The sequence below is a fragment of the Ciconia boyciana genome, chromosome 15 (assembly GCF_034638445.1).
Source record: "Ciconia boyciana chromosome 15, ASM3463844v1, whole genome shotgun sequence".
NCBI classification, from domain to species: Eukaryota; Metazoa; Chordata; class Aves; order Ciconiiformes; family Ciconiidae; genus Ciconia; species Ciconia boyciana.
The window spans coordinates 7,497,372-7,614,239 of record NC_132948.1 but is presented as its reverse complement, the minus strand read 5'-3'; the positions used below and the strand labels follow the sequence as shown (position 1 = coordinate 7,614,239).

Sequence of the window (116,868 nt, the reverse complement as noted above, 5' to 3'; positions counted from 1 at the left end):
GCCATGGCAACAGAGGCGCTTCCCGCGGGGCCGGGCCGGGCTGCGCGCGCGCCGCGGCCGGCGGCTCCTGGCGCCGGGGCGAAGGGCCGGGCCCGCCCCGCGGCGCGGCGCGGCGCGGCAGGGCCGGCGGCTCCCGCAGCCCGGGACGCGGCGGGACCGGGGCGGGGCACCCCGGCGCGGCCCTCCCTACCCCTCCCCTCCGCGGCCCTCCCGCTGCCCCCGGCAGCCCCTCGCCCCGGGGAGCGCGGAGGGGCGGCCCCCGCTCCGCCCCGTCCCGCCCCGCCCCCGGGTGGGGGTGTCCGGCCGTGCCCCGGCCGCCGATCACCTCAGCCGGGCAGGCCGCTGGGCTCCGCCGTGCTCAAACTTAAGTTAGCAACTTCCCCGTTGCGGCGGAGCCAGCGCCGTCCCGCGCCGGCTCCCCTGAGGGACGAGCCGCTGCCCCGTCAGGGTAAGTGCCGGCGGTGGGCCCTCGGTGAGGGGCGCGGAACCGCGCTGGTGGCGGCGGGACAAAGGCGGCCCGGCCCGGTGAGGCACCGGGCGGGTCCGGTTCACTCAGCCCGAGGGGAGTGCCGCCCCGGCCCCCTCCTCCCCCCCCCCTCCCCTTCCCCCGGGCCGGCTCTGAGGGCTTCGCCCTCAGAGCCGGCCCGGGGGGAGGGAGGGGGGGCCCGGGGCGGCGGTGCCCGTGCTGCTCCCGGTTCCCCGGCAGCGCGGGGGACACGACGCAGGGGGATCCTGGGGGCAAACTCACCCCGGGCTCGGTCTGCAGGGCGGGCTCCGGGTCCGTGGGGGTCCGTGACGGTGTTGGGATCGCCTCGCTGCTTGTTTTTCACTGCGTCAGAGCCAAGGGCGAGGGGAGAAGTTGGGTCCTCGTGTGTGTGCGGTCCGAGTTCAAAAGAAAAAGCCCTTCGTGCTTTTAATTTAGTGTCTGTGTGCGGTTATAGGTAGTTCCGTGGTGATTTTGATGGTTCACGGGTATAATGTTCTGCTGGCGAGCACTGCAGGTTAGAACCTTATTTTGTAAGCCAAGATAACTGCAGTGCTTACAAAAGTCATCTGTTCCCCGCAGGATTAGTGATGATAATGTGCTTGGCGTTCTTAAATGTACAAATAAAGATGCCCTCCCTTTCCCCCCGAAGAGTTTACAGCCGTGCCGACTACTGCTTGGGTTAACAGCAGTCTGCAGAAGGGACACAGATATTTCAGAAGCGTGGTATGTGACTCTCTTATGCCGTGGACTTTAGGAAATGTATCTGCTCTCTAGAGTTAGTTTTAAGCGCCAGTTTAAGGTCATCACTCTGGTTCTTTTTAATTGCGGATGCACGTAGCTTTGCTTGTTGGCATATTAGCCCATGCATGTGTATATGTTTTTGTTTTAGAAGCTCGTCTGATGTTTGGGTGGGCAGATTTCTATTACTCTCTTGTGTTATGCAACTAATTTGTCCATTTTTCTTCCTAACTCCAAATGTAAGTGATTTATGTGTGGATGGAGGGATGTGGACTTCTGCTTATGGGTGGAAATACCTGATCCAAAAGATCACATGGAGGTCAGTTCCCATTTCCCTGAATTTGCATGGAGTTCTGCGCTTGGATTTGGGAGCGACCAAAATCAGGATTCTGAAAGGGTGAAGCTAATCTGTGAAATCACTTTATTTCCTGTGTGGTATTGCATCGAGTCGTGTAAAAAGCCTTGCCTTCCCGAGTCTGTTTGCAGCATTGTTACTGTTCTTGTGTTTCTCCCGTCTGAAGGTAGGAGATTAATCTTGTGGATTCAGGTATTGGCTTGACTTCTATTTCTGTGGCGTAATCCGTGTGATTTTGATTTGTGTGTGAGGAATGGGATTAAGGGAAATCACACTTGGCAGATGGTAGAGCTCTTCTATACCATCATGAGATACTGTAACCTTTTAGTATACTTACAGATTTCATTCTTCAGAGTTTAGTAATACAATTCTATTCAAGATAAAGTATCGCTCATGATAAAATACTGGTACTGCGTTAAAGGGCTTGCAACATATAGCAATTGATGTTTTGTCAAGACTGATGCTTCATTCCATTGTGGTAATTGCAGGCAATTTTCATGGTAGGCTGAAGAGGTAAACTATGTTTCCAGGGTAACTGTGAAGTTGTTTAGCTGCTTCAGAGGTACTTTTTGCCAGAATTGAAGGTTGTTGGTATTTTCTTTTCCTTGTCTCTTCCATAAATTAGAAGGCTTTGCATCTTTTTAGTGATCACATGAAAATATTATTTTTCTTTGTTTTCCTGTGACATTTTTAGGGTGTAGTAGGGAAACAGACAACGTGTGTCAGAAATGCTAATGAATAAAATAAAATGCATAATCCAGGTAAAGGCTTTTTCCAAAAAATCTTTCAAGAATTTATAAAATTTTTTCTTTTTTTTTGGTAGGATTTTCTTCACTGCATGCTATGGCTTTTTCTGTAAAAATTGACAAGTATATTTATTAGCAAGTAAATCTACAAAGCCTTTCTACTTTAGAATAATTAGAGGCAGGAATCCTATTTAAATAGAAGACGTAGCCTGTAATTTACTTTTGATATGTGTATAGTTTGTTGAAAATATACTTGTAAACTTTAGTCTGTTCTCTTGGAGATGATGCTCTGAACTAATTCTAAGCTGAAGGTTTCTTTTCCTGTATATATAAGACATAGAACAAAGTGACTCTAGAGTGTCATAAAATGGAAAGCCCCTAAAAGAGGTCAGAATCTAGGGCTGTTTTCCAATTCAAACACTTGCGTTTGTCATTTTAACTATCTCATTTTATATACGGTAGTAAGCGATGTGAATGTCGCCAATCCAAGGTTTGTGCTCACGCTGCAGTTCTGGAGGCTGCCTGTCTTATGGCTAGAGGAGAAAGGGCATAGTACCATCTACGTTTCTCCTGACCTGGGCTCTTAACTGACTAGATACCTATGTATTAGGAAAATTTTAATGTCTGATGATTAAACAATTTATTACCTCTGATCATTGCCATGTTGAGAGCTATGTGTAGTGATGATGGTGTTGTTTGGTTGGTGGTTTTTTTGTTTTTTTTTGTTTTTTTAAATACTGTTTCCAACCATGTGTAGCACTGTCATCTTGGATGCTGAGCCCCTTGTGTGTCTGCAGACTCCTCTGACAGTAATATGCTTCCTGGATGCCTGATTTCTCCCAAAGGAAAAAAAAAATCAGTTAAGACTTGGAAATAGATTTTATTGAAAGAAAGAATTTCAGACTCTAAGGACTATGTTTGAAAAGTTTGCCAGCCCTTACTGCTCCATGGACTGAACATAGAATTTAGACCGCATGTGAAAGAAGCAAGTCCTGACCAGCAGGTCCCAGGTGGAAGGTAGATGGAGAGCTTGGCTATTCCACCTCCCGGGATTCTTTGCGTGGCTCTGTGATTTTGCTTGGGTGTTGTCCTGGACTCTGCTCCATTCAGTACTTCTGTTTCTCTGGCTACTAGATAATTTTGAAACCAGTCCTGTCACCTCCCTTTTCTTTCACACGTGCTTGGTTACTGTAAAGCAAAAAATGAGCTCGCTGTCCTTGGTGAAGAATGCGTTGCTGCATTCGCTGCCTAGTCCTTTCTTCGGGATTAGCTTTTGTTTGATCTTTGGTCATGGAGCTTGCTTTCTTCTGGTAGCTTTTCCAAGTATCATCAGAATCAAGTTGCTAGAACTCCTGGTGATTTTTCTCCTGTCCATGAGTTTTCAAATAGTGGTAAGAAAACTTCCCATAGTCTTGAAAATGGTAGTATAGCAGTGCTTGTGGGGAATACTCTGCAGATCAGAGACACTGGTCTCGGGATCATATTTGAGAGGATTACTCTGAGCATGTCAGTTAGGGACATGGTACAGTTGTGGCTGCAGAAAACTACCTCTGTCATACCTTTGGCCGCTCATGTGTTTAAAAATTGTACTGGTTTCTTATTGAGGAATGTCATATATCAAGATTTTTTCTAAGGCTTGGTATGTTTTCTCAAATTTCCACAGAAATTGGTAACTTGGTGCTGCTCACTAGCCAGGGGAAGTTTCCTTTGGCAAATTAATTTGTCGTGCTGAGTTGTGTGCTGTGTAGTTATTTAAAAATGTGACAAGTAAAAGGGGTTTGTGTGCGCATGCATGTCTCAATGCAAGTTTTATGTTCTGCATCCAGTTACATGTAATGTCACGGATCTTATTTTCAAGCTATTTCTTTTTATAGGATGTTTTCCTGCATGAGGATATGAATAATGCTAGTTGGAAGTCTTTCTTTCACTTTCATAGCTTGGTAAATTTACGTGATGCTGTTGGTTGCAGGGAGGTATTCAACGTCTTAGCTTTTCTGCTAATTTATGTTATTAATTTATTTCTTAACGCAGGTGCAGCCTTGTTCAATTTTTAAGTATCAGGCAGCTTTTGGGTGGAAGGTACTATGCCTATTCAATACTTTAAAGAGATGTTCATGGAATAGGAGATCATACTGTATTCAGTGGGCTGTTTGTAAAAGCGAGACTGAAGTAAACTACTTAATCCTGCAAGCCCAGGCATGAAGCTTGCAGTGATGCTGTGAGCACAGTCTGTATCACTTCTTGTGTTTGATGCACAAGGGTGACTAGAATCTGAGAATGTTGCAATGTTTTAGGTGTGTGTTTTGTTTTGTACGTAGGAATTGCCCAAAGACATCATATGGAAAAAGCCACAAGCTTTTTGCTTTTGCCTCAGAAATCTGTTTAAATGAAGACTCCCTGGTTGTAGTAGTAGCCTTTGCAGTTGTAAACCACCGCGTGGTTGTCTTGAGTTTGCAGCCAAAGAGACTGGAATAATAGCGTCAGGAGAGCTGTGGAATTCCCTCTGCAGCAAACTAGTCTTGAATCCTAATCACAACCTTCTGAACGACCGCAGACCTGGTAGATTTAACAGTTTAACTGGAAGGACATCACGCTTGGTAAACTCTAGATGCACCTGCCCTATGCAGTTGAGCATACAGACTTTTCCTAAAAATGTACAGGAATTTACTGTTGGGTTGCCCGTATGGATGCTTCCAGTGAGACGTGACTGTAAGGAGCCGATTCTGAGGAGGAATTCTACTTGCTGGATTGAAAGAGGTGAAAGAAGTTGTCTGCTTTCTTTTCCTTGATTGACTTTCAGTAAATATGAAGGGCATACATAAAATTTCTCTGAACTCTCAGGCCTTTCTTTTGAAACTGTGTTCTAGTAATACTTTAAAAAAAAAAAAGGTAACAAATCAAAAACATAGCATGTCAGTTGCTGTTTGCCTTGAATGGGCTTCTGTGGGTGAAGCAGTTTTATGCACAGTGGACTTCCCGTATCTTAGGTTCTGTTAAGTGGCAGGAAAAGAAAATTCTTAAGAAGACCTGGGTATTGAGTTTTGTCAAAACACACTAAATTTAGTATCATGACTATTCTATCTTTTTGCAGCTATTGGCTAAAAAAAAATTAGTAATGTTTCCCTTTTTTTTTTTTTTTTTTTTCCTCATGACTGGATATCAGTTTACGCTAGTATGACCTGAACATCTGATCAGAAAGGGATATGTAGGTCTACTGGATGACAATTTTCCTCAGGCCTAGCCTTAAATAATCTAGACTCTTAAGAGAAGTATACTTGCATAAACAGCTTAATCTTTAGATTCTTTTCTCTTATCAAGGTAGCTTATTTTCTTGCTTCCCACTGTCTTTGGTTTGTTCTGGAAATATGTAATGCTGGAACTTCTGCAGGCAAGAAAGTCTTCAAACAGCTTTCCAAACTCTTTGGGGTTATTTTTCAATGCATCTATATAAATAAGAGATTGTTAGTACATATTTTCACAGTTCCTGAATACCTTACAATTATGTTGAAACAATGGGAGTTGAATTTTCTTTTTATACTCTTCATCTCTACAAAACATGCTTGAGGAGAGAAAATGAATTTTTTCTTAGGCTTGTATGATTGCGGTGATGCAATTTAGGCAGTCCAGGACTACAGAGGATTATGATCTGAAACATTGCTTGTTTTTGTTTTGAGTCATGTCCTATGAACATGCACTTAAACTCGGGGCGGGGGGGCAGGCAGGGAAGTCTGGGCTCCTTTAAAGACACTTACAGAGCCATTCATTAGAACTTCTTATCAGAATTAAGTGCCAAACTTTCAGTTTTGGGCTATAATAAAGCTGTTGCATGCCTGAAAGAAGGTAAGTGTTGGACTTGCAGCAGGGTGAGAACTGAAAGCTTCTCACTATTGTAGTAATTATGAGTCAGGATGGTCATTAGCCTGCTGTAACAAGTAGAAAAAGATAACCAAACCTTCAGCAATTGAATTGTTATCTACACAGTTTTCACTTGGAGGGGAAAAAGCGTGCATGTGCATTCCAGCAGTTTCTTTAAAGAGTGTATGTACGCAGCGTACGAACGGCTCTATCTTCGGTGTAATTTTTACTTGTCTTATTTTACAGAATTAGCGTAAGCTTTAGTATGGGGTGGTAGGAGATCTAAGTTGTCTTTTCCAGGTCAAAATATCCCTTTAATTTGGTTGGGGGCTGGGGAGAGAATTGCCATGAGCCAGCGCCCTGTTAACTCCAGCTACAGGCTTGACCCAGTTACAGCTGGGCAGTGAAGTCTGCAGAGCTCTGGCATGGCTGGAAGTGTGTGCGCTCTTTGAGCTAGGCCAGCGCAGGAATAGACAACTTTAACTTTGCTGCAGAAGCAGCACTCGGATGCAAATAAGATGGATGGCAACAATAGAAGAAAAAGAAATTAGCAGCGTTTTTGTTGTTTAAATCTAAAATACATAGGTTTGGCACGTTGGAGAAGAGGTGAAGAAGTGAAGACGCTAATGCTTTATTTTGTTAGTTTTTCTTTAATTCTAGTAGTTAAAAACAATTTTACCCTTTGTAGTTTCTAAGGGTAAAAAGCTGTCAGTATTTTAGTGACATGCATGAAAATATGAGTATTTGTGTGTGCTTTTGCTGATGTGAACAATGGTGTTGCCATACACATCAGCCTCTTCTGTTTATATTTTCATAGTGACTGTTTTTTTCTGGTCTTAGTATTGGTTAAATACATGCTTTCTGTGCCTTTCAAGAAGTTATATTAATAAATGTGAAGTTCTAAAACTTGTTATTCCTACTGTTGTAAAACTAGGATGATTTTATTTTACAGTGTTGATGAGAATTTGAAAGACATAAACAAGTGTGGAATTTAGAAGAGGGGAATAAAGACAAACTTGATGAGCTCAGACTTCAGCTTGGATTAAGTCTGGCTGCTTTTTCAGTTCAGCCATAGTATCAGTAACTCTTGGTGGGGAGTGAGTTGTGCCAAAATTTAAGAGCGATGTTTATCTGCTGCAAGTATGTTCAACCATACAAGGCTTTCGATGGACAAAGCTGTCTCATCCATAACGAAAGCATTCAGCCCAGCAAAGCCATGATACATTTCAAACAGGGTTGGAATTTTTGGCCACCATAATTGTGTTTGATTTTTCATGAGAACACTCAGAATTCTTCATTGAACAAAATGAGCACAGATGCCTTTCTAAAACGGGCATTTATGCTGAAGTTGTGCAGCTCAGCTGGCTCATTCCTTTACTTAGAGACCTTACAAGAAATGTCATTTTTATTATTTGTTGTCAAACAGTGCTCTTACTGTATTGGCACTATTAAATGTCAGATATTACTATAATTTGCCCTTTGAATGTTTTAAGCAACATGATGGTTGCAGATTTATCTAAATATCATCCTATTCTTGCAGTACGCATATACAAATGATACAGGGTTTTTCTTTTGCATGTTCAAGCCTACAATAACAGTTATGTCCAAGAAAACAGATGGCTTGATTTATGCAAATAGTATTAAGTATTTCTAAAACAGGTTTGAATGTATGTATCTCATCATTCTTACTAGTCGTCGTAATGTTCAGTTTACGTTCTTCACAAAATGAATATATTTAAAAAAAAAAATCACTGCAGCTCTCTGGTTACTGTTTGCGAAGGAGAGATTAAGTGAATTTATTTGATTACAGTAGAGTTTCAGGTACAACTTCAGATCTCTTGTTACTCTCTTCAGTACAACTTTTCCTAGTAGGAAAGAGGTGCTCACTATTGCTACATAGTTATGTGAGGCTGCAAGAAAGGTTTCTACACGTCTGACCTATTCTCGCTAAACTTGACAGGGCAACGGATGTTTTCTTGACTTCTTTCTTAATATAGTTGAATCACAGTACACATAGGAAAGATTCATCAATCGTTACAGATCAGCATTTCAAGAAGGTCAGGGAAACTGGTTTCTGCGTGGTGAGCATTATGCTAATTCAGTAGTTAAACATATTGGAATTGCACTTCCTTTTGCTTCTGCAGTGCTTGCAGATTCCATCAAGCCTTTGCCCTGCGCTTGGAGTACAGAGGGTTAGTTTGGACGTGGAGAAGCTTTCTTGTACGCTGTATCGGAATCGCATGCAAGAAACGCGTCTGCAGATCTCGGTTTGTATTGAGTTCTTTCAGTGAAGTTCTTGCTTAAATAGTGTCACTGTCATGCTGGTGCTTATGCCTGAAGATGAAATCTAAGGAGATGATACCATGATGGAGAGGATGAAGCCTTGTTTAAGATGAAATGTGTATTTTCCTCTCCCGAAGGCACTTTGGGTTGGGATAAAAGGCTATACTAGCAGCTGTAATGATTGCATTCATTGTGTATGTGCATGCAAAAATGAAATGAGAGCATGTATTGAAGCAGATGTGTAACTTGTGTCAGTAACGGGACCTATCTTACAGAAAATACTAAGCCTTTTCTCTCATATTTGGTCTTGAATACTAGGAATGTGTATTAGTATTGCTTCCTAACCAGCATGTGTGGTATCTTTAGAGATTCTTTGTGATGCGTTAAAGCGTATGTGATAGACTTCTAATGTAATGAACACACAGAGTGGTGTGTTTGTTGACATTGGACTGCTGCACACAATGTAAAAAGCACTTAATTTTGAATCCAGTTTTTTTGTATTGTAGATGTATGGTCGACTAAGATGGTTTTTGCACAAGCTTGGCTCTGTAAGGAGTAGGTTAGTATATTTTTCAAATTGTCTCCAAAAGTCTCGTCTTGGCTCCATTGACTTTCATTTTTTTAAATCTTTTTTTTTTTTGAAACGTAACAGCTTTAATTCCAGATTAGCACACTTTCAAAATGCTGCCTTTATAGATGCTGAAAATGGTTACTTTGAGGTTAAAGATCTTGCCATCTTTTCTGTTCAGCTTGGCTCTAGAAATGATTGTGCTCTTATGTCTGTTACATCCTTTCTAATAACACGGGGAAGTTGAACTCAGCGGTATTGCTCATGATGAATTAGAAGCATCATTATACCTCGGGACAGTTGGAGCCTTCCCATGAGTTCTCGGGGCAGGGCGACTTCTGCTTTCCTGCCTACATCCTGCTCAGGGCTGCTGTAGTCTGGATTTTTCTTACTGCTTTAAAACCTTTATAAACTGTGGCCTGCTCCATTTTCTGCTTATGTTGGCTCCTTCAAATACTGTGAGGCAATTCTATTCTGGAGATCTGCATCTCAGCATCCTGTAATTACACTGGTTCCACCAGGACTCAGTTGCTGATGGGAGTGTGGAAAAAGCCTGTGAATGTGGGAGGGGCACCTAAACCCAGTGTTTTGAGAACATCTTCAGGAGCGTGGAGAAGGAGGTAATGAAGCAGATGGCAGGTTAGCATCTGGAGAGCTTTAAAACTGGTAACAGCCCACATTGGAAGGCAAAATATGTCATTTGGACACTTGGCCATCTGGCAGCTTCCTGCTCAGCTGCTTCTGCTTGGGGGTTCTGTCCAAGTCCCTGGCATTCCTTTGAGTGTGGTGGCCACTGCCAGTGCTTGATGGGCTCTGGTTGTGGAGCTCTCTGACGTGTTTGGGACCAGAGGTAGCAACCGCTAACAAAACAGGGAGGGAGTTGATACCTGAACTTGTCTTCAAAGAGTAATTGCAGAATGTACTGTTGGCCAGATTCAATAGTTCTGCTCTTGATTATGTCTGCAGAGTGTACTGGAGAGGAGGCTGGAGTGAAAAACTTGTTGAGGCATGAGTGTATATTTGAAACTACATAATTAACAGAAGGTTGTTTATAACTGTTTAACCAATATTTGCTTTAAAACCAGCGTGCAAGGCAGTGTTTATAGTAAGTTGGACTGGCTTTTATTAGGCATCAAAATCTGTAGGGTTTATCATTTTGCTGCAAAACAAACAGGCCACGCACTGCCTGAATGTTGGGCAGTTTTGGTCAGATCTCTTCTCCCATCCTGTATACCTGTTTTATGTTCACCCTGATTTTTTTTATCACTTTGGCTCTTGAACCTGAAGACTTCTGGGGACGGGAACTCGGTTGATCAGTGCGATTCCTGGGCAGAGTTTGCATCTGGTAGTTTAGATGTATCTTTTGTCCATGGTATGCTGGTTGGTTTGTAGGTGATGAAACAAAAAAAATCAGCCAGTCGTCTTCACTGAGCAGGCAGCTGGTCTTCTGTTGGCTTATCAAGTTGCTGAACTGTAGATTACTGGAAACTGAAAAGAAATGGTATTTTGTGCTTATGGCACCTCTGAAGCATCCTCCACTGGCTGCTGTCTCATGAAAGATGCTGGGATTTGTCGATTTTTGATTTCACTTACCAGGTTTGCCACTGACTTGAGGAAGCCGAAGATACATTTGGCCTTAACATTAATCTCCTTGGATTGGCATGGCTCCTGTTCTGTAAATGTTTGATTCAGATGGGATTCCTCCTGCAGAAATTCTGGATCCAGTGTCAGTTACCTGTTGTTTTTGTGACAGCATTGTGTCACTGTTTGAACTTGCAGAACTGCAAAAAAAGGCCAGCGAGGGAGTGGGCTCAGCAGATTCCCCAGTAGCTGCAGGACTTACTGTGCCTCTTGAAGTTGGTGAACGTGTCTCGTGCCTTCCAGAGGCATCCAGCGGTATTAACAGTGAAGGTAAACCCAGGATCAGTTAGTCATGCTTTTCTGTGTGGCTTTCAGGGGGAAGGAATGGACAGAGGTGGGGAGCTGGGTGAACTCGCTGTATTCTGGTTTTGTTTTGGATCAGATTTCAGTCAAAGGAACCTTCTTTGTCATAACTTTGGAAAGGTGATGCTTCTAAGTTCACTGTGAGATCATTCTCAGGTTACTAAAATGCTATTAAAATCCCTACTGTGGATATGCCCTGAGAAATTTGGATCAGGCGCTGGGGCTGCTGTAATACCGGTATGAGTGTGGTTTACATGGGTGTGATTTGAGGGAAGCTTCTCTGTCTGGATGCTCACAGGCAAGTGAGTCTCGTGCGTAGGTTCTCAGGTCTGGATGAACTGTTGAGAACATACCTGTGATCTTTAATTCCTGCTAATTTTTGTGAGCTGCAAAATATGCCTGTGTCAGCTATTCATTATTATCCTGCTTTAAAATGTAGGTGATCTCTATACTGTACCATGCATTCTTTGACAGTGTCTGCATTTTTTTAATGTGTTTTTAGGTTACTCTTTTATCTTCATTTTGATGTGTTAGAGTGGTTCTGTGGCTTCTGTGCTTAAAACTTACCAGAAAGTTTAAAAAAACCACTATTCACTTGTGGTTAAAAATGCACTTGTATGCTAAAGCTTGTGCATGTCGTTTAACTAGCCACTTACGTTTTCCTTCGCCTCCCCTCCATGCCCCGGTTCGTGCAGTGTGCTGGACGTGGGGGTGTGTTCCACATGGGTGTTTGTTCACAGCCAGGCACTTCCAGGTTCTCAGCGCCTCCATGGTTTGGATTTCAGTGTTGTTTTGTTCACACTTCTGCTATTTTTTTTTTCTTCCACCCCCTTCAATAAAAATGTTAATGTTTTAAGTGTCTCAACTGTTGCCTTCCAATTAATAGGCAATTTTTCCCTCTCTCTGCTTTCTCAAGCATATAGGGATGTGGAGAGGATTGTTTTTGTAGTCATATAGCTTCTAGATAGTGTGTTGACAAATAATTCACTACAGGCCTTGATTTTGCTGAATAACATTGTGTTTCTGAAGAGCAAGGTGGTGAACGATGTCTAATGTGCACGTGCAGGCTTTGTGCTGTCGGAGTTCTTAGCTTAAACGTGCTTTTGTTCACAGATGGGAAGAAATGTAGTGTCACTGCTTTGGTTCCTCATAGTCATACAGGACTCTGATGCTGTGTTCAATTTGTATCACTTTTGGAGGAAGAGGAAACTCCTTTGTGGATTGCTGGTAACGATAACCTGCTAGCAGGTAACAAAAGAAACATATGTACAAATTAGCAAAACTAGCCAGTGTTTCTGAAATGGGTAGTTGCATTGGTGGGGGGAAAAAAACTTAGACTATTTCCTGCATACGTGAAAAGCTAGATGTGCCCACTGAAGAAAAAATGGGAGCCTTATCAAGGTAGCAGCAGTAGCTCTTCTGGTCCATAAAGCATTCTTGACATAGCAGCTTTTTTATGGGTGTGCAGCTTGGGGCAGATTATTGATGCCTGACAGGAGGCAGCATCCTGCTGCAGTAGTGTCTCCTACCCAGATTAATGCTGTGTAGAGTATACAAGGAAGAGATCAAAGAGCTGTCTGAAAATTGTTAACAACCTGAGAGGCAAAAAGAGTAATTTCAAAGTATGAAATTGTTTTGTAGAGCAGAGGATGACGTAAGGGATTTTGGCCCAGAGAATGATAAATGCCACTGAGTATTTTCCTTTTATAACAACATTTTATTTGACTCAAAATAGATCCACCCATCTCTCGCTAGTCTAGTAATATTTTCAATATTTATGAGAAGTGAGTGGAAATTGTAAATCTGATGGTCATGTCCATTTGAATTTGAATGAGTTTTAATGGCTCCATCTGTATACTGAAAGGCATAACTAGAGTAAAATTCATCCAGTTTGAGATTGTTAATAAGTGGCTTGTTCAAAATTGGGTCATCTTTTAAGTAAAGCATTTGAATTGCTGCTATAGGAGCAACAGGTTGGGAAAAGGAGGGTTTTTGTCAGATAACCTACCCTGCGTCATACATAGTGCTGGCTAAAACAGCTAAGAAACCAGTAGTTTCCATCCTATATGGTGTTGGCCTACCAGAACTAGTGCTGAAGTTGGATTTTCAGTGTGGTCAGGCCAGTGCTGAGTGCACTGGAAAATTTCCCCCAGAGTTGATGCTAATGACACGTAAACCCAAGTCCAATTTCAATTCTACTATTCCCTCCATTTTGCCTTAAATAGTTTTGGGTTATGGGGACCACGCATAAAAAAAGGGTCAGTCATAAAAACACCTCTGTCTGAGAGAGACGTGTCAGGATCTGCTTCAGCTGGCACACAAAGGGAAGCTTGTCAGTGAAGCTGGGGTTTGTCTTGGCAGTGCCAGTCAGACCTGTGCTTGCAGACCCCGGGGCTCAGGACGGAGGTGCTTCCCCCTTTCCAGGCAATTCAGTGTTAGTGCGTGCGCTGCCACTGTTGTTATTGTCGGCTGTTAGGAATGTCGTTAGTCAAAATTTGCTAGATAGTGCCTACAGCTTTTTTTTTTTAAATGTTTCTACCCAGCGCACTTAGTTCCATTCTGTGGTAATTCTGAGCTGAATCTTGGAGAAGCAAAGCTTGGTGCAAGGCGTTGTTCTAGTGTGGGCACTCGGCATCCCTCCTGGCAGCGCCTTTAAAAGCTGCTCTGTGGGACCACCTGCCTGCCTTGGCATGTGAATGGCGGGAAGTAAGATCAAGTTGTGTTGTTTATTAATGCTAACTCTGTCATTCTGTTGTCATAGTGTTTGTCTTTTCCAACGGTAACAGTGAGATATCGTTATTGTCTACTTCAGCTAGGCACCACCATGGTGGAGCTTTAAGCCAGAGCTTGTTGCAAGCTGGACCTTTAAGACAAAGGTTGCTACAACTCAGAGGAGCAGGCTTAGAAATTGTTCATTTGTTCACGGAACAGAATAATCTGTTCTGGAAATCATCTGGTCCAACCCCCTGTTTAGAGTGGGGCCAGTTCAGAGTGTCTTTCTCCCATTATGCTGCAGTTCATTTCTAGAGTAGTGCCTGGGACAAGTATTTTGGGCTTGAGTATAGTTGCTTGTTGACCAAGCTGGGCTACATGCTTCTGTTATGACTAATGCAAATATTTGAAAGGTAGAATGGTGGACTGAATGGAGAAATTGCTGCTAGGCAATATTGGCTGTCTGTATTGAAAGAAAATGTGTCGTTAGCAGCAAAATCCAAAGCTGTTGAACACAGAGCTTTTTAGTGTGTTATTTTTAAGAAAAGAAGTGGAAAATAAGCTAGTGAAGACATCAAATGGTATAGCTGTAAGAGCTGAAGCAGAACATAAACATTTGTAACAAGAATAGTCAACGACAAGTTTCTTTTTAGCTAGGTGAATGCTTAGAAGCAGCATAATCTATTGCAGCATCTTTAAGTATTTCGCCTGTAGGTGGCACGTGCTTTTTGTGAATGAGTCTTTTAGCTAGTGATTGTGCAGCTCAGCATCTATCCTTCAAGATCAGTACAGGTGTAAAACTAATAAAAGAGACGTTTTCCCAGGGTCAGTTAGTTTTTGCTCTTTAATAATTGTTGGCAGTAGCTGTATAGTGGCCTGAGACAGCTGGCTTTGAACCTTCATGGTGAGAACAAATCCTGAGGATTAAAACAGGAGGAAAGCTGTCTTCCTTATGGAAACTGTGCAGTTTAGCTTTGCCCAGGTGTTCTGTCTTGGAGAAGATGCACATATATATATATATAATTTTTAATCTGTCACGATTATTTTTGGTCTTCTATCCTATCACTCTGTTTCCTTTGTCCTCCATTTGATGGGTTCAATATTTTCTTCATATGATTAAGCTGTTGATGTGATCTCCTAGCATGTCGAAGGTAGTGCTCCAAGGCCAGTAGCCTCAGGTTTTCTTAGTCTTGATGAAACTACTTTGTTCTTTTCTCCATATGGTAATACCGTAATCTCTTTTTCAGCAATCAGACAAATATGTAAAAGACATAGCATTTATAAATCAGTATGGAGATTCCAAGTCGATCACAGAACAACGTGAGCTGGTTATGCTTTCTGAGGGTGGTTTACTGGGCCAGGCCACAAATGCATTTTCCAGCTCTGGAAATCCTGTTAGAATTTGAAGAGGAAGATCAGAGGATTATGGGCTTTGTCCTTCCTTACAATCCCTTCTGGCACAAAAGCACCTGCCACGCATAAGGGCAAGCAGGAAATGTCTTCTCACATCACTCTATTTCTGTAATATAGTGACCTTCAGAAGCTCAGTTTATATGAAATGACCCGTTCCCTCTGATTCCTTCCTGGGTGCAGAGGGTGATGTGTCAGGTTTATTTCTGAAGGCTGCATAGCCTTTGCTTGCAAGCAGTAGTTCTGTGAAGGCACTTGCCTATTTTTGTAACAAGTAGGTGGATCTTTTTTTTAATAAGCTAAAGCCCACAGATCTGTTTCACTCGATACTTTGACTTGCATGCCACTTCGGGTCAGAAGCAGACCCATCTCTCCTGAGTAGTGGGAGCGTTGCACCTTTGCAGTTCTCATTAGCTTTGCTTGTTTCCATGCTGGCTGGCAAGCTTAGCAAGGTGTTTTACTGCAGGGATTTTCTGGGGGGTATTTTAACTTTGCATTTGCTCGATGAAGTAAATAGTTTCAATGTCAGCGTCTGTGTAGTTTTCACCAGTGTTCTGGGAGGAAACTGTCCCAATAATATTGTTGCTGCTTATAAAGCATTTGCAGCAGCTGGTAAATCTGAAGGCAGCAAGCGTGGTGAGCAAAACAGAAAATCCAGTGGTAGTATCTGTGTCCTGTCAGCTCTGAGATTGAAGACAGTTGTCCTTTATCTTCCCTTACTGCCAAGAGAACAAGAAGTATGTGCAATTACAGTAAATATTTTCAGGTGTGGGTGGTCTCTAAGCTCCTTTTACTGTTGAAGCATGGTATTGAATATGGTATTCTGTAGGGGAGTATTAAATGGAAGAATGCCAAAGTTGGTTTTTTTTCAGTCCTGTATTTCTATCTGTGCTGCAGACAGCTGGCTCATCCATCTCCTTACTCTCCTTCAGTCATGTCCATGGTGTGCCTGCCAAATGAGAACATTCACACTCAAAGCTGGAGCCTCTAGAGAAAACGCAGCTGTACCTTGCCTCTGTGGGCTTCAGCTAGAAAGGGATGGTTGAAAGTGCCGCCTGCTTGAGGTCAGAGGGATCAGTAGCTACTTGATGTATTTCTGAAACAGTAATGAACCAGATTTCACCTCTTCTAAAGCAAGGTCATGGAGACCATACACTCAAAGGAGGTATAAATAAATTAGTATGTGATTAATTTCATCATATTCGTGATGTACAGCATAAGTGTACGAAAAAGACATAGCCAGGGATTTAACCCTGTTCCTTTAGAGTCTGTGCAAAAAAACCCCTTATTCTAATCAAAATTTATTTTAAATACAGTGAAAAATCAAGTTAAGCTTCCTGCAACAAGAAGACCATGTAGTTCCTACAGATTAACCAGGAGGAAGTTTTATAATGATTCTGAAAAGGTTTGAGGAGAAATGTGCCAGGTTGCAAATTAAAGTATCCACCCTCCGTTGTGGTGGGGATATAACCCTGTTGACCTTTGGGAACTGCACATAGAATAGAGTTCTGCCTGAAACAACTGAACATCTTCCTGTAAGAGTATTGGTTTGACTTCTTTTTCTTTTTTCAGTTCCATAGTCAATTTTTCTTGCTTGTAGCCAAACCTGATCATTAATATTTCATCTGGCATGCAATGCAATTCTTTCTGGAATGTCTTTTTTCACACTAAACTGCATATAATGGGGAGAAGTTATTTGCAGGCCTTGTTTTGTGGGTGAAACACATTTATGAGGATGAAACCTAAAAGAATATTAACAGGAGCTGAAGCTCACCACAAAAGCAAATGTTTGATGACATAAGCAAACAAAGCAGTGCTTTCTGAGGCCTGCTGGGAATACCGACCTTCTGCACAAACGTGCTCTTAGCCTGACTTCAGCCTTATCCAGTAATTCATATTATTCCTGCTGAATGTCATCCTCCGTTGGCAGAAATCAAGGTTTTGCTTTTGTTCTCTATTTCAATGGCTGAAAGAATTGGACTTCCTGAAAATACACACCCACAAATGAGCCAGGTGGAATCCCTCATGCAGAATGCTAGCTGGAAATAACAGATGACTCACTCAGGAGGGTGAGGATGCACAGCATCTGGTACCAAAAAAATGATGATTCACCCACATTTCTAAGTGTTTTTCCTTTGGTTAGGGTTTGTTCTAGTTAGGTCTCGTGAAACTTTCAAAACAAATTAGACCCTCTGTGAAACTTGGAAAGGAAAAGAGTTTGCTCTGAAACTGTCAATGAGAGGGTTGTGGAGAATGAAATTACGGAAGAATGAGATGTAATGAGGTAGTTGTACAGGCCAGAGGAAATGCCTAATGTGCTCCTTCAGCCTGTGTGCTCTTGGTGGACCTCTCTCTTGAGGAGAACACGCTGGCAATGATGTACAATGAGGAAAAACCCTAGCCAAGAGTCTGGTTTTAACAAAGTTTATCTTGACAGAGAAGTAGTTGCCCTTAATTGTCTGTAGAATGGTGGTAATTGCTCCAAAACTCACAGTGCAGATTTTTTTTGAGATCTTTTCAGAGCTGAAAACCCTGAAAATGGTTGAGGATTGATAATAAATGTGGTGGCCATGCAGGGGAAAGTGTGGTCACGGTTGATGTTTGGAGAGATCTCTCTTTGCTGGGAAGAATCACAGATTCTTCCTTTAAAATCATTCAACACTACAGAGGAGAAAAGCGTTTTGTTGGACAGGAGGGGTGGTGGGCGCCACGTCCATTGGCGCTGCGTGGAGGAAGAGCAACAGAGCAAGCAGGCTGATAATCCAGAATCAAACTGGATGTTTTTAAAGGGTGAAATTCTGAAACTGTTTTCTAGAAATGACCTTTTCTTTCTGAACAGAGTGCAGCCACCCTGCCAGACAGACAAGGGCCAGGGACGTTACTGCTCACTAGTGGTGACTGTGATTTTTGTAGATTAATCCTGTTTGGTTACTTTTTATACGTGACACACATACATTGTTATGAAAACTCTGTAGGACTGACAGCTGCAGAAGCAGGCAATTACATATAATGTTTTTCACAAGTCATTCCCTCTGGACTGATCTTTGTCTTACAAATTCAAGGAAATTTGGAGGATGACTCCCTCTGCCCCACAGCTGTCACAGCGTGTTTCGTCTCGGTTATGGACAGTTGCGTTTTGCTGTTGAATCCTATTTTAACATAAATTAATGTGTTTTCCTGGATGATTGTCTCAGTCAATTGATTGTCCTACCACATCAAGAATGTCATCTTAGATTTATGTTGTCCATTACGTGGACACGCCAGCGTATTTAACATCCAATTCTTGGTTTGCTATGGATGTTATTGCCTGTGTGGGGCCAGTTTGAATTGCTGAAGCTACTTGCTTGTCATGCTTTATAATTTGTTACCCTTTCGACTATCTTACCTTGTAACAAGGGTTAGAATATTTAAATTATTAAAAGAATGGGTATTAAAATATAAGGTGTAAAGTTTTCACTCTAGTACTGAGATGCCAGCATGATCAAAAGGATACTTGAAAATATTTCTGTCCTTTAGTGCATGTCTAGATCTCAGTGAAGCTCTAACAAGTGATGATAGTTATGCAATTGTACTGGCAATAGCAATTAGAGATTTACAAGTGCTTGTAAATGCTGCTATTTATAGGATGGGCACTTTATTTAACGAAACGCTAATCTTTCTCTGCAGTGGGAGAAAATGTCAGAGCAGAGTATTTCATCCTTGTGATGGGACTGGACTATAATATCCAAAAGAACAGTACTTTGTCCTTTTTTACAAAAAAAACAACCTAGAGGCTTCAAATAGGCTTGCAGATGGGGAACGGAGAAAGACTATTTTAAATTTTGCAATGCTTTGGAATATTAGTATTAAAGATCTGTGGGGCTTTGCAGGTCACAAGATATCTGTCTTGTGAGATTTGGAATGTGTATTTTTAGTTCTCAACCTGTTAATTTTGATTATTGAGAAGCAGAACAAGCGCCTTGTTCTACTGAACTTCTCACTGTGAACCTGGGAAAAGATAATTTAAATGCATTTTATTGCTTGTTCTTACTTTGTGAATAAATTTGTCCAAGAATATTTTTAAAAATTAGAGCCAGCGTGACAGTATTTTTATTAATCTTTCTCTTTCAGAGACTGTGTATGTCCTCTTAAATACAACTGATGGATCCCATTTCAGTGAATGACGGTACTAATAACGTGAATCAGGCTTAAATCCAAGAATAGAAAAAGCCTTTTTTTACTGAATTAGTTGCATGATCTACTTAGTTATAAAAGTTTCAGAAGAGGGTTTTTTTTTCTCTTCATGTTATTTTGACTGTGCTATAGTCTTACGTTCTTGACAGTATTCACACACAAGGTTAAGTTATTCTTTTTTTCATACCTGCACATTGAGTCATTGGATTAAGTAAGAATTAGCAGAGCAGATCCTATCAGCAACTCTCCAAGTGTTGCAGGAAGCAGCAGGAGGATAGCTTAGGTTAAATGACGAATTGCTGTAGACTGATGCCAATATATGGTCAGTGAGGAGAGAAAGGAGAAAACAGAAAAAGAAAAAACTTTTTTTCTAAGACGGAAATATTTAAGACAGTGGGGAAGCCTTCTGTAGAAGGAATGAAATAAATCTTGTATTGTTTTTTGTCTGTGCGGCATGTATGGTCGCTGCATTTGTTTTCAGTAGCTCGTGTGGCTTGCTCTACCAGTGAAAACCTGCAGGACAGACCAATCTCTAGTCATTGGCAAAGCTGTGTTTTCAGAAGCTGCTAATACATGTAGTTATATAAATCTCTTCTGTATTTACACACTAAGGGAGTAAGTTTTTTATACTGGTAACAGATTTGCTGGTAAAGTTGTGCCTAAAGAAGGAAAACCTTGTGTTTATTTGGTAATTTTCTGCTGGTGTATTCTTAGTATAAACAGATGTGGATATTCACTGTTGGAGCCATGCTTTCTGGTTGTTTTCAATTTTATAAACTGGATTTTTTTTTTTTTTAATAGCAGAGAGATTTTCTCTGTGGAATTTTTATGCTTTCCATCCTTACAAAAGACAGATGGACTTGTTATCTGTTGTGGAGGTTCAGGGAGAGATTATAGATTATTTTACTTTGTGTCATTTAAAACATTCTTATTTATGAGCAAGGAAGTGGACAATAATCACGTGATTCATGGTGGAAGAATTATCTGCAGGCTGCTGCTCCTGTTGTCCTAATAGGCTTAAAGGAATTACCACTGATGTAAATAATAGTCCTGTGTGCCACTGGTGGGCAAGGCAGGGCAGGCAAACACTAAATATAAAGGATGTGTTTTGGGTAAAGCCCTTCCCATATGATTTTTGCAAAAATAACACTGTGTGAAGTGAATAATCCATTTTGATTTCTAATGAGCAATGTTAATAATCTCTGTAAAGATAGGTTGTTTAATTAAAAATCCAAACAACACCTCAAGACATTAGGAATTTAAGACTCAGTTTGAGCCTGGAGCAGTGTTTGTGTGTGCATCTCTGTAACACCCTGTAGGCATTCAGCTTGGCCCAGGAAAAAGCACAGTTGCAGTTTTGAAGCTGAGGAAGAGGAGCAGAGGGGGAGGAGCCAGGCCTTCATGCACCATTTTGTTCATTAAAAGCAGGAAGAATTTCAAAAGAGATTTTGGTGCCGTTTATACTTTCATTTGTGCACGCAGAATGCAACCCAGAACAGCCGAGGGGAGCGTGATCGAAGCTTAGGGACCACGAAGAGAAACAGTGCCCAGAAAAGGTGACAACGTGGCTTGGGTGCTTTGCTGAATGAGTGGGGACATGTGGAGGACAGAGTGGCAGCGTGGGGCAGCACAGCCGGCTCGGCGGCCACGGCAGCACGTGCAACTTGGCCGACTGTCCCTGAGCAGCCGCGGGTCAGGGGAAGGGAATAACATATTGTAGCTGACGATGAGGGATTTACAATTGTAATCGTACCATTACAGTAGTAACACTAAATATTAATAGCATCCAAAATTCTCATGCAACTTAGTTTACAGTTGATTTTTTTTAAATTGCCCCAAATTTTGTACATTGCCAACTTGACTAGACAGTATTAGAGAAGCACGTTTATCAAAACCAAGGTGTGTATTTCAAAACCGAGACACAGAGTCTAGTGTATATTATATATGGCATTGATAACATGATTCCTCTTTATCAAATGTGCAGCTTTTTGAAGTTCCAGGAGCTTTGTAATTTCCAAAATTGGCTGATTTCCCCCCCCCCCCCCCCCCTTTTGTTCTCCTTTTTTGAATACTTGTCTGTTTTGGGCCACGTATCTGTTGTAGGGTATCTAAGTAGTAAGAATTTAAAACCTGAAAACTGACTTTGCTAGGTCATGTAGAAAAAACCCGGGATCCTGTAAAGCTGAAGTGTAGTGTAATAAAACGAAGGAACAAATATTATCAGAATGGGTAAATTGTGGTTTAGGAATGTTGGCTGGAGAAATGAGTTGTATGCTGTTAGCAAGGATTATGTCCCGCATTGTATACTCACTGCCTTGCGTTCCTTTGAGGATCAAGTTTTATTCCATTTAAGAAGCTCTGTGCCCCCTTCTTCTTTTCCAAAGAAAAAGAACTACAGAATGATATGAGCAGACCTGTTCTCAGGTACTGCAAGACAGATGCTGGTTTTACAGCTTAATTTTTTGCTCTGCGGTATTTCCTGTTAGCATTGCCCTTTTTTCAGCAAGTGTTACTATTCTACTTTTAGAGTATAACTGCTCTTCACAAAACCTTTGCATCCTTGGAATGTGAGAGCATTTTAAGCGGATTTTGATGGTGTTTCTTAGAATAAGGAGTGGGAGACAGAGGAAGATTTCACTAAGATCTGTGAGATTGTGGAAGGGACAGATTGATTCTGATAAGCTGATTGGGTTAGTGACTATTTTGGAAAGGAGAGGTCATGGACTTGAAGGGGACTAGCATAGCATGTAAGTAGTTGAGACAGAATTTCAAGTGGATTGAAAGATGAAAGGGAACGGGCAAGGTGAACAGAGTTCATTAGCCGGCCTGAGAGAGGAAGGCATAAATGCAAGGGACAAAAACAAATCTCTGCAATTTATGGTGCCAGTGTGGTGTTAGTCTGCTCAAGGGAAGCTGAAGGTGAAATAACCATTTTTCCAGACTGCAGACTCAGGAAGGCAATATTCTGTGGGTTGTTTTTTTTTTTTTAATATTCACATGCAGGGGCTCCATATTCCACAGAATCTACAAATAGGCATATTTGTAGGGTAAATACACACCAAAATAGATCAGGCGAGAGGAGTCCAAAGACTGCCCCTTCAAAGGCTGCCCAAAAGTAGACGAGGGTGGCAACACAAAATTGAGCCCCTGAGTGAGAGACTATGAAATACAGTATGAATTTCCTAAAAACTAAGAGTATGACAGCTTTTAAAGGAGGGGGAAAAAAAATCATGCATCTAACCCTACATAACCACCTGCATCTGTTACAAAGTTTAAATACACTTTTTATTAGGGAAAAATTCAGGTTACTTCTTGTTGCTGAAATTCTAATTACTGCTGGTTTTCCCTCATCTCTGCAGTAAGAATATAATTAAAGCCAAAGCTAATCTCCTGCCTTTGTTGGCGAGATATTGGAAAAACTGCTTTGTCATGGTAAAAGTAATATTTTGATTGAAAATCAGCCGTTTGAAGGTCAGTTTCTCAGGTAGCACTTCACATACTGTTGTCACAGAAAGGAGATTTACAATAGAAAGTAAATTACAGTAATTGAGATTACAGTAATACAGAGCTCTGTGTTTAACCAGTGATTGACAGCACTTGAATTTGCAAACAGTACTCATTGAAATGTGGTTTTAACTATGTTCAAATTTGGTCTGTCTATTGTGCAGACCCAGTTATTTACCCTTCACCTTTCAATTACACTTTTCAGGCTTTAGGTGATAATTTCTTGTTGATTCTTTAAACTGTCTGAAAAATAAACATTCTTTTACTTTATACAGTTGAATCGGGTGGCTTTATACTTCAAAACGGGAGCCAGCTTTTTTTCCTTAAAATGTCCGGGATTTTTGTCTCATGTGGTATTACCTGTGTAGATCTGGGTATGGGCCATACTTGAATCTGAGTGCTCTTTCTTTATTTGCAGGAGGGGTCTGATCAGTGTTGCTGAAGCGGTCGCTTTCCCCTGTTCTTAATGTGATCTTGGTGACCAGGATCTTTTCGCTATGAGAAGTGAATTGGGTTGTATGGATTGGTTGCAGCAGAAAATGCAAATTATGGTAAGTGGTAGCAAAGCTTTTGGAGGTTTGTAGAATATGCATTTATTTCCATTGTTTAATTGGAGGCCTTAGCTAATAGATAACAATAACACTTTCAGTCACACCAACCAATCTTGATATTTTTGTTAGTTTGAAAGTACATGCTCAATGCATCTGGCCAGCTATTTATATTGTGAAAAGGAGTTGATGTTTGTATGTCAACATTGAGATGTCTGCTTCAAAAAAGAAATTAATTTCTTTATTTTTAAGTATCTCAGCCCTTGAAACTTACTCAACTAATGGGAACTCAGTGCTGTGCAGATGCTCTTGCAGGTTTTGTGATGTATTCTTTGGTTGTTAGGCCTAATCAATGAATAATGGTGTTTCTTGCTGTTTTTTCAGAGGAGGAGGAACAGTATGTCTTTCATTATGTGATACACTCTGTAAACAGCATATCTGAAAGGCACCTTAATCTGAGTTTAGCTACCTCATGAATTTAAATTAGAATGATGTTGTTTGAGGTTCATGCTGACTCTACATCAATAGCTGCATTTTCTTTCTTTTTTTGCAGATTCTTTTTCCTTGTTGGATTTTTTCAATTTTGTTGAATGTGTAATTACAACTATGGCAACAAGAGTAGAAATAAATTCTACTTTGGCGTCTTTGACGACAGTACCTGACTTAAATGAAATCAGAAATGAGGATAAATCACAGCGTGTGTATGTAAGTGTGCTTTCAGATGCAAGTAACAAGACGAAGGAGGCTTCAGCATCACTAACTCCTGAAGAGAAGAACAAGTTTGGGAGCACTTTGAGATCTGCAGCAATGCCATCGCTAGGATCAAGGCCAAGACTTTTCCCAAAGCCTTTTTCTAAAGAGAAATCTTCAGATACTTTTGCAAATGTAAAACCACCTATTCCGGCTTTCAGATCAAGTAGTCTTACTAGAAAGGCCACTGAAGAAACATCATCTGTTAAGGTATTAAGTGGAAATGTTCCTCCGTTAGTAGATCAGAAAGTAATTGAAAATGAAAACAAGGCTGGCAGTGAAGTAGTCACAAACATGACTTTCTATGCTGGTCCCAGTGCGAATACTGTCATTCTTTTTGAGACAGCAGGCACAGAGCAATCAAAGGTAAGCCTGGCCCAAGAAAAAAGCGCTGCTGATGACCGCAGAGTATTTAGTACTATGCAAACAGAAGAGCTTCAGTGCAGTGTGAAGCTGGAGAAACCATGTCAGCCATCTGAAACATCCAGGAAACCTGAAGGGTCTCTTCATAGGCAGGTGTCGCTTTCCTCCAGTCTTAGACCAGTCTCTTGGAACTCCCTCAAAACTGGTGAAAAAAAAGATGCGTATGAAGCTCATCCAGGGGAGAAAAACAATGACGATGCAAATAATATCAACAGTAAAGTTGACTTCTCTACTGACGTGCAGCAAAGGCCAAAACATAGACCAGTATCTGTTATTTTTCTGGAATCATTACGAGATCAAAAGCATCGCACCGTGGAAGCTTCTGAGGAAAAATCTCCTACAGAGAAATCCTGGGTTAGAAAACCAAGACCTTTGTCCATGGACCTGACAGCTAAGTTTGAACATAAAGATCTTTCTTCTTGCAAGAAGACTTGTTCATCTCATGAAAGCAAGGAGAATGTATCGATAATTTCTTTTGCTGACGTAGGCTGCCACAGTCAGTCTGAAATGGGGCCAAAAACTGAAGAAACTGAATTTAGTAAAGGCAGTTCTAAGACAAATTTGAAATGCAGTAGTCAGGAGATTGGCATCCTAAGTAATGGAAAATACATGTGGGAAACGAAGCTTAAATGTAAAAGTGAGCAGATAGACACAAAACCAGAAATAATGACTAACTTGCACCATTCTGAAAGAAGCCATGAAACCACTAGTGAAAGCAGAACTAATAAGGGGGGGGAAAGACCGGATGAGAAGGAAACGTGTATGTTTCTAGGCTGTGAAAGCCCTGCAGCTTCCTCAGAAAAAGAGAATAATATCGTAAGAGGTAGTGTTAAAAAACACATTAGTTTGTTTACTTCAGAAAATCCCAGTACCTCAATGGATACAGAGCTTCTCCAGTCACCTGCTGAGAGGGAAAACAGATGTGTGAACATCCAACAGAGAATCAAAGAACTGACAACAGAAAACACTGATGTTAAGCCAGGAAATCTGCGCAGGTCACTTCAGTCACGACCACTTTCTGCGGACTTAACAAAGATGTAAGTTGCAGAGAAATTCTATTTAATCCTCTTAACTTCATCTCATTCAGTAAAACTTGCTCTCTCAGTACAGTAAAATAACTGATCATTTTGGTTCCACTAAATGTAGTTATTCTTTATGCTATTATTCTTGAGCCCTTTTCCCACCTTTTCCTACCCCAAAAAAAGAAAATTTAATGAAATATACCCTGACAACACCTGCAAAAGAAAATAAATGCTGTCAATATTGTGGCCTTTGCATGTTACTGTAACTGCATATCTATTATTAAAATTTCATGCATTTTGAAATCTTGTGGTGAGCATTGTAGACTGCAAGCTTATATATTTGTGAGAAAGCAAAAGAATGGTTACCGTGTCTTTGACAGTGGTATAGAGTATCAGGTTTTCAGCCAGACAGGAGTCTTATTTCGCTGTCATATTAAAGCCTAAAGACCTATGATGTCTATTCTGCCTAAGCTGTGGCAATGAGCAGTGTTGTTACAGTAATAGGAGATCTGCTAATTTTTACATACCAAAACAAACAAACAAAAATCTTGTCCAGTAAAAAGAGATTTAGTCCAAGATAAAATGTATTCTCTCAGTACAAAGTTGGGTAATTGATTATTCAAAATCATAAAAATTTGTTTGTGACGGGAATGAGTACTGCAAAGCGCCCAAGGCACTATCTGGGGCCATACTGCAGGGCCTGGTACTAGTCTGGATGGGTCATGTTCTGTATGTGATGACAAAGGGATAAGGGAAGAAGGATAATGTTTTCTGGTAGTGTAAAGGAAGTGTGCTTTGCATAATGAACGCAGCAGATGTTTGGCTAACAGGACCTGCTTTATGAACAGTGGAATAATAGAATTTTTCAGCAAACCTTGCTCTTTTAACATTGTGATCGAAATGAAGAAAAGAAATTTAACTGAGGCATGAGACTATTAGTATCTCTTTCAGTATGCTTCACTGTGTATCTCTCAATCTTACACTGTACAATAAGCGGCATAATTAACCATTTTTCAGGAAACAACAATCCTTTGGTCTAGATACAATTAAACCACCAAATACAGTTAGTTACTATGAAAAAGTAATGTTTCTCCTTTGAAAAATATAATTTATTGGATAATTTCTACCAGTCTGCTTTGGTAGGAAGTGTACCTGCTAACTAACTAACTGGACTAAAAGAAGTAACGGAAGTCTTTTGTCTTAGGTTTTCAAGTCCGACATCAAGCAGTGAAGCAAAGCCTGAGAAGCCTGCTGAAACTAGAAACGACTCTATCAATGAGATGCAAGAAAATCAAAAAGTAAGAAAACAGCATCAGCTGATGTGGTCTCTGGCTAGGCTTGCATTTAGAAGGCAGAGAGCACTCTCCTGTGTCCCGTGTGTCTCTATCAATCAATGACTTTAAAATGTGTATTGAGAGTATTAAGAATGACATAATCCTATTAGGTTTACTTGTGTAAGTCTATCTTTAGGACACGCTGATACAGTATGGAAGTATCATGTCTGTTGAGTATTTAAAAGTTAAATACGCATGCTGTTAAATGCATGCAGTGGTATAGAGTGAAAAGTATTTTATGTATTATTTTAAAGGGACTTTTAATGCATGAAAACCCATAGTGAATCGACTATGGCTGTTGTGCTTTTGTGCAGTGATTATCCTTTATTTTCTCTAAGCATAGCATTAGTGTTGTGCATTTCTCCATCTAAGTCACAACTCCTTATTAAATACATGCTGTATGCGTCACGTCAATCTCCTAAATAACATTTAACTTAGAAGTTTTGACAATAAAGTATTATACAGAAAGTTCTGATTTGCTGTAAAAGCTGTTAGGCTGTCTTTGTTTCTAAGCAACACTTTGGTGTTGGAAAACATAACTTCTCTGCTGACACTTCCTAGTATTGGAGATTTAATGTAGTTTTAAGGGTATTTCTTGTGAGTTGTCATGGCTGTGCTTTTTTCCTGTCTAGGTTTAAGATAGGAATCTTAAATATCTTATCTACCATATCTAAATAATCTTAGATATGGTAAGGAAACTAGCAGCTAGGTACAAAGTTTCTGTAGCTTAATATCATTTTAAAGAAGATCAATTTGTTTTAAAAAGAAAAGCGTTCATTAATGGAAGTGCTGTTTTCAGAATCTGACAATAAAGTAGGATTAAAAAAATTCCTTTAAATTCCTAGAAGAATATAGATCAGATTTAAAAATCTCTATTTATAAACATCTTTAGTGTTAGTTTTCTGACATTCTTCAGCTTTTTTAAAGAGATTTTTAAGTCAATTCCAAGTTTTAAATTTTAAAACTTGAAAAAAGATTGAACTCTTGTAGGACTGGGGAGTATTCTTTGATTTTGTTTATTATTTGCATGCTGTACTTTTTCAATGAATGTTATTAAAAATAACAGCTTTCAGGATGCTAGCTGTATTTCCTGCAAGTAGATAATAGTAAAGAATTGGCAATAAATACTAATTCCCACTTTCTCTTTTTACTTCAGCTCAGCCTTAACATTCTTCTTAGTTGAGCAGCTCCAGCTGTGATATTGACTCAGATCTTTATGTTCCTTGCAGTTACTGACCATGTAACTATTTAGTTGGTGAACAGCTATATTTGAAAAGACAGTTTTGACAAAATACAGTATATTCGGTGTCTCCCAGGAGTTTAGAGTTCCTCTGAAGGTGCCTACATCCCTGTGGTGCTGTTCTATGCTTTGCTTTTGAACTTGAATTTCTGTAGGGCTTGCAATATAAATGTTCGTAAGTGTTTCTGTGGTAGCTGGGGTTATGAACCTTCTAAAGTTTTGTACTATTTTTGCATGTGTTGCCTCCTCTGGAGTATGATGTAGATATAAATTCACTGTAGATTAAAATCTCTTGTGAAATCTGAGCTCAGGAACTCAGTGTCATGCACATGTCATGTATGAACACTTCATACATTTCTCCTTTTTAGTATTAAAAGTAAAAATCAAGCTATGAGAATTCTGTTATAATCAAGATTCAGGAGCTGGAGGTACATGTTTGCTTAGATTACCTTGGTCTCAGTAGCTTTTGTGTTCAGAGAACATGGATGTGTTTAACTTGTGCAGCCTGTTGCACAGAGTAGGTGCAAGTAAGTTTTAAAATAAACTTTGTTACACATCTTCTAAATAAACTATCTTAACTGTTGGATTTTCTTGTTCCAGAGTAAGGAGATCAAGCTTGCCCATGGCACAGATTTCACTGAAGAACATGCTACTGGGAACACCTGGAAACCCCGGCAGATTTTAAAAATAACAAATAAACCTGATCAGATAGAGAGGAAAGGAAGCTTCCTTGGAGATGGTCAGCATTTTTCTCAGCAAAGTGAAAATTCTGTCTCATTCACAAGCAACTTGGAAAAAAAGTTCAAACCAACCACACTTATAGAAAAGACCTACATTAAAACTGTCCGAGCCACCATGTTTGACCATAATGTTCAGAGGCATAACGTTGCTGCTGATCATCCTGGAACTGATTCTGCACTGAAAATGAATAATGAGCTTGAGGCAAAGCATGATGTGGTGACTTTGGGGCACAACAGACGATCATGGATGGGAGAAGTGGAGGAAACCACTAGTATAAAGAAGGAGTATCACAAGCAATCTGATTCATCAAAACATAGAGCAGATGTAGAAAAAAGTGGAAAACCAGCTTGTTCAAGTGAAGACAAGAAAATGAGTCCAGGAATTATCTTAGAAAAATCTTTGGTTGAGAAAAGTGAAAAACCCACTCCTAAAAATGCAGAAGAGTCTCTAATTTACCAAAGAATAGAGCCGAGATATGAAATCTTTCAGACATGTGGTGAAAGAGCTCTTAGTGAAGCCATTGCAATGGCTCCTGAAAAAAAGGCCATGACACTCAGAACTAGAAAATCATCTGTGAAAGAGAATAAAAATGATGAGGATGTTTTACACGCTGGTCAGTTGACTAGGGCAAATAGCAAAACTCCCTACTTGAAAGAAGATAACATTATTTCAGAAGCTAGAGACACAAAGGTTTTTACAAGCAAGTCTGCGTTGAGAGAGCCTAATGATTTTTTCTCCAGTGAATGCACTTTACCTGAACAGAAAAAAGACTCTGATAAAACTGAAACTGATCCGATATTAATAGCTGAGAAAATGCCTTATTCTACAAACAAAAGTAAATGTTTGGGAATGAATGAAAAAGTAAACAAACTACATTCTGAAATTAAAAATGATAAGAATGAAGTCTCTTCCATGGATAAAACAGAGAGGTCTAATATGATGAAATGCTTGTCTGAGAAAAGGAGTTTTAGACCAGGTGGGACAGACAGCTATGAATTCAGAACCAACTTTGATCATGAAGTTATTTCAACAAGTGTAAATAAACATGGGGCCCAGTCGTCTTCAGTCCTTTCAGGTGGACAATTTTGTAAATCTTCCAGTAGCCACCATCCTGATACAAAAGTCCTAACCATTAATGAAGAGGAACCTAGGGCCTTAGGTTTAAGGAGAAATCTAGACTTAAATTGCAAAGAACAAGACTTTAGCTTAGATAGTACAGCTCATGAAAACAGTGAAAAAGTCAGAGTAATAGATCCAGAAGAAAAAGTCAGGAGAACCAGAAGTAGTGTTTCTGACTTGAAGATTTCTGAAAGGTGGAGAAGGAGGACCTTGCCTCAGGATTTTATCAAGACAGAAGAAGTCACCTGGCTCACTCCTGAAAATATCAAAAGGCTGAGTCGGACAGATTCATTGCAATTGGATGAAGGTTCAGTTAAAAAGAGAAGCAAAAAAGGCAAAGAAGGGGTGGAAGGCAATGAGGCAAAACAAACTGTTCTTGGCAGTCCTGATGATTATTTGAAAAATCAGAGTTCTGCCTTTGAGCCAAAGGCAACTTATTTTGCAGTCACTTATCAGATTCCTGGTAACAAGAAAGAGAAAAGCTTTGTTGGTACTCCTAGTGCAAATGAAACTAATACAATTTCTAGCTCAAATGAGGGAGCAACAATTAATCTGGACCGTATTTTTCCTAGAAGGTCCAGACCTTTATTGCAGCAGCCAAATAAAAATATGATGAATACAAATTGTAGAGAAGACTCACAGGAAGTGCATATTAACAAGGATTGGGTCAAAGAAGAAGACAAAGATGATATTTTTTCCAAAAACATTGCATTTGGTAATTTTCATGTATCTAGGAAGGATAACCAACAGTATCATGAAAGAGATCCGGATCATTCTAAAGAGAAAATTATAGATGTTGATGCTTTCCTCTTAAAACAGGATCTGGAAAATACAGCTCAAACTGATCTCAAAAGTATCAGAGCAAGAGTCTCCTCTTACCATGAACCCAGATCCCCCCTGCATTTTGCACAGTTACATAAAGACACTGAACTAGGCCCCCAGAAAAGGAGTGAAAATGATTATGATTTATCTGGAAGGAAGGCTGAGGACGGTTACAGATCCCAAATTCTTGATATTGATGCACTTATGGCAGAATATAAAGAAGACTCAGTGAAGGCTGGTAATGTTCAAGACAAGCCCTCTGACTGTCACAGTTCATTTGGTAGGGAGAAATCAAAGAATAAAAGAAATGTGTCGGAGAGGATGACTTCTTCCTACAGCTGGAAAGAGTGGAAGGGATCAGATCATTATTCTCTTAATAACAAACAAGATGACTGTGCAGAAGAGTACCACAGGCCAGAAAAATTAATTCTAAATGAAAAAAGCAAGGAGAAACTGGAATCGTGTAGCCCTGAATTTGATAAACAAAAGTCCAAAGACAGAAAGTTCAGTCCTCCTTACTGGGGAAATCCTAGCAGCTTTTTTTCAGATAAATTTGTAAGTTCACCTGTGGAGTTCACTAGGAAGAAAACTTTCATCATTGATGAGGATGAAGAAGTGAACTTAACTTCCAGGAATCAAAGTTCAAAATTTGTAATTGATAAGGTACAGCCTATAAATGCCTTTGGTACAGACCAAAGGTTGGAAGTTAATTTTGCTTCCAAGTTGTCCATAAAGGCAGATGATGGCCTCTTGCAGAAGAAGATGGTCACAAAAGAACAGTTCTTGGAGGTGTCTCCAGAAGGTGATTGGAGCAGAAATGTAGCAAGGAGCTCTATAATGAGGAACAAAGACAATGCAAATAAGATGATGTGGGAGAACGACTCTTCCAATGTGAAAAGTAAAACTGATTGGAAGAACTATACATCTGCTTTAGGAAGTGCACCCCCAGATTTAAGACGATCTTATTCAGAAAAGAGCTGCCAAGGAAAAGTCGATCTACCGCTTATGCAAGAAGTAAGGGGAAGAAAGGATCTATACCGATCCAGGCAAAGCTTCCCGTTGGAAAGTGCGGATAATGGGTGGAAACACAAGACGTCGTCTCAGTCAGAATTGTTCTTCCACGAGGATAAAAAGGTATTACCAAATGGTATCTAAGTGTTTCTGTTTCCTGTAACTAAAATTGACAGTGAGGAGGAGCTTTTATTATGCGTCTCTACTGCTTTTCAGTGTTAGCTGTGACTTTGCAGGAAGTGAGCAGATACATACTTCTCAATAGAGTTCATTTCCTTTTGGGTTGTATTTTCTTGAGGAATTTGTATTGTACTAGATGGCTAGATTTTTGTTTCAAGTGTATAAATATTTATTGATGTTTCCATGGAGAGCTTGAAAAAGCTTTAAAATGTGTGTATTTTATTAATGCTATGAACCTAGCATGTTAAATTGTTAACTCTGCAATTTTATAATTATTTGAAAAGAAGTAGTTTGAGTTTATTTTATAAGTTGTCCACAGTGATCTTTTTGGAGGTCTTTTTGTTTTTTTCTGAAGGAAGCAATTTTTTTTTACTGGGTGAATGGCTCTCATTTGTATGTGAAACTTCACTACTGATACTGACTTTGAAATGCAAGTGATTCCCTTAACATGGTGACACGTTAATGCATTAACGCATAGCTAGTTGGATGTTGGTAGCTATAATGTTTTTCCATTTTGCATTTTCAGCTTTGAAGTTTCTCTGTGTTTTGGTTTTTTTTTTTTTTTTCAAAAGGGCATTTTATATACATATGTATGTGTGTGCATGTATATGTAACAACATACATAACTAACTTTATTTTGACAGGCTTCTAGGAAAGAGTGGACCAAGCAGAGTTCAGACAAAACAGACGGAACAGACTTTTCATTGGTTTCTACTCAGAGAAGCCGCCACAGTTTTTATAAGGACAGAAGGACAGATAATGGGACGGTATGTTATTCTGGAGGAGGTTCTTGGGCAGGGGATAGGGGAGAGGTAAGGGAGAAGCAGCCTGGCTTACTCCATTCAGCACTGTTTTCCTTTTTGCAAATAGCTGTGAAAGAAAGTATGTGTCTTCCTAGCCAAAGGAGCAGATGCACTTTCTGTGGAGTTTAACTGGCAGAGAACGCTACTCCCTGGGATTCTACCACACTGGTCTATGTCAAATCTTCAAACACAAAACATTAACCATGCAGCTTGTTCATTTTTCTTTCTAAGCGAAGAATCTCAGCTTAGATAATGAAAATGAGTTAGATTCCAGAAAATCTTTTCTGGAAAATTGCGCAGGCAAACAGAACCATGCCACAGCCTGACAAATGACAGGTTTGATTTTCTTTCTGTACGCAACACACAGATGACTGCTTATGTGAAGAATCACAGCTGACATTTTTGGTAGTCTGATTTGTCTCTAATATGGATACTTTTGGGGTAAATTCCCACTTAAAGGTGTTGGGTGATAGTCTTCTAAGTTGCAGAAGGATGACCTGACTTTAGTCCACAGATGAACTTTATGTTGGGAAATAGCATCCTATGTCCAGATGTTGTTCTGAAATGCAAAGCAAAGATCTGGATCTTCCAAAAGTTATATAATAAATTAAATATCAAGTTTTTCTGTGGAAAATGAAGGATTTGAAAACCACATCAACAGCACAGAACTCTACAATTTTGAGAGACGTTGCTGCTGCCACTGAAATCCTTCCTTACTGGAAGAACTTGTTTTGAACCACTGCAAATGCTGTGGCTTTTTTGTTTTTTGTTTTTTTAAACCTTGTGCACAGAAACAGATTTGATACACTGGAATAATACTGTAGTCACTTCAGAGTGCACTCTTTTAGAACTCTACACATACATCTTTGCAGTTTTTGAAAATCTGGATGTCCCACATCTTTTCAAAACTCGTCCACTCGTATGGAAAAGGGGTGACTGAAAGCTGTTACCATGCTAACTGTCCCAAGGTCAAATCTCATCTGTTGTCTTAGTCTGCTAGCACACTCATGTGGTGACTGAATGTATCGCCCTCTGCAGAGATACTGTTTTTGTAATTACTCATACTTCTATTTACAGCCCTTCAATAGAGAATATACAAAAAGATAAAAAAAGGAAAGGAACTGAGTTGTGGTTTTTTTTTTCTTCTATCGAAGAAAAAGAAAACACCCAAGCCTATAGGGATTTTGTAAACAAGTTTCCTAATAGGAGTTTTGGAAACAGGCTCATATTGTTCCAGTTCTAGTCTTAAAACTTCATGGAAGGTATCCAAGGGCCGGTAGCCCCTTGTCTTTCCCATTCTTAGTGTGGACGTCAGGTTGAATGTTCATCTTGGGGGGAGTTTGGGTTATTTACAGAATTGGCAATTCTCATTCAATCCCTAAAAGTTGTTACATGCCATCAGTTTACAGTGCAAATATGTAAAGATGTCATTGACAAGGTAGAATATATGGGAGAAAAGTGCTGTCAGAAATAGGGTTGGGGTAATTGAACTATTCAGGTAGTGTATTCGGATAAATATGGTGTTATTCTCCAACTTGGTCATTAAGTGTGAGGTTACTCGGAAGAAACCTTTGACTTCAAGTGTAGCCTGAGACAGGGAAGGAAGGCTGTCAGCCCCACTAACAGAGAAAACTCACATGGGAGCATCCACTGGAATTCAGTAGGATCCAAGTGCTTTACTCCTTTGTATTGCTTTGAAAAGCCTAATCGTGGTGTATTTGTTGTTCTGCAGTGCCATGGTAGCAAAAAGGGCAGTCTGGCCTTCGTGCATATAAATTGTGAGTGAGCAAGTGCAGAGAAGCGATTTATACATGCGTTCGGGAGGTGCAAAACTCGCCGTACTTTCATGTTTTCCAAAGCCCCACGTAGATACCGCAGAAGATTATGTAAAACGGAACCATTTCTTCTGGCACCAAGGTTCATATCTTTGTTTTCATTTGGAGAAAATACAAAGACTTCTGCTGTGCAGTCGCCACTCTCATCAGTACGTTTCAATACTTCCCTCTGGTGGAGAGACGCGTTGCAGTTGTGTTTGAGTTTGAGGGGTGCGAGAGGTCAAGATAGATCCACAGGAGAATCACAGCGAAGTGACATATTTCCTCTGAATTTGAATGCAATCTGTGTTTCGCTTAGTACATCTTTGAAATAGGATTAGAAGGAAACAAAACTGCTGCTATTTGTTTGAACAGTTTCTAGTCTATCTGTTTAGTTGTGAAGTTACTTGCTTTTTCTTGTGGCATGGTGATGAATAAATATGCTACAGTACATACCACTGGTCACTCAAGATATCGTTGTCTTTCTAATGAGACTGTAGTGCTCAAAGTGCCAAGTTGCTACTTTTATTGTAGAATAAAAGATTCACTTTCATTCACTTTCACTACTAAAGTAGTGTAATGAACTGTCCCATATTCTTTGATACTTGACAAACCAACTTAAATTAATATGCATTTGTTGCATTATTTCCCATCTGCCTATGATAATAAAAAACTACTTGAGTGAAATTTTCCAGGACAGCTAATGAACTAGATTCTTATGGATGAACACAATTCTAAATGGAAGCAAGGTGCAATAGTACAATTGTACTTCTGGAGAAGTAATTTCTTTGTGATTATATTCTAGGGAAGGAATCTACTTCCAATTAGGTTATTTTTAGAAACGTTATGTAGGACTTCTTTGAAACCAAACCATTACAATGTACAATTGATGATATGGGGTTGGTGGTTGAAATTGCGAAGGATGATACTCTTGAGATTTAGCAGTCCTCTAGATTGCATTTTTTAACTATTTTAAGTTTGTATTGCTTAAAAACAGAGTAAGGCTTTTATAAAGCTTCCAGCATCATTGCTAGACTATCATAATCTGTGTTTTTACTATGGGTGGTACTTTTCTCTGTATGTATGTCTTTTGCAAATAAAATCTTCAGTGCTGTTAAGTATTACAAGGCTGGTAAAGCATCACAGCATTCAAAGAGGTGATGTTCCTGGTGCAAAGGAAAGGGGTTCTGTACTTACAGCAGTAGCTTCCAGACTTCGCCACCTTCAAAGATTGTGGGGGATTAGTGACTGTGAACGTATCATACTACTCGTGGTTTATATGTTGGAGTTTGAGGAAGAATTGGGCTACAATGTCTCTATGTACTTTAAAAAAAAAAAAAAAATAACGTGTTCTACAACCTGAAAAGATGGTTTCTCTCCCCATGAATAATAGAAATATCACAGTTTGGAACTGCCCCCTTATTTATTTGGGCTGTTCCAGAATAGAGGATAACAAAGTCTGCATTTTAATGTGATGGTCTTTGAGACTGTGGAGGTGTCATGGTTTAAAACCTTCAAACTGAGAAGATCTTTGAAGACTGATGGATTTCTTAAAGTATATTTTTCTCGGAGGTCAGTAGCATTACATGTCTCATGTACTGGAGAACATGTTATGATCTGCAGAGCTATCCCTGCTACTGCGTAGTTGGATGTTTTGGTGTTCTCTTGGCTGCCTTTTGCTGAGATGTTCAGAAAGTGACTTGCACAGCAGGAGTCAGCTGGGTAGCCGTGTGTCAGGTTAGGGCCAGGTTAGGACCAGAGATGGACTCTGGCTTTCGGGGGTGTGTGAGTGACAAAGATACAGGTGAACAGCAAGGCAAATTCTTCTAATTCATGATTTCTGTGTGAATATTTTGGCCTTTCTTTCTGTTTCTTGGAGGTTAGAATAAGTTTTGTGATTGTAAGCTTTGTTGATAGTAATTTTTTTAACAAGTGACTGGCTGTGTTATAAATATTACTGCTAGTTGTGGTTTAGTGCTTAAACGTTCTATTCCAACATAAGATTTTTTTTTTCCTTTCCCTTTTCACTCTTTGATATAGCCTGATTCTAGTAAAGAAGGAAGTAGTTTCAGATGTAAAGGTATTCACCTAATAAAGAATTAAGGAAAAGAATAGAATTTATGTGAATAAATAATTTCCTGCTTGCTTCGCTAAGCTGACAGTATCAAGAAGACAAAACTTTTCCCTGCCCGTTTAAAAGTATTTACTCCTTCATGAAGTCAAGTACTCTGTATGTTGTGCTTTATCCCTGCCTGCATCACAGTACAGGTATAAAAATAAAATTGTTCTTATGTTCGCTCTGGACAACTGGGATTTTAGCTCACAGAATGAGCTGCAAATCTCTCAGACTCTCTAGCAGGCCGAGGGCTCATCTGCGTGGCTTAGTGCCTTAGGCTATTGTAGGGTCTTTTCCTTTAGACCTTGAATGCAATTTGAGGGACTGCAAGCCTCTGTTGTAACTATCTGTAAAATAAAAATGCTTTCTGGTTTTGTAGCCTGTTGTAACACTTAGGGTTATTATGCACTCTGTGCTCCCTTAGAAGGCACTGTAACTGCAATGCGCTATGGTAAACCACTTGAATTTCAGCAGATGTTTTCAAGTATTGTCTTTCATAAATTGTAATGATTCCATCACAGCTGACACAGGTCTTTAATTCTCTGACGTTCAGTCACAAACCTCAATTCCTGATTAAGTCATCAAGACTGATAGGAGTCTTATGAATAAAAAACTGAGGAATGTGCAATGCGACTCATCCCCCAAATAGAAGTCACTGCATTTGCTCTATTGGGCTGAAGAAATTGCGCCTTCATCTGGAAACAGAGCAGCTTTAACACAACTGTGGTTTATAACCGAAGTTGCTGCTTTGTGTAGTTAAAACAGAGCACTCTGGTACTAGAACTGGTGTAGGCATGAATTATTTTGAAGCCTCTGGTTATGTATTTTATTTATTTATTTTAATTAAACTTTGGGTTTTTGTCCTTTGGTGAGGAAAGTCTGGTATCCATATAAAGATACACTTATTTGAGACTGTGATGTGTGGGTGGAGAAGGATTTGTTTAAGAAAATCATGAGCTGACTCTTAAAAATATTTTGGAAATGAACTGCAGGGGAGAGAAGATAAATATTTTATAAACATGTGCAGATGAATTTATAGTTTGGCTTATCACAGTTCACCCGTTGTTTCCAGTTCTGCCCATGACACGTCTCTCTCCTGCCCATTGAAAAGCAAGCCTTCTCATCTGATTGTATAAAGCCTCTAACCTTGCCTCTTCACTCCTTCCCAGATGAAAACAGATGTACTAAAAAACCCATCATGTGCAAATTGTTCTGTTAGCCTAAAAACTGAATGAGCCTGGAAGAAAATCAAAAGAATTTGTCAGCTGCACAAGATCTTCTAGGTGGCCATTAGAAAAGTGGGGGTATTTTTCTTAAACATCCAGAACCCAAATTGCAAGCAAGGAGATTGTGGACTCCTCGGAAGCTGTTTTGTGTCACCTCCACATTGTCCCTCCCCGGGAAAGGTGAGAGCCTGAGGAGTGCTGGGCTGGGGGAAAAGGCAGTCGGCGTCCTCCCTGGACTGGCTCCTGTCACTTGTCTTTCGTTTTACCATCAAAAAAGGGACATAGATGAAAAAAGTAGGAACAGAGAGAAATGTTATGATTCCCATTTTTGCTCTTCACAAAATACCTACCACAATTTGGTCATTTAGCTCTGCTTCCTATTTCTAAAAACAGCCCAGAGGAGGGATGACCCAGTGTTGGTTAATAACTCGGTTTGCCCAGGCTTTCTTCCTTTTTTGGTAGTATTCATTTGCTGGGAACATTCCAGTGGTATATAAAAAGACACTTTGTTGTGTCTATTTCTTCTCATTCACAAAAGACATTTTTATATTAAAAGCAGGAGCTTTTCTTTCGTATGTGTTTTTTTTCTTTTTCTTGTACATTACTGAAAAATAAGGTCAGCTAGCAACCCCGACAACTGTGGTGACATTAATAGTGTTTCATAACCCAGCCTGCAAAACCGAGTGGGTTTAGAAGCTTCTCTTTCCTTCCAGATGAAGGGCTTTTTAGTGCGAAACCCAAAGTACTATTATTAATTCTAGACTAACACATTACGGATTACCGAGATGGGAGAAGTCTGAGCAGTTAGATGCTAAATAACAAGTGGTTAAGTCACATGGTGCCAGTAGCTCAGCTACTGCTTATAAGTAGCCACAGCATCTGTTAAAGGCACAGAGCTCAGCGTGGTGACGTGGGGCCAGATAAACAGACACCGTACATTATTCATGTTGCTTTTAATTGCTCTGGTCTGCTTTTAACTTCTGCTGGAGGCAGGGAAGAGCGGGGAGGCTGAATCTAGCGAAGATGGTTTTGCGTTAACTTTGCACTTTGGAAGATGGAGTATTATTACTGTCCACGTTTGCTGAAGTTGCTACAGTATTTGTGGGTAAGTGTACTCTTTAGTGTAACTGCGCTTACCAAGTTGGACGTTTTTAACGGTTTTCAAAGATCCTGAGACTGTTCATATGGCTTTGCTTTGCAGTTTCTTTCTGATCTGTCTTATTAGTAACATTAAACTTGGAATTTATTTTGGGTGAGAAAGGCTATTTTATCTTTAATACTCGCTTAAAATGAGGAGACTGCAGCCTACTTAAATGTGCCTCAGAAAACCCTCTTAGTAATTGGAATTTCTTCTTTGTTTATGTGTAACCATAGGAGTTGTAGTTTTGCATATTGCATATTAGAAATATTCTTCTCCATTTCTTTAAAAGCTATCCTTGGACTCTGGAGACTGTTGCTTTCAGAAGCACTCCTTCCCCTGCTGTTAGCTAGAGCTGCTGCCTGCTATTTAAGTAAAATGGCCAGTACTAATGGCTTTGGAAGTGTGTATTTTTACAATTCCTTACGTATTTTTAATTTGAGTGTGTTAATAGGTTTCGCCCTTCTCAGCGAGCACTTCCTCTTCAAACAATCCTTAGGGCCCTCTTCAATGAAAAGCTCTTTTTAACAGGCTGCTTTTACTGTGCTAGTCTGCCAGCTTTGGAGGGTTACTTTTGCACAGTGATTGCTATTTGTCTGATATTTTCACATTTATAAAAGATGAATTTGATTTTCAAAACCTTTATGAATAGATACTATATTACTTTGAACCTAAGTACTTAATGTTTTAATTTCATCTGTACTAATCAAATGTCAGTTTTCATTTGTTTGTGCTATTGTCTGCATTAATCTAGCAATTTTTTCAGCTGTAAATTCAGCATGTAATCGGCACTGACACCTTAAACCTTTTAATGTTAGCTGCTTGCTAGTGCATTTTGAAACTGTAGCAAAGAGTTGGCTCCCCTCATTTAGAGTTTAATTTTACGATCCTTGCCTTGTATGTGCTTTGATCAGTAGTGAGATGAGATTGCTTACTGTAATTTTTTTGCAGCTGGGAGAGAAAACAGTATTTGAAGAACTGGGCATTTTCTTTAAAATCTTTTCCTGTTGGAGACTGTAGTATTGTAAAACATGGAAGTCTTTGGACATTTCTTAAGGTTTTTTTATTTGATTAGCTAGATTTTTAAGAGGGAAGCTTTCTTTAAATTGCACATCAAAAAATTAGCATGATATATCAGACTTTGGTATGGTGGGGGGGTGGATGTTCTTTGTGGTTTGCCAGTGTGAGAAGCCTGAAAGAGATCTCTGAATGCTTTTGCTTTCACATGTATCTGGTGATTTTCCATAAAGCCAGGAAAAAAAAAACAAACCAAACTTTTTGATCAGCCCAGATGATCACTGGGTTGATATCTAATATTGTGCAGTTTTAGTCTGTAACAGAACAGGTATGATACATTTTCTGTTTGTATATGCTCTTTTAGAGGCCTTGAAGTATTTCTTAAGCATTTGCATTAGTGTACGCTCTCCTGATATATTCCAAGAAAATATTGGAAGGACAATTGCGATATTCATGATATTAAGTATAGATAAAAAAAAATTTAAGGGAAAAGCACAGCTGTGCCTTTTGTCACTTTCTGTGTTGATGTTACAGCTGAAGGCTACTAAGGAGATATTTATCAGTTCTCTCTATTTATAATCAGGAGTAACCAGAGATGTTGGGGTTAGTTGTCAAGCTTTGTGTTACTTAATCTATCTTGGGGAGCTAAGATACTTTATTCATTAGGTAGACATACCTGAAGAAGCTGTAAGTCTTAATTAAAAAAATATTATAATGAAAATCCATTTTTAAAGCTACTGTTTTGAGTTATTGATAGGTTGTGTCTCTTCTGCTGTGTATTTGTTTTACTCCTACACAGTGGTGGTGTTTTTGGATGTCAGTGGACCCACTCAGTGCCAGCTATCTGCTACTTGCTGATTCCTCTTCTGATCTTTGAATAGGACATGTATTCTTGTGATGTGTAGGAAAGTTGTCAAAAGAAATCCTCATAGTATTTTTTGAGCACAGCATAGTTTGTGGTCTGCCTGAAATGATGACTGACCACCAAGAAGTCTGTGTCCTGTAGTCAGGGGTGTTGAGTGACAGCTCGAAGTTTCTGAAAAGTAGTCTTTGTGTCTGGCAAAATGTTTTGTTCAGTAGGTTGTATTAGATGCAGGCAGAGTTCTGTCCAGTAATTCAACCTTGAGCTCCCTTTTCAATTTGAGTTGTAATAATGAGGAGAAGAGCAAGCTTATCAAACCTGGATCATTTGCATTCCTAATGAGGCATGCTGCAGGACTCTGGAATATTGCAGCTCTTTCTTGGTTGGTGTTTTCTTTAGTGTGATGCATAACACTGAAACAGGGATTACTGAGAAGCAGGCTCCTAGCGAAGACCGAGCATCAGATTTTTTGATGACAGGAGATGAACTAATGAGAGCTACTGAAACTATTGCTGCAACTGTACCAACTCACTAAAAAAAACCCCCAACCTAATAAAAGAGGAAAGCTGGAAGTGCTGATGGAGCCTTGCAGATTGCTGCGTAAGGCTTTTATGAGTCTTTGGGATGGCTGTTCAAGAATCCAGAAGTTCCTGGCTGGTCTGATAACACAGTCTGGTCTTGGTGAAATTAGTTGATGTTTCTTTGAGAAGGGGAAGAGCAGGACTCTTAAACACCTCTCTGTGTTTGGTTCGCTCTCAGTAAGTTGTCTCTTCATACTACAAATGTGCTTGTTGTTGGGAGAGATTTCTCAGAAGCTTGTGGTTTTGTGGCTCCAGCAATATATGGATCCTTCTTTGATTCTGGCCATTCAGATTATAGATGGTGTGAGGTACTACCTGTATGGCATACAAACGGGCTTTTGCTGGTGATAGGGGGGGAAAAGGGCTGCCTCCTGGCTCTGTCTGCAGCCCTTGGTAGGAATGCCTATGGTTGGTCCTGCCTTAGCCTGTGTTTTCCCGGAGGCTGCTGGTGGTGCTGTTCTTCCTGGCATTTTCAGGGCTGGCTGTTTACCATCCAGCTGGTGTCAGCACTGATTCCTTTTGCTGCCTTTTCCATCAACCTGGAATCCAAACTAACTGAGTTGCTTTCAGTCATACATTCAGTTACAGACTGTATTTGTTATTTGGACCCCTTCAGTCGAATAAGCATAGAGCAGAGCGCTGCACGCTACTCGCCAAATGCATTGTGGTGGTCTGTAGTTCAGCAGCTGAAATTCAGAGACTGAATCATAGCTCTCTGTATTCCCCATCATCACTTCCTTTGCTCTGCCATGTACCTTCCTCCTAGCTGTGATCTTTTCATCATCTTTAATTGGTTAATTATTGTAATTATGTGTTCAAGTGCCAGTCTTTCAGTGACCATGTGCTGTATTTATTATACTTTAGTATTTTGCAGGGTACATGGGGTATTTGTCATCCCTTTTCCAGCTGGTGAGGAGCTTTGCTGCAGCTGATACAAGACATCTTTAGGTCTGACTTGCATAAGAAGTCCTTTAAGTGCAGCTCAATAGTCTGCTGTCCAGCTGCTTGCATCAGTCACGCTGTCGAGCTGGTCAGCACGCCAGGTATGCAGCCACAGTAATGAGGTCTCCTGTTCCTTTGTAATGCCCTTCATCCAATAACCAGCTTTTTTGGCTTGCTTGTGGACACAGCCACTAGTGGAGCACGCTCAGTTGGTTCTGTTCCTGTCCTCAGCCATCTCAAAGTTGTGAGCAATCCTCGCTCTGCCCCAGGGCATTTTGTGGGGTGCTCCAATTTTGATGATGTCATTTCTTTTTTGATGTATCTGAGGCTACTGTAGGAGCACACTGATAAACAATGATCAGCGTTACAAGTAGGACTAGGTAACATAAGCCAGCTCAGTGAGCGGAGGCCAGACTTCTTGCAGTGGGGGCAGAGCTGGCAAGAGATAGGAAAACTCTGGATCTGTTCCAGAATAGGTACTGAAGGAAAAGAGTAGGAGCCCTGGCTGATTTTGAACAGGCACTGTAGTACTCGTGGGGAGAGGAGGGTTGGTGACAGGACGTCAGCTGCCCCAGATGCAGTTTTTAGTACCTTGATCAGGAACCAGCTGTGACTTTGGTCACAGCCACCTTCAGAATGGTCCTGGCTGGTTTGATGCTCAGCGAGGGACCTGGCTCCGAGTGCTGGCTGGGCCTCCAGCTGTGCTGCTGTGGTATCGGAGACAATCAGCAATCAAAACCCTGGGGCTCGATGCAGAGCTATGTGATTGCTGTTCGATCCACATAAGACAGATAATGTCAGTCGATGAGAGAAGACAGCTGGAAGAGCTGAGAGCAGCTACCAGTACACCCTTTTATATGAGACCGCGCTGTGATCTCTAGTGTGAATAGGTGGTCTTTCTCTTGACAGCTAGATGTTGGCCTGGTCTGGATCCCCCTCCAGTGCGTGTGGTAGATGCATAAATCCTGGTACCTCATAAAATGAATAGTTTCATTAGTTTCAACTGAATGTCACAGGAAAAGCATCTGAGGCAGAGGAGTGGCTGAAGATGTCTTGAAAACATGAAAACATTATAGATATAGTCTAAGAGTGGCCTTGGCTCCACTTTAACAAAATGACATTCCGAAAAGCCTGTGGGAGACCAGTGTCCTATCAGCAGCAGAGAATCTCTCTTAAACCTTGTAGCTCTGTGTTACACAGACGTCATCCTGTGATACACGGTGGAAGTGGAAGTGGGCTCTGGATTCATTGCTCAGTTTAGGCCTTCTGGTATGGGTGGTGGTGAGTTTCCTGAACATGGTAGGTACCATTCTTGATGAGTTGTTTCTTCTCAGTCTGGCACTTGTCTGTGTTCAAATAGCAAACAAATGCTACATCCTGAAAGCATTCAAAAGAAAATGGCGTTTTAAAGAAAATGTTACCCTGCAGCACTGTGATAGTTTAAAAAGACCTTCTTATTATTTTCGGACAATAACTACAAAATCAAAAGAAAATTGGGGTATTTAAGTAAGAAGTAAGATCTAAAGCTTGTTTTGACGAGGTTTTAGTTACTACCTTTTAAGAGTGGTTTTGGTACCTCTTTATCAGGTGATTCCAAAGGAAGTGGCAGCTTGATAATGGCCGCTGCTGCGGCATGTCACTGCAACAGCATTTTGATGGGTGATGGAAGGAAGCCTTAATCATTGGTCTGCATGCCACGTGTAGTGGTTATCCCTGCTTTAAGGGAGGGAAGGCGTTCTGTGTCGGTGGTGTGTGGCTTCCTTTTGTCTGCGCTGCCTGGGGATTTCCTGTGGACAGTGTTTGCTGCTGTTCTGTTGCAGGGTTTACTTTTGATGATGGGGCAGTTGCATTTCAGGCATGCATTTTTTTCCAAAGACTTAAAAAATCCCTTGCACCTAGCTAGTGTCTGAGGTATATCTGCTGTGCTGATGTCAGCAGCTAAATCTTCCTTTCAAATAATCTGAGTAAACGAAGCCCTGTTGCAGGGAAAAATCTGTTCAGAAAGGCATTTTCCTAATTCCTGAATGCCGATGTAGAGGAGGAATTCTAACTTTTGTGTCATTGCTAAGAGCAAGCAGACAAAACAAACCCAGCCAAGGAAGCCCGTTCCCCGCGGGAACGCGAGAGAGTGCTGTTCAGCCGTGGGAGGCCGGCGTGCTGGCGTGAGGCCACTCGTCCTCTCGAGCTTGAGGGCTCGCACAAGGGAAACAGTGCAGAATCCAAGACAGCTTGTTATAATAGGTGTGGTATTAAGTTTAATCTACCATAAAATGCTTTTATGAAATAGTGCATTCTAGGTTAAATTGGTGCAATAAGGTTTGCATTCAGTAAGATGTAACGATTTGTAGACCTGGTAATTTTTTTTTGTAATGACTGTGTCTTTCCGGGCTCAGAGCAGCTGGAACTGGCGGACTGTCTGCCCCTGCCCCTGCCCCTCTCCTTTTTAATCTGAGTCCAAAGTAGTGAGTGCGCTTCTGATACGAGGCTAAAGTGGATTGTTAAACCTCATTTATACATACAAAGCAGAGGTAACTTCATTGCCTCTCCACTAATATTTTGATCTAAAGTTGTTTTGACTCAGTTCCTGCTTTCCCATGCTGTTGTCCATGTCGCTAATGCTGGGAGACAGCCAAGTTCCCACTATTGTTCCTGCTCTTTCAGCAGTTGCGAGTTGTTCATACAGCCAGTGCGTGTTTACTGTACTGAAAGGAAACGGCATTTTAGAGAGCAACTTGAGCATGGTGAAAGTAGTTCTTTGTAGTGGCCTTTCCTCAAGATATGACAGGACTTCGTACTGCAGTGCAAAGCTTCTCTTAAAGTAACTTAAGGTAAATCTTAAGCCTGAATGAAGCTTGGAAAAAATGTAGTATTTGGTTTCGTGATTCATGGTTGAGGCTAACAAATACTTGCCACATTAAGGAAGGCAGTATAGATTATTTGCTAACCACAGTACATATTTGGCAAGTTTGATTGCTAGGGTGGAGATTGCAGGTGTCAGATGAGACTGGATTTACTTCTGCATTTGTTCCATAATTCAGGAGTATTTAACAGTTCAGGGCAGGAAATACAGCAAATAAAGTTGAGAATGCAAAAGGAATTTCAGCAAATCAGCCTTTTAGCTCCACAGAGTTCCAGACCAAGCAGGAAATAATACACTTAATCTAAAAAATGTAAACGAAGGCCACACCTTTGAGAATGACCCTGATAAGCAATTTAAGATGTAGCCTTCTGCAGAGTCGCATGGCTATTCTTGTACCACGCCAGTGCTCTGGGCTTCAGAAAAGTGTGTCGGCTGGGTGTAGCTCATGCAAGCGTGGGGTCGGCTGGCTTGTGGTCCCCCACCAATGCACTGACGGCGTCCCGGGGGATATGGGAGCATCAGGCCGCTGCGCGGCTGGGCTGCGCAGCCACCCTCCCGTTGGGTGGTGCGGGGCTGACGTGCTGTGCGTGGCAGGAGGAGGAGGCAGTAAGAGCAAAGAGTCCAAGAAATAATGGAACCGTGTATGCATGCGGTGTTACACAGCAATAGCAAATAAATGCTATTGCTTTTTCCCCCCCCCCATAAAAATGGTGTGTTGCAAGATAAAATGGATGAAGGACGTATTGTATAAATGTATACCTGATATTTGTTCTACTTACTGCGGCCAAGAAGTGGCTGATGTAAATGAAAGATGCATGGAATAACGTTTTGTAAAGGAAAGAACAATCAGGTGCTCAGTGCTTTCCAGCTGTGCAGTGGGAAGATGATTTTAGACAGTTGTGAGGCAGCATGTGATTCCACCTTCTTTTTACTACTCTTTGAAGAAGGAAATCCCTTGCACAAAAAAGCATGCTCTTCCTTTGGAGTGTTCTCTGAATTCTGAAAGTCAGATTTGAACCTTCAGTAGTTGGAGATTAGCCAAGCACCCTCTGTGAGAAAGAGAAGCACTACCAAATGTCTCCAGGCAGACAGTAATAAAAAGTTCTGTATTTTCTCTCTTTGAAAAGTATGACAGAAATGCACTATTTAAGAAATAGTAAACTTGGCATTTACTGACCGATTTAAGAGCGCAGCGTGCTTTGGACCAAATCTAACTCTTCAGAGAACATATCGTTCCCCAGTATAGCATGCAGGCTGTCTATCTATCTCTTCTTGAAATTGGCCCGCATGTTTGCTGTGTTTTGAATTGCCTGTGCTGCCTGACGCTCGGGAACACACTGAAACGGACCCTGACTTCAGGTACAGTGTTACCAAGCAACACTAAAACTTGTGAGATTTGAGGAGATGTTATCTGACTGCTAGAACCTGCTTAATAAATGTAGTGTGTGTGGGCCAAATCCTGCTTCCCCAAAAGCTCAGCTGTGCACAAGAAAAGAGCTTTTCTCACATAAGGGGATTCCTGCTGTTAACAGGGTGGGGATGACAAACCCCATCCAGCCTACGTACTGGGGCTGACTGCCTCTGATGAGAAGTGAGATGCTGGCTGAGGTGTAACGCTGCAAAACTGCCCAGACTGCCTTTGGCGAGATGAAGCAGAATTTCATGGTGAAATTTTAAGGAGATGGAATGAAATTAGTGAATCTGGCATTATCCCTGAAGTCGGATTTTGATGCCTTTGCAGAAGGCTGTTGGTGAGGAGGGGTTTGAATGACTGTTCATATGCAGGTCTGAATTGACAGCAAAACTTTATATCAGTCAAAGAGAAGGAAATACTTTGAATGACTCTTCATATTGGATTGTCCTTTCTCGTTTGCATGTAATTTGAGTCACTCCCAACCCCTCTTCTTCCCATTATTGTTTTGAGCAGAAGTAGCATGTTCCCATGCTTGTTTTCTCTCACTTCGCTTACCTTCTTTGCCGTGTGAGAAAAGTTTAGCAGTTGGAGGTATTTTAGGCCACATTCTGTCCTCAGGAAGTCTCTGTTGAAGATGTTTTGCAGTTACCTGTGCTAAACATGTGAGAGTCCATTGGATCAAGTGATGGAGAAATAACTGTTCCCGTGTTGGACTTCATGTAAGAGCCCTGGCTATGGTGCTGCTCTGTTCTGCCTCCCTGGTGCAAGGAGATCCTTTGCAGGCTGAAGCTTTTGCCCTGTGGCTGCCTGGCGTGCTGGGGAGATTTCCCTAACTGAAGACTGGGACCTCGGGGAAAATTGAATCAGTCGCGTGTTGAGATGGTGTGTTTGATCAAAACAACAGAACTGCTCCTGAGAACGCTTGGGCACGTTTGCAGGGAGCATGTGGTGTTCAGCCTGCTTTGTATTTGTTTACATGCTCATATTTTCATTTCACTGTGCAAATAGCTTCCTTTTCTTATGGCTAAGTTTCACATTGTGTTTCTTGTTGACATTAGATATCTCCCCTACTGTAAGATAGCTCCTGGTTTTCCATAGCATCTTTCTTAAGTGATACAAAAGCTAATGCTTAGCTTATTGCTAAGCTTGCAGCTAGTTTGTTTGTAGTTTTCAGCCCACGTTGGAGGGAATGTCTAGTATTTGTATGGTAATGTTTATCAACGAAAGACTTTCTTAATCCTGGATCTTTATTTGTATAAATGGAAAAAACTGTAACTATCCATCTTTTGCTTGGCTTGATCCTTTTGATGTAAACAAACGTAAAGAAAATGGTTTTAGTACTTTCCAGAATATTTGTACTGTAGGAATTTCCTGTTTCTCTTTTGTTTTTCAGTTTTTCCTCTTCCATTGAGATGGAAGGGAAGTGCTGAATGATTATGTACATGGGCTTTCAAACAACATAGTATATTTTTAGCTTGTTCCCTCAGCTTTAATGTTGATAGCTTTGTTTTATACTGAAACAATTCAAGGTACAAAAACTATGCATGTGCAGGATGTTTAACTGGGCCTTTCTTAAATTGAAGAGAAACATAGTTTGGGGGACAAAAGAATTAACATTTTCCAAAAATCTCTTTTGGCACTCTAGTTGTTGCAATAATTACTGGTAATCATATTTAAACTTCAATTGTTTAAAAACGTAAATTAGAAATTATATTTCACAATTACCTTTGTTTACAGATTGTTATTAATCTTGGAATAATTACATACTACTGTAAAAGCATGGAGAATTTTGTACAGAGAAAAGGATGGCTGACTTTCTACTTTGGTTACAAATGAAATGGGAAACTGCAGTTTTTCACTGATCCCATCAAGGATGACCATGGTAGTAGAATGGTAAAATTATTTTGGCAGGTATAAACAAGTATGTGGAGTGTTCAGTCATGAAAATTATTAATCTGTTTTCTTTTATCACAAGTGTAGTTCTGTAAGGAAAACAAGGAATGCAAATTTAAGGGTTTTTTTGTTTTTCTTTTTCTTCTTCTTATCTGGTTTCTCTAATATTGGCTAATTTGGAGGAAAGTGCAGCTTTCAAGTGCATTCAGAACTTGGTAAGACTCACTCTGTGCCTCTGCTTTCCCCTGTTCTTGCCCCTTCTGTTATCATTTTTTGATTTAAATCTGTAAGAATTGCAAGTATTGTACTTAAATGTGACTTTTCTTAAATGAGAACGTAAGGTACAGAATTTTATCTTACTGAGGTGATAGTGCTGTGATGATGTTGTTCTTACAATGTACATGAGTGTTACATATCTTTTACAGAAACAGCAAGACAAACCTAGCCTCAAAAATTCATAATCTAAAGAATGGATGTAAGCCACGTGATATCACGAAACATGTTGGGAAGGGTGGTGGTAGCAGAGGGGGGGGATGTAGATGAGAGCTTACAAAAGTGGGCAGACAGTGCACGACAGCTGGGGACCAAGTGTTCCTAGTGAGAAGAACCAGGCTATGCGGTGGACTTGCAGGCAGATTAGATGCGTTTGGTATCTGACCTTCTTTAGCAAACATTGCAAAATGTTTCTCTGATAAAAAGCTTCATTTCATATGCACTAACATGCTTCTTGCGTGAGAGGGGAAAAGATGATGTCCCAGCAAAATTTCTAATCTTTTTCTTGTCTTGTTTGAAGTGTGTGGATGTCTGACTGTGTGTTTAAAATTTATTGATCAAACTGGGTCACTTTTTTTTTTTTTTTAAAGATTGAAGAAGAAAAGATGTTAAAAGTGGTAGCTCTTTGTGTATAAAAATGGTTTGGAACCTTGCACACGGAAGTTTAATCAGCTGCACCCAGAACACTTCAACAGCTTTTTGCTGTTTTCACCGTGCTATGTTGGACAGTTCTCATTGTGTGCCAACGAGAATGTTTTATTTGTCAGAAGATGTGGGTGAGACGGGAATCCATGTTCAGGCATAAGCTTCAGCTTTAATAAATTACCACTAGGTCGGTATGAGACGTTTACCCCTTTAATGTTCCTGCCAGCTTGTTGGGGTTATAGAGTGTCAAGCACCTCCCTCATACTTGCTTCTGAATCCTCTAATTCTCTTTAGAGCTAGCCACTTTAACCTTTACTTCCTGAGCACCAGATGCATTTTTCTGCTTGTTTTCACGCTTCTGACTCCAAGTTGTTCTCACCGCAGATGAATGTATACAGAGTGAGAAGGTTGGAATGCCCGCAGTCAAGACAAATGATACAAAATAAGATGGAAAAAATTTCCTTCCTGCTCCCCAGATAGGTGATATGCTGCTTGCAGAGACCTTTGGAAACAAAACTCGCATTCTGCAGTGGGGGACAGGGGAGAGAGGAGTTGGACTGCAGGCGAGGAAGGAGGCCCTGTCTCATATAAGCTCCATTTTTTTTATCAGCGTTGAGCATTGGCTCCACTTGGCAGCAGTGCTCAGCCAGCGCCAAGCCCAAGGAACAGCGTATCCCTTCAGCTGGTCTGGGAATGGCTCATACCTGTTCCTTTACCTGGCCAGGGATGTTCCAGTGATGCTGTAAGACAGCAGTTGTACCTGGGGAGTGTGGAGGTTTTTGTTCCTCCTTTCACTTTTTTTTAAATTTTCACTGCCATTTTGTCCTCCCTGTAGTCTAAGCAAGTCTCTTTGTGTGCAAGACCTGGAGAAAGGATGTATTTCTCTTGTTTTGTCTTTCATTGTTCCTTTTTATTGTCCTCTCTTAGCTGATATTCAAGAAGATTTGTGGAGTGACTATGAGCTATTGGCTTGTTTGTGAAACCTTGACAGAGCATATTCATTTATAACGGGGAAGTGGCAAAACCTGTGCCGCAGGTCTGCAGGGAAGTTGCTAGTTTCCTCCCTGAAGTAACTTTCTGTGGCAGGGAATGTTCTTGTTGCTTTTCTGCCCCCGCACGAGGGGACTCTGTTGTGCTTGCCATAAAACGTGATTACTTTTGTAATGCTTTTTGTGCTTGGAGAGGATTGTCAGGTTAGCACACAGCAAGGCAGAGAATAAAGCCTTCCCCTACCCTTCCGTGCCTGGGAGTTGGGCTGTTCTGGATCATCGTTTTCTCCTTACCCTGGACGTTTCAGCTGGAGTAGGCAGGATAGCGTGATGGCAGCCAGGTGAGTTCAGCTCTGTTATTTATCAAATGAAGGTAGTACTACCAAAGCTGAACTTCAAGAGTAAGGTAGTTGTGGAATAAGGATGTGCAGCATGTGGGTGGTATAATTTCTGTTTTCAACGGCTGGCTATCAAAGTGATTCAGTCTTCTAGAGCCTGCACTGCCACCATTCCATTACATTGTGGGGTAGGAGATGAGACCATGATGAGTATTTGTCCTAACGTGACACGGTCTGTGCAGACACTTGTGTACTGGGGAATGTGATGTCTTCAAAGGGACACAAGTTAGTTTTTTAGCGAAGGTTGTCCTGAAGCAAATTTGACTGGATGATAAATAAAGAATTCTTGTGTCCTGTTCCAGATCAGATGACACTCAGATTTCGGAGGCCAATTGCAAAGACAGTGTTATTACATAGGCCTTTTTGCAGTTATGGTGCATAAGTACCAAGAAATTTCATTTTGCTCTTTAGTCTGGAGGAATAAATTAAAAGTATTTGTCTGCAAAGTCACTGGCACTGAATTTCAAAATGTAATTGTTTCCCACAATTGAAATGCATTACTTCTTTAAGAAATTAGTATTAGTCTGAGGTTATTATTACCTCTGCTTAAAATAAAGATTTTAAAAATAGCCATGGACTACATTCATGAGATACTTTACGTAGTGCTTTAGCACCTTTCTCTAAAAGTCTCTTGTATTAATGTGTGCTTGTGTAAACTTTACAAACGTTGATCCAGAACCTGTTGCTACAGCAGCCTCTCCTTGCTCACTAGTTTGTGAGGCCTCTGTGGGCTTTTAAAATAACCTAATATAAGAAAAAAGTCTGGAAATGGAATTTCAATCTCTTTTGTAGTTGGCTGTATGTATGAGGGGAACACCTTTAATGTCAAGTTCTATGCAAGTTGTCTTAAGTTCTGAATAAGCATGAATTAAAACCGTATATGTGAGCTTAATTTGCTAAGTTTCAGTAGGAAACGAAAGTAGGAATAGAAAACAAATATTTAGTGTAAATATTGAGATACCCAGTGTTTCAGGTTACAAAAGAGATTTCACTGTATACAGATGCTGTACAAAGTCCTTGTGCTAAAACACTCCATCCATTCAACTCTCTTATTTTTTTTCCCTTTTTTTTTTTTTCTTTTGACCATAGACTGCTTATGGTTATTGTGGCAGGTGAAACAGTCTAGGCCTCTGAATTAATTGTATTTATTGTACCACCATGAAAAAGAAAAAACCAAACCAGATAAAACTTCTAAGCCCTTTCATCTTTGTCTGTGTTAAGTTTAATGGGGAATCTTGGATTTGAGGGATGGGAAGGCGAGGTACAGCGAATGGGAAAAAGGATGGAGTAAGAAGCCAACTTACCTCAATGATTGGCTTAGAGTCCGTGCCATGTCAATTCGTTTGTGATGGTGTATGTGATACTGTGTAAAAAATCAGAGGGGAAGCAAGGTTTTTGTTGTCTTCAGAGTGCCTGTGCAGCAGTGTTGGTTTTGTTGGGACCTGTGTCATAAATTTGTTCCAGTATGGGGATACTAGGTACCTGCGTCCCAGCTGATGATGCCCAGTGTGTTGGAAGCATACAGGGAGGGTGTCAGTCTGAAGGATGTTGAACTGTAGGTGCCTAGCCTGCTGCAGATTGTTGTCTGGACTGCTGGCTTCGAGATAGAGATGGATGCTGTGGTGTGAATTGTATCATCTCTTTCTCCTCTCTGAGAACAGACCTTGATTGGACCAGGGGATTTATTTCTGTTTTCCCTAGATGATGCATGTCACGGCAATCTTCTGCACCATGCAGCTTGTTATGGTTTTGGAATTATGCTAGATTTTGAACTCTGCCAAGTATAAATGGGTGCAGGAGCCTGAACAATTCCAGTCTTTTGTTCATGGACCTAAATGTAAGACTTTTGTTTAACTTAAGCTCTGTGTTAATGTGGTTTTTTTGGTTTGTTTTTTTTGGGGGGGTTTTTTTTGGTTGTTTTTTTTTTTTTTAGTTTAAATGAAAAAGATTGCTATGTGCTAGGAACAAAGATCAAAATTAAAGACTTTGTGCAGTAAGACTGTTCTATGAACAGTTGTGACAGCTCACTGACATTAACAGAGGAAGTGCCTTTAATTCTGTAAGTCTGACTTCTTGCCAGTGAAGTGAGATTTAACCTGGCAGACAAACTTAGACAGTTTTTAGCCATAAATCTGGTAACCTGATTGAAACTTGCGCATTTTTCACATTTACCCAAATCCAGATATTCTACAAAATGTACCCAGGGGATCTGTCTTTTTTGTTTGTGTAATAGCAAGTCATTTTGAAGAGAAAGGGGGGGCGTGAGAACTGGCAAGTAGATGGGAGCATTTTGAAGAAACCAACTTGATACACAGTTTTGTTCTTTGTATGTGGAAAGCAAAACATACTATATCTGCCCAGGCTCTTACCAAATCTTGTGTTTTCCCAAGTTAAGGCTGTTTTAAAGCAGTTCAGTTGGTCTTGGTTTGGAATGAAAGAAAAAACCAAAAAGCTTTGCTCCAGCTGTTAGACTTTTGTGTCTCTGCCAGATGTGTGTCCAGGGCTCTGCCGACTGGCCAGGGCGGTGGGGCGTTTGGGGAATGGTTTGTAGGGGAAGCAGGACTGTTGTGAACTGGCAGATCCTTGGGAAGCCTTGAGACTCTTACTTGGCATTTCAGATGACTGAGTATTAAAGCATTTCTTTTTTACTTTAAATGAGAATTTGAAGGTGACATGGTAAAAACTTTTATTATGGGATGTTACATGTAAGAAATTCAGCCTGTAGTTAGGAATGCTTGCTAGTCCTTCTTTGAACATGACAATTCAGATGGCAAAATAGAGAATACAGAGGCAAAAATAAGGAGGATATAAAAAACATAAGTTGTTTTGTAGTGTCTGAGGAACCCAAGGAGTAATTGAGTCCGGAGCCACATAGCTAAGCTCAGCACAGTGCTGCATCTTTAAATAGCCCATAATGTCAAACACAACAGGTTAAATTAAGTTCTCTTACTAATGAAACAGAAAGAGTCGATGTGGAATGCAAGACCAGAACAGCCTTACAAGGGCAGGCTTTGCTCCTCGGTGGTTGCTGAAGGCTGAGCGTAACTGAGATGGACAAACTAAGAGGCCCGAGATGGAATTGAAGCTGACATGATCTTTGCAAGTACTTGATCATGATATTTGTACGTGGGATGATGGCTCGCAGAAAACACTTAAAATGCATGAATTATTAATAATTGCAAACTTAAGTGGAGCAATGGGGTGTGAGGCAGGTAAGCATCAGGAGAGTGGGTTTCTGACTGAGGGTCCCACAAAGGAAAAGCAGACTTTGTTTTTGCAGTTAGTTTAAACTAATGTTGCCCATCCTTCTCTGTCGCATCTGCTTTGCTGACAAAGGATCATGTGGGGATCCAGTCTAGGTGAAAACTAATCCCCAGTATCCTTTTGATAGGTCTTCAGTTAGCTTGCCTTCCCAGTTCCGTGCATACTAATGCTGCCAGAAGGGAGGTGGTGATGGGGGGACCCAGCCATTGCTAAAGACCCCGTGGACTTGAACGGCTCACACTTGTCATAGGGCTGTGCTGCAAGTTCCACCTGCCTCTCATGGTGTGTGTATTATGTGCTGTGCTACATGCAGGCCTGTCTTTAATTTGACCTTCCAATCCTATATAGTCATTAGCATAATTATATGTATTTCAGAACAGGTGAAGCTCAAAATGAGCTGAAAGAAGCTTTTGGAAAATATAATGTAACCATAGAATTTTTTTTTCTACTGAAAGAGGGGAAAAATAGGGAGTGTTACTTCTTTGTGCGGGATTGTATTTTTGAGTTGTAGGTGGAATAGATGTTAATAATAAAAGTATCCAGCGATGTTTGAATAATGAGGTCCCATTTGCTACTGTGGTAATTAGTCGTGCAGTAATGGTTCGCAATGTAGGCTCTCTGTTTTCTGGAACTGCAGACCCTTGACAGATCCAGGGTGGCTGCAACATGAGATAATCACTAGTATTTTTCAAGGGCAGAAGATCGTCTTGTGCCGTTCTTGTTCAGAAACAAACCCTCGCTCAGCCAGAAAGACTGCTGGACTGAAGTGGCTGGGAGACAATTACAGAACATCTGTATGGTTTGAGCTATGTTCTGTAGGCTGATAGTTATAAAAAGGTATGTGGATTCACCAGAGGAGTAGTAAATAGAGCCTGTGTGTAACCCACGTGCTGTTATTTAATTAAAGTGCAGTTGTGAGCTTTTGCCAGCTGGGAAGTTTGTGTGGAGTCCTACAGAGAGCATCATATTCAGGGGAGCCTCAGAAAAGAAATAAAGAGAACAAGTTGGTGTGCTCCCCGGGGAGCCCAGGCTTTCTTGGTCCGTTGTGTGCGTGCCCACAGGCAGGAGATCTTCTCCATGGCAGCGTGCTCTTTGAAATTGGTACTCTTCTATGGCTAATATACTCCTTAATCTATTGTGAAGTTGATTTATGTCTTTTAAAATTATTTTTAATAGTGGTTTGTGTTTTTCATACAGGTGAAATCTCACTTGAAAGCCCCAAAACATAATTTGGTACTCAGTTCCTTACAGCTTTTGAAAACTCCATCCTTTAGACTTTTCAAGTGTTCTCCAGCTTTGGTTGGCTGATGTAACGGGGTCCTCTGAGGTTTCGGTGGATTATTTTACGTACCAGAATAGAAGGGATAGAAGCAGTCCATTTTAATAAAGTAGAATAACCCTCCTCACACACACACACTCTGCACAGATCAAGGCAGAGATCAGCATATTATGCTTTTGGTGGGGAGGGGTGAAAATAAAATGTATTGTGAAATAATCTATCCAGTCCTTGCAGTGTCCAGTGAGAGGTGTTTTTGAGGACATTTCTTCTATGTAATTGCTACGCAGATACATTTTAATAAAGCAATATTCTTACAAATTTTCTTAAAACTTAATTCTTTCAGACCTCAGTTATTTTTAGATGGGTTTTCTAAGGAAACTAAGTTTGACTGCCTAGTCTGTCAGTCTCCTGGCAGCTGCTGAACTTGGCCAGTTTTGGTATGGAGCTCAAGCAGGAGAAAACGCAGTCACTTACTGCATTTCAGCTGAAGGGGTGGAAAAATCTTCAACCATTTGAATTTGATGGCGAAAGCATGTCTGATTATCTTCTAAAACGTTTTGCCATGATGCTAATTGAAGTGTAAATCTAAGCAATAATTTAGATGCCGAGTATACTGAAATACCTAGCAATATGTTCATGTGGTAGCCAGAAGATACTAAATTTAGTATTGCAGATAGACTTGAATCAGCAGTTTTACAGTCTTCTAAAGATTAAAATGGTAAATCGGGCATAACATCTCACTCTTTTCAGGGGAGGTCTAATAAAAAAGTGGAATATATTCTCTAGTGAATTTTCACATCCTTCAAGTCACATACATGTGTAAGAAGTTCTTGCAGCAAGCTGTAAGAAAGCTGCCTTCTGTGGATGTTGGATTGAATCTGGTCGTGCATCTCCTCCCGTTTTGTGACAGGCGATATGCCAGAAGGTTGGTTAAATTTCAGTTCTGCTCTGCCTGTGCTGTTTAGGTGAAGGGACTGCTGACTAACTTGCATGGCAGCTACAGTCCAGACCTCTCCAATTGCTATTTTAGATGGTTTCAGGCTCTGATTTGGTAGCCCCCCGAAATAGCAAAGTGCCTCATGGAGAATCCCTGCAGCAAGTACAGAGCTGCACTTATAAATGTGCAGATGTTTGAAATACAGAGCTTAGATTAAACAGCATAAAAATGGGTAGTAAGTCTTAAATTTAAACCTTGGGCACAGGATCTCCATCGTTTGTGAAGCATTATCCATAACTGTGCCAGAATAAATTCAAATTTTTTTTCCCTGTTTCTTCAAAAATGTAAGAAACACCCAGCTCTTGGGGTGTCTGATCAAAAGTATCTCTTTCCATTTCCATACAAAAACAACTCTGTAGCTCTTTAAAAGAAGATCCATGTGAGGAAAAAAGGTTTTTCTCTATTGGTTGGATTCCCTTTTGACACCAAGGGTTTTTGTTAGACTGCTAATTTGAGAATGTTCAAAACAAATATAATGTATTCAGAAATGAAGAGTAAGATATGGAGCACCGCATTTTGTCACCAAAGTTTTTCTTGGAGATAAGTTACAGGTTGGTGGAGTTCAACTCCTAAAAACAATGCTTAAAAGGCAAGACACCCCATTTCCTCAGAGCGTCGTACGCTTGCGTGCATGTTTGTAAGTAGAATTTCTGATACAATAAAACTTTGAGAGCGCCATTTCATAAAGTATTATCTAGAAATTTTTCATTCCATTAAATCTCTTCCTGAAAGGTTTAGGGGAGGAGAGGATGATGCAAGACCATGGTACTTTGTATGGCAAATTAAGCAACAGCAACAAAAAAATCCTTGAATAAACAAGAAAGCGAGCAGCTTTCAACATGCCTTTCTTACCTTCGTACCTGTATCTCTCTTTCCCCTCAGTTCTAAACTAGTCACATCTTGACTTTGGACACCTACTTATGTTTATTGATAAGCTTTTTATTTCTTTTTATTTCTTAGCTTTTTATTTCTGCTGTCCTCCCAAACGGGCTGTTTCCAGAAATTCCATGGCTGGTGACATGACTGCGCAGTGTTACCTGCTTTTATCCGTGGGGTCGTCTCGTTACCCCCACCCGTTTCAGGCTTTGCAGTGGCGGTACCGACCCCATGGTCTCCCAGCTGCCAGGGAGGGAGCAGAGTTGGGGAACGACAGTGAAAGCTGTTAGCAGTGTGTGAAAGTGGAAAAAAAAAAAGTGCTTTAAATTGTCAGATCTGTTCAGCTTTGTGCTGAACTTCTGGCTTAATCATTATCTTGCACTGATACCGTAGTCACTAACTTGAAAATATCTTGTTTGAGTTTGTAAATCACGTAATAAAACAGTTCTATGTGACGGCACTGCCCGAGTACCCCGTCCAACAATGGGAGCGGGGTGTAGGTTTTGTCCTAACCTGCCCAGGCGGAATAGGAAGCGTTTTGGTGTCAGCGTAAAACATTCCTTGGCAGAGCTGTTGCTGTTGTTTTCCCAAGGAAGGGTTAAAATCAGTAAGTACACGTGACATACGCAAACTATGAATCATTCCAATAGATCTGTGCAACTCCTGCCTGCTTAGGCAGCAAGCAGATGCTGTTCCCTTGGTTGCCATGGTAACCCTGCCTGTACTATAATAAAGCCCAGCCCAGATCCTTCCTTAGGCAGACCTCTGCGGCTGTTTCACCTAGCTCATTGTTTCCTCTCCGGAGAAGAGGCAAGGCAGGGACAGAGAGGAGGGAGTAGGATACCAGAGGCAGAGGCAGCGGCAGCTTTCGCCTGCCCGTAACCTCTTGCGCCTTGTTCGGGGAGCGTTCAGAGCACGGCAGACCTTGCTGTGGGAGCCTGAGACGGGCTTGCAAACAGCTGTGATATCCAGCAGCTTCTTCAGAGTGCGTCTCCAGATTGTATAAGGAGAGGAGCTGGCGTGTGCAGCGGCTTTCATAGGCGTGGGGAAAGTCTCTACGCTGGCTACTGGTACAGCGTCTTACCATTCCCAGCTACGTTCCTCTGTTACGAAGCCCCCCTCGAAGCAGAGGAGCTGATGTCATTCAGAAGATCTTTTGGCAGGCTCTGAGCAGCCAGCAAGTCCGGTCTTGAAGGCAGCAGGCTTGACACGGTTCCCCTTCAGCTTCACTGTGCCTTGCTAGCTTGTGATCTGCGTTTCTGGAAGCGAAAATCTTGAGAATGGTTCTGAAGACAGGAGGACTGATGAGGAGGGGATTCTGCTGATGCTGATACCTTCCTGCAGAGTTTTTTGGGAAGAAAATAATTTGGATTTATTGTTCAGAAGATCTAATATTTTTGTTGCTAAATGGATTGTATAGAAGCATCAGAACTTTCTTTAATGTACTGTTACCTGAAAAGCTGCCGAGCCAGAAGAATACAATTTTTTTTATCCTTCTGATATTTACAGCAAAACAAAAACTTGGCTTAAAAAGGGAGGAGTTGCTCTTCTGGCTCTGAAATGAGACAGTAAGAGACTGATTCTGTGCTTGTAAATGGACTAATTTCAAGGGACTGTGTCAGGATTTAAACCTTGATTTCTCTCTTTAACATGGCTGAATTAAGCATATTTTGATGGAACTCTGGAAATCTGATTGTAAGTAGGAAAAGTCTTTTATTTTTTTCCTACTTGACAAATACCAATCTCCAACCTCACATATTTTTTGTTATTTAAATATAGAAAATATGCTGATGGTGATAGTGTAGTGCTATTTACATGAGCTGAAAGTATTTTATAAGTGGAATCTTTTTTGCCAAATAAAATCGGGGTTGTTAAGGAGAATATATTTTACAATCATTGCTACTGAATATTGATTTCTCATCTCTGCTGGAAAAATGGATTACCTTGGAGACAAACTGACAGTGGCACAAACTCACATGACCCAGTGGATGGGTACAGTGCGGAGATCCTTACAGGAAGCACTAAATTTAGTCACTACTGCGGTTGCTCATGAACGGACTAGCGGGGAAGGTGGAAGCAGGACTCCCTTCAAGCGAACCTCCTCCTTCAGGCACTTTGCATCCCGGAGCAGAGAGTCCTTCCGAAGGTTTTCAGTGCGAAGTCAGCAGAGGTTTTCCTCTTTGAGGAAGAGGCAGACCAGTTCAGAGCCACCTGAGCTTGTAAGCTATACACCTTTATGAGACTCTCAAGATAGATAATACAATGCAAAAAACTTGGTTTTGTTGCAGCATTTTATCTAATAACAAAACCTATATCATGTCTGCTTTTCAATTTAAAAATAGCTCTCAAAACTCTTCCAGGTAGCGGTGTTGGTCTGTCTGCTTCCAGCTGGTTTCCTTCTGCAGCACAGGTGGATATTTTCCTTTCCCAGGAAACGGAGTTAATCAAGGTTTTGGGAATGGGGAAAAATGTTGTTGATCTTTTCTAAAGCAACACAGTAGGATAGGACAAATATTTGTCTAAAATTAGAAAGTTAGTCTGAAACAGCACTCATGTTGGTCATTTCAAACACCACAGGTCAGCGTGACTTTTAATGTACATCAATACTTGTAATTTTTCGGTAAAATATGCCTGAAGCTAAGTTTGTAAAGAGTTAAGCGCTGTCACTCTGCAGTCAGCGGTAAATGATCATTATTCTCTTACTTTGTTGAAAAAGAGGTGTGTTTTCTCAGTATAGTTTCTACTTTGTCATGAAGTAGAAGTTATATGACCAGCATGACTTGCGAGGGCTGTAGTGGCATGGAAGTTCATGGCAGCAAAGGAAAGGTGAAGAGCTTTGGTTCACCCCAACTGGGTGCCATGCAGAGCCCCCCACCCCTCCCTTTTCCATTAAATACCTCTCCTAGTCTCTGGGTTATTTTCAGGAAGGACAGTCTGTATTAAATGGCATGGCAAAGCAGCGGAGGAAACGCAGGTTGTGTAGAGAGCAGCCCCTTCCGAGCGGAGGGGCTGCGGGCTCTTGCAGCTGGGCTGGGGTCCGCCATGCTCCTTGCTGCCATTATTCAGCACCCCCTGTTTCTAGTTCCAGCAAATACTGCAAAGCAGCAATGTTTTTAGGTTATAGTGTGTTGAAAGATAAATGAATCCAGTTTCTTCTGTTTTATTTCATGGAGAGGAGCCTAAACTGGTGATTTGAGTTATACCTGAACCTGGTAATTTAAGACTGGTGTTTGAACTGCGTGAAGTGGGTGTTCTGTGGCTGAGTTGAGTGGAATCAGGACCAAAGCCTTGATACCAGTATGTGGGTAAATCCTGGACAGCTTGCGCTCTGAAGTGACTAAAATGTTTTTTGTTTTGTTTTTAAACCAAGTAGTTATTCATTGTAAGTGTAAATACATAAAGTTCTGATGTGGCCTCACAGAGTTTTGTCACAATGATTGAAGGTAAAGTTGCATTCCTTGGGCAGGTGTGGCGTTAGTGTATGGACTATTTCCAGTACTTTTTATCAGTTATGGTCTATAGCATTTTTGTCCTAGCTTGCTATTCATTTCCTGTTTGGCTGTACTGGAAAAGAAAATATTGTCAAGTGAGCACAAAAGAGTGAAGAGGAAAATATTTGGTAACTGTTGTTACAGTGTTATCATGGTGAAGTTCTTTCATCTGAAGTTCTTTTTTAAGCTGATATTTTAGATTTATTAGAATCATCTGAATAAAAAAACTTGTTTAAAAGAAGTGAAGACTGCAAAATTGAAATGTGGAACCTGCAGAGGGCAACGGTACTACTTTCCTTACGCTGCACTGCTTACAGAGCAGAAATCGTGAGACACAGGATGACCTTTTCACTTAATTCACTGGTGACAGCCACGGAGCTGCTGTTCCTCTGTTTCAGCAGTAATTTTGCATCTGCTTGCCTTTACGCATGAATTTGGTTTAACTTGTGCCTAACTCCTGTGCTCAAACTTAAGATCTTGGCACTTGTGAGAGTTCGTAGTTTGTGCCATTGCATCTTCTGCAGAACAACTTGTGAACACAGACCTTGAGGTATTATTTTTTTTTATCTGGCTGGAACAGGGTCCAGGTTTTACTTAGTCCTTGGAACTACCGACGTTTTTCTACAAAAACCTATGGAATTAGTATAAAGCATGTAATTCATCATAAACTGACTTGTTTGTTGTTTTAGGGATGTACTCTAGAGTAGTCACTCAGTGCTGATACTTCAGCAATGCGGTTTTTAAACAAGGAGCAGCAGGGCTCGCTGGCTTGTGTGCCAGCTGCCGCCGCAAGCCCAACACAGCGAGGGCCAGTGGCATTCAGCTCCCGTCTCTGCTGTCACTGGTGGCCGCTGGCTGAGAACTTAGCATTGAACGAGACCAAGAAACCTGTCAAAACTCAAGTCAAACAGCACAGTTTAAGATAGTGTGAGTAAACTTGCTGCTGAGGTTGAAGATAGCGGAGGTGTGAGTACATTCCGCTGCATCGATGGAGCTGTCCATTTGTCCCCTCTTATGACTTTAGTGGACTTTCGGATTAAATAACCAAGGGAAATAATAGGTTACAGTTTGTATGGATCTCCTGTCACTGCTTCAGATATCTTCTAGAGGAATTAAGAGTATTGTATTTAAAGCATTCATCTATTTATTTGGATATCTGTGACTTAAGAAATGCTTAGGCTCAAAAATTGTCTTGTTTTCTGTTTACTTCTGTACTTAAGTTGCAATCCTATGTTTGTAGCAGCTATTATGGCAATGGGCTGATGCTGCGTGTGCTGTCTGCTGGATCCCACAGTGGGAAAACTCAGGGCTGTTCCATGGGTCTGACATAGGTGCAGTTCCCAATCTTTTTAAACGTGGGGAAGCTGGCAGGTTGGCACCTTATTAATAACATACTGCAACATATTTTAGCTGGTAACTAATGCAAGCTATGTATCTGGGAAAGGGCTCATAGATATTGCATTTTTTTTCTGGGCTGTGAGAGAGATTTTTATCCAATACAGAGAAGCTTTAGGATTGGAGTGAAAGGGATCTGGAGTAATTGGTTATTTCCTTGCTGGGGGTCCTAAAAGTAGGAATCTGGCTGCAAGAGAGAGGAAATAATTTTCTTTGCAAACGCTTCTCTTTAACAGCTCAGGGATTACATATTTACTTTGTTTTTCTGTTCATACCTTGTCACATTTTCCTCTTCGATGTCTGGCAGGGCTGACTTCCTGACCCAACTCTGTCTCTGACGCTCGGTGTTCCTCTGGCGCCGCAGAGAGGAGGTTCTGCAGCAGATTCCTCGGGAAGGCAGGCTGGGTGGATAGACCTTATTTAAAATGTAATCCTCTAGTTTTTGTATGGGAACCAGTCTTTATACACAGGACATTGTGAATTTAATTTTAGCCTTATAAAATCTCTCCTAACATCCACTTTTTCTTTTTCTTTTTTTTTTAATTTAAATCGATACGCCTTAAATTACACCTAGATAAAGAAATGTCTAACACAGGGCAATCTGATTCTGAATCTAGAGAAAGTACAGCCATGTTTTTAAGAATTGCTTAAAAGCTAGGACAATCAAGGGATAAAATGAGTCTGAGAGCTAAAACTAATTTATCTTGTGGTTCTCAAACCAACAGTTGATCAGTCAGAATTTACTATATGCAGATCTGCAAATCACAAATGGGAGTGCAGGAATAATTTTTATTTTAAATAGCTTCTCTGGTATATTCAACAGCGGACTGTTTGGAAAAATATTTTTTTAATTATTATTTTTCCCTGTAGTACTCCTATTAATTTCTTCATTGAAATGGAATATTCTGTCATTTGTCCTGCCTTCATTCATAGCACAACCCCCCGAGCATGCTGTTTTTCTCATCAGTTGCTATTTTCCAGGAAGCTTTTCCTTCCTCTCTTTAGCCTTGTGGTAGTCTGTTCATGTAGCTGTATCTTCAAAGCTAGCCGTCTGTCCTTTTTGTTTCCACTGAAACTGACTTTAATTGGTCTGAGAATATTTTCTACAAGTAGATGTAATATAGTGTTCTCATATTTAATTTAAGGAAAAAAGGTGTCACCAGGGGCTGAAGAAACTTGTTGGCTGCTGCACCCAAGAATGCCTGGGCGCTGCTGTTGCAGGTCACATGTACTGAAAACCGTCCGCACATAATGACACAGGACCAGTTTTAATTGCATCATTATTCTGGCATGTTAATATCAGATCTGGGAATCTGTAGCTGAGCTTGCAGAAGTTTTTACTTTACAGTGAAACCTTTTAAATGGAAGTTGATTTTTCCCCCAGACATTTTTATTGAGACTTTTTTCCATTTTTCGTCTCATGTCGTCAGCTCGGTGTCTTTGTTGTAATAGGAGCAGAGATACTTTCATTAAAATTGCCTCTGTTTTAGTCATGGTAATATCAGCCATGTTTCTATTATAGTATGATATCTGGTTTCACAGCCAACACCATTAGTTCTAGATCTCTGAGTTTGCCATACAGTAAAAACAGGGTAGTTGTTTAATACCCTCAGTTCCTTAGCTATCCCCTTACACTGCTAAAAAAGTGTGGCAGTTTGTTTCTTTGTAAGAAGTTTAACTACTTCCAGACTGCTAGCATGAACAACAAGGCTGTGGAAAACCTCAGAGGTATTTCAGTTTTTTTGGGAGATGATTTTGAAATAGAACAGAAACAATGAATTCTGTGTCTGCTTGCGCTGTAAGCAGTCGATGTGTTTTACGTGAGTTGTTCTGATACGCGCTAAAAATCACACCGAAGTGCATTTAATTGTGTTTTGCTTTCTGCTGTACTGGTCAGTTCCTGAAAATGGTCTTTTCATTTCAGCTTGATCTGACAACATCAGTTATTTTGTTTGGATTCAGTTTTAATGTAGTTCCAAAAGAAAGATGGAAATTGAGTGTTTTGTTTGACTGCACGAGTCCCAGATGTGCTGGGAGGGAGCTTAGTCCTTCCGAGGGTTTTTGTTGCATCCTGCAGCCCTTCCACTATCATCCTCTCTACTAGAGGTTGAAATTCCCATCTTGTTTTTTTTAATCTTCATAGATGTTTCTTTTTAAGTCAATATAAGCTTGTGCAGTCAGCTTGTTTCTTGGAAAAGTTGGTGGGCTATCACTTTTTCCATCTGAGCAGGATCCCTCTCTGGCACTGAAGAGCAGGTGAGGGACGAAGAGGAGCACTGTTAAAACCTGGTTTGGACTATACATGTGCCATTCACCTGCACGTCGCCTGGGATTCTATCTCTGCTTTTAAAAGAGCATTGATCTGTACTATCTGTTTTGGTTTTACCCAAGGTCTGTCTGCAAATGTTTGTCCTTTACGGTGAACATCCATCAACAAACTGTAAACAGAAGTTAATACAAGTTGACATTTTTATTCTGAGGTTGGCTATTTTGATACAGACCCTACAACAAATAGTTGCTGAACTATTTTGCCCTAATATTCACCAAAAGTGCAATGAATTGCTCTCAAAAATTTTTTTGTTTTGTTTTGTACCATCAGTGAATGAGATTTCATCTTTAAATTTCTGGTGAGCTGTTATGGTAGTGCGAAGCATGTTTGCAAAAAGCGCGCTTTTAAAAATGAGTCGTTTGTCTTGTTTCAGAGTGAGGGGAACAAGTAAAGCTGTTCAGTTTAATTAATGAAGATACAGGGGCCAATACTGAAACAGTTCATGTTTTTTCATTCTTAATAACTTCTCTGTGGTTTAACAGGCCATGAACATAGCTGGCAGCATAAATCTGGGCCATAAAACTGTAGTGATGGGTATTTAGTAGACTTCCTTTGTTGTTCCCTTGTTATTTTGACAGGAATAATCACTTAGATGACTTCATTCTGTGATTTTACTTAGGCTGGCTGCAAGGAGTTGATTTTTACCATGTTCTTAGAGCATAAAAAAAGAGCATACATATATTTAGAGCTGGTCATTTTGTGCTCATTCACCTTGTTTTTTTTTTTTTGCTTGCTTTTAAAAGCTCTAAGTGATAGCAGTTAGCTTTCAGAGGGAAATAAATTGCATTAACCAAAAACATCACTGAACACAGCTCTTAACACTGGCAATCCATTTTTATCGAAATTTTGTAACATTGTGATAATTTCAGGAAATACTAGTGGTGTTTCATTGGTCTGTATGTGTGTATTTTGACTGCTCTCTTCTAAAACATCTTCTAAGTTGTCTGAGATTTTTGTTTAAACGAGAAGTGCACAGTTTCCAAAGTCTGCATGTTTGTTAGTCACTTGTTGTCAAGAAATCCTATCACTTTTCTGTACATCTTTAAATCTAGACTTTAAACTAAAGAGCCCTTTTTCCCAGGAATGTTTGTTTGAAGTTTAACTTGTGTCTTATGTGGGAAAATGTTAACTGTGCAGAAGAGCTGCGAAGTAAAGTATTTCAAGTAGGAGGTGTTGATTTCGAGCATGTAGCTTTTCAAAATAAGCAAATATATTCACTTCCTAGCATAACAGTATAAAATTGTCTTGTTCTGGCTTGTGTCTCTTGCAACGTTGAAGATGAGGGATCCTGTTCAACTCCTAGTGCCAACTTCTATTAATGCTGATGGGAGTTGCATATGCCCTCTGGGAGAGAGTGAATTCCTCAGTCTCTGAGGTAGGACAGCTCTATTCTGCTCCAAATCTTCCTGATGGACAGACTGGTGTGCCTCTGGCTCTGATCCTGCTGGGTTTGGTTTCTTGGGGTTTAATTTCTTTTTAGCTTGACTGCCTAAGGCTGAAAAGAAAATGTAATATGTGGATATAGGAGGGATTTTAAAGATGTTCCCAACTATTTCCTCTGCTCTGCTTTGGTTTTCTACTTTCCCACTTCTCAGAGGAAGTACTGTCATGGCTCACTCAGCCCTAGCAAGGTATATATTTAGAATTTGGTTCTCGTCTGCTTTTTGCACATCAAGTCAACCTCTGCTCTGTCTTCAGCCTTGCACATGATATGTGCGTGGTGAGTGCTCAAAGCAAGTCATAGCAGCTCTATTTTCAGGGTATAAAAAAATGACACACTCTAAAACGTCTTTGAAATCCTGAATGGAGCGAGGAGGTTAACTTCACTGAGAGTCACTGCAAAAGCAGCGAGTAGATTTTGTTGCACAATGGTAACCAGGATCTCTCGGCTGGACCTGGCTCCCAGGAGGCACAGCATAGCTGGGGGTTATGAGTGAAACTCTACATTAATGTAGAAGAAGTGGTTAGCTAAAGATCCGCAAGCAGGGGAAGTAATTTTGTATGTCAAAAGGTGTGGAAAATGCCAGGGTTTGGGGAGCTGTGAGAGTGTTCAGGTTCAAGTTTAGGCTGGAAAGGTGTTTCTGGGAGCATGCTGTTAGAATTGGAGTAAATCATTGAACTTGCTGGCAGTGATTTCCTCTGGCTCCTTTGTCGCTGTTTGCAGTGAACGTTTTGTGCTGGTGGGGCAAGGAGTCAGCTCTGCACTAACCTGCTTGTCGAATCATTTGTAGCATTTAGGTCCGTTGCACAGTTTGGGTATTTTGATTACGGTGAAAGTATTTTTACTGTAGCATAAGGCATGTATATGTTTCAAAGGGATATATGTTAAATACAATGGATTTAGTTTTGTTTTGATTCAATTCAAATACAGTACTAAAGCAAAGAATTTAGCTTCTAAGATTAAGGCTGGCTTTCCTATCAGCAAGGCTGTAGGACTAGTGATAAGGCCTGTCATGGGTGAAGTATAAAGCTTTTTAAAGGAGAGCAGCTGAGCTAACAGCGTACGTGGGATATCGCAGCTTGGGATGTTCTCTGCCCTCTCCACCCCGTTACTCTTGGGTGCCAGCTGTTCGCAACTTACTCTTGGCATTTGCTCCCTCGGGTTAGGGGCTGGAAGGGACGCTTGCCCTTCCCCTTATTTCTGTAGAGACGGGTCTGCTTTTCTGCAATTTTTGCCATGCCTTTCTGGGGGGAAGGGGTTGGGATTCAGGCCCGTGTATCAAGCTGGGAAGCTCTGAAAAGGTGGAGAATTAAACCAGTCACCCTCTAAAAACAACCCATGTTTCGTAAGGTAAATGCTGTCAGCTTTTAACATCAGGGATATAATTGGTTATTGCTTATCATATCCTGGTGGAAGAGTTAGAGAAAACACATATGGCTGAGACAGCCCTAGGTTGCATAGCAACAGTGAGGATGTAGTGCCTGATACCATTTATGAGAATGTTTTATACCATGGGACTCGGTACGAACTCCACTGCACATGGAAAAATGAAACATTTTACGACTGAAGGGTTTTTGAGTAGGGCAGCATGGATCCTTAGGATGTAACAGTGCTAAAGAAGCTGTGTGTGAGAACTTTCAAGTGCTTTTGGACACAGGCTGGGGCAGTTGGGGCACGATTTTGTTTCCCCGTGCGTGTGCTCATGCACCCCTGCAGTGGCAACTGCTGCAGTTTGCCATGTTAAACCGGCTTGTCCTCTCCAGCCTCATCCCGGGAGGGCAGTGGGGCCGGTGGGATGTTCCTCTTGAACGGACACCAAGGCTGCTTACTGCAGTCTCCTTACCTGCTGGCAGCGGTGGAGATGGCCTATATAGTAATGTAAAGACCTTGAGGTTATGAGATCGATGAATTCAATTACTTTTGTCACTGCTCTTAGGCTTGGTCTCCAGCGTTTGTAAAGTGCTTCCTTGGTTTGAAGATATTTATTGTGCTGAATAGGGTATTGGGTAGGGCTGGGGAAGTCATCCCCGCATATCGATGCCCGTGGGTGGAGCTTGCACTGGAGGTCTCTTAACTTTCCTCATCAGTGAGGTCAGAAAGAAAATGTACAATTCCTGGAACTGTTTATCTGTCACTGCAGTGTGGAGGGTGGGGTGGGAGGCAGAAGGTGCTGCCTTCTGCCTGGGACATTACACTAAGGCAGCTACTTCTTTCAATTTATTTAAACACTGAGTTGGTAAATCTTCTCGCCTGATTGCCAGGAACTACCTGGAGCGTTGGTCTTGAACCATGACTTACTCCTTGTGGGCAGCACTAATTCGCTGGATAGTAAGTATATATGGAAATCCTAGCATGCTGATTCCACGAAGTTAAGACTTTCCACTTGCTGTATTGGCATTTAGACACTTAGGAAGTAAAAATAATATGGGTTGTGAAATGTTGTATAGTTTCTAACGCCCTCTTTTTGTGGTGGCTTTTGTTGGTTGGTTGGTTTTGATATGATCTTATGTTCCTGATAATTCTGGTAGTGGTCCAAAATATATAGTTTACCTTTTAGTAATAATCCTTAGAATCATCAGAATAGTTGTAGAATAATTCAGGTTAGAAAGGACCTCTGGAGGTCATCTAGCCCAGCATCCTGTTCAAAGCAGAGTCAACTATGAAATAATAGAATAAAATTTTAATAGAATAAGGTGTATTGTCATCTTCCTGGCATATTGCGGGGGAACAATTGGGATGGTTTTCTGGATTTGTAAGGACTTGTAAACTCTCCTTAAGTGCAGTGTCACACTTAAGGGGCAGGAGAGTTCTGAATATAGGCAATTTGACCAAACTTCTGACTTCTTTTAATTAAAAAAAAAGGAGAGTGGGGGGGAAAAAAAAAGCTTTTCAAGAAATTAGCAAAAATTTTTCTCTTTGAGTTTTGTATTAACAAGGCAGATGGTCAAAACTTCATTCCATTGTGCAATTACCTATTCATATTCAATTTTATGCCAGTAGATTTTAACTTCTAATTTTTGCACTTCAGGCTGTGGGGTGTCATTTTGGCTGTCTGATGTCTGGGTCTCTTTTGCAAACAAAGATATTTTTGAAACTGTCTGTGCAGATTGTGACTCATGAGATCTCTTTCAACTGGTATTCCTCATATGCCAGGTCTTTATTTCACATCAGTGCAAAAGAGTTTTTCACATAAATGTATGCATTCATTCTTACTTACGGTTAATTTTTGTGCTGGTAGGACCAATATTGTGTGTGCATCATTGTCAGGAACTGGAAATTGCAGGAGTAATCAGCCCTGGACTGTTGCCAAACCCAGCTTAATTCCAAGGGAGTACTGAAAGAGGCATAATCATAATGTGTCATTTTAGAAGAACAACTAGAGGCAAATCAGTATACAACTTGGCTGTTTGATTTCATATGAAAATAAAGGTTTTTTTTCCTGGCTACTGGTGTAAGAATTATGAAGTTAAAGATCAAAGCGTGAAGAATTACAGCATTTGAATACTGGATCGAGAGTAGTATTTATTTTACTGGGGAGATTTTTCTGTGATTATAAATAAAGCCAAATTAGGAATTTTCTTATCTTGTGCATTGACACCAGACCTCTCTTTTTATTGCCTTTTCCTTTGAAATGTCTGGTTTTACTGCATCATGACTATTCTGTTTATCAAGAAAATGGCTGTATCTGGCTTAGCTTCACATGTTATACACCTCTTCTTTCAACTTTGGTTTCTTCTTCCAAGGGATGGATAAAGAAAGAGAATGGATCACAGATATTAGCACAAGTTTGTTGAGTTAATAATGGGTAGCTGTCTCTTACAGGGAAAAAAGCTTTCTGTTCAGAGCAGATCTGTTCTTAAGAGCAACAAAAGTCAGATGTGTCAGTTCTTTGTCTTGCAGGATCTCTTGTTCTGTGGAGCTTATACATTAAAAAAAAAAAGGAAAATACTATTTTCATCTATCTGAAGAAGTGAGCTCTAAATTAGGATTTAGGCTAGGGAACAAAGTATGAAGCAGAAACTGGTCATGCTTGGGAGTGGCACATGTCGGAAAGTATTTCCTTCTTTCTCCCAGCATTTGGGTAAAACCTGGCTTTAGTGCACCTTATTGTGCCACTGGATGCGTTGCAAGCCCTACTAGGCAATAGGTAGGGTGCTTCGATCTGTCTTCTATGGTTTTATGTAAATTAACGTGATATAGGACACTGTGTGCTGTGTGACATAATGGGCTTGTGGCAGACCTAAAAATTGTCTCTCTAGTACATTCAGTAAGTCTTACATTATTTTCCCAATCTGTCATATGTTTTAAAGCTTTCAATTTGTAATCCCAGTTTGTTCTTCATTCATGCTCTTTGTAACACCAAGTTGTTCCAAGTAAAATGTTAGTGCCAGAAAATGCAAATATATCTGTATCATCTAATTTGAGTTGCTTGTGTCTAAAAGCATCTCAGCCGTAAAACACAATGGTACGTATGTATAGTTCTCAGAGAATTTGTGTAATTTTGACTAGTATGTAAAAACCCAAAAGTTTAATAGCAACTATTAAGTGCTATCCAGAGAGTATGAAGGCTGAAAGAGGATGGAAGTAGAGAAAATTATACTTCTTTTTTTTTTTTTTGAACTAGCCTCTACTGTTTTTTAAAAATAAGCTTATAGTTACTGAGAGTAAACATTTTGAAAACAAAGGGAATGGATTTTTCCTAGGCATCTCCAAGGTCCTGATGCCCAGTGCTTCTGTATTACCAGATTGTCTTGAGTCTTTCTGGAGTGCGGTGAAGATGATACAAAAGAGATCTTCAAAAGAAAAGCTAAAACTCATCGTTCTTGTGCTTGCTAATACAGAATCATAGAATCGTATAGGTTGGAAAAGACCTTTAAGATCGAGTCCAACTGTAAACCTAACACTACCAAGCCCACCACTACACCATGTCCCTGAGCACCTCATCCAAACATCTTTTAAATACCTCCAGGGATGGCGACTCAACCACTTCCCTGGGCAGCCTGTTCCAATGCTTGACAACCCTTTCGGTGAAGTAAAATTTCCTAATATCCAGTCTAAATAATAACGTACTGGAAAGAAGAATCTTTATGGTTTGTTGTCGCTTTCCTTCTTTGACACACGCCATCTCCTCCAAGCTGCACAGGCTATAAATTGCTTTTCTGCGTCACCCTCGGTCCCCCCAGCTGACACCTCCTCCACAAGCTGGAGAGAGCATCGGCTCCTCTTACCTCTCCCTATTTTAGCCGTAGTTGGTACCTTTTTTCTCTCAGCTAGCTGACCAGGTTATCATACCTCATTAAATTCTCTGCAGTTCTTCTCAGCTGGTAGAAGCCAGAGTCTTTAAATAGTTTAGGCCTAAGGAGCAATTTGTAGACTTGAAAGAATTTTTATTTTTTTCCAACTAATCATTTGGCTTCCTGAAAAGTATGGGTGGAAAGGGATCACCAGGGGAAGACACACAGTCATCTTCTGAAATAAGTAGCTTCCTCCTATAAGAAGCTAATATTAGCAAATAGCTATAAGAAGCTATTTGCTAATAAGAAGCAAAGTGCAATAACATTACTCGATATTACAAAGTAATCTCTTAGAATTTGGAGCGTCTTTTTCCTTACATTTAGACTTTTCAGTTTGTTTTATTGAATTTAAGTTCACAATGTCTGCTGAAGTAGTGATGTTATTTCTTTTTCAGGCTTGTTTTGCTTTTAGCACGGAGAATCGCTGTCTGAGTGTTAATTGTGTCATTTGGGTTATAAAACCGCATCTCAAAGTTCAAATATATATAACATCAAGTAAAATGTTGCCCAAAACTGAGGCATATGTGCTGATCAGTTTGTCTGCAATGTAAAATTTTATGAAGAATTACTGAGCTTTCAGATGAGCGATATATTTGCAGATACATTTCTTTCCTGTTGCTGCCGAAATGGTATTATCTGGGTTGTGCATGTTTTCTCCTTGCAACCATCACATTCATGATAAAGCTGCAGTTTTTATAAACAATGTTTCCTAAGTGCATTATGCGAAGTTGCTTTTCTGCTGCTCCCATTCCTCTTTCTAAGCTTTTTAGACTATGTTTCTAGCTAGAAACAATGTGAGTAATTGCAAGTAATACAGTATATGCTGTGCATGGAGATAATGTGCTGTAGTTGTAGCAAGTGGAAAATACTGGCTTCCAACAAAAAGGGTAACATGCTTGTGTCTGTTGGGACGTCTAGTGTTTGTGGCAGCAAGCGTTACCCAGGGGTACCAGGCAAGGGCTGCGAGGGCGAGTGTGCTGCCACCGAGACTGCCAGATGCTGCAGTTACAGCTCTGAATATAGATGCAACTTTTTCTGTGCAGACAGTGGCAAAAGTTGATAAATACTCTGTTCATGTTGTTTACAAGAATGCAGTGGCTTGTAATGTGAGATTGGGATTCAAAAAAATTCATAACAGGCATCAAGTTGAAAAAAACAACCCTGAACTAGCATGGGCAGTAGCGTGGAAAGCGAGAATAATGATTTTCATTTGTTAGTGCCTTTCCTAGAAGTGAATTGACTTGCCAGAGGTTATGTGGCCACCAAGTGACAGCAGAAATCTGGGCCCAGGAGTGTTAGCTTAGCCCCCGGTGCAAAGCATGAAATCGTGAAGCTACAGAGGGAATTTGTGGAAACCAAAACATACGCTCAAGCCAAGTAGGAGGAAATGCCCTGTGGTTTCTAAGAAATAAAAGACTATTTCCCCTACCGCTCACCTAGCTATTAGAAGTGTATGCCTTGCTTGTGGTTGAAAGCTTGTACCTGGAATGGACTGAAAAATGTAAGAATTCAGCTTAACGCTGGATATACATGTATATGTCTATATATAAAGGGTAAGATTACTACCAATGAATTACTAGGCTGTGGGAGCATCTGAAAGATGAAACACAGAAAACTTCTGTTTCTTTTAACTCACAAACTGAGCCCCTGTTTTACTTGAGTATTACAAACTGAGAATTTTACTTTGGTAATGGTGCATTGTAATAGTTGGAATAAATGGTGGAGCCTTTTGTTGCTTATTTCACTCAGCATTAAAATAGACCACTTTGTCAGCAGCAAAGAGTATGATGGAACTGGAGAATGGCAATGGCTGACAGTAGGGTTGGGGAAATAAGCAACTTGTTACAAAAGATGCAAGCATTGTAGGACTTCTTCAGTAGCCAAGTATCAGTATTGGTGAATTATCCTTAATGTCGATATTTTTATAGTCTTAAGGCAGCATTCTGTAGGTTTACAAAATTAAGGACGCAAGAAAACATGCAATCTCTTTTTTTTCCCTGATCATATTAAGGAATCCCATTTCACTGAATATGGTTGTTACTTTGTGTGTGCTGCCTGAAGTGAAATAGATGTGTTGGTATTTTCCACCAGTGTGTTCTGCTAGGTGGGTTTGAGGGGGTGGGTGGGTGTTATGGGTTGTTTTTTTTTTCCTTTTTTTTTTTTTTTAAGGGAGAAAAAGCTTAGGACAGGTGGAAAACAGTGTAATCTGCTGTCAGATGAGATCTTCATAAGCAAAGTTGATACGGCACTGAAAGCCATACTTGTATTTATTCAGGATAATGAATGCGAAAGGGGCCAACATTTAATTATCTACGCACAATGTATTATTTCAGTAACTATCTAACTTCAGTGCGTAACCCAATACAACTGCAAAACAAAAGGTGCAACAGTGCTATATTCTGGAGCATATTAACATTGGTCTGCTGCAAATCTAGGGTGCCAGCAGCAGCAGCTGACCCACTTCTCTGCCCTGAAAGGGCAGGGTCCTTAGATGCACTGTTTCCCTCTTATGAAAGTAGCAGATCTATGAAATAAAAATACTTAGGAAATGAGAGGTCAGAGTAGAACACGGAAAAAACACTGTGGTCTGTCTTTCTACGTTGTATGTTGTGTTTGAACTTTACATTAGCACACATCAATTTGTCAAAGGCTTTCTAGTGTCTGGCACTATGCTTTATTTATTTATGCTTTTTATTTTGAGTGTCTTCCAAAGAAAGAGCTGGGGAAAAAAAGGTCCTTTTATTAAACCCAGGAAAAGAGCAGTAGAGTTGATGTTTCCCTTGTATGCTTGGGGAGATTAAATGTAGTCCCCAGCAGAATTCTTTGTGTTTGCACAGGTGCTTCTAAAAATTTTGTGCAACCTGAGATAAGAATAATGTTAAATCAATATGGAGTTACTAAAACCAGGGAGTCAGTTCTGGCCTCTAGAACCAGTTATTTGCCCAGGAGAACAGTGCTCATTTTATAGAGAATCGTTGTTCTGAGTTCGTAGCCATTTTCCATGTTTAGGTTTATTCCCAGTTTTATGTTGATGAAGTTTAATCGGTAGATTCAAAAACACCATTGCAAATAAAATCTGTTAATCATTCAGCCAAAGGCTAGAGGAATGCTAAAATATTGCAATTGTTCTGTTGCAGGATCAGCTGAAGCAGTGCTTCTCCAGACAGGCCCCGGGAGTGAAGGACACAGACACGCTCGTGCAGGAGCCCGACAGCCAGTATGGTACCTGGAATGAGCAGCGGCATAGTGGGGACAGGTAAGGGTGAGCAAGGTCCTCTCTGCTGTGCATGTAAGCTTTTCCCTAGCTGAGTAATGAGAAGAAGCTGTTGGTTTGGGTGTGTGTGCGCGCATGTATGTACATGTATGGCTTTTTAAAGTTGCATGCTCAGTTTCAGTGACTGTACAGTTTCTTTAGTCTATAGGTGAAGAAATAGTTCTCAAATATCTGCAAATTGCAATAAGGTTTGCAATTTAAACTCCATCCTCCAGTGAGAATGCAGTACCACCACTTTTATAAGCAATGACAAAACCAGCTTGGCCTGGAATAGATTTAACAAGTCCACTAGCACGCAAAACACAAGTTAGATGTTATTTTTTAGTGCTAAAATGGTAGAAAGAATATATGGGGAAAAACAAGTTTTCTCAATAAATACACCAAATGGCTTTGACTAGATTAACAAAGGTAGTAAAACCTTTTTTATGCTTTGTATTTATGTGTTTGTAATTATAATTAGAAATGTACATTTTCACATTTAGAAAGTGGTTACCTGCTTGTGTGCTATGTGCCTCTGACAGGTAGAACTAGGGCTCTGGGAAGATTTTGCTAAAATTGTCTGATTTCCTCCCTCTCAGGTAGATAAGGAAGTGTCTGATTATGGTTAGACAGGGTACACTCACAGTTTTGGGCTTTGTTTTGGTTTTGATTTTTTTTTTTGTAAATTTGGTCTCCCATACCAATTAACATTGCCTTAGAAGCTGTGCTACTAGAGAGGCTGAATGGCAAAACCCGTTTGAAATGGGTGCTCTGAAGGCTAGGCACCTGCTCCGACAGCAGGACGACCTGCGGCGTGCCTCTTGATGTGTCCTGATAAACCTCGGGGTATGATGTCCACATCTCACCAGCTCTGCAGCATTTTAGTGTGGTGAAGTGGAGGGCGAAACGGAGTATCAGTTGAATGAAAGCTAGTATTACTGATGCTTTTCTGTTATTAAAACGATTTAATGACATAAACCTAGAGCATTGAAGTGTGAGGTTTTTTATAACTTACACCTGTTGTATAAATTATAGCTTGATCTACACTGAGCCAGTATCTTATCTGCTCAGTGTAGTATGAAAATAGCATTTTATCTGTTGGTTTTTTTTTTAATGCTATACTTGTTGAGATCTTATAGCAGACATTAATGTCAATTATGTTTGGTGTGTTCTACACTTGAGAACTGTGTGTTATAAATATTTTATTGCTTATCAAATCAGGGTAGCTTTCAGCTTGAAGTTCAGTGAGCTAAGTGACATGCCAACAGTGACATTCAAGTCTTCTGTAAAATTAACTTTGATTTCAGTATGTTATAGACATTTTCTGAAATCAGTTTCTTAACAAAGGTGCTTGTCTCAGCTCCAAAACAGACAGCATTTGAACGTTATTTCAAACCTGGAGAATTCTTCCTGGTTAGAAAAGCTCCACCTAAAAATTCTGGTGCATTAAGTATTGAACTCAATCCCCATGTCCTGGAATTTTATTTCCACTGTAAGAAATGTTTAGTTTTTTCTTTTTTTTTACAGTGTAATGATGACAGTATAGTGATTTTTCAGCATTTTGCCACTCCCTTACTCTGCTTTAGCTTGACTTATGGTTCACTGTGGGGGAGTTACTGGTGTATTAATTCAAGCACTTGGAGAGGAATGAGAGTAACGTACTTTTAAATATTAAATTAATAATGGAAATCTTCCTGGAATATACTGAAACTGCATTTTGTTTGCAGTTCATTTTTTATGAAGTAGAAGGCCTTCCACCAGGACAAGTGCAGTCGCTCTCCTCCTTGCCATGGGTGATTCCAGCATGTCTCTGCATTCGGCTGCCGCTGAGGCAGTCGTCTCGTCCTCTGCTCAGCCTAGAGGCAGGAACTTACAGGAGACTTGGATAATTCTGCTTTCCTGTTTTGCCTGGCTCACTTCCCTTAGACTTTATATCTTGCCAGCCGTACAGCCCGTGGTGTTGCATTCCTCACGCACCCCGATACGCCCTCGCAGCCGGCGTTTGGCCGTAAGCTGAACCACGGCTGAGAGCGCAGCGGAGGAACAGGCTCTGTGACTTGCTTACCTGCATCCTGGGAGGAAATGGGGAACACCATGGCGGGGGGGACAAAACAACATCACCAGCCTCCTGCTGCTGTGTGGGAGGAACTTCCAGTTTCTGGCATTTTCCAGTATTTCAGTTGTGAAGTGATTATTTTAGCCCCCTTAGGAGCGTTTCATTAAAGCATCTGTGAATGAACTCATTTTCTCTAAGAGAGGAAAACAATTTTAAAATAAAAAAACCATGACTACATGGCAGTGGGATAAACTGGTCCTTTCTCTAGGTAAGCTTCTAGGAAGGTGGAGGAAGGATCATTTTCAACTAGAGCTTAGTCACTGCTAGAGTAAGTATAAAGGGCTGCTCTTGGTGGTTGCAATGGGCTTTGGCAAATAATGTCTTAGAATGGAAGGAAATGGTTTAATTTGGAGATGTTAATTAGATTTTTCTTAGCTTACTTAAAAGATGCTTTTTTATTTTTTCTCAAGTGCTTTAGTAAGCTTTTCCAAGTTGACATCATAGCAAATTCTTACTTTTAGATCAGAACAGTCTTCATAAGTAAAAACAATTCTCTTTTACAGAAAAGGGACTGTGTTTTTTAGATGATGGATCTATAGAGCTCTGGCTTCATAAGGTTTTAGCTATTTGTTGCTTCAAATCCTTGAAGCTAGACTGCAACAAAGTTTTGGAAAAGAAAACCCACTATAGGGTATCAGCTACCTGTAAGAGATGGGAATCTGCAGTTACAGAATATAAAAGGGTGTTTTTAAATGGACATTATTTCTTGTGTGATGCCATAGGCAAGCAGTGAGAGCTGCCTTTTGATTTTGACTCCTCAGCGGTGTTACTGTAAAATGTAGGATTCCTTTACTTTTTGACTCCTAATTTCACGTGATAAAGCAAGACATTCTTTATGGCGTCTTAGCACTGTCTTGCTAAAACTAATTAAATTTAGTTGCAATTGAAAGTGAAGATTGATCTTGGTTTATTGCATATTTGTAATAACCATTCCGCTGATATTTGTGTGCGCTACATGAAGGATAAGTTTTCAGAGAAGCAAGTGTCTGTAAATGACACCTGTTGAACATTGTTGGTTGCTTACAGATATGCTCATAAAACTTGAAATCTTAGTGAAGTAATAGAAAAAGATGCATAATACATCTCAGGAATGAGAACTGAAAACATGTCTTAAATTTCAATATTTGACCATTATTCTGAAGGGAATTTCTCCCCTAATTTGCGGTTGAGATGGAGAGAATCCACTCTGCATAACAGTGTTTGTACTTGAGTCATCCTTGCCACGTTTGGTGATTAGCTGTGCCACGGTCTTTAGTGTGTAACGATGCTGTAATTGTGCAAGAACTCCGAAGGAGAATCATTAGAAAGGTTTGTGAATTAGTAGCCACCAACCAGTGTAAACTCATCTGTATTTCCATCACTGCTTACTCTCAAATATTTGAGTTTCAAGAACTGCACTGAGTTCTTCAAACTGAAGCCCTAGGATGTAGAAGGAAAGAGGTTTTCTGGAGATACACAAATCAGACAGGATCCTTTTAATACACATTTTAATTTCCATGAAAGGTGATAAGTCTGCAGATTGTCTTTCGTCTCTAACATTCTTCCATATTCTAGTGGATCTAAAGCCTACTGCTGCAGATACCAAATATCATTTGAAGCAAAAATACTAGATGAAAACTTCCCCCTGGAGCTCATTAGTACCACGTCTTAATTATCCTGGGGCCCACTGCTGAAGGAGGGAAGAGGCATTCACTCCAGTCATGTGCTGGAAACCCTCTGTGCAGTGTTTGCTGTGCCAGACTGGAAATTATATCATGTGCTGCAGCTTGATAGAAAGTTGTTATTCAACAGTAGACTCCTGAGTGTTTTCCTCCCAAGATTGCTATCGCTGTGGACTGTACCAAATAGTAAGGTCTATTGTTTAAAAAATGTGCATATATTCATACATACATGTTTAGATTTTTTTGGTTTTAGAACAATTTTCCTAGATATTTGCTCAAGAAAAGGTGCTTAGTAACAAAAGACTCTTGTTAAGCAGAGAAAAAGACCCCCGAACTCCTTAAATACTTTAGGTTTTGTTTTTTAAACTAGAAACTCCTAAAATTAGAAGTGAGAGTGCCCTATTTTTACTGACAGTAGAGTCTGTTTCCTACAATCTCCTGCTGCTTAAAGGAATACTCCAACCTACATGACAAAGGGAGTCACATAACTGTGTACAGCTTTCAGTCCTGACACTACAACTCATTCCATTAGTCCAGGCAAAGGGAAGATTTCTAGGAATACACTGGGAGCATCACAGCACTGGAGTGCAGGTCCTGCCACCCTCAGTGGCCCCCTGAGCACCCCAGAAAGCCTCCGCTCGTAGAGCCCTGCCTTTAGGGTGCCACCTGCTGCCCACCTCTCCCTTCTGCACCCTCTACCATCCATTGAAGATAAAAACCTCTGGCTGGCTGGACGGGCAATTCTCTCGGAAATATATCCTGAAATAAAAGAGAAGCTCTTTTGGAAAATGGTTGGTTCAGAGAACCAGTTCCGCAGTTGCGTGGGCATATCTCAGGTTAGTTTCCACGTTACAAATGAGCGTGGTGGGGGAGCACGGGGCGTTTGTCCCTACTGCCATCCCCAGTCCAGAGGCACTGGCTCAGCCTCTCTCCTGCAGAGCTTTCTGTAGTGATTTCCAGCCGCCTTCTTGCCCCTTTCCAGTCCCCTTCCCTGCCAGTTCACTCTTTGCATGCTTTGAAGTCACCCACTGTGAAGCCAGCAGACCTCCTGCCTGGCAAGAGTGAATGAGGAACTCGTGGCAGTTTTATCTGATTGTGTTGTTGCTTAAAAGCTGCTAAACTTCCCAGTAGCATCTGATCCACTTAAACTAGCAATGTCCTCTCTCTTCTTTCACATCTTGGCGATTATGGTTCACTGGGTTACTGTTGCTTGTGTTCCTTGTCTCTTATGGATCAAAACTAGAGGCAATAAGAGAAACAAAATCTAATACAGCTCAAGTGGGGGAGCTGTTGATTTCAGGATAGCACCAACAGAGACGCTTCTTTCTGTCAGGACACAAGGGATGCAATTTTTTAAAAATCCAATGTCTATTAGCGTTGCATCCCAAAATGTTTAAATCCTGTGCACTGCTGAAGATGCTTCAGTTTTCTTGGAGTCAAGTGAAATGGAAATTACTCACACCTGCTGCTTGGTATGCATGGGGCACAAACTGTGTTGCAGGAGCTGCCATGGTGGCTAGGGCCATTCCCAATAGACTCACATTTTCATCAGGTCCAGACGTGTACACAGCCTTGTTGTGATTTCAGAAAGAGTGTATACAACTTTTGTATCTACCATATATAAAAAAATATATATTAATATATTAATAATAGGTGAATATGAATTAAAATACATATAATATGAACATACTTTTGAGAGAGAGATATATATATATATTTTAAAAAGCACCCTCCTAGGGACAAGATGGGAACATGAACAACAGAGGTGTTTGTAAGGTGTGTTCTTGAAAGGGCTGCAAGTAGCTTGGAGTGTCCTGCAGGAATTCACTTGCAGTAAAAGAGTATTTATTGTTTTGTATTTATAAGCATTTATATGTATTTAAGATAGTTTTGGATGAGCAAGGAGAAGAATCTTTTAACAGTTACTCTTTGCCTGAGGCCTGCAAACAGGGTATTACCCTTCGCAATGTTTTCAAATGTATACAGTGCGAAAGTGTAAGGTCTGCTGCTTTTATATATCAAATGGTCAAATTGCTTAGGGCTCTTAGGCAACTTGCTATTTCCCTCGTCTTGTTTACGTGTATATGTTTGAAGGGGTCTTTGTGCTGGGGAGAAGAAACCCCAAGCAATAAAAGCATGTTACAATTAAATTACTACAATTTATCTGCATACTTGCATTATTCAAGACACTGTAAATCCACGTGGGTAAAAAGCTGTGATAATGGAAGTGATCCACACCCTTGCTGCTGGTACCTGCTGCCTCCAAAGATGCCTTTGTGACTTGTAGCCGTAGTTTCAGTTCTACCTTTATTTATCATCTGCTGAGTATGCGTGATCCAAACTATTCTTGCATGTATTTGTTTACCCTGAAGTCTCATAGATTTCATTTTCTTAATTTGCAGCTTTGTGCCTGAATCTCCTTCCTTGGAAAACGATGTCATTTCAACGAGAAAGCAACCTCCAAATAGCCACCCGTCTTCACTGTCCTCTCAAACGGAACCTGCCTCCCTGGTTGATCACCATGACTTCTCAAAAGACCAAAGGAGCACAAGTTTGGACCGTTCCAGCACTGACATGGATTCTACTGATGGGACCGATTTACCTCCTCCGGGAGACACCTACCCTGATGAAAAGACCACTGATTTCTCTTTCATTGATGTAAGTTACCATAAGGGGAAACCGAAGTTCTCCTTCTGTGTTAACTATATTGTTACCTGTGTTAATCACTGCAAAGCAGTATCTTCTGGAAACTTTTCACTCAATCTTCCTCTGCCTTTTCTTTATCACATCGAATTTTCCCAGCTGGCTTCCTGCCTGAAAAGTTTAAGATCAAAGCTACAAAGTTCTTCTAGTTTCTGTAATGCTTAGGTTCTGAGAGATTCCAAAAAGCTATTGGCCTCGGATAATGTCTGCCAGTGGCTTAATACAGTTGCTGTTTCTCTTTCTGCTCCTCAGTGAGCTGTAACATGGAGTTAAATGGCTCTGTGAACATTGGAAACAATTAAATAACATAAATAGCTAGTGGCTGCTGTGCTATGAGCCATGCAGATTTAAGGCTATAAAGCCATTTACTAATATTTTTCTTCTTTACAATTGGTCTCTTTCTGTAGTAGCTTACAATTGCATTTTAAAGGATTTTTTTCATACTAAGAATCTTGCAGCTAGTATAAGAACAGTAATTTCTGGCCATACACAGTTAGATGAGGTTTAGTGTTCTTTGAAAGCACTAACACAACTGTAGTTTTTCAGTATAGCATCTAGGAAATACTGCTTTTTCTTTAGTAAGACTCGGTGCACCTTTTTTTAATCATATAATATCTAATGACAGATATATTGGTAAGTGTAAGATTCCCAACTTACATGGATCATGCAGCTGCTAGAAAGGTCTCAGAAATACTGCCTTGCCTGTTGAAGTGCCATAACGCCTTCTGAATTGAGGAGTAGACTGCTCTGTCAAACGTATGAAGGATGTGAGCAGGTTTGTGCTGGAGGCAGTTTGGTCTGGTGCAGCAGAATTGACTGTTAAAATCACAGCTGCTTCCTGTGTAGGCTGTTCAAAGTGCCTCCAGCCGGCTCTGTTCTCCTCTGGTATTGCCATCTATGGGGAACTGCAGAAAGCTGTGTTTTGCCAAAGTAGGTGCTGCTCTCATCTTCCAGCCCACTCTGGTTCTGAAGCAGAGGCTGCGTTTGGTGGTCCATTGCTTTGAGATCCCTCACTGCATGTGCCTTGGCCTTGGTATCGGTTAATAAACCTTTGGCAGGATACCCAAGTGCAGTTTTTGCTCTGTAAAGGAAGCATTAGTAGCCCAGAACAGCGCAGATGGCATTTTGTCCCTGTCAGTGGTTCTGCAGGTAGTGGAGATGGTCCTGTAATGCGCTGTTCCCTGGACAGCTAAATGTGTCTCTTTAAAACATTAATAGCTTCAAGTACAGCTGGCAATATGCTGTTTTAATGAGTAGTTTATTCCTGACCTGAAATCTCTTGAAAAGAAATAAAAACACATCTGAAGAAGAGGAGCCTCAGTGATGTTTGCAGATTACAGGCAAGTCTCTAACAACAAATTGCTTTAAATAAATAAATAAATTACAGCTCCATCTTTTGCTCTGTAAATGTTATTCTCTTACCATCATGCACAGGGATGGATGTGTTTGAAATGACTGATCACAGAAATTCTCTGAATGCCATGACACTTAACTTGCAGTCTCCTTGTTGTTGGTGAGCGGCTTGAAATTTCTGTGGATGGCAACCTGTCAGAAGAATGAAATTACAGCACTCTACTACAAGAGAATTTTGTGTAGTTGCTCTTTTTAGATCCCAATCTTCTTATTGGCCTTCAGCTGTTACTAGCTAGCAAGGCCTGTATTCTTGAAACAGTCTAGGAACCAAAATCCTATTTATTGCAGTTGTTTTTTTATTAATTCAGTGAAAATAATTAATGCAGATCAGACATCCACACCCAAGAGGGATCAAAGAACCAGCATTGCACCCAGTTAGCCACAATGTAGCATATCTTAATCATAAATTCTCTTTAATATAGTTTTAAGTAACTACAAGAATAATAATCAGGCAAATGTATATAGTTTAATTAAACTGAATGGGTTAATGCATTAAAGTAGGTTGGGAAATCATTATGGAGGAGATGACTTTTATTTTCAGGCTGATTGAAAGTAAAGGCTTTGTTTCTTTTTATAGCAAACCACTATTCTGGACTCCAGTGCGCTGAAAACACGTGTACAGCTCAGCAAAAAGAGACGCCGTCGGGCTCCTATTTCGCACTCTCTTAGAAGAAGCAGAGGGCTGGAGTTTGAAAACAGATTTTCTCTGATGGAAGAACCAGATAACACCTGGATGTTTAAAGATTCCACGGGTATCCCTCAACTATCTGAAATAATTAGCTGCAATCAACTTGTTGTAAGGGCAGGAATTTCTGAATGGTATAACATTCAGAAGTTGCATCAAGGTTTAACAACAGCTTCCTTTTCCCACCTCTGAGTCATCCTCTAAATCTAAATCAAGTCTTCCCCTCCATTCCTTGGAGCCTTTGGAATGAAGGAAGTCACAGTAACCAGACCTACAGAAGACCAGGGCGAAGGAGAGCTTTGATGCAATTTCCTTTAGCTTCTGGCTGCTGACTTAAGAGAATTTTGTTCACTGAGAAAATACTGAGTTTAGAAACTGCTATGGTTGGATGCATTCTCTAGCACATTCTTTATATCTAAGCCTGGGTGTTATTGATAAGAGCAACTGTAATTGTTCATATTCTATAGGTGCTCATAAATATTCTTTCTTTCTAAGTACGTACTACAGGACTAAAGAGGCCTAGTTAAGGATCAACTCCTTTAAATCCATTCTATTAAAAATGCCCCCCTCCTGGCCTGTCCTGTTCCTTAGGATGCAATAAGGAAATGCAAGGAAAATCCTTGCTCATGGAAGTGAGTGAATGGCTTAATGCATGCACTCATTATAGATCCATGATTTAGTACCTGTAGCACTTTGGTGCTATGATGATACATGCTGCAGATATCCTTTTGATATTCCCTGAGTGGAGGAATTACTGGTGTTGCAGCCTGTTCTTTAGAGAGGCTGGTGATTTTTTGTAACTGAGGGGACCTATTAAAAATATCAGTCTTTTGACCGGCCATTTCTGCTTTCCCTTAAAGCCTATGAATATCGGGAAGAACGTGTGATCACGTTCTGACCTCTTCTGTAGCCTCTTAATTAATGGAAAGACTCTTATGTGTGTGGTGGTTGCTTTGGTGCAGGTCTAACAGGTGTAAAATGTTTTTAAGACTTACCTTGATAAGAAATGCTGTACTGGAAACTGGAGTGTAATGACCAACTAAGGACCCAGCGCATGCAAAGGCAAACATACCATTGCATCTTTCCCTGTAGTACACAGACTTCTGCTACTCAGCCTCTTTGTATCAAAGCCCTGCTTTGAGCAGGGGGTGGACCAGATAACTTTCAGATGTCTCTCCCAATCTAAATTACTCTCACGTTCTGTGATCGGCTGAGGTGTTTAGAAGCAGCAACATTCATTAAATTGGGAGTACCTTCTCTGTTGGCAAGAAATCTTTCTGTTGCTGAGTACTTGGTATGTTTGTTGCTTTGATCTCTATTGAAGCATTGAACTCAGCCCTGTGGTGTGTTAATATTACTCTTAATACATTTTTGAATGGAAGGAGAGATCTAGAACAAGGCATAGATGAAAAGCCTGCGGACTAATGTCTTTTTCCCCTCTGCTTTTTTTTTTTTAAACAATTAAATAGAAGAGAAGAAAACTATGCAACAGGAGGATTCTGATGAGGAAGAAAAGATACAGCATACTGTGAGATCATCTTCTGTACAAGCTCAGAGACTTCCCGTATTTCCAGGAATGGACCACTCTGTTCTCAAGGTGAACATAGGCAAAACACATCAGATGAGAGTTCTGGTCTCTAGGAATAGTGCTAGGGATTCTGCTGAAGATGACTACGCTGTTTGTGGGGGGTGGGTGCGATGTGTAGAAAAACCTTGCAGTTATCTTTCTCACTTCTAAGTCTTGGCTAGAAATATTAAGTGATTTGGAAAAAAATTAGCTTTGCAATAGCATATATGCTTTCAAAACTGCATAGGTTTATAAGGACTCCCTTCACTGATTTCAGGCATGGATTTCTTTGTTTTTGTATACCTGTGTGATTTTTTTTTTTTTTTGCATTCCAAAAAAAGTCTGAATGCTGCCTTAAAAAGGAGCTCTTTTCTTTATTTTTATTTTTTAGGCCCAACTGCGGAAAAGACAAGAGTCTGAGAGTCCTGGTGAAGTAAGTTCTGCTCAGCTGTTCAAATCCCCTAAACCACAACTGCAGCTTGGAACTCCTGGTAGCAGACTGCTGCCCTCCAGTGTAGAGAAGGAGGACAGGTGAGAGACTTCCACCAGTGTCAGAAAGATGGTAATACTCATTTTGATGGGAAAAAAAAATAATGCAAGTAGGCTTCCCAAGGCTGTAGGGGAAATTGTTATTTATTTTTTTTGTTTCTGTAATAAGTTTTCATAATTAAAGAATAAAGAGTATTTTTTTATATCTTAGGTCAGAAGAAAAGTCTCCTCAGTGGCTGAAGGAGCTGAAATCAAAGAAGAGACAGAGCCATTATGAGAATCAGGTTTGAAAAGGTACCTTCTGACAGAAAGAGGGGCTTTGCTAAGTGAAAGTATGCAGTGATAAAAACACACATGGAAAATGTTTCCTTAATGTGTCAGTATAACAACTCTGTAAGGATAAACATGAAGGCAGACTTACTATGAAAGGTCCACTCAGGAATGTAAAGTCATTCTGTGTGGAGGCAGAGCAGGTTTCATAGAAGCGAAGTTTTCATTAACAGGTGATACAGTTTCACTGATTCTCTGCAGATAATTTTATTTTAACAACGCTTGGTCTGTTTGTGCTGCCATTTCATAGTGCTTCCACCAAGCAAGAATGTTGAATAACAGGCTTGCACACATTTTGTAAACCTTGCTATACGTCGTTTCAGCAGTATTCTTGGCAGCTCTTGAGCATTTAGCGCATTAAATAGGACGAGACCAAGATGACACTACAACAGTAATACGCATTTGTGGGGGCTTTCCTGTTACAGACACTGAGAGGGGTCTGACTGCTTTCTTGACCATGCCATACCGTTACTTCAATTGCTTCTGTTTTTTCTTTCCAGATAGTGATCCTAACTAGAAGAAGATAAAGAAGTTTAACAGAAGCCTTAACTCCTCTGAACCTAAAATTCACATGTCATGTTGCTGCTGTTTGCTTCCTGCCTCAACTGCTATGTGCATGGTGCCTTCCTGTTTTGTGGAGAAAGCTGCTTAATATTCATAGTCAAATACAAAGCTGTATCTTTTCAGATGTGGGAGGATAGTTACTTTAGACCTGCCTGGAAGAAGAACCAGTGGTTCATAGTTAGCACTTCAGAAAGCCTTGAAAAATTGTAATATTTGATCTAGGAGTGCTGTGCACCAGAAAAGTCCCCTCACTGTTGAACAAAGACTACATTTCTACGTAGGTGTTCAGCAACTCAGAAGTATGACTTTTGGTAGACATGTCAGGTGTAAGGCTGAGCTTTGTGTTTGTTTATGAAAATAACAATTTTAATCAAATTTATCTTTTTTTGTGAAAAAATAGTAAGCTCCTATTTAGAATGAAGTTTGTGGAAGGTGAGAGTGAAAGAACAAATTATGTTTACTGCCATATTGAAAAAGGAAACTTGATTATTTTTTGTAAAATGTATTTTTGATTGGCTTATATTTACATGTGATCTGCTGACCTAGCAGATGAATATAATTTTTAGATGAACAAAATGTTAACTTTTGTCACTCTTGAAATGGTATAGTCTGTGTTTTGTCAGCATGTGGAATAATTGCTTCATTGGAATGTCTTTCCTAAAAAGGATCAAGCAATAATGTCAACCAGTTCTCTTTAAAAAAAAAAAAAAAATAAAAATTGTAAATACTGTTTTTATAACAAAAAAGGAAGGGAAGAGGGAGGATGTTACACTCATATCAGGGTTCCACTTAATTGTTGAATGTCACTTTAATAGCAGTTTGGATAGTCCCACTTCATGTTTTTATTCATTAATCTGTAAATACCAGGTTTAAGTTTTTATTTTTATGCTGATTTTGTGGGATAACCTAAATGTGATCTTCAGTTTCTCAGATGATTTACTTTTCTTCTTTTGGTAAGACTGATGTTATAATAGCGGTATAGATATCTCATACATAACACGGGTGTTATGAATATCACTAATATCTCAAATATGTTAATATCTTTGAATACAGATTCTGAAATCTACCAAGATGTCCATTTAAGACATACTTTATTCTTTCCCCAAATAAGTGCTCTTCTCAGTAAACCTTTAGAAATGTAGCCCAACGAGGGAGGTTATTCTGTCGCGTCAGTATTCCTCTCGACTCGACTAAGAAAGCAGCAACGTGGAAAAACGAAGCGAGACCGGAGCTCCCTCCTCCCCTGGTGCCCTCCTGTAGCGCAGGGCTGGGCAGAGCCTCCCGCCGCGCCGGCAGCCCCAAAGCGGCATGGGACAGCGTGGCAGCTGTGGGGCTGGAGCGGGGGCAGATGCTGCTCCTTGCGTTGCACTTCCCGTGTCCTGCTGATGGGCTTCTCTAGATATTAAAGATAAAGCACCAGCACTTGACCTCATTCTCCTTTTTTTTTTTTTTTTTATGATCAGCGTTTCGGAAAGCTTGATTTACGTGGGGTTACCACAATGGTGCATCTGCTAGCCAGAGTGGCATGCCTGGTCTGCTGTCTATCAAGCTCGTAGCTGCCAAAACCATGTGCCAATTCTTCTCATGGAGGAGTCACAGATGAGGTGATTTTTAGTCCTAGTCTGCTCGTAGGAAATAACAGCAGTATGTCAGGAGACAAGTCCCATATGTGCATCTCTCTCCCAGATTTAGTTCCGATAGCTCCCTGTACTTAATGGAGACGAAATGAATATGTTTCTCTTATGTAAAAAACCTTTACTTGCTGCTTTGCCCTATTTCACATCAGAGCTGTTGCCACTGTTACAGTTTTACAGCCCCTTCTGCTACCAATTAAGAAATGATCACCCAAGATTTCTGCCAAGGGTTTCATTCTGTGTGGCTTTTAACCCTGGGTGATGGGAGATGGGACTTGCATTTGAATGCAGTCGACCACTATTAAGGAGCTACTCTTAGCTAATTTTAAAATGTTGCACATATTTTTTTCCCGCTTCCTTAGATGATGGTGGAAAAGGCAACTCTTTAAGATAAGCTTTGCATATGTGTCTCTTGGGATACTTTCTTTATGGCAGCACTCAAGGTGTGCCATCAGTTGTATTCCACGTGCGACACACACTTTGGTCAGCCCTGAGCAGCAGTGTTTGTAGGTGAGAAGAATGATGATTGCTTTTCTTACCGTTACTCAGATGAAGTGGGGCTTACTCTAAACAGTATGTGAAAATCAGGTAAATTCCCCCTGCTTACGAGAATATTTACACAGGCTTGATTTTTGAATTCAGCAGGTTGACAGTGTTGCATTACCAATAGGTGGAGGATTTACTGGTTCTTGGTCTAATAACTGAAGGCCAGAAATTCTGTAACTGCAGTGTTTGCTCTGTGTTTGAGGAAACTGAGGGGATTAATACTAGGTTTCCACAAAGCCCTTTGAATGTGTATGCATTTCCACATCTGCTTGGACAATGCACTGAAACTTACTGTATTTAGTAGTTTAACCTACTACTGAGAAATGTTTAATGCTTAAATGTCTAATTAAAAAGCATCTTTAGAATGTTGTTGAATGGGAAAGTGTTTTTTCTGCTTTATCATTTCTTTATATTGTACTTGGATTAAATATCTATTTCCTTCTCTTCAGGTTATCACTATGTAATAAAAGATCTATAAATATGTTATTACTTCTTAAATGATAGAACATACTGTAATACACTTTATAGAATTCTATTTTAATTCCAAATAATGCTTGTTGAATTTTTTATACTTTTGTCGCCACATACTTTTCTTTGTTAATACGAGATGGGAGTGAGCTCTCAGCTTCAGCACTTTCTTCAGGTATGCTTCTTCATTCATTACTGGAGCCTACCTTAGAGCAGGTTTCAACTCGTGTCCTAACAGTGTCTGAGTAATAACAAACGTGATGGAGATCCTGGATCTCCCCGTGGAGTGCAGTGCCCTCGTCCCTTCCTTTACAGCTGCTCAGCTTTTTTTGCTTGCTTAAAAAGCTGCAGCAGTAGAGTCATGTTTTTTAAAAGTGAAAAGTACATGGTTTGTGGAATTTAGAAATACTTCTTTTCTGATGGCACTTTTCTCTCATTATTACCAGAAATCCTCCCTCTGGTTTAGTTTGTCATTTGGGGGTTTACACAGCCATTCTGTTTCTTTTTATTGGAATCCCCAGTTGCGGATTTCTTCCTCTTTATTTTTCTGTTTGCAAATTCACCGTTTTAACGTCTGTGTGGCTTTAATTTGAGTTCTTTAATTTGAGTAGCTGTTCAGAGTCTTGCTGCTTTGGTTTTACTTCCTGCAGAGAAAGATGCAACATTTCTGTTCTTCAGCCTTTGAAGTGTGGAACCTTTTGATAAAGTGGCCCTATAGGAATTAACCCCCCACACCTTTATGCTTGCACAAAAGTTTGCTTTACCCTCTGATTTGTTTGCAAACAATTATTGGCAGACTGTTAAATGCACTACCTGTCAGATTTGTAAATGCAAACTGTTAATCGTCCATTTCATTTGGAGCAGCAGCAGCCGCAGTTTATAAGATTTAGTACTTGTGCAAACACACTGAAACAAGCCTCCTGTCCTAGGTGTTAAACTGAGGATGTGGTTTGATGTCAAGGTGTTAAATGGAGAGCTGATGCACCAAAATAGCTTAGTGGGGATCAGGGCAGTTCAAAGACAAATATCATATAAATAGTTTAAGTACAACGCTTTAAAAGTTTGCGCCTCAGTAAAAGGCACTTCTGTCTCTATGCCTTTTTCCCCTTACTATGAAAAAAATCTGTTGCTGATACTACAGTATTATTGCCCTTAGTGTTACTGCATGTAGGAGGTGAGAGCACCTTTGGCAGGCATTTGACTTGATGCTCTGGAGCCAGAGGAACTGCATATCCAGAACTCCTGTGGTCCCAGCCCAAATATGCTCTTGAACCCATGGAGGAGAGCAGGATTACCAGCACGGAGTAGGCTGTATCTGGTTTGTGAAAAATTGTAAAGTCAGTTGAATGTGGTATTTTGGGAGATGGCAGGGTGTTCCACACGTGGTGTGGTGGAAGGGGCTTGCTGATCACTTACTGCAGATATCTCACTTCAAACAGTAAAACCACACTTTCTCCTGGCATAGCCCGTTTTGCTGGGAGATGGGGTGGGCGTTTCAGCGTGCTGCCACGCAGTGTGGCTCTTCCGCAGAAGGTAAATCCAGGTACAGAAGCTCTGGAGCCGTGTTTCCAGCACTGTTACTGCTGTTGCCAAGCCAGCCCCTGTGAATGAAACGAACTGTTCCAGTAAAAGCATAGTGCTGTCGCCATAACTATACTCACATGAAGACGATGCTGTTGGTCAGAGATCGCTGTCTTCACCTTCCTGAAGGACACTTGTGCAAGTCCACGGTGTAGACGCAGCAAAGCAGCCTGCAGCCCACCCTGAGTCCCTGGGTGCAAAGGATGTGTTGGATAAGTCGCCCTGGCCTTCGGGGTGAGTGCTGGAGGTGGAGGTCTCACTGTCCTCAAATAGAAATGTTGTGAAGGAGAAGAAAATGTTTGGTTTTTTTCATCGACTTGAGCTCTGCACTCGTGAGAGCTATTGGTTGTTGTTTTTCCTAGATCATCGTGTGAATTAAAGGAACAAAGGTGGGCTTTTTGGGAGGACAGGGCTTTTGGGGCAGAAACCAGCCTCCATGGAGCTTTAATGCGGATTTGAGGATGAGGTGTTCTGAGGCCTCTCTCCTGGGACTGCAGCATCCAGGAACCTCTGGCCCAACCTAGTTCTGCCTGCACTGGTACAGGTGGAGAGGGTGAATGGTGGGCAGCCTTTCTGAGGTGGGGTCAGAAACAGGCTCCTGAGCACGCCCAGCCGCCCCGTCCCCCTCTCCCCCTCCTGCAGCCATCCTCTTTGCTCAAAGTATTTTTGCAAAAATACCATCTGAAATAACTTTTGATTCTTCTGGTGGGATTTGGAGGAGGAGGAGGAGAGACAAGGTCTAATGGCTTATGGATTTTTCTCTTTCCATATTAAACATGATGGTATCAAGCCTGTTTTTAAAGGAGCTATTGTATAGATTAAAATTTTATATCGTTCCACATAGCCTTATAGAATATGTAAATATGGGTCACAATAAATCTATTGTGCTATAGAAAAATATTTTGTACTACATAGTTTCCTAAGTAATAAAGATATTCTGGCTGTTGTGTATTGTACTGTACAATTACGATTCAAGTTTAGCTTTACCAGATATTAAGAAAAAATCTATTTTCTAACGCTATAAGCATTTCTCAAAGGGATTTAAGAGGCTGACAGCAAACGGAAATTGAGTTCTGTTAGGAAGACAAATCAATGCGATCTAGTGCCCCTTCTGTCATGTTTTTGCAATTGCCTTATCAACGTGCAAGCTCCGTGAGTTTGGGAAAGGAAGATTCACGGGCGCTGCAGCCACTACAGAGCGAAGCGTAATGGGGACACTGGCAAGGAATGGACTGGTAAGAAAAATTCTGTATTTCTAATCTATTGAAATCAGATGCTATGATGTTTGGTAAAAGAGACAAATTAATCCATTCTATGCTCTCCTTTGAGTCATCCTTCTGTACAGAAGTGATTTTATATTTTTGCAGCCAAGCAGTTTTGTCTTCAAAGAAAAGATGAAAATAGGAAAAGGAACTGCAATAAAAATGAACTATATCAAACTGCTGTCTGTGCTGGGGTCTCTGTAGTTACAAAATGTCGTTTGACTAGCGACAACAAACACTATTGAGCTGCACTGTGCTGCCAGTTGCGCTTCATGTTTAGCTTTGCATTGCTAAGACCCCTGTTCCACCCCACCCGGACTCCCGTTTGTCGGAGCTGTGCAGCATCCCGCAGGCGGGCTCCGATGGGGAAGGCAAGCCTCCTTTGGAGGTGATTTGTCTCGTCCTTCACCAGGAGCTGCAGCAATGGGCAGTGGTGAAAGAGTCCGTTGGAGACGGAGCGCAGCGCTACACCAGACGCTGTGTGGATTGTCCCTGTCGTACCGGGCTTGGTGCGTCACCCCTGCTCTGTGCTGGGGCCCAGCCTCCCCAGGAAAGCTGCCAGCGTGGCCATACATCAATGGTGGGATGGGGATGAAGAACCTTGCCATAAACGGCTCTAACGGGTGGTACGATACAGCAAATTGCAGCAGAGAGCTCCATCTGGGTGCTGTCGCAGACGGGACAGGTTTCCGGCCGTCTGCCAATTGGACAAACTTCAAGTTTGTCCAGCCTGGCCAAATGGAGTAGCTTTTTGGCAGTTTTGGTAAATGTTTCGTGTGTAGTTTTCAGTTTCAAGATGAGGCACGCTCAGAGCGGGTAGAAAACCCTGCAAGAGCAGTACTAAATGGAGATGTGTGTAGGTTGAACATAGTGTTCCCCAAAAAAAGAGGGAATTGGACCCACTACCAGCACAGTAAAACACTCTCAGTGTGGCATCTGGTGCGGGAGGACCGCGCTTTCCCCTGTTAGATCATGCTTTGCCTGTAAAGATGGATGAACCCACGTACGAGGCACTTGGCTCCCAAAAGACCCTGTTAGTCTCCTTGAGCCAGGGCAGTGTGCGCGCAGTGCTCCTGGCAAACACGCAGGGCAGAGCGGTGACCTGGGGTGCAAAGAAGGAAAAGGGGCTTGATGGGAGAAAAACCTTCCTGCTAAGGGTCAAAGCTGAGGTGAGAACCCGAATCTGGAGTGCCGGTCCTGCTCTCTTGCCGCGGTACCAGCTGCCCCTGGCTTCCTCGCTCTGCTTCTAGCAGAGCCCCTGGGAGCTGACACCGGCCCTGCGTCTCGTCTTGCGTTCGAGCCCAAACAAGCTGTAAATATTTTGCACGTGTTTTTGCTTTGCGCTGTGCTTGGTTTCTAAGCTAAACCCTCCCGTTAACTGCTGATGGGAGAGTTTTCCAGAGAACCTGGCAAGAAGCAGCGTGAACGTGCTGATGGGAATTTCGACGTTAATCTTCTGTAAATCGAGTGGCACATTTTTAAGGGACAGCCGGGAGAAATCTGAATAACGTTTCCATAGCCCGCTGCGAGCCCGCGCTATTGAGATGAAATCTCATGGATGGAATTCGGTAGACGCAGCTGCTGTATCAGCGTCCAAATAATGTGCTGTTCTGTTCAGAAGCAACCCATAAATAGCAGGGCTGCCCGCGCCGGCCGGCAGAGCGGAACCACGCCGGGAGAGGTAGTGGCAGCACTGCTTGGACTGGAAGGGGCTTTAAAAAAGAATTAGCATGTCTGAGTCGAGGTCTCACTGTAGCGAATGTTTTGCTAATGCTTGGCGAGAAGTGATGCTGCAGGGTTTTGATTAAGGATGCCAGTCAAACTTGGTTTCTTTTACTCATCTCCTATTAACCTCTTGACAACTCGTGCTAGCGTGGCGAGAGCAGACGGGGGAGGCGTGTTTGGACGGGGTTTCCTATTCGAGTAGGAACTTTGTGAGATGTTCCTGGAGGGTCTGATCCCCTACGGGACGCTGGGCTGCGGGAGCAAGGGAGAGCTGTCAGATTTACGTTAGTGGGGAAAGATGTCAGCAGCTGGAAGCTGAAACCCAGCAAATTCCTGCTGGAAACAAAGGACAGGCTCTTAGACATGAGTTTAATGAGCAACTGGGCGAGCTGCCTGGGGTCAGAGAGGGATCCCGTCTCACTTGGAAGATGGCTTGGTTCAGTCATGGGCTCTCCAGCCCCATAGCGATGCCTGGGTGAGGATGCAGGGCCTGTGTACAGGAGGGAGAGGAGGATGGATAATGGAGAGTTTCCGTCTAGCCTGGACATCCCTGGGGATTTACAGCTGCTGCACTCAGGGGAACTGTATTAACTTTCACTACCCATTCCCATGCCAGCTTCATCTTTTGTGTGTTATTAAGTACTTTATAATTAAAGGCCTCACATAAAAGCAATGCTGTGTTAACCTCCTACAATTTGGGTTTTCCAGGCACAATGACTGAGCAGCAAAGTCCCCCTGAGCAGATGGCGACTGGGGAGGGTGCTGGCGAGCGAGGTGGCAATTACAAGGTATACTGGGGGCAACTGGTTACGGACGGACTGTGGGTGATGCCGTAGGTCACCGTGCATTGCAGTGTGTGTGCACCAGGCTGGTACCAGTGTCAAAGCACTGCGGGTTGTACTGGGGAAGCAAGCGGCCTCTGGCTCTCCTCATGCAGCAGCGCGTTAGCGGCACCGCTCTGATAAATCTGCTCCTCGCCCACCGAGCCGAGCTGTGCGGGGCTGCGGGCCGGGGAGGGAGGCTTCGTCTGGGGGATTTGCTGCTGCCTGGCAGGAGGAGACGCTGCTCGCTGCGTTTGTGGCTGCCAAGTACATTTGCCTGCTGGTCTGGTGTGCAGCTGCGCAGGGTTTTATTCCAGGGGATAAAGTATCCTGTCACAGCAGGGATCGGCTGTAGGTTTGAGCAGTGAAACTCCCTGGGCGTTTTTTTAGGTTATAATTTTTACGCTCGTAGGTTGGTTAGAGGTAAATCAGCTGTGGTTGTTGCAATGTCTGCAGCCCTTCCCGCAGCTCGGGAAGCTGGGCAAAGCCGTTCCTGGCCGGGAAAGGCTGGAGGTGGGAGCAGATCCTGCAAATGGGGTAAAGAGGTGCTGGGAGCTTGGGATGCTTATTGCTTTGGGATGGAAAGAAGTTCCTGAGGACCACAGGTGTCACCTGTGTCCCTTGATACCGCCCATCATGCAGTGTCTGCAGGAGGCCCTGCCCTTGTCCTGGGCTCAGGGACAAGCTGGGACCCCTTTGGGGCAGGGGCTGGGGGGTGCCTGGCCGCAGGCCGGTGCAGCCTGGCTGCCGTGCTGACCCTCCTGGGCCCTGAATTGTGCCGGGCACCCTGGGCCTTGCTCCCCGACACGCTCTGGCCACTGGCACTGGCTCAAACGGGTCCTGCAGCTCAGCCCCGAAGCTCTGCCGAGAGCGGGAGGTCCTGGGGAGGCATTGCAGCCTCTGCGCCTGGCAGGCTTTAGAGGAAACCACCAAAAAATGAGCTTGTTCCAGGCCAGGCCAGGGAAACAAATGGATCTGGAGGGAGCAGTGAGAAGGAAAGGATGGGCTGTGACCGGGCTGGGGCAGGAGACCGCAGCCCATGGCCCCGGAGGTCTCGTAGCACGAACCCTCTGCATTTTCAATGCTGTGTTTGAACTGGTCAACTTGTTTTCAGCTTGTCGCAGATGAAATATCAGCCTGTGTTTTACCGAGCAAACATCTTTGGTCAATATCCGGCTGCGGAGTGGAGCCCAGGAGCCATTTGTCAGGGCAGAGGCATGCGGTGGGATCCGGCTCTGCCACGGGAGAGGAGCAACATCGGTGTGGGGCAGCAGGGATAGAGGGGATGCGGCCGGAGCGCTTCGCGCTGCTGCTGCTTGCCTTTGCCAAGGGGAGTCCTGCACTGGTGCAGGGCGTTACCCCGCAGCGTGGCTGCAGCTGATGGTGTCTCTCCCCGCCTTAGATCACGATCTACGAGCTAGAGAATTTCCAGGGGAAGAAGTGCGAGCTGACGGAGGAGCTTGCCAACATCACTGAGAAAGAGCTGGAGAAGGTGGGCTCCATCCAGGTGGAGTCTGGCCCGTAAGTCCAGGGTGCGGAGGACGGACAAGCCCCGGGGCGGGTGGGGCAGGGAGAGCATCCCCCACCTCCCGCTCACAGGGAGCAGCAGCGCTGCCTCGTGCTGGGGTGCTCCCCCCGTGCAGGGGTGGCCGTGCCATCCCCAAACCCTGGGCCCGCAGGTGGCTGGGCTTCGAGCGGCAAGCCTTCGCCGGGGAGCGGTTTGTGCTGGAGAAGGGGGACTACCCGCGCTGGGACTCCTGGTCCAACAGCCACAACAGTGACAGCCTGATGTCCATCCGTCCCCTCCAGATCGTGAGTAGCGGCTGTGTTGGTGCGTCTGTGCCGCTGGGGACAAGCAGCATGGCTGCAGCAATGGGGTCTGCCACGCGGGGAGGGTCTTGGGGGGCTGGGGTTGTGCAGGGCAGCCTGTGACCCGTGCTTCCCCCCAGGACAGCCCCGACCACAAGATCCACCTCTTTGAGAACGCAGGCTACACGGGGCGGAAGATGGAGATCGTGGATGATGACGTCCCCAGCCTCTGGGCCCACGGCTTCCAGGACCGTGTGGCCAGCGTCAGGGCCCTGAACGGAACGTAAGGACGGTGGCACCGGGGGCACGTGGGGACACCCCGACAAGGTCCCGTCCCGTGGCACTGCGGTGTGGTGGCAGGGATGCCTGGCACAGCCACTACAGCAGGGACGGGGCAGCTGTCCCTGCGATGCTGCTCATGCCCATTGTGTCCCCTGCCACCCTCCCCTGGCCCACAGGGAGCGACGGGGACCAGGGCAGCGTCCCTAGGGCTGTGTGATGGCTCCTTCTCCTGTCCCAAATAGCGGGGCACCACTGCAGGAGTGGTGGAGCTGGCATGCTGTGGTCTGCTCTCCTCCTGGGCTGTCCATCACCTCCCAGCACGATGGCATTTCCCACCCGGGCTCTGCAGCCACAGCCTTGTTTCGGCAGCGATGCTCGGTGCCAATGGAGCAGCGGCCCTGGGCAGCGCCGCGGAGCATCGCATGGCTGCGGCAAGCAGAGTCACCAGCGCTGCCGTGGCCTCTGGGGTGGTACGGGGATGCTGCCCTCCCACTCTGCCCAGAGAGGAGACGGGGGGCAATGTGCCCGCTGCGGGGGGCTGCAGCGGCATGGCTGGAGCTGGCCCCAGGGCACTGCTGAGCGCTGCCTCCATCCCCTGCAGGTGGGTGGGCTACGAGTACCCTGGGTACCGGGGCCGCCAGCATGTCTTCGAGAAGGGCGAGTACCGCCACTGGAACGAGTGGGATGCCAACCAGCCCCTCATCCAGTCTGTGCGCCGCGTGCGGGACCAGCAGTGGCACCAGCGGGGCTGCTTCGAGAACAGCTGAGGGACGCCCCTGCCCCGCGCTGTCCCCGCTGCCGCCCGTGCCGGGGGCTGGCTGACGTGATGCCACCAGCTGATGCCATGACCTTGGTGTTTTTTTGTGCAAAAACCTCAATAAAGCTCTGAGCTGGAGACTGTCAGGAGGGGCCTGCCTGGTCTGGGGCTGGGGTGGGGGTGCAGCGAGTGGAGCCATGGTCCGGGGATGGTGGGATGTGGATGGGTGCCATGGCAGTTTCCCTAGCATCCCCTGTGCAGAGCAGAAGCAAGGAAAGAGCAGGTAGTTGCAGCGTTATATAAAGGCTGCAGCTGTCCAAAAATAACCCCCGGTGGTGCCACGGTGCGGTCCCGGTGTGGTCCCGGTGTGGCCGGTGGTGCTGGCGTGGCCAGCGTGGAGGCGAGCCCTGTGCTGGGGACAGCCCAGCCCGGAGGGGTGGTAGGGGGCTCTTGCCAAGGGTTTTTCCTGTGACTCTGCCCCTTCTCAAAGCATCTCCCTGGCCCGGGTGAGCTCTGCTCATGGCTCCTTCCCCACTTTCCCCAGCCCTGCCTGCTCCGCTGCGGCAGGGCGTCCAGCCCAAAGGGCACGGTGGTGGCGGGGGGGTCCTGGTGGTCACGGGCAGCCTCAGGGGCGGTGAGGCTGGGGTGGCCCCGGGCGCAGTGGGGATGTGGAGAATGGCCATCCCTGGGCGGTGCCAGGCCTCCTGCACCCCAAAGGGGAATCACCCCGCGGGGTCAGGGCTGTGCCTGGCCCCAGCACCCTGCAGGGTCCCCAGCCCGTCCCTGAGGAAGCTTCCCACCGGCACCCGGGGTTGTTGCTCCCCGGGGACGATCTCTCTGACACGTGGGGCTGTTTTGGTTGCGAAGGCAGGGGTTAGAGGTCCCTCTGGGCCGCGTGCCCCGAGGATGCCAGCAGGGAGCTGGGCATCCCAGCACTGGGCAACCTCAGCTGCGCAGGCAGAGGTGCAGAGCCCACCCATGGGCGCACGGCAGCCGGGCTCTGGGACCTCCCAAGGCTGGTGGCAGAGATGGGAGATGGGCTCGAGGCTGCCCCAGCACTTCGTGCCAGTCACTGAACAGCTGTTCCAGGGCCTTTCTTTTTGGGTGAGGGTTTGTAGCTATTAAAGGAGATTGTGTGGCCCCAAGCGACAAAAGCTGCTTCCAGGACAGTCCGTGGGGCTGCCTGCGACATTGCCACTGCCCATGGCTGAGATGAGCTAAAACCAGCCCGGCAGGAGCTGTGCCGAGCATCATGTCTGCCACTCGCTGGGGTGCGTGAGGGGCCGGGATGTGTTGGACGGCAGCTGCGGGGATGCGTGTGCCCTGCGCTGGGACCTGGGGCAGGGCCACGGGGGTCCTGGGCTGGGGACCCCTATGAATTAGCCCAGGAAGGTGGGGAGGGCAGTGGCTGGATCCTTCTGTGGTGCTGCAACTGGAGGCACAGGGAACGGTGAAGGATGGCGGCAGGGCTGGGACCGTTGTAGGCACTTGCTCACAAACCCGACCTGCCAAAACCTGTCCGTGGCCTGGTGTGATTTCTTGCAGAGCCTCACGGTCCCCTGTGGCCCCCGCAGCCCCACGAGGCCCCATTGCTCACTGCCAGCATAGCTGCAGACCGTGGGGACCGACCCCTCCGTGTGTCACTGCCCGGGCAGGCTCTGGTGGCAGAGGTGACCTTGCGTGCGGCCGTCCTGGGCGCTGGAGCCGGAGGAGTGTCTGGAGGTGCTGTGGGGGGACTGCAGCATGTCGCTGGGGCTGGCGGCACATCTGCTGCGGGACCCCCAAGAAATGTTGCGTGCAAAAGAGAGCTGATCTGGGCCACATTAACGCTGTGTGACACTTGCTGGGGTGACAAGGGGGATTCCGCCCCTCCGAGGGGTGAAAGGGGGCTGTGGGTGCTGCACAGCACCCAGAGAATCTGATAGCTGTGTTGTCGTCCCCCCCTCCCCGCTGGGAAACTCACTTTGCTGCAGCCAAAATCAGCCCACAGCCCTGATGTCTCCCCAGGTCAGCCGGCAGCAAGGTGCCAGTGAAGGGGTTTTGCTGCTGCCCTTAACCCTCAGCTCATCCCTGGGAGGGTGCTGCCACACCGGGCACCGCCTGGCTATGGGGACGCGTCCCAGGCTGTGAGCCCCCACCGCTGACCTTGGCTTTGTCCTGGTGTGATGGAGGGGCCTCCATGCCGCTGTTCCTGCTGCCCTCGTGGCTGGGACGCTTCTCAGGGACCCCAAAAGGGTTGGGGGATAACAGAGGAGGAGCCCAACACCTGGCACCCGGGTGCCCCCGCGCTCAGGCTGAGGACGCTGCCCGGGTGCTGCCCCATGCACCGTGCCACCAGGACCAGATCCTGCCCCTGCCCATCCCTGAAGCCCCGGGTCGGCCGCAGGAGACGGCAGCGGGAAGGGGCTCCCGTGGTGCCCCCAGGCCCAGGAGCCTCGCAGGGTCCCTCTGCGGCAGCACCGGCATCGGCGCTAGCACCGGCTGCGGGGCGCGGGCGCTCCCTTGCTGGGGATGCAGATGGGCAAAGCCAGACGTTTAGCAGTTATTTGAAGGCTCATTTTATCACGCACGGAAAGAGCCAACTTCAGCAGTTTCTGGCGGTTCCAGCGGCAGGGCGGCTCGCCGGTTTGTTGGAGGGATAAAGTCTCTGGCTCCAAAACTCCTGAAGCAGGGCTGGCGGGCGCTTTGTTTGCAAGGGCTGGTCTGGGTCTTGGCATGCGTTCGGCTGATGCATGCAAACTCCAAATCTCCTTGCCAACAAACCCAACAAAGCGGGCGACTCGAATGTGAAAGCTAATGAAATAACTCCCCGACTTGGTGTTTGGGGAGACAAAGGCTGCGGCCGATCAGCTGACCTTGGTTTTCATTGGGTTTTAATCCAGCATTCTCGCTTTGAATCATGCTTTAACTATTTTGTAAATAGTTTTGGCACTATTCTTCTGCGGCTCGGTATAAATTCCACCTCTCGGCCCCAGCCCTTCACTGGCTCAAGCGGGTACTGGTATAACTGGTAAGACTTTTCTATTTATTGTTCTCTTTTTTGTCGTTGCCTCCTCCCGACCCCCGGTGCCAGAGCTGCCTCCTGCAGCGCCGGGCAGAGGTGCGGAGGTGGCAGTGGGATGTGGGCACGCAGGGGGGTGAGCTGTGGGGACAGTCCTGTCCCTGCAGCCCAAGCCGGGTGGCCAGCTCAGGAGCATTGCCGCCCGGCTGTGGCTTGGTTTTTCTTTTATCGGGAATGAGCCGTTTTCACCTGGTTTGGAGCCTGCTCAGACACCGGGGTCCTGCTGGGCTTGAGGATGAGGGTCCTTCGTAGGGGCGGCTGTGCCAGGCGGAGCCAGGAGGGCTCGGCACGGCGACCCTGCACACACACACACACACACATGCACACACGCACACACACGGCTGGGATGAGTGGTGGGAGCCCCGGTGCTCCTCCCCAGTCACCCCGTGCAGGCACCTGCGTGGGACAGGGACTCCTTGACTGTCACTTGCTGGGCAGGGACAGCAGGAAAAGCCTCGGCCACAGGGGCTGGGCTCCCCTGGGAACGCCTCGGGAACGCCCTGGCCTCACAGGTCCCCTTGCTCTGGGCTGGAGAACCTTTGAAGGTCCCGTCACGGGTGATGCTGCCCTGGGACCATTGCTGGGCTCCTCCACGAGCCTGGGGAGGTTTGTGGTGCCGAGCGGCTGTGAGTGGGGACTTGTCCTGGCAAACCCAGTCTGCTCCTGCCCTGCCGTGAGCCCCAGCCCTGGCACCCCTTTCCCCTTTCTGTGCAACTCAGCAGCAAGGAGCATCCAGCGGCCGAGCTCCAGGCAGGTCGTGGGGTATGGACGGGGGGCACGGACGTGGGACCGTGAGCACAGTCCTGGGTGTGTCCTTGGTGGCCGCTTTTAACCTTCTGAGTTTTCCTCCCAAGGCAGCGGACAACCCAGCTTATGATGGCTTCCGAGCACCAAATGCCAGCCTCCAAGCAGCAGCAAGCCAGCTCCAAGGTCAGTGTGTGACTTCTCAGCTCTGCAGCGGGGCCAGGGCACCCTCAGCCTCACCAAGTGCCCAAATCGCTCCCCCAGGACACCCCTGGGGAGCAGCTGAGCTGCCATGATGCAGCCCCTTGCCAGGTCCCAGCCGGTGCCGAGCGTGGCCGGCTGCAGTGCCGAGCCGTTTGCAGAGGGACGAGGGGACGGGGAGCGGGGCAGGAGACGCACGGTATTTTGCTGGTGTCCCACAGCCCCGGTGCAGGTGGAGCGGGTGGGAACGGATCAACTCCTAATCTCCCGCCACCTCTGCCGACACAGCAGATCTGTCTCCCGCCTCCCCACTGACCCATGAAATCTGTGCTGAGCTGGCGGCGCTCAGCCCCGGGGCTGCCCTGGTCCCCCCCGTGTGTGCTGGGTGCCCGGCTCGCTGTGTCCCGCCGGTGGCTGCGACGCTCGAGCCAGAGCCTGGGCTGCTCAGCTTTTTGAAGCCTGGTGTGAGTGCAGGCATCCCTCTGCGAGCAGCGCTGGGCCGGCACCGGCAGGAACTTGCAGACATCCAGGACTGAGAGCTGCGTGCTCAGAAGGATGGAAACGTTGGTTCATGCTAGCAGGCTCGTTAGAAGCCACTGAAGTGCAGGCTTTGGGGGGCAGCATGAGGTCTGGGCTGCAGCAGACGTGGGGCCCTGCTGAGCCGGTGGCCGGGGACAGCATGTGCCCCCCCTCGCGGTGCCAGGGGCGGCGTGCCCGGCTCTGAGGCCCCCGCTCTCTTCCAGATCGCCATCTTTGAGCAGGAGAACTTCCAGGGTCGCTGCCATGAGCTCAGCGGTGCCTGCCCCAACCTGAAGGATGCCGGCGTGGACAAAGTGGGCTCCATCCTCGTGCACTCCGGACCGTACGTGCCGGGGGGGCTGGGGGGCCGCAGCGGTGCATGGGAGGGAGGCAGGGGCTGGGATGTGGAGGGGGTCTCCCTGCTGCCAGCACCTGCACTGCACCCCAGATTTCACACAGCCGATGCTGCCGTGCTGCTTCCCCACCTTGCCCCGGTGGGTGCCAGGGGGTGCAGCGGGTGAGCAGGGGGTGACAAGGTCCCCTGGGTGGGCTGGTCTCCCTCAGCCCTGTTCGGTGGGAGGGGGAGCTGGAGGGGTGCGGGCATGGGCACGAATCGCGGCATTACCCCCCGTGTGGTGGCCTTCCTTTCAGGAGCAGGGACAGAGGGGATGGCACCCCCTCGGCAGTGCGCGGTGCTGCCGGTGGCACCTCCTCTCCCCATTCACCTGCTGAGCCCTGCGTGCGCTCTTGGAGAGGGGCTCTGCTGCCCAGGCTGGGGGCTCTGGGCAATGGCAAGCCCCTGAAAAGCACCTGGGAAAGCCCCGGGGCGGCTTCGTTGCCTGCACCCCGCAGCCGTCAGCGTGCTGCACCCGGAACAACGGGGCAGCTGCAGAGCACCCTGGGAGGAGCAGAGTCCCACCTGGGACGCGTAGGTGATCCCATCCTCTGCGGGTCCCCAGGGACCAAGGATGGGCGGTCACCATGTCTGAGCATCCATGCTGGCAACGCCGGTACTCCTGCGGTGCCTTTGCCAGCAGAGACCCAGGACTGGCTGTGCGGGGCCCCGTGCGTGGGACAGCGGCATTGCTCCGCAGGCAGGGCTGCCCGTTCCCACCCCGGCACTGCTGCCGGCACCTCACCAGGCACCATGGTGCTCGTTTCCATTTTCCAACAGGGAGCAGAGGGGCCTGCGCCCTGCTGGGGGGCACGGCTGGGGGCTCAGCCCAAGGGCTTTTGCTGAGTTGGTGCCAGGGTGTCGGTCCCCGTGCCGCTGCCTCGTCTGAAGCTCATCCCCTGCTCTCTTCCAGCTGGGTGGGCTACGAGCAGGCAAGCTGCAAAGGGGAGCAGTTTGTGTTTGAGAAGGGGGAGTACCCCCGCTGGGACTCCTGGACCAACAGCCGGAGAAGCGACAGCATCACTTCCCTGAGACCCATCAAAGTGGTGAGAGCACCCAGACAGCCACTACCCACCCGCCAGACCAAGGTCTGCAGCCAGAAGTCTTCCCCAGCCTTCCCCCGCCCTCCCCAGCCCCACGGGCGGAGGGGCACCCCCTCCTGTGCGCCCTCGCCCCAGCCCTCGGGGCCCGGGGAGCCGGTGGGGGGTCGGAGGGAGCGCGGGGACGGGGGCAGTGGCAGGTGACCCCAGAGCGGAGGACGTCTGCTGGTAAGTCTGGCAGTGCCCGTGCGGGCACCGGCTCTCTGAGCTGGATGGAGGGATGCAGAGCACCCCTGACATCGGTGGAAGCGGTGGCACGTGGTGCCAGCCCCTTGCCTCGGTTTCCCCATAGCCCTGGGCTTTGCCCCCCCTGCCCAGCCCCGGGTGCCGGCAGCCGCTGACGCCCCGTTTCTGCTCTCCCTGCTGCAGGACAGCCAGGAGCACAAGATCGTGCTGTACGAAAACCCTAGCTTCACCGGCAAGAAGATCGAAATCATAGACGATGATGTGCCCAGCTTCCATGCGCACGGCTACCAGGAGAAGGTCTCGTCCGTGCGGGTGCAGAGCGGCACGTGAGTACCGGGGGCAGTGGGACCTCGGCGATGCTGGAGCAGCCTCGGCTGTGCCGTGGTACGGGCGATGGTGTGTGACCCTGCGCTTGCCTTGGCAGGTGGGTGGGATACCAGTATCCCGGCTACAGGGGCTACCAGTACCTGTTTGAAAAGGGGGACTACAAGGACAGCTCAGATTTCGGCGCTCAGCACCCCCAGATCCAGTCGGTCAGGCGCATCCGGGACATGCAGTGGCACCAGCGTGGTGCCTACCACCCCACCAACTAGAGCCCCTGGCCCGCGCCGGGGTGCGGGGAGCGGAGCAAGCTTTCCCTCGGCCGCCTCTGTCCCCCCGCGGCCTCGCCTCCCGCCTCCCTCCGTGTGATGCGCGCCGCTGCTGCCGAAGCAACTGAATAAAGCTTGGAGTTTCAAAGTCCCGGCTCTGGCCCCTTCATTCCTGGGGGGCACAGAGGGACCTCACCAGCGGGATGCCCGTCCTGACCGCGTGCTGCTGGGCAGGGAGGGAGGGCCATTGCTGCACCCCTGATGCTCTCGGTGCCGCCCGCATCCCACCCGCCTCCCTGCTCATCACCAGCGGCATCGCCGCTTTCACCGGCCGGCGCTGACAGACCAAACCGCCTGGAGGGAGGTGAGCTGGGGGGCTCAGCAGGAGGGACGGGAGCTGCTCACCTCCTTCGCAGCCAGCACCCCTGGGGGGGTCCGGCCTGACCATGATGGCTGCAGGGCTCAGCCCTGTCCTAGGGGGCACGGCCAAGGGTGAGCGGCTCCTCCAGAGCCATGCGTCCCACTGGGGCCAGCAAAGGTGTCCCTGAAGCACCGCGGTGCCAGGGCGGAGGCAACGATGGCTGGGGTGGTTTGCCCTCCCAGTCAGGACACCTCCAAGCCAAATAATTGCTTTAATTATTAGGCATTGTAAACTTTAATGAGCAATAATGCTTTAATTTAGCATTAATAATGCTAAAGAATACTTTAATTATTTGCATCGTAAGTCCTAAGTCGAGCAAAGGAAGCTGTCGCGTGCCAGCTCCCACAGAGGAACCGCAGCCCTGGTGGTTGGCGAGGCGGCAGCGCCGTCCTCGCAGCTCCGCGGCTCTGCCAGGGCTCAGTGCAGCGGTGGAGGCGGCGTGGAGGCTGCTGGGCCGGCCCGGTCCGGTCCCCTCCACCCGCAGCATGCGGCAGCCGGTGTGTGTCACTGCGGCTTTGCGGCACGGCGTGGCGGTGGGCGTGCGGGGACTGGGGGGCTGCACGGGTGGGGGGCCGCTTCCCGGCCCCAGTGATGTGCATCTGCCACCCCCATGCCGGCTCCTGCCGTGCTCCTCTCCCGGGCACCGCAGCTCCCGGGGAGCAGGGACCTGGCTGCAATATTTTGGCGTGCATACCAGCAAACCCGGGAATGGTGGGGAGATGGGGACGCGCAGCCCTCCCCTCCGTCAGCTCCCACGCGCGACCACCCCGGCGGATGGTGTTTTGCCCCCTGAATCCTCCACGTTTCAGACCCCTTTCCGCTGTGCTCAGGATGACTGAGCCCGGCATAAATCAGCGGTTTGGCAAGGCCCAGCTCCACCGGGTGATAAGCTGAATTAATCATTTGCCAAATGTTGCTGTGAAATGTCATCTCCTCAGCCAGTCATGCTTTGGCAGCACGCTGCTGCGTCGCCTCGACCGAGCCGCTTCCCTGCGAAAATCTGTGTGTTTCCCTCAACGGGGAAAATTCAGAATGATTCCAGACCTGAAAATTTCCCGTGAAAAATGGGGTTTTAATGAAAGTAGTGACACACACCCCTCTGTGTTGCTGCTGGGCAAGCTCTGCCTCGTCTGGGCGTTTGGCTGTGAATCATCAGTGGGAAACGGTGTCTTCTGAGGGTGCAAACTGCTAAAATCAGCAACAAGGCGGAGAGCAGAGACCCACGGTCCCGGCCAGCCCCCTCGGGGACCACGGAGCATGGGGGGAAAGCACCGAAAGCAGAAGAGGAAAAGATGAATGAGTTGAGAAGCAGCTCATCTGTGACCCCTTAAGGGAATTTCCTCCTCTGGTGGCTGGTTGCACTCAGGTGGGTGCCCTTGGGTCACCTCGATGCAGCTTCTGAGACGGGTTTTTCCACTCTCTGACCCCAGGCTGCTCCCCGGTGCATCAGAAGCCACCGCGCTGCCGCAGGTGCCCATGGCAAGGGGTCCTGCCCGGTGGCATCACCTCCTCAGGATGGCACTCCTGATTGCTGGCCCCAAGGTTTCATGGCCTGAGCCAGAGATGGGAGGAAACGCAGCAGCTGTGGCCTGAACAGGACCTGGCCCCCAAGCTGGGCATTTTGCACCAGCGGGTGGGCTGTACCGCACTTGCCACAGGGCGACGGCAGCGCACCGGAGCGGGCGGTTTCTGCAGGGGCTCACGTAGGAGGAGTCGTGTTTTCCTGACCGAGTGAGGGCTTCTGTTACTCAGCAGCTGCTCCTGTTCTGACTCATGGTTTCTCCCTGGTAACCCCAACCCCAAAACCTGCCCTCACCGAAGGAAGTCACATCCCACCCTGCAAACGGCACTGCCAGGTGTCGTCCACGGCACAGCCCGTGCCCTGGCACGCAGCTGTCCTTGGCTGGGCTGGAGAGGTGCCGGGACAGAGAACCACGTTCCCTGCTGCCCACCTTGCTCCCACTGCTTGTGGAGGGGCCCCGAGCCCCAGGGATGGCAGCTGGATGGCTGCACGGCTCCATCGCTCCCTGCGCCACCGGCCACCGTGGCTGCCAGCTGGGGCTGAGTACGGACATGCTGCTGGCAGGTCCCTAGCTCTCTTCTCGGGTGGGAGCGGCGTTATTCCCCGGTCAGCCTCCCGGCATCGCTGCTGTTCCCGGCTGCTACGGGTAGGGACAGCTCCGGAGAGAGCCACTTCCCCATCTGGTTGCCTTTTTAAGCAGACACAGATAACAAATGTGAAGCCATCTGCCCAGCAACGCAGGCAACCCAGGCAGGGTGGGCAGATCTCCCAGTCTTCCCAGAGGCATGGTCTGGGCCGAGAGAGGCAAAAAGCCAGGTCTGGCCTGGGGACGGCGAGCAGAGACTCGCCACGTGGTGACAGCCTGTCCCTGCGGTCCCCAGGCCCCGGGGCAGAGCTGGGTCTCTGGTCTCGTGTCACCCTGTGCCAAAGGCCGAGGCGGGAGCTGTCAGATGCCAGCGCGTGGTCAGGACCCGATGGGGCTCTGGCTGCCACCCAGCTCGCCCAGCGGCTGCCGGCAGCGCTGGGGAGGTGATGGCATGAACAACCGCTGCAGCCTCTGCAGTGGTCCCCGGCCGTGGCACCCACCCCTGCCCCCGGGGCCGGTGGGGGGGCAGAGGACAGGGCAATGCACTAGCCCCTGCCCCGGCTATGGGCTGGCTGCACCACGGGAGCAGGGAAAGCTGGGGTTCAGCTCTCGGGGGAGCAATGCTGCAGGCACTGCTGTTAGCTGCAGAGCCCTCCTGGCGCTCCTCTCACAGGGTTCTTGTTTTTCAGCCGCTTATATGGCTTTCCCAGAGGCTTGGATGTTCCACGCGGGAGCGTGGGGCTGGAGAAGGCAGCGTGGGCTGCTCGCTCCGGCTCGGTGTCCTCCTCCGGGATGTTTCCTCCCTTTGCTTCCCTTTCCCTTTTCCTTTTGGAGAAACCATAGAAGTGGTAGGACCCGGGGGGGGGGAAGAGAAATCCAAGACTAGGAGGCTGTTGAGCTCTGCAGACAGCCACATAGCAAGAGCCACCCGTTGGCACTTGAAGCTGAACAAACCGTGCTGCGGAGCGAGGGCTGGGTTTGAGGGTGAAGGCAATTAATCTGTGCAAGAAGTACCCTTGGCTTCGGGGGGATTTGCCACCATTGGAAACGTCACCGCTGAACCGAGTGTTTCAGGAGACGTGGTCACCCGAAAGGCGCAGCTCCTCGTCACGGCTGAGCAGATGCCGTCGCCGGCTCAGAGAGAAATGTGCTGGGAATATTTTTTTAAATTTTTTTTTTTTAAATTTTATTCAAAAGCAGAAGATCGCCTCCGTCCCACGCGAGCTGCGGAGGTGCCATCTGGCACGCCGCTACCCTGCCGCTCGCCTCCCGCTCCCCCCGGCATGGCCGCGGTGCCTCGGTGCCCCGGCCGCCCCGAGCTGTGTTCTTGGACCTTCTCCCTCCCCGCTGCCCACCAGGCCTCGCTGCCGGCGGGGCTGCGGGGGGAACAGCGGGCGGCGTCAGCGGCGGTAGCTGGTGATATTTCAGCGGTCCCACGGCTCTGCCGGCGGGTGGGTGGTTTTGCTGTCATGCCAATAGACGGGAGAGCTAAAGCTGTTCTCCAGACTGGCAAACTATTTTTTTTTCACATGGCAAATACTAGGGGGGGGGCTCAAACCCCATTGCCACCAGCCACGCTGGGTTTCAGCCCCCTCAGATGGCTGTTTCCTCCGACGCCTGCGGTGGCCGGGGCACGCTCGGCGCCGGTGGGAGCTGCAGGTGCCATCGGGTGGCGGGGATCCCCTGGGACCCTCTGCAGGTTAATCCCCCCCGAGCGCCGGGAGCCCGGGCTGGGCCCATGGGCCGGAGGCAGGAACGGGTGCTGGCTGCAGGGGAAAGCACAGCTGCAATTTGCCACGGAGTAATTCGTGCCAGAATAAAAATAGTGCAAAACCCTGGCTAAATCGCATCTGCGATTTAGGTGCCTTTTCCCTCCTATTTTATTTTTCAACTTGAGCATTGGCCATTGTCTGTCCTTGGAACGTGCCTTCATGGGGGACCGTGTCCGATGCGGGATGGGCTGGCTGGCAGGGAGGAAGCAAATGTGATGCAAAGAGATGTGAAAATGCCCCGGTGCTCGCCCTGGCTTTCCTTCGCCTTCCCGCTGCGCCCGCCAAGCCCAGCGGCGGCAATGGGCGAATCGCCCTTCGTGCGCAGGGTGCCGAGGCCCTGGGAGACACGCCAAGGTCGGGGGAATCATTGTCTAAAAAACAATAGCCTTGAAAAATGTGAAATGTTTATTCTTAGTCATAGTGGGGGGAGTTTTATCTGCAGCCTGGGTACTTTGGGTATTGAATGCACCTTGCCAACTGTTAGGGGTTTACTGTGGGTTTCACAGATTTTTGCCCTTTGAAAATTATTGTTATTGTTATGTTTAATTCTCCAGCTTCTGGAGCCACATGATTACATGAGATTCTTAGCTTCGATTTTTTTTCTTCTTTAAATTAAATTGAGCCTCTGGCCTCATGTTTGTGCATACACGCACAGACCCTAGCCACAAATACTAAAGGCATAAGAAAGGAAGGAAAAATAAGCAGGAACCCAGCATGTATTATTAAAGTCTTGTGGTTTTCAGGGCAGATTTGTGATTTATCAATGCTCAGCTTTAGCGTGTGGAAAAGTAATCTCACCTCTGATTAATGTGAAAGCTGGGACAAGAGTGAAATAACCCGGTGTTACTTCTCCAGCCGAGAGAGGAGCCTCTCCCTGCTTCGGCGAGGGACACCGGGTTCCCGCTGTCCCCGGGGCGATGGGGAGCAGCGGGGCTGAGCAGCAGGGCTGGATGCTGAGCTCCCAACGGCTGCTGCTGCCTTGGTTTTCCCCCTCTTCTGATGAGAGAAAACGTCTGGGGAGAAAAAGCAGCTGCTGTGACCGAGGGGACCTGCTGCGTGGTGGGTCCCTGCCGGTGGCCTGGCACCATGCTGGCTGGCAGAGCTGGGGGGGCAGGAGGGGGTACACTGGGCGCTGGCACCATGCTGCGTGGTCCCGGCGAGCAGAACGTCCCTGCTTGGCTTGTCTATATAAAATCGCCTGTTTATAGTGACCGGTTTTTAATGCTCATATGTGAAGGGTGCGTGGGGTCAAGTGATTTTTCCATTTCAGGCTCTGAATGCTGCAGCCAAAACACAGGATTAGAAGTGAAGAGGAAATAAGCCGGGACTGATGGCTGCTGGATGCTGGCTCAGGACCTGTTAGTGTCGCTGGACTGGTGCCAGCCCAGAGTACGGCTTCTCCCGTCTTACAGGGGGCTGTGCACGTCAGCGGAGGAGATCTCTTGCATTTACAGGCAGAGGTAATACCAAGCCATGTCCAGCAACTGGTGAGACAAATGCGCCTTGATCACCTCGGGGTACCCAGAGCTCTGCGCTGCGCCGGGAGCAGATGACCCGAGCTGATGGATGCTCTTGTCCAGAATGCCAGGCTCCCATTCGCTTTCCTGCTGCTTGTTTTTCTTCCTAACATTAGTGCGAAGAGGGAGAAAAAGGAAGGAAAGAAAGCTTTCCAGCTTCCTAGGCTTCTTTCAGCAAGTAAAACTCCTGTCCAGTTGAAATGCTAATTAAGAAACATCACTTCTTCAAAGGCCAGAATTGGAAACAGCCACATGGAGACATAATGGGATTAAAATGTATCAGGGGATTATAGCAGCAGTAAGGGCTCAGCGGTGCTGCTCCTGCCCCATGCACCAGTCAGTCGCTTAGTTTTTCCCAACGCTTGATTATGAAATACGCAGGACAAAACCAAAATGCTTTAATAATATGAAAAGCCAAAGGTATATATAATATATATTTATAATATATAAATAATGAGCCGGCTGCAGCCGAGGGTGAGGAGCCTCCTGCGCAGAGCTGCAGCGCTCAGCCCCCGGCCCCCCAGCGCAGAGGCTGCAGACACCCTTGTGCCGTACTCTGCTGTTGAACAGGGCTTTGCATCAAGTGGCTTTACCCAAACCCATCTGAAAAAATAAAACGTTGCCTTTCCCTCCAGGTGAGCGGCCAGGGCAGCCTCGATTGCTTCCTCATCCTGCCGCAGACGGCAATTAAACCCCGGCGATCGGCAGCAAACGCGGCGTGAGCCATCCATTGTACCCACGCACTCCGACCTGGTATCAGCGCTGCCGCCTTTGTACAGAAAATAGCAGCTCGAGGTGGGTAATTGGAATATGAGCAGCCAACGCCATTATATAATTTGAGGCTGTAAAAACTGGTGGCGGGGTCTCGCTTTCAATGTCAACACGAAAGGCAAAGAAACTATTTTCAGTGCCGTAAACTCCTGGGCAGCAGAAGTGCCAATTAGGAAACATCTGTTCCTCATAGTCCAGGCAGACTACGAGCAACCACATGGCAACATAATGGGATTAAAATATATCACCGGATTACGTTAGTGCTGCAAAGATCAGCTGCTGTGGATGTTCTTAGGAAATCAGGGAAAAAAATGAAAAACAAATTTCTGTCTTCAGGATGGACATAACCTTTTTTTTCTTTTTTTAAATTTCTTAATTTGTGTCTTGCGTAACGTGCAGGAGCTGGTGCCATAGCTTTTCTCTGTACGGTTCAGTTCATCTAAAAAGACAACCTGAGCTGAGCTGAGTTTAAGCAATTTTAGATGAAATGGCCACGTGAGGTCCCTCCCGGTCCCCGGGCGCTGCCTGCGTGGCCGTGGCTGCATGGCGGGAGGCTGCAGCCCATGTGAAATGGCTGTACCCGGGTGCCTGGGGGTGTGAAATGGTGGCTGTCCCCTCTGCCACCTCCATGCTGCCTCTGCTCCTGCTGGTGGGTCTGGAAGGTGCGGCGTGAGCAGGATTCGGTCCCTGGGGTAGAGCAGTGCCTTGTGCAAGAGTCAGGAGTCAAGCAGCGTTGGGAGGCTCGTGCAGGAGTGGGGCCGTGCCTGCGAGTATCCCCGGGGTGCGGCGGCAAGAGGCTCTTCCCCTCGGGCTGTGTCCTCCACACGTAATATTTGGCCTGTAGGAAAACACTGAGTGAAGCATTAGGAAAGAAGAAATTCAAGGCAGGGAGAGAAAGATGATCAGAGCAAGAGAGAAACCTGCATTGTATCCCATGCCCCCCAGCTCGCAGCACCCAGCCCACCTGCCCCGTCCTGCACACGGGGCCACCCCAGGGCTCCCCCGCCGGTGGGACCCCCAGCACGGCTTGGCCGGTTCGGGACTCCCCATCCCTCCCGCACCGCAGCTGACCCACCACGAAAGGGTTTTCACAGCAGCAAGCAGCGATTTCCAGCCATCAGACACTGCGAACCCAGCAGACAATAGGGACATTCTTCAGAAAACCATACAAATAACACAGAAACGCGCACACTATTTTGGGATGCTCATATGCTCTAAGGCAAATGTCATTTATATGTAACATCCATTTAGGGAGCCGAGTAATGAAGTCATACATCATAAGGAGGGAACCGCTCGCTTAGCAACCTTCCCATCGCATGACGTCTTCCCTCTGCAGGATGGGATTGCTCCTTCGACAGCCAGGAGAACAAAATGCTGCTCGCAGCTGCCGTTAAGAGGCATTTTTAATTGAAAGACGCACCAGCTCCCATTAACATCAAATTCTTGATTCGGGCTTGTGCCTCGAGTTAGACCCCAGGCAGCCTTTGTGCTGCGAGGGGCGGTTTGGGTCCTGCTAGCTTCTGACTTACACCAGCACTGCCTTCGTGCGCTGCCTTCCTGACGGCTTCCTCTGCTCTTCTATGGGTGGAAAGAGGCTGGGGTATGGGGGGGAAGGAAACAGAGCCCTGTCATTTTGGGGGCTGAGCGGGAGAGAGGTGATTTCAGTTCCCATTGAGAACTGCTGAGCCGTCAGGGTGTCTTTCTGAGTGCTGCAATGGCTGATGGCAAACGCAGCAGCATTGCTGATGGAAGGCAGCTATAAAACCCTCCTGGCATTTTGTTCATGAAAAGCGTCTTTGGAGAAGCAGATTGAAAACCAGCCCCTGCTCTCTGCTGGTGTTGCTCGTGCCACCGCAGATTTTGGCTGCGACGTGCCACACATGGAGGCGAGTGGGCGCAGGGGTGTGCTGGGGGTGCTGGGTGCTCTGGGTGCACTGGGTGCGCTGGGTGCTCTGGGTGCACGCTGGCAGCAGGACGGCAGCAGGGAGGGAGAGGACAGCTATATCACATGGCGGAGAGTGTCTGTCCTGGCTCACTCGGAGGTTTCCGGATGATAAGCAATTAAGGGAGAGAGATTTACAGAAGATTAAGTCAGAAGGCAAAGTCCATTATCTGCTGAGATGAGCTCCAAAGGAGGAGGCTGAGCTGAACGGGGAAGTAGGACGCTTTAACTGTTAAAGTCCCTTTCAACACCGATCTGGTATCTGAAGGACAGCAGGGATCCTCATCCTCCTCCTGCGGGGACGGCGGCCGCTGCAAGGATGCTGGCATGAGGACTGCAGCAGGTCCACGTGCTGCCTTTCCCTTGCAACAGTAATGGCATTTCGGTACCTGCATTAGTCCCAATTCTCTTATAACAGCCTGGCTGGGTGAGGAATGTGAGCATACGTGCTTGCAATGCTTGGTTTAAGCACTTTGCTCACCTGTTGTGTGCAATGTGCCTGCCATGCTGTAGCTCTCACACAAAGAAAGCAATACGAAAGGTGTTCTTTGCCGAGTTTGCGACGCATGTGCCTACGCAACAACAGTAATTAATAGCTTGCATTTTCCTGCATGTGGTTTAGAGGCATTTAGTCCTGCTCTGCCCTACCCAAGCAGAAAGGAGCTCACTGCTTTTAGTGTTTAATTGGAACAAGTATCTTTTCTACAGCCCATCTGGGTTTGATTTGCTCTTAGTACAGTGCGTGGTAATGACTGCTTCTCTTAGAGGACAAACGAAATGGTCCTGTAGGAGAGGTGCTTTTCAGCAGTGCCACGGGTCAAGTTGAGCTAAATATGCTAAATCCATGTGAATGCATTTTAGCAGAAAGATGCTTTTGAGGTCGCTGACAGTTTATTCACTGTGCTTTTTTGACATGCAAATCTCGCTGTGAATTGTCCCTTTTTTCCCTGGTAGGCTGTCTTTGGGATGCTGCAGCTATCTGCCTGGGTCGCCCATGGACCCCATCCCTGGATAGGCTCCCGTGTGCCCCTGGGCAACGCAGCCTCACTGGAACCACGTTTCCTCAGCTGTGAAATGAAGATAATTTACTGGTTTGCTTTACAAGGGCACCGAGAGGGTAGATTAATTGTTTGGCATATGGGGACTGCAGATAGGATGGGTTATGATCCTGCAAATCCTTCTGCTTCATTGGTATGCACAGTGCAGCAGGAGCACAGCTTCATGCCGTGGCACTCGTGGGCTCCTTTCCCCCGTGGACCAGGTGGCCACGGACTCGGGTGCCGGCACGAGGGCAGAACCTGCGTCCCGGGGATGGCATGGTTGCCAGCTCTGGTGGCCTCATGCCTGGCACACAAAGGGCAACCCAGCCTCCAGCATCCACACGCGGGGTGCTGACGCAGCCGTCACTGCCTGCCAGAGGCACCCACTGCCACGCGTACCTCTGGTGTCTGGATTAAACCTGGCACCTAGAGCCTGAAAATCTGCTTAAGGGAAAGCTGACATAATTCTGGGTGTTCCCAGGACGTGCGCTCCCGAGTGGGGGCAGATCCCTCCCTGCTCTCCTGCTAATCCGAGGCAGGTGCCTGCAGACGGTGCACCTGCGGGCTTTAACCACAGATGATATAGCGGGACGCCCCTTCGCACCGTCCTACAGCTGATGAGAGAGAAATCCTCTTACGGGATGATGTCAGGTGCCTGCAGATGGGCAGCAGATGTCCCTGATATGGCCAGCCTGCCCGCAGCTCCCGGCCTTTCCCCGCAGCAAGGGAGGTCCCCGGGGGCTTTGCCTTGTTAGGGTGCAGGACTGGAGCCACACCGCATGGTACGGATGATTTCCCGAGCATCCCCTTGCCCTGCCACCAGCACCAGTCCCTTGGCATCCCTGCGGTGAGCTGTGCCCCTGCTTTGCGGGCCATCGGCTTGCTGGGGTGCTCCTTCCCCTTGCTCCGTGCCAGTCCTGGGGATGTTTGCTGGAAAATCAGGAAGTTTTGGGGAAAGGCAGCACACCTGCCCGTGCCAGGCACAGCGGCACTGCGCGGCTCCTCTGGGACCTGGGTGCTACCGGCACCAAAGTAAGTTATCACTGTCATCTCCTACCAAACTGGAGAAGGCAGTAATTAAGGCTGCTGAGCACACACTTCTTCCAAAATTACCTCATTTATTCAGAGAATCAGATGCCGCAGTCTTTCATGGCTTCTTGCAAGGCTTGGATCTTGTGGGATGCGAGGCTATTAATAGGAACCAATCTTTCCCCTTCTCCTCCAGGCTAAAGGGAGAAGAATTCAAACAAGGGCCCCTTTGATGTAATAGAAGTACAGATAAACTCCATGCCATTTTGTTCCCAAGCTGGCAGTGAATTCCTGCTGCTTCACCCCGTGTTTCTGGTGGGGTTTGCCTGTGCGAGGGCTCGATCTGCAGCACCTGGGGTGCCCTGGAGCAAGGTGGCCGAGACGGAGGAGCAGCCCGTGGCATCACTGTGCTGTCACAGGACACGGAAAGCACCAGGTTGGTTTTGTTTTGCAGAGACAGTTGTTTTCTCTCTCTGAAATAGAGAGCGATGCAGCCAAGTAGAAAAAGTAACAGCATAATGGCTGGCTCAGGCAGAACAGCGTGATTTCCCTTCTGGTTTCCTCAGCAGGCTTGGAGGGAGGACTTTGCCCATGTAGGTTTTAAACACAACATCCAGGTAGGGGGAAAGGATGGCTGGGACACAGGCAGTGAGGAGCAGGAGGCTGGGGCAGCCTGGCTTTCCCCCGTGTCTTGCTTCCTCCATCCGCAGCCGATGGAGATGAGCCTCCTTCCACATCTCTTTATTTGGGGGCACAATGGCCGATGCTGCAGGCATCCCCTCCCGCTGGCCAGGAGGCTCTTGCCTCCAGCAAGATGTCAGCGGATGAGCAGCGAGGGCAGCAGCTGAGCAGGGCCAAGCCAGCAGCACCCGGGGCTGCGTGTGCCGGGGGTGCCAAGCCGCACGCCTCGCCTCCGCTCGGCCCAGACCAAGCCCGAGCTGCCAGGCTGGAGGAAAGGGCGCATCCCGACTGCAGCGCTGCTGGGGGCACGTGTGCTGGCACCGGAGCCCCGCACCCCGGTCCTGGGTGAGACGCTGGCATCTGGCTCTCGGTGCCACGTAGCTTCTGGTGTCAGAGCACGGCAGAGCTGCCCCACGCTCGCCCGGCACCGGGGGATGCGCCGGTTCGGGGGCGGCTCGGCCGTAGGGGGCTACGACTTCGACTTCTGCCACCGTGCACCTTCCAGCTGACACTGCTGCCGTCTGCAGTGACATCAGGCACCCAGGGCCAGCTCGGAGACCAGACATGTAATATTGGATTCGGGTGAACGATCAGCCAGGGCAGCAAATGCCAATTTGTGTGCAAATAGACTTTGAGTACAAAAAGCCAGGGAAGAGAAATAACTAGAAAGCATTTCCCACATAACTAGAATTGTTTCCAAGGAGCATATTTTAAAGGTTTTCTAGCAGGCTGGCTTGGCTGGCTCATCGCAGGCAGCCTCGCTGGCACTCCGGGGGAATTTCAGCAAAGCGGCACTGGAGCCCCGCACCCTCCGGCTGCCAGCCCGCTCCCACCGTGCCTGGTGCATTCGGCATCGCTCCAAGGCTGCCGCCGTCCGGAGCGAGCCCTGCGCCCTCCCGCTGCCTGCCAGAGTTGATTGTGTCCGTCTGATATACTCCTGCAACAGGCAGCAAAACCACCCTGGAGATGAGGGCTTTTATTTTCAGCACTGCATGATTTACCCTCCATAAGATGTTGTGACAGAATCTGAATTAACTTCTTCCATTTCAATATCTGCACAGTTGTCGGTTTTTCTCCTTCTATCCCTCAAAATTTATAGCTAAATTAGTCAATTATTGATTTTTTTTTTTTCCCTTTATCAAGTTACATTCAAGCCAGACCGTGGAACAGTGAACGCTCAATGGTTCCCTCTTGACATCTGTTTGTCTAATCAGTCTGTACAGGGAAAATGCTTCTTTAATGCCAGCTGATATCAGCTCTCCCGTATAGTGCTGAAGGGGGACTCTTTTTAGGGCTTTAAGACATTTGCTGTTACAGTCCTCCTTGGGTTTATTTGCTTTAAACTGTAACAACATATGCTGTTGTTTTTAAATCAAGGAGTTCTTGAAGATGGGTCAGTTCTGAGCTGGGCAAAGGGTGGCATGAGTGGAGGAACTCATGGGGGGGGCTCTGCAACACCAGGATGGGGGGGTGTCTGTGGGGGTCACTGCCCCACCTCTCCTGGCTCTCATCAGGCACCCCTAACCCCATGGACAGGGCTGCAACGAGCCTCTCCAGCAAGGTCTGAGCAAGATGCTATGTCCGTATTGTGATCGAGCTGCAAGGAGAATCAAGCGTGGAGATTTAGGTGTAAAAATGGCTCAAGCGTCTCCTCGGTCCCCGCCTGCCCCGTGACAATTCATGCAGGGCAGCCCCCCTTGCAGAGGAACACAGGGTGGGTGCAAGCGGCCCCAGGTGATGCTGCTTAAGGAGCAGGAATCAGGGCTGGGGATTAGCCTAGATCCCTGGGTCAGCCTTTCTCCTGCCGCAGTAACCGGGGGTGTT

At 44.5% G+C, this 116,868-nt stretch overlaps 3 protein-coding genes across 6 annotated transcripts; all 3 read left to right on the top strand.

The window, feature by feature from the left end:
* Positions 1-217: 217 nt before the first annotated feature.
* KIAA1671 (KIAA1671 ortholog) lies at positions 218-91,212 on the top strand. 4 transcript variants are annotated; one of them, XM_072879628.1, is made up of 13 exons: positions 218-448; positions 23,194-23,326; positions 23,877-25,533; positions 26,723-26,816; positions 28,693-31,908; positions 32,610-32,732; positions 74,440-74,558; positions 80,735-80,990; positions 83,026-83,200; positions 84,603-84,730; positions 85,092-85,231; positions 85,401-85,483; positions 86,020-91,212. In XM_072879628.1, the coding sequence occupies exons 3-12, from the start codon at positions 23,930-23,932 to the stop codon at positions 85,477-85,479; spliced, it is 5,934 nt and encodes a 1,977-aa protein (XP_072735729.1). In that variant the 5' UTR covers positions 218-448; positions 23,194-23,326; positions 23,877-23,929; the 3' UTR covers positions 85,480-85,483; positions 86,020-91,212. The 4 variants fall into 4 exon arrangements, with proteins under 4 accessions (XP_072735729.1, XP_072735731.1, XP_072735730.1 ...); XM_072879630.1 differs by lacking the exons at positions 218-448; positions 23,194-23,326; positions 23,877-25,533; ... (1 more) ...; positions 28,693-31,908; positions 32,610-32,732 and adding an exon at positions 38,565-39,029; XM_072879629.1 differs by lacking the exons at positions 218-448; positions 23,194-23,326; positions 23,877-25,533; ... (1 more) ...; positions 28,693-31,908; positions 32,610-32,732 and adding an exon at positions 59,110-59,571.
* A 2,795-nt stretch (positions 91,213-94,007) lies between these two features.
* CRYBB3 (crystallin beta B3) lies at positions 94,008-97,024 on the top strand. The gene is made up of 5 exons (XM_072879884.1): positions 94,008-94,087; positions 95,523-95,641; positions 95,800-95,932; positions 96,070-96,212; positions 96,813-97,024. Exons 1-5 carry the CDS (start codon positions 94,013-94,015, stop codon positions 96,976-96,978), a joined length of 636 nt encoding a protein of 211 aa, XP_072735985.1. The 5' UTR covers positions 94,008-94,012; the 3' UTR covers positions 96,979-97,024.
* Positions 97,025-99,946: 2,922 nt separating this feature from the next.
* On the top strand, positions 99,947-103,846 carry CRYBB2 (crystallin beta B2). The gene is made up of 6 exons (XM_072879883.1): positions 99,947-99,978; positions 100,884-100,959; positions 101,718-101,836; positions 102,801-102,933; positions 103,357-103,499; positions 103,598-103,846. Exons 2-6 carry the CDS (start codon positions 100,903-100,905, stop codon positions 103,764-103,766), a joined length of 621 nt encoding a protein of 206 aa, XP_072735984.1. The 5' UTR covers positions 99,947-99,978; positions 100,884-100,902; the 3' UTR covers positions 103,767-103,846.
* Positions 103,847-116,868: the final 13,022 nt, after the last annotated feature.

Excerpts from the sequence above, each read along its gene's own strand:
- KIAA1671 (XM_072879628.1), top strand. The coding sequence starts at position 23,930 with ATGGCAACAAGAGTAGAAATAAATTCTACTTTGGCGTCTTTGACGACA. Across the intron at positions 26,817-28,692 it reads AGATGCAAGAAAATCAAAAA|AGTAAGGAGATCAAGCTTGC; the intron begins GTAAGAAAACAG and ends TTCTTGTTCCAG. Across the intron at positions 31,909-32,609 it reads TCTTCCACGAGGATAAAAAG|GCTTCTAGGAAAGAGTGGAC; the intron begins GTATTACCAAAT and ends TTATTTTGACAG.
- CRYBB3 (XM_072879884.1), top strand. The coding sequence starts at position 94,013 with ATGACTGAGCAGCAAAGTCCCCCTGAGCAGATGGCGACTGGGGAGGGT. Across the intron at positions 94,088-95,522 it reads AGCGAGGTGGCAATTACAAG|ATCACGATCTACGAGCTAGA; the intron begins GTATACTGGGGG and ends TCCCCGCCTTAG. Across the intron at positions 95,642-95,799 it reads ATCCAGGTGGAGTCTGGCCC|GTGGCTGGGCTTCGAGCGGC; the intron begins GTAAGTCCAGGG and ends CTGGGCCCGCAG.
- CRYBB2 (XM_072879883.1), top strand. The coding sequence starts at position 100,903 with ATGATGGCTTCCGAGCACCAAATGCCAGCCTCCAAGCAGCAGCAAGCC. Across the intron at positions 102,934-103,356 it reads CCCTGAGACCCATCAAAGTG|GACAGCCAGGAGCACAAGAT; the intron begins GTGAGAGCACCC and ends TCCCTGCTGCAG. Across the intron at positions 103,500-103,597 it reads GTGCGGGTGCAGAGCGGCAC|GTGGGTGGGATACCAGTATC; the intron begins GTGAGTACCGGG and ends TTGCCTTGGCAG.